Source organism: Scyliorhinus torazame, chromosome 1 (genome assembly GCF_047496885.1).
Source record: "Scyliorhinus torazame isolate Kashiwa2021f chromosome 1, sScyTor2.1, whole genome shotgun sequence".
Classification (NCBI taxonomy): Eukaryota; Metazoa; Chordata; class Chondrichthyes; order Carcharhiniformes; family Scyliorhinidae; genus Scyliorhinus; species Scyliorhinus torazame.
This window is the reverse complement of record NC_092707.1, coordinates 19,165,028-19,309,206: the sequence shown is the minus strand read 5'-3', so window position 1 is coordinate 19,309,206 and position 144,179 is coordinate 19,165,028. Positions and strand designations below refer to the sequence as shown.

General features: G+C 47.4%; 2 protein-coding genes across 6 annotated transcripts in view; both read right to left on the bottom strand.

Annotated features, from left to right (window-relative positions):
• Window positions 1–13,641, bottom strand: part of LOC140430856 (tricarboxylate transport protein, mitochondrial-like) — a 181,945-nt gene extending 168,304 nt beyond the window's left edge. Inside the window, exon 1 of the mRNA XM_072466029.1 lies at window positions 13,526–13,641. Within this exon, the coding sequence (XP_072322130.1) occupies window positions 13,526–13,641 (116 nt within the window). The remainder of the gene's footprint in view (window positions 1–13,525) is intronic.
• A 9,874-nt stretch (window positions 13,642–23,515) lies between these two features.
• cltcl1 (clathrin, heavy chain-like 1) lies at window positions 23,516–107,433 on the bottom strand. Of its 5 annotated transcripts, none has more exons than XM_072473316.1 (33): window positions 107,258–107,433; window positions 87,878–88,085; window positions 79,034–79,302; window positions 76,997–77,158; window positions 76,610–76,723; window positions 75,710–75,883; window positions 74,736–74,933; window positions 73,391–73,591; window positions 73,111–73,263; window positions 71,830–71,952; window positions 70,048–70,185; window positions 68,896–69,060; window positions 66,492–66,672; window positions 64,806–64,969; window positions 59,008–59,133; window positions 58,185–58,327; window positions 57,053–57,287; window positions 56,575–56,697; window positions 54,855–55,012; window positions 54,306–54,489; window positions 53,910–54,102; window positions 41,000–41,157; window positions 40,385–40,549; window positions 39,905–40,012; window positions 37,526–37,693; window positions 34,924–35,073; window positions 34,539–34,670; window positions 34,305–34,415; window positions 33,396–33,566; window positions 33,061–33,282; window positions 31,872–31,892; window positions 29,933–30,008; window positions 23,516–24,712 (listed from the first exon to the last, which is right to left on the bottom strand). In XM_072473316.1, exons 1-33 carry the CDS (start codon window positions 107,297–107,299, stop codon window positions 24,603–24,605), a joined length of 5,046 nt encoding a protein of 1,681 aa, XP_072329417.1. In that variant the 5' UTR covers window positions 107,300–107,433; the 3' UTR covers window positions 23,516–24,602. The 5 variants fall into 5 exon arrangements, 4 of the variants coding, with proteins under 4 accessions (XP_072329417.1, XP_072329495.1, XP_072329552.1 ...); XM_072473394.1 differs by having other exon boundaries at window positions 54,855–55,000; XR_011934385.1 differs by having other exon boundaries at window positions 24,632–24,712; window positions 31,872–31,924.
• Window positions 107,434–144,179: the final 36,746 nt, after the last annotated feature.

Sequence of the window (144,179 nt, the reverse complement as noted above, 5' to 3'; positions counted from 1 at the left end):
TCCTCCTTCTCCCCCCCTCCTCCTCCTCCTTCTCCCCCCCTCCTCCTCCTCCTTCTCCCCCCCTCCTCCTCCTCCTTCTCCCCCCCTCCTCCTCCTCCTTCTCCCCCCCCCTCCTCCTTCTCCCCCCCTCCTCCTCCTCCTTCTCCCCCCCTCCTCCTCCTCCTTCTCCCCCCCTCCTCCTCCTCCTTCTCCCCCCCTCCTCCTCCTCCTTCTCCCCCCCCTCCTCCTCCTTCCCCCCCCTCCTCTCCTCCTCTCTCCCCCTCCTCCTCCTCCTCCCCCCCTCCTCCTCCTCCTTCTCCCCCCCCTCCTCCTCCTCCTTCTCCCCCCCTCCTCCTCCTCCTTCTCCCCCCCTCCTCCTCCTCCTTCTCCCCCCCCTCCTCCTCCTCCTCTCCCCCCCTCCTCCTCCTCCTTCTCTCCCCCCTCCTCCTCCTCCTTCCTCCCCCCTCCTCCTCCTCCTTCTCCCCCCCTCCTCCTCCTCCTTCTCCCCCCCTCCTCCTCCTCCTTCTCCCCCCCTCCTCCTCCTCCTTCTCCCCCCCTCCTCCTCCTCCTTCTCCCCCCCTCCTCCTCCTCCTTCTCCCCCCCTCCTCCTCCTCTTCTCCCCCCCTCCTCCTCCTCCTTCTCCCCCCTCCTCCTCCTCCTTCTCCCCCCCTCCTCCTCCTCCTTCTCCCCCCCTCCTCCTCCTCCTTCTCCCCCCCTCCTCCTCCTTCTCCCCCTCCTCCTCTTCTCCCCCCCTCCTCCTCCTCCTCTCCCCCCCTACCTCCTCCTCCTTCTCCCCCCCTCCTCCTCCTCCTTCTCCCCCCCTCCTCCTCCTCCTTCTCCCCCCCTCCTCCTCCTCCTTCTCCCCCCTCCTCCTCCTCCTTCTCCCCCCCTCCTCCTCCTCCTTCTCCCCCCCTCCTCCTCTCCTTCTCCCCCCCCTCCTCCTCCTCTCCCCCCTCCTCCTCCTCCTTCTCCCCCCCCTCCTCTTTCTCCTCCCCCCCCTCCTCTTCTTCCTCCCCCCCCTCCTCTTCTCCTCCCCCCCCCTCCTCTTTCTCCTCCCCCCCCCTCCTCTTTCTCCTCCCCCCCCCTCCTCTTTCTCCTCCCCCCCCCTCCTCTTTCTCCTCCCCCCCTCCCTTCTCCTCCCCCCCTCCTCTTTCTCCTCCCCCCCCTCCTCTTCTCCTCCCCCCCCCTCCTCTTTCTCTCCCCCCCCCTCCTCTTCTCCTCCCCCCCCCTCCTCTTTCCTCCCTCCCCCCCCTCCTCTTTCTCCTCCCCCCCCTCCTCTTCTCCTCCCCCCCCTCCTCTTCTCCTCCCCCCCCCTCCTCTTTCTCCCCCCCCCCCTCCTCCCCCCCCCCTCCTCTTTCTCCCCCCCCCTCCTCTTTCTCCCCCCCCCTCCTCTTTCTCCCCCCCCCCTCCTCTTTCTCCCCCCCCCCCTCTTTCTCCCCCCCTCTTTCTCCCCCCCCTCCCTCCCTCTTTTTTCTCCCCCCTCTTTCTCCCCCCCTCCCTCCCTCTTTTTTCCCCCCTCTTTCTCCCCCCTCCCTCCCTCCCTCTTTTTCCCCCCCCCCTCCCTCCCTCCCTCCCTCTTTTTTCCCCCCCCTCCCTCTTTTCCCCCACTCCCTCCCTCTTTTTCCCCCCCTCCCTCCCTCCCTCCCTCCCTCTTTTTCCCCCCCCTCCCTCCCTCTTTTTCCCCCCCCCCCCTCCCTCCCTCCCTCTTTTTTCCCCCCTCCCTCCCTCTTTTTTTCCCCCCCTCCCTCCCTCCCTCTTTCCCCCCCCCCTCCCTCCCTCTTTTTCCCCCCCCTCCCTCCCTCCCTCCCTCTTTTTCCCCCCCCCTCTCTCCCTCCCTCTTTTTTCCCCCCCCTCCCTCCCTCCCTCTTTCCCCCCCCCCTCCCTCCCTCCCTCTTTCCCCCCCCTCCCTCCCTCCCTCTTTTTTTCTCCCCCCCCCTCCCTCCCTCCTTTCCCCCCCCCTCCCTCCCTCCCTCTTTTTTCTCCCCCCTCCCCCCCTCCCTCCCTCTTTTTCTCCCCCCTCCCCCCCTCCCTCCCTCTTTTTTTCCCCCCCCTCCCTCCCTCCCTCCCTCTTTTTTTCCCCCCCTCCCTCCCTCCCTTTTTTTCCCCCCTCCCTCCCTCCCTCTTTTTTCCCCCCCCCCTCCCTCCCTCTTTCCCCCCCCCCCTCCCTCCCTCTTTTTTCCCCCCCCCTCCCTCTTTTTTTCCCCCCCCCCTCCCTCTTTTTTCCCCCCCCCTCCCTCTTTTTCCCCCCCCCCTCCCTCCCTCCCTCCCTCTTTTTCCCCCCCTCCCTCCTCCCTCTTTTTTTCCCCCCCTCCCTCTTTTTTTCCCCCCCTCCCTCTTTTTTCCCCCCCTCCCTCTTTTTTTCCCCCCCCTCCCTCCCTCCCTCTTTTTTTTCCCCCCCCTCCCTCTTTTTTTCCCCCCCTCCCTCCCTCCCTCTTTTTTTCCCCCCCCTCCCTCCCTCCCTCTTTTTTCCCCCCCTCCCTCCCTCCCTCTTTCCCCCCCCCCTCCCTCCCTCCCTCCCTCTTTTTTTCCCCCCCCTCCCTCCCTCCCTCCCTCTTTTTTTCCCCCCCCTCGCTCCCTCCCTCCCTCCCTCTTTTTTTCCCCCCCCTCCCTCCCTCCCTCTTTTTTTCCCCCCTCCCTCCCTCCCTCCCTCTTTTTTCCCCCCCCTCCCTCCCTCCCTCTTTTTTCCCCCCCTCCCTCTTCCCTCCCTCCCTCCCTCTTTCCCTCCCTCCCTCTTTTTTTCCCTCCCTCTTTCCCTCCCTCCCTCTCTTTTTTTCCCCCCCCTCCCTCCCTCCCTCTTTTTTTCCCCCCCCCTCCCTCCCTCCCTCTTTTTTCCCCCCCCCTCCCTCCCTCCCTCCCTCTTTTTTCCCCCCCCTCCCTCCCTCCCTCCCTCTTTTTTTCCCCCCCCTCCCTCCCTCCCTTTTTTTCCCCCCCCTCCCTCCCTCCCTCCCTCTTTTTTTCCCCCCCTCCCTCCCTCCCTCCCTTTTTTTCCCCCCCCTCCCTCCCTCCCTCCCTCTTTTTTTCCCTCCCTCCCTCTTTCCCTCCCTCCCTCCCTCTTTTTTCCCCCCCCTCCCTCCCTCCCTCCCTCTTTTTTTCCCTCCCTCCCTCTTTCCCTCCCTCCCTCCCTCTTTTTTTCCCTCCCTCCCTCTTTCCCTCCCTCCCTCCCTCTTTTTCCCCCCCCTCCCTCCCTCCCTCCCTCTTTTTCCCCCCCCCTCCCTCCCTCCCTCTTTTTTTCCCTCCCTCCCTCTTTCCCTCGCTCCCTCCCTCTTTTTTTCCCTCCCTCTTTTTTCCCTCCCTCCCTCTTTTTTTCCCCCCCTCCCTCCCTCTTTTTTTCCCCCCCTCCCTCCCTCCCTCTCTCCTTTTTTCCCCCCCCTCCCTCCCTCCCTCCTTTTTTCCCCCCCCCTCCCTCCCTCCCTCCCTCCTTTTTCCCCCCCCTCCCTCCCTCCCTCCCTCCTTTTTTCCCCCCCCTCCCTCCCTCCCTCCTTTTTTCCCCCCCTCCCTCCTCCCTCCTTTTTCCCCCCCCTCCCTCCCTCCCTCCCTCCTTTTTTCCCCCCCCTCCCTCCCTCCCTCCCTCTTTTTTTCCCCAACCCTCCCTCCCTCTTTTTTTCCCCCCCCTCCCTCCCTCCCTCCCTCTTTTTTTCCCCCCCCTCCCTCCCTCCCTCCCTCTTTTTTCCCCCCCTCCCTCCCTCCCTCTTTCTTTCCCCCCCTCCCTCCCTCCCTCCCTCCCTCCTTTTTTTCCCCCCCCTCCCTCCCTCCTTTTTTCCCCCCCTCCCTCCCTCCTTTTTTCCCCCCCCTCCCTCCCTCCCTCCCTCCTTTTTTCCCCCCCCTCCCTCCCTCCCTCCCTCCTTTTTTCCCCCCCCTCCCTCCCTCCCTCCCTTTTTTCCCCCCCTCCCTCCCTCCCACCTTTTTTCCCCCCCTCCCTCCCTCCCTCCCTCCTTTTTTCCCCCCCCTCCCTCCCTCCCTCCCTCTTTTTTCCCCAACCCTCCCTCCCTCCCTCTTTTTCCCCCCCCCCCCCCTCCCTCCCTCCCTCCCTCTTTTTTCCCCCCCTCCCTCCCTCCCTCCCTCTTTTTTCCCCCCCCCTCCCTCCCTCCTCCCTCTTTTTTCCCCCCTCCCTCCCTCCCTCTTTTTTCCCCCCCCTCCCTCCCTCCCTCCCTCCCTCTTTTCCCCCCCCCCCCTCCCTCCCTCCCTCCCTCTTTTTTTCCCCCCCCTCCCTCCCTCCCTCCCTCTCTCTTTTTTTCCCCCCCCTCCCTCCCTCCCTCTTTTTTTCCCCCCCTCCCTCCCTCCCTCCCTCCCTCTTTTTTCCCCCCCCCTCCCTCCCTCCCTCTTTTTTTCCCCCCCCCTCCCTCCCTCCCTCCCTCCCTCTTTTTTTCCCCCCCTCCCTCCCTCCCTCCCTCCCTCTTTTTTCCCCCCCCCTCCCTCCCTCCCTCCCTCTTTTTTCCCCCCCCCTCCCTCCCTCCCTCCCTCTTTTTTCCCCCCCCTCCCTCCCTCCCTCACTCCCTCTTTTTCCCCCCCCTCCCTCCCTCCCTCCCTCTTTTTTTCCCCCCCCTCCCTCCCTCCCTCCCTCTTTTTTTCCCCCCCCTCCCTCCCTCCCTCTTTTTTCTCCCTCCCTCCCTCCCTCCCTCTTTTTTCCCCCCCCTCCCTCCCTCCCTCCCTCCCTCTTTTTTCCCCCCCCTCCCTCCCTCCCTCCCTCCCTCTTTTTTCCCCCCTCCCTCCCTCCCTCCCTCTTTTTTTCCCCCCCCTCCCTCCCTCCCTCCTCTTTTTTTCCCCCCCCCCTCCCTCCCTCCCTCTTTTTTTCCCCCCCCCTCCCTCCTCCCTCCTCTTTTTTTCCCCCCCCCTCCCTCCCTCCCTCCCTCTTTTTTCCCCCCCCTCCCTCCCTCCCTCTTTTTTTCCCCCCCCTCCCTCCCTCCCTCCCTCCTCTTTTTCCCCCCCCTCCCTCCCTCCCTCTTTTTTTCCCCCCTCCCTCCCTCCCTCCCTCTTTTTTCCCCCCCCCTCCCTCCCTCCCTCCCTCTTTTTTTCCCCCCCTCCCTCCCTCCCTCCCTCCTCTTTTTTTCCACCCCCTCCCTCCCTCCCTCCCTCTTTTTTCCCCCCCCTCCCTCCCTCCCTCCCTCTTTTTTTCCCCCCCCCTCCCTCCCTCCCTCCCTCCCTCTTTTTTTCCCCCCCCTCCCTCCCTCCCTCCCTCTTTTTTCCCCCCCTCCCTCCCTCCCTCTTTTTTTCCCCCCCCCCCTCCCTCCCTCCCTCCCTCTTTTTTCCCCCCCCTCCCTCCCTCCCTCCCTCTTTTTTCCCCCCCCTCCCTCCCTCCCTCCCTCCCTCTTTTTTTCCCCCCCCTCCCTCCCTCCCTCCCTCTTTTTTCCCCCCCTCCCTCCCTCCCTCCCTCTTTTTTCCCCCCTCCCTCCCTCCCTCCCTCTTTTTTCCCCCCCCTCCCTCCTCCCTCTTTTTTCCCCCCCCTCCCTCCTCCCTCTTTTTTCCCCCCCCTCCCTCCCTCCCTCTTTTTTTCCCCCCCTCCCTCCCTCCCTCTTTTTTCCCCCCCCTCCCTCCCTCCCTCCCTCTTTTTTCCCCCCCCCTCCCTCCCTCTTTTTTTCCCCCCCTCCCTCCCTCCCTCCCTCTTTTTTCCCCCCCCCTCCCTCCCTCCCTCTTTTTTCCCCCCCCTCCCTCCCTCCCTCCCTCTTTTTTCCCCCCCCTCCCTCCCTCCCTCCCTCTTTTTTCCCCCCCTCCCTCCCTCCTCCCTCTTTTTTCCCCCCCCCTCCCTCCCTCCCTCCCTCCCTCTTTTTTCCCCCCCCTCCCTCCCTCCCTCCCTCTTTTTTCCCCCCCTCCCTCCCTCCCTCTTTTTTTCCCCCCCCCTCCCTCCCTCCCTCTTTTTTTCCCCCCCCCTCCCTCCTCCCTCTTTTTTCCCCCCCTCCCTCCCTCCCTCCCTCCCTCTTTTTTTCCCCCCCCTCCCTCCCTCCCTCCCTCTTTTTTTCCCCCCCTCCCTCCCTCCCTCCTCTGTTTTTCCCCCCCCTCCCTCCCTCCCTCCCTCTTTTTTTCCCCCCCCTCCCTCCCTCCCTCCCTCTTTTTTTCCCCCCCCCTCCCTCCCTCCCTCCCTCCCTCTTTTTTCCCCCCCCCCTCCCTCCCTCCCTCCCTCCCTCTTTTTTCCCCCCCCTCCCTCCCTCCCTCTTTTTTTCCCCCCCCTCCCTCCCTCCCTCCCTCCCTCTTTTTTTCCCCCCCCTCCCTCCCCTCTTTTTTTCCCCCCCCTCCCTCCCTCCCTCCCTCCCTCTTTTTTTCCCCCCCTCCCTCCCTCCCTCCCTCCCTCTTTTTTCCCCCCCTCCCTCCCTCCCTCCCTCCCTCCCTCTTTTTTCCCCCCCCTCCCTCCCTCCCTCCCTCCTCTTTTTTCCCCCCCCTCCCTCCCTCCCTCCCTCCCTCTTTTTTTCCCCCCCCTCCCTCCCTCCTCCCTCTTTTTTCCCCCCCTCCCTCCCTCCCTCCCTCTTTTTTCCCCCCCTCCCTCCCTCCCTCCCTCCCTCTTTTTTCCCCCCCTCCCTCCCTCCCTCTTTTTTTCCCCCCCCTCCCTCCCTCCCTCCCTCTTTTTTTCCCCCCCCTCCCTCCCTCCCTCTTTTTTCCCCCCCTCCCTCCCTCCCTCCCTCCCTCTTTTTTCCCCCCCCTCCTCCCTCCCTCCCTCCCTCTTTTTTCCCCCCCCTCCCTCCCTCCCTCCCTCTTTTTTCCCCCCTCCCTCCTCCCTCCCTCTTTTCCCCCCTCCCCCTCCCTCCTCTTTTTCCCCCCCCTCCCTCCCTCCCTCCTCCCTCTTTTTCCCCCCCCCTCCCTCCCTCTTTTTCCCCCCCTCCCTCCCCCTCCCTTTTTCCCCCCCCTCCCTCCCTCCCTCCCCTCTTTTTCCCCCCCCCTCCCTCCCTCCCTCCCTCTTTTTTCCCCCCCCTCCCTCCCTCCCTCCCTCTTTTTTTCCCCTCCCTCCCTCCCTCCCTCTTTTTTTCCCCCCCTCCCTCCCTCCCTCCCTCTTTTTTCCCCCCCTCCCTCCCTCCCTCTTTTTTCCCCCCCCCTCCTCCCTCCCTCCCTCCTCTTTTTTTCCCCCCCCTCCCTCCCCTCCCTCCCTCCCTCTTTTTTCCCCTCCCTCCCTCCCTCCCTCCCTCTTTTTTTCCCCTCCCTCCCTCCCTCCCTCCCTCTTTTTTTCCCCCCCTCCCTCCCTCCTCCCTCCCTCCCTCTTTTTTTCCCCCCCTCCCTCCCTCCCTCCCTCCCTCTTTTTTTCCCCCCCCCTCCCTCCCTCTTTTTTTCCCCCCCCTCCCTCCCTCCCTCCCTCTTTTTTTCCCCCCCTCCCTCCCTCCCTCCCTCCCTCTTTTTTTCCCCCCCTCCTCCCTCCCTCCCTCCCTCTTTTTTCCCCCCCCTCCCTCACTCCCTCCCTCTTTTTTCCCCCCCTCCCTCCCTCCCTCCCTCTTTTTTTCCCCCCCTCCCTCCCTCCCTCCCTCTTTTTTTCCCCCCCTCCCTCCCTCCCTCCCTCTTTTTTCCCCCCCCTCCCTCCCTCCCTCCCTCTTTTTTTCCCCCCCCCCCTCCCTCCCTCCCTCTTTTTTCCCCCCCCTCCCTCCCTCCCTCCCTCCCTCTTTTTTCCCCCCCCTCCCTCCCTCCCTCCCTCTTTTTTCCCCCCCCTCCCTCCCTCCTCCCTCTTTTTTTCCCCCCCCTCCCTCCCTCCCTCCCTCTTTTTTCCCCCCCTCCCTCCCTCCCTCCCTCTTTTTTTCCCCCCCCTCCCTCCCTCCTCCCTCCCTCTTTTTTTCCCCCCCTCCCTCCTCCCTCCCTCCCTCTTTTTTCCCCCCCTCCCTCCCTCCCTCCCTCTTTTTTTCCCCCCCCTCCCTCCCTCCCTCTTTTTTTCCCCCCCTCCCTCCCTCCCTCCCTCTTTTTCCCCCCCCTCCCTCCCTCCTCCCTCTTTTTTTCCCCCCCCTCCCTCCCTCCCTCCCTCCCTCTTTTTTTCCCCCCCCCTCCCTCCCTCCCTCTTTTTTCCCCCCCCCCTCCCTCCCTCCCTCCCTCTTTTTTTCCCCCCCCCTCCCTCCCTCCCTCCCTCTTTTTTTCCCCCCCCCCTCCCTCCCTCCCTCTTTTTTTCCCCCCTCCCTCCCTCCCTCTTTTTTCCCCCCCTCCCTCCCTCCCTCTTTTTTCCCCCCCCCTCCCTCCCTCCCTCTTTTTTCCCCCCCCCTCCCTCCCTCCCTCTTTTTTTCCCCCCCCTCCCTCCCTCCCTCTTTTTTTCCCCCCCCTCCCTCCCTCCCTCTTTTTTCCCCCCCCTCCCTCCCTCCCTCTTTTTTCCCCCCCCTCCCTCCCTCCCTCTTTTTTCCCCCCTCCCTCCCTCCCTCTTTTTTCCCCCCCCTCCCTCCTCCCCCTCTTTTTTTCCCCCCCTCCCTCCCTCCCTCTTTTTTTCCCCCCCCTCCTCCCCTCCCTCCCTCTTTTTTTCCCCCCCCTCCCTCTTTTTTCCCCCCCCTCCCTCCCTCCCTCCCTCTTTTTCCCCCCCCCTCCCTCCCTCCCTCTTTTTTCCCCCCCCTCCCTCCCTCCCTCTTTTTTCCCCCCCCCCTCCCTCCCTCCCTCTTTTTTCCCCCCCCTCCCTCCCTCCCTCTTTTTTCCCCCCCCTCCCTCCCTCTTTTTCCCCCCCTCCCTCCCTCCCTCCCTCTTTTTTCCCCCCTCCCTCCTCCCTCCCTCTTTTTTCCCCCCCTCCTCCTCCCTCCCTCTTTTTCCCCCTCCCTCCCTCTTTTTTCCCCCCCTCCCTCCCTCCCTCTTTTTTCCCCCCCCTCCCTCCCTCCCTCTTTTTTACCCCCTTCCTCCCTCCCTCCCTCCCTCTTTTTCCCCCTCCCTCCTCCCTCCCTCTTTTTTCCCCCCCCTCCTCCCTCTTTTCCCCCCCCCCCTCCCTCCCTCCCTCTTTTTTTCCCCCCCCTCCCTCCCTCCCTCCCTCTTTTTTCCCCCCCCTCCCTCCCTCCCTCTTTTTTCCCCCCCTCCTCCCTCCCTCTTTTTTCCCCCCCTCCCTCCCTCCCTCCCTCTTTTTTTCCCCCCTCCCTCCCTCCCTCCCTCTTTTTTTCCCCCCCTCCCTCCCTCCCTCCCTCCCTCTTTTTTCCCCCCCTCCCTCCCTCCCTCCCTCCCTCTTTTTTCCCCCCCCTCCCTCCCTCCCTCCCTCCCTCTTTTTTCCCCCCCCTCCCTCCCTCCCTCCCTCTTTTTTCCCCCCCCTCCCTCCCTCCCTCCCTCTTTTTTCCCCCCCTCCCTCCCTCCCTCCCTCTTTTTTTCCCCCCCTCCCTCCCTCCCTCCCTCTTTTTTCCCCCCCCTCCCTCCCTCCCTCCCTCTTTTTTCCCCCCCCTCCCTCCCTCCCTCCCTCTTTTTTCCCCCCTCCCTCCTCTTTTTTTCCCCCCTCCCTCCCTCTTTTTTCCCCCCTCCCTCCCTCCCTCTTTTTCCCCCCCCCTCCCTCCCTCCCTCTTTTTCCCCCCCCTCCCTTTTTCCCCCCCCCTCCCTCCCTCCCTCCCTCTTTTTCCCCCCCCCCTCCCTCCCTCCCTCCCTCTTTTTTCCCCCCCTCCCTCCCTCCCTCCCTCTTTTTTCCCCCCCTCCCTCCCTCCCTCCTCTTTTTTTCCCCCCCTCCCTCCCTCCCTCCCTCTTTTTTCCCCCCCCTCCCTCCCTCCCTCTTTTTTCCCCCCCCTCCCTCTTTTTTCCCCCCCCTCCCTCCCTCCCTCCCTCTTTTTTCCCCCCCCTCCCTCCCTCCCTCCCTCTTTTTTTCCCCCCCCTCCCTCCCTCCCTCCCTCTTTTTCCCCCCCTCCCTCCCTCCCTCCCTCCCTCTTTTTTCCCCTCCCACCCTCCCTCCCTCTTTTTTCCCCCCCCTCCCTCCCTCCCTCTTTTTTCCCCCCCTCCCTCTTTTTTCCCCCCCCTCCCTCCCTCTTTTTTTCCCCCCCTCCCTCCCTCCCTCCCTCTTTTTTCCCCCCCCTCCCTCCCTCCCTCCCTCCCTCATTTTTTCCCCCCCCTCCCTCCCTCCCTCCCTCTTTTTTCCCCCCCTCCCTCCCTCTTTTTTCCCCCCTCCCTCCCTCCCTCTTTTTCCCCCCCCCTCCCTCCCTCCCTCCCTCTTTTTTCCCCCCCCTCCCTCCCTCCCTCTTTTTCCCCCCCCCTCCCTCCCTCCCTCCCTCTTTTTTCCCCCCCCCCTCCCCTCCCCCCCTCCCTCTTTCCCCCCCTCCCACTTTCCCCCCCCTCCCTCCCTCCCTCCCTCTTTCCCCCCCTCCCTCCCTCTTTTTTTCCCCCCCTCCCTCCCTCCCTCCCTCCCTCTTTTTTTCCCCCCCTCCCTCCCTCCCTCCCTCTTTTTTTCCCCCCCCTCCCTCCCTCCCTCTTCCCCCTCCCTCCCTCCCTCCCTCCCTCTTTCCCCCCCCCTCCCTCCCTCCCTCTTTCCCCCCCCTCCCTCCCTCCCTCTTTCCCCCCCCTCCCTCCCTCCCTCCCTCTTTCCCCCCCTCCCTCCCTCCCTCCCTCTTTTTTTCCCCCCCCTCCCTCCCACCCTCCCTCCCTCCCTCTTTTTTTCCCCCCCCCTCCCTCCCTCCCTCCCTCTTTTTTCCCCCCCCTCCCTCCCTCCCTCCCTCTTTTTTCCCCCCCCCTCCCTCCCTCCCTCCCTCTTTTTTTCCCCCCCCCTCCCTCCCCTCCCTCCCTCTTTTTCCCCCCCCTCCCTCCCTCCCTCCCTCCTTTTTCCCCCCCCCTCCCTCCCTCCCTCCCTCCCTCTTTTTTTCCCCTCCCTCCCTCCCTCCCTCTTTTTTCCCCCCCCTCCCTCCCTCCCTCCTTTTTTCCCCCCTCCCTCCCTCCCTCCCTCTTCCCCCCCTCCCTCCCTCTTTTTTCCCCCCCCTCCCTCCCTCTTTTTTTCCCCCCCCTCCCTCCCTCCCTCCCTCTTTTTTTCCCCCCTCCCTCCCTCCCTCCCTCTTTTTCCCCCCCCTCCCCCCCTCCCTCCCTCCCTCTTTTTCCCCCCCCCTCCCTCCCCTCCCTCTTTTTTCCCCCCCCTCCCTCCCTCTTTTTTCCCCCCCCCCCTCCCTCCCTCCCTCTTTTTTTCCCCCCTCCCTCCCTCCCTCCCTCTTTTTTTCCCCCCTCCCTCCCTCCCTCCCTCTTTTTCCCCCCCCCTCCCTCCCTCCCTCCCTCTTTTTTCCCCCCTCCCTCCCTCCCTCCCTCTTTTTTTCCCCCCTCCCTCCCTCCCTCCCTCTTTTTTTCCCCCCCTCCCTCCCTCCCTCCCTCTTTTTTTCCCCCCCTCCCTCCCTCCCTCCCTCTTTTTTTCCCCCCCTCCCTCCCTCCCTCCCTCTTTTTTTCCCTCCCTCCCTCTTTTTTTCCCCCCCTCCCTCCCTCCCTCTTTTTTTCCCCCCCTCCCTCCCTCTTTTTTTCCCCCCCTCCCTCCCTCTTTTTTTCCCCCCTCCCTCCCTCCCTCCCTCTTTTTTTCCCCCCCTCCCTCCCTCTTTTTTTCCCCCCTCCCTCCCTCCCTCCCTCTTTTTTTCCCCCCCCTCCCCCCTCTTTTTTTCCCCCCCTCCCTCCCTCTTTTTTTCCCCCTCCCTCCCTCCCTCTTTTTTTCCCCCTCCCTCCCTCCCTCTTTTTTTCCCCCTCCCTCCCTCCCTCTTTTTTTCCCCCTCCCTCCCTCCCTCTTTTTTTCCCCCTCCCTCCCTCCCTCTTTTTTTCCCCCTCCCTCCCTTTTTCCCCCCCTCCCTCCCTCCCCTTTTTTTCCCCCCCTCCCTTTTTCCCTCCCTCCCTCTTTTTTCCCCCCCCTCCCTCCCTCCCTTTTTCCCTCCCTCCCTCTTTTTTTCCCCCCCTCCCTCTTTTTTTCCCCCCCTCCCTCCCTCTCTTTTTTTCCCCCCCTCCCCCCCTCCCTCCCTCTCTCTTTTTTTCCCCCCCTCCCTCCCTCCCTCCCTCTCTCTTTTTCCCCCCCCTCCCTCTTTTTCCCCCCCCTCCCTCTTTTTCCCCCCCCCTCCCTCTTCTCTCCCCCTCTCCCTCTCCCCCCCCTCCCTCTTTCTCCCCCTCTCCCACTCCCCCCCCCCCCCCCTCTTTCTCCCCCTCTCCCACTCCCTCCCCCCCCCCCCCCTCCTTCTCCCCTTTAATCAGCTTAAGATACCTGCTGGCAGCCGGTCCCAAAATGAGGGCAGGGCTGGAGGTTAGCTACCTTTATACTTGAGCCTGAGGGGCAGAGCCAGCAGGGACAAACCCAGACATGTAACAAACAGTAAGAACCATAAGCAAGAACAGTACTTACAATAAAATAGTGGTTCACCACACTGCCAGCAGTACAGTGCTCAATGTCGACTGCTAGCTGGTCCCCATACCAGATAACCACTGCAGAGGAGCAGTAAGTGTTACTGCAGGAAGCTCCAGGCTGTGGGCATGAGAAAGATGGAGTAGCTTTGACCAACAAGGGAGGCAAAGGATATCAGGGGAGGTGCGGGGATCAGATCAGCCTCTATCCTGTAAAATAGGCTGGTCGCTGGAGCTACAAAGAGAATAAAATAGATAGTATGGCTAAGAGTGGGGTATTGTTTTCACCCAGAGCTGGTGTGAGGTGCTGGAAGTCACCACCCGAATAAGCAGAAATCATATTTTGGGATTTGTGTTGCAACGTACAGGGCTACAGCCTGCGCTCGAAACGGAGTTAATCGGAATGGTGATGGTTAGCTGGCATGGAAATGGGCCGAATGGCCTCCCTCTATGCCATAAATTTCCATTGTTTGGCTGTTAGTAGGACAGTCAGCTATCTCGGCCTAATCTGTTGCCAGAATCCCTCTCCCTGGAGTCTTGCTTGAAAGAAAAAACATTTGAGCGTGATCCAATAGTGTGATACAGGAGTGAATCTACCAGAGGACAGTTTGGTCAGAACATGATACAACAGTAATTCAACTTTCGGGGGCATCACGTAGTGCAAGTCCTGAGAAACAGCTGCAGTTCGAGGGAAGCTGATAATTGATTGCTACCAGTGAGGAGAGAAAGTGTGGAAAACGCTGCCACCTAGTGTAGGACGTACAATATGACTGAAATTGGGAGATCCTCAAAATGGTTTTTACTGAAAGGAAGGTTTCAGAAACAGGCGGAGGAACAGGCTGACCAAAGGGCACAATGAATAGAGCTGGCTACCTAGCGTCACATTATACACTAGGTACAATTTCATCTAAAAAAAGCTGACTACCATCTTCCGCACCTAGACGACCACCAAACAATGCCAGAAACCAACACAGTCCTTGGGGATATTCTGTGCTGATAAGGTACACAAGGTACAGAGTGTCCTTTGGCAGACAGTCGATAAAGGTTCTTACTGAAAAACTGCCATATTTTGGCTAAATAATGAAGTGACTTCTGATCTTGGAGAGGACACAGGAAAGATTCTTCAATTTGAAAGTAATTCCTCAATTGCCACAAGTAACATCGACCCCAAAGCAAATCCAGATAACTGCAGTTAAATTAAACTAACTGTTGTTTTGTATTATGGAGTAAAACAAAAAAAGATGCAGCTATTGTCACAGCAAAAAGGCAGCTGATGAAGCACCTCAAATAGATCTTTTGATGCCAGAAGAACCAGCTTTTGTCATTACAAGTAATCATGGCTGATTACAATTTAACTGACTTTTGAGTATATCCAATTAACTGAATTGTCTTTTGAGTATATCCAATGTTTTTAATAGTACTAGCCAATTCATAATACACAAGCAGGAACGGGACGACTGGGGTACCAGGTGTCATGATATGCACTCATGCACATTATGGGATACAGACAGGCAGTGACCGACACCCAGTACAGCCAATAACAGGACAGAACACAACCAATCACCAGGAAGAACACTAGAAGGTGGTCTCACTATAAAACACACAAGGCATCAACACTGCCTCTTTCCACTGGTGACAACTGTAGAGACAGTCAGGGGGTATATATATCAGTTAGCACCTTCTACACATGGCTCAGAGCTAGTCTGGTCTAGTTAGTTATAGTAAGCACGCTTAGATTAGTAGAGTGTCAAACCCACAGCAAACTGTGTGCACTGCTTAACAAGTTCAATAAAGCGTATTGCACTATCAAAGTTTGGAGTCTACTTTTTTTGCAGTCCATGTTACCCCAGGGTGATTAACACGACATGGTACCAGTAGTCTACTATCTCTAAGTGGCTTACCTAGTGTGATTCCGGGACGACCAGCAAGTGCAGCACGGTAGCATTGTGGTTAGCACAATTGCTTCACAGCTCCAGGGTCCCAGGTTCGATTCCCGGCTGGGTCACTGTCTGTGCGGAGTCTGCACGTTCTCCCAGTGTCTGCGTGGGTTTCCCCCGGGTGATCCAGTTTCCTCCCACAGTCCAAAGATGTGCAGGTTAGGTGGACTGGCCATGATAAATTGCCCTTAGTGTCCAAAATTGCCCTTAGTGGTGGGTGGGGTTACTGGGTTATGGGGATCGGGTGGAGGTGTTGACCTTGGGTAGGGTGCTCTTTCCAAGAGCCGGTGCAGACTCGATGGGCCGAATGGCCTCCTTCTGCACTGTAAATTCTAGAAGTGCATTCCAACGGCATGGAGCAGATCCAGGCCCCTCCAGCTACAGATCTCTGGCAATCTCGGCGCCAACTGGTGGGTCTTCAAGCAAAGGTTCCTTCGCTACATTGAGGCCTCAGACCTAGAGAATGCGTCAGATGCCAGAAAAATCACACTGCTCCTATCAACTGCAGATGACCAAGCCTTCCAAATTTTCAACGCGCTTAATTTTACCAACGACCATGACAAGACCAAATTCAAGACCGTTGGAGAAGTTAGACAGTCAGTGAAGTCGAAACAAACGAGAGCTTGGAGCACTATATCTTCCAGCAAAGCCTTCAGGGCAAGGATGAACCGTTCCAATCCTTTCCAACTCATCTATGTAGATTAGAGCAGTCCTGCAATTATGGTGCAACCACTGATTCCATCATCAGGGATCAGATTGTTTGGGGTGCACGCAGGTTCCTTGCAGGAACAACTCCTCAAAATTAAGCACATGACCCTGCCAGTCGCAATCGAGAAGTGTATGGTGCATGAGCAATCGGTACTCCTGTTTCAAATCGGCAGCATACGTAAAACTTGCCTCCCACGAGGCAGAGTGAACAGGCCATCGCCCGCATGCAGCGCCTCAGTAGCGATGAAAGCTGCCATTTTGCACGCTTTTCCCAGGGTGCATGCGCAACACGGAACAGGAGAACAAAGTGGCCGAAAACCAAACTGCGCAGGTGCGAACGTCGGCTGACCGCACTGCGCATGTGCGACGACGCACGGAATGCAACGACGTCAACGTCATGACATGCCTGAACTGTGGCACCACCCACTTAAAGCGGCAATGCCCTGTAAAAGGCAGGCGATGTTTAAATTGCAGGAAGCCTGGACATTATGCAGCCTTGTGCAGGTCTGCACCACCAGTCAAGGGCCAGCGATCCCAATTCCAACGCAAGTGCGTTCGATGTGCACAGCAAGGTTTACTGGATTTGGATCCTGGTAGCACTACGGATCCAGAGGACGACTGCCTGGAGTCCCCCGATCATGTGGGCATCACCACATGTGAGTATGCCTCTTCAAATTCAGCAAGAAGAAAATCTACCCTCAGTGGGTTCCGCGAACGAATGGCGTGCTGTCATACAAGTTAATCAATGCAGCATCCAGTTCAAGCTGTTCACTGGTGCTTCTGCCAATCTCATCTCTCAAGCTGATTTTGACAGCATTAAAAAGCAACCCGAAATTCTTCCGCCAGCTCCTCTATTATAATGGCAACGCCATAACTGCACTAGGATCTAGTCACCTATTCGTCTCCAACAAGACCATCAATGTCAAACTCAGATTCGAAATCATCAAGCCTGATAAGGCATCCCTGCTCAGTGTCTATGCATGCAAGCTATTCAACCTCGTACAGCAAGTCCATGCCATGTCTTCTTTCAATGTGAATCTTCAGGCTGACATTCTTGCTCAATATCCGGATGTGTTTGATGGAATGGGCACTCTGCCATACTGCTACAAGATCCTACTCAGGCCCGATGCCACACCTGTAATCCATGCACCATGCTGGGTGCCGGCTCCTCTGAAGGAACGTTTAAAAGCACAGCTACAGGAGCTCCAAGACCAGGGCATCATCTCCAAAGTGACAGAACCGACTGACTGGGTCAGCGTGATTGTCTGTGTGAAGAAGCCTTCAGGGGAGTTGCGGATATGCATAGATCCCAAAGATCGTAACCAGAACATAATGCGGGAACACTAACCGATCCCGAAGCAGGAGGAACTGACCAGTGAGATGGCACACGCCAAATTCTTCACGAAGCCAGATGCAGCGCGTGGTTTCTGGCAGATACAACTGGAAGAGTCCAGCAGGAAGCTCTGCATGTTCAACACACCATTTGGCAGGTACGGTTATAATCATATGCTGTTCGGCATTCTCAGCCTCTGAAATCTTCCACAGGATCATGGAGCAGATGGAGGGCATTGAGGGAATGTGTCTACGTAGATGTAATTATATGGTCCGCGACCCCTGAGGAACACATTGCATACCCATGCAAACGGTCTCAAGCTGAACAAGGCCAAGTGCTCCTTTGGCATGCCAACCATCAAGTTCTTGGGCGACCAGATATCCCAGCAGGGCGAGACCAGATTCGGACAAGGTCAAGGCCATTAATGCCATGAAGACCCCAGAAGACAAGGCGGCGGTACTACGCTTCCTCGGAATGGTCCCAACATGGCCTCACACACCACGGCTGTCAGGCATCTGGTGAAGTCCACTGCATTCCAGAAGCTAGCCACACATCAAGCAGAGTGGCTCGAGCTCAAAGCAAAGCTCACCACTGCCAGGACTGCACTGGTGCGGTGCTCCTCCGGAGGGATGATTCCTCGTCCTGGGCTCCAGTTGCTTATGCGTCAAGGGCCATGAGTCCTACTGAAGAGGTACGCCCAAATAGGGAAAGAAAAAAAAAAAAAAAAGTGTGCCTGGGCCTTCTAACCGGCATTGCAAAGTTCCATGACTAAGTCTACAGTCTACCAACATTCACAGTGGAGACTGACCAGACCGATGGTCCATATCATTCATAAGGACTTAAATGACATGACGCCCAGGCTTCAGCACATTCTCCTTCGACTCCGAAGGTATGATTTTGGAGCTAGTATACACACCAGCAAGGAGCTGATAATTGCGGATGCCCTGTCCCGCTCCATCACCTCGCCCTGTGAACAGGTTGACTTCACCCGCCAGATTGAGGCACAGATGCAGCTGTGTGCCAGCAACCTCCCAGCCTCAGATGAAAGAGTGATCAGCTTTCGTGAAGAGACTGCCAAAGACCCTCTTCTGCAGCGTGTAATTCACCACCTTGCAAATGGCAGTTCTTCAATGTGAAGAACGACCTGACGGGCGAAGAGTGGATCCTCAAGCTAGATCGTATCATTATTCCTCAGTCTGCAGAGCGTAGTGCTCAAACAAACCCACAAGGGACACCTAGGTGTCGAAAAGTGTAGGCGCAGGACCCGGCAGGCTGTCTATTGGCCTGGAATCAGCCAGGACATATCCAACATGGTCCTCAATTGTGACCTGCCAGCATTTCCAGCCTGCTCAAACAAGAGAAACACTCCAGGAACACAAGATCGTGATCTCAGTGGTCCAAGGTGGGAATCGACCTTTTTCACACCAATGGGCGTGACTATGTGCTCATTGTAGATTACCTCAAATTACCTGGCAGTTGTGAAGCTGTCAGATCTCACATCAAGGACAGTCATCAAGGCCTGCAAGGAGACATTTGCCAGGCATGGTATTCCACTCACTGTCATGAGTGACAACGGTCCCTGCTTCCACAGCCGAGTGGTCCAATTTCACCAAGTCGTACCAATTCAACCACATCACCTCAAGCCCACACTACCCACAGTCCAACGGGAAGGTTGAGAAAGGGGTCCATATAGTGAAGCAACTGCTCTGCAAGGCTGCGGACTCTGCTTCAGGCTTCAACCTTGCGCTGTTGGTGTACAGGGCAACCCCTCTGTCCACCGGTCTGTCTCAATCTCAACTCTTCATGAATAAGACCTGCGGCCGACTGTTCCAGCCATGCACTTAAACACTTACCAGACCTCGATCACCTCCCAGTGCTGCAAAAGGTGCAGCAACCCAGGAACCGGCAAAAGCTGATGTACGATGCCCTTGCTACCGATTTGCCTGTGCTATCTCCAGATGCTGTTCGGATCAAGCTACCTGATGGAGGCTGGTCAGCTCCAGCTGTTGTTGTTTTGACAGGCTGCTCCCAGATAGTTTGTAGTTCGTATGGCTGATGTCTCCATTGTCAGGTGCAACAGAAGGGCACTGCACAAAGTTGCCTGCCCACCACATCCTACTTTTCCATTTGTTATGCCTCCTCCGGACACCTCGCACCATGAGGCCACCAATCCCACCTGTCAAGGTGCTGTCGTCCCCACTTCTCAGGCGGTCGACAAGGATCAGACGCAAGCCCCAAAGATTGGACTTTGTAGACATTTCTCTTGTAAATGTTCTGTGTCTGCACGCTAAGACCTCATGTATATATTCATCCACTTGCCATTTAATGTAAATAGTTATAAATGTAAATAGTCACATGCTCCAAGTAACCAACATTTCTTTTAAAAAAGGAGAGATGTCATGATACGCACTCATGCACATAATGAGATAGACACCCAGAACAGCCAATAACAGACACCCAATAACAGGACAGAACACAACCAATCACCAGGAAGAACACTAGAAGGTGGTCTCACTATAAAACACACAAGGCATCAACACTCTGCCTCTTTCCACTGGTGACAACTGTAGTGACAGTCAGGGTGTATACATCAGTCAGCACCTTCTACACGTTGCTCAGAGCTAGCCTGGTTAGTTATAGTAAGCACGCTTAGATTAGTACAGTGTCAAACCCACAGCGAACAGTGCGCACTGCTTAACAAGTTCAATAAAGCAAATTGAACAGGTACCTGGCTGCTCAGGGGATGTTGAATCATGCTCTCATTTGGTGTTGGAGCTGATTATTGATCCATTTAGACCAAGTTTTGGTATATTATCTGCACACTAACAAGATGTTCAATTTTTAGATTTTGGAAAAAAAGGATTTTACATATACAATTCAGTTAAGAGATGAATGCTGGATGGTGTGGCCATGCTATTTTCTGCACTGCAACATCATTTAGAGACTCAAGTCTGCAGTATTACCAGAAAATAAGTGCACAGAAAAAGCGGTCATCTTTCAAATCACTCTCCTAACCTTTGCTTAACTAGAAGCCAACGTAGATAAGTTTTTGAAACGTTTCAACCTGGTTTCCGATCTCCAGCAACCTCCTGCAGCCCTCCAGGGAAACCAGTGGGCTGTGTCAAATTCGTTACTTAAAACACCTCTGCCTCCCCCAACCTCCAAACAAATGCTCAAAACCTACCCTTTGGATCAAACCTAGTGTGGCTTCCACCAACTTTGATAATATTCCCATGCAGTGGGACAGTTCTGTTTGGCACCTTTTTAAAATCCTAATTTTTCAAGTTGTGCCTCCATTTCTGATCACTCGTGTTAATTGGTTTAATGGTAACCAGTCTACCTCCGATGCAGAAGGCATGGTTCCAGTTCCTTGCCCAGAGGGTTGATCACAGTTCAGTGCAGCACTGCCTCGGAACTATCAAATGGTGCCATCTTTCCAAGTTTTTAAAGAGGGACCATTTAATCAGGGAAATGGAAACAAAATGCCCCATAGCTTGATATGCTATGAGCAGGGGATATCTATGCTTCAATGTTGAACAGATATTGAACAGCTTGCTGCATGCCCATTGTCTGCCACATTTGGATAATAAATGCATTTAGACGCAAGGTCATGAAACACATGCTCACAATTGGTGATTTGAACAGCTAGAAAGAGGATTGGGCCTGCTCCACCATTCAACACAAATCATGGTAGATCCTCTTTCTCAACCATACCCCAGCATTCATTCCCCTGGACACCTTTTCTAGAAATATATTCCCTCCTCAAATATATTGTGATTTGGCCTCCGCAATCTTCTGTGGTAGAGAATTGCACAAGTTCACACCCTCCCTCCAGTGAAGAAATCTCTCACCTCGGTCCTAAATTGCCTACCCCGTACCCAGAGATTGTAACCCGTTGTTCTAGACCCCCCACCCCCTCCAGCAGTCTGTATATGTATCAAAATCAATGCACCGCTCTGAATAGTACCACCTACAGCTTAATCTTTAGACAAGATCCCACATAAATGTAAGTTTTAAATACTTTCTACAATACTCACTGCCTAAAGAAAGCTCTGCTCATTTTCAGAAGTTGGAAAGACGTGCCCAGGAAGTAATTGATATTTGCTGTGGTTCTCTATAGAAAAGCTCAGGCACCAGCGCATAGAGCAGATCTGGAAACACGATATATAGCATTTAGTTGCATCATGAAGCTAGTCCACAATGTGCACATTACTTTCAAAATATTGTTTACCACACAGTCATGAATTACACTGTAGCTAGAAGATCACCATTGCCATTAGATCACCTAATCATGAGTCGTAACCAAGTCACAGGATATGGGTATGTGGGCAATAATAAACTAATAGCAGTGAGGATCGTCACAAGCAGACTTCAATGAAGTTACTGTGAAAAGCCCCCTGGTCGCCACATTCCAGCGCCTGTTCGGGGAGGCCGGTACGGGAATTGAACCCGTGCCTAGCCTTGTTCTGCATTACAAGCCAGCTGTTTAGCCCACTGTGCTAAACCAGCCCCACCTTATCAAGTGAGGGGTTTAGACAATTTTAGACCCCAAAAAAGGGTCTCGGCTTCAGGATTACTTGCAAAGGCAACTGCATATTTTCACACAAGTTTGAGTGATGGTCAGACATTACACTGCATTAGTAGTCATGGATACTCTATTTATATTTAAAAAAACATGCCTTCAGAAAAGTGGTTTGATTCAGACCTTTAGTGGTTTGCACTTGCCATATCTGCATTGGTTTCCTCCAGATTGCTCCCACAATCCAAAGAAATGAAAGAAAATCGCTTATTGTCACAAGTAGGCTTCAAATGAAGTTACTGTGAAAAGCCCCTAGTCGCCACATTCCAGCACCTGTCCGGGGAGGCTGGTACGGGAGATGAGCAGATTAGATGGATTGGCTATTTTATAGGTTTGTGGGAGATCGAGCCCAGGTAGACTGCTCTTTCAGAGGATCGGTGCAGATTCCAATAGCCTTCTCCTTCACAGTAGAGATTCTACATGTACACTAGATAGGATTTCTGAAAACCCGTATTACAAACTTTTTAAGGACGGCTTTATGCAACACCACAACTACGTTGGAGGTTCTAGAGTTGGATTGTTGAAATAACAGATAGCATGGCTAGAAAAGTTCCATCCAGTTTGACTGTTAAAGAGCTGGATGGGTGGCAGTGTCATCTTTCTTTGCCAGTTAAGTCGGAAACCTGGGTTCTCAGCAACATGCTCTTCCAAATCTTAAGTTTAATAAAGGGGAGATGCTCTTAAGGTCACCAGCATTGATAGGTGAAGAGAATTAGGGCTCCTTAAGGCCTTTAAGAGAGTAGGCAGGAGTATTATGGGGTTTGTGTGGGCGAATAAGACCCCGAAAGTAAGGAGAGGGTTCCTGGAACGCAGTAGGGACCGAGGAGGGTTGGCACTGCCAAACCTGGGGAGCTACTACAGGGCAGCAAATGTGGCGATGATCCGCAAGTGGGTTATGGAGGGAGAGGGGGCGGCATGGAAGAGGATGGAGATGGCGTCCTGTAAAAGGAACGAGCCTGGGGCGTTGGTGACGGCACTGCTGCCGCTCTCGCCGACAAAGTATACCACGAGCCCGGTGGTGGCGGCAACGCTAAGGATCTGGGGCCAGTGGCGACGACACCGGGGTGCAATGGGAGCATCGGTGTGGTCCCCGATCAGGGGTAACCATCGGTTTGTCCCGGGGAAGATGGACGGGGGTTCCAGAGCTGGCATCTGGCGGGGATTGGCAGAATGGGGGACCTGTTCATTGACGGGACATTTGCGAGCCTAGGGGCACTGGAGGAGAAGTTAGAGTTACCCCCGGGAAATGCCTTTAGATACATGCAGGCGAGGGCTTTTGAGAGGCGACAGGTGAGGGAATTCCCATTGCTCCCGGCACAAGAAGTTCAAGGTAGGGTGATCTCGGGTGTATGGGTCGGGGAGGGCAAGGTGTCGGAAATACACCAGGAGTTGAAAGAAGGGGAAGCGCTGGTAGAAGAGTTTAAGGGTAAATGGGAGGAGGAGCTGGGGGAGGAGATCGAGGAAGGTCCGTGGGCTGATGCCGTAGGTCGGGTTAATTCCTCCTCCTCCTAGTGTGTCAGGCTCAGCCTGATAATTTAAGGTGGTCCACAGAGCGCACTTGACGGGGGCGAGGTGGAGTATAAAGAACAAACAAAGAACAAAGAAATGTACAGCACAGGAACAGGCCCTTCGGCCCTCCAAGCTGGTGCCGACCATGCTGCCCGACTAAACTACAATCTTCTACACTTCCTGGGTCCGTATCCCAAAGTATGTTCTTTGGGGTAGAGGACAGATGTGGAAGGTGCTCAGGGAGCCCGGCGAACCATGTCCATATGTTGGTCATGCCTGGCACTGGAGGGGTTCTGGAGAGGAGTGGCGGGAGCAATATTTCAGGTGGTGAAAGTCTGGGTCAAGCCAAGCTGGGGGCTAGCAATATTTGTAGTAGTGGACGAACAGAGAGTGCAGGAGGCAAAAGAGGCCGGCATTCTGGCCTTTGCGTCCCTAGTGTGGGCCAAGGCTCCATATGGGCCAACTTTGGGCAGAGTAAACCTGTCTGCGTTACAGACAAATTATGTCTGCTTCAATCTGCATTGGCTGTTTGTAACAGCCTGGCCATTCATGGAAGGTGGGCAAAGTGGAGGGCATTGTTATGGTGACCAGGTAAGGATGGACAATGAACCAAATGGATTTTACAATAATTAACAATGGTTTCATGATTAGACTTTGCCACCGCCCCTTATGCCAATTTTATAAAGGATACACATTATAAACACCAGTATACCAATCGCTGCTATCAAGCAAAACAACAAAGTCAATGCATCTCCTGGAATGGAATTATGTCCTAATTAAAACCAAATTATGAATGTCATGTTCAATTAGCTATTGCATAGCTACAATTCATTTCAGACCACCAATACCCACCCTGAACACATGTCACCCAAGGCCAGAATTGAACCCAGGCCCCTGGCACAGAGGCAGCAGTGCTAACCACTGACATCCTCCGAATAGATCTGTCAAATTCAGGAATTTAGTGCTGTACCAATAAAGAACGCTTTTGGCCACTGCATCCAACATCCACTGCATCCCCCCAACAGGCTCCAATGCTGACATTTCAGCTACAAAATGGTTTTCAGCTTGTAAACATGCAAATTACCTTCTGCTTCAAAAATGACAGGCCCAATGGCATTTTGATAGCTTGCATCTTAGTCAGGTTCCAAAAAAAAAATCCAGGTTAAAACCAAGAGAGCCAGATGATCCTATTACCATCAGAACCCACACATTAATTAGGCTTACTTGAAGTTAATGTTTCGGCTCATGGGAAGTAGAGGCAAAATTACTGAGCATACAGCTGTGTCATGAGAATTTTGTAAACTTTATTAATCCCTCTGGTAACACGACATGAGGGCAGCAGGAGGGGGAAGTCAAATGCACATCCATTTCTTTTTGCTAACCAATAAGTTTGCGCAACTGTACAAAGTAAATATTCACAATACCTTTGATGCTGAAGCTTTAAACAGCACAAATTTCCCTTAAATGCACTGTCACCACTAGAACCAGCAATTTCATACTGGGCTGAATCAAATTCTCATTCTCATTATCACATGGCCCCCAACTAACTGCTGTTCAACAAAGACAATTTGCCAGGTGTTCTGCTAATATTCAAAAAATTTTTTTTGCTGACTGACACCTTGGGTTACATTCTATTAAACCTAATATTCATGATTAGCAACAAGGCTCCTTATCATAAATTTTACATTAGGCACAAATGTTTTATTAACAGTGGCACACACACCATATTTGGCATGGAGGCCCGAACTGATGCAGAACGAGGCCCGAACTGATGCAGAACAGAGTGCTCCATCCATAGAAGCTAGAACCCTTCACACAAGGGAGGCCAAAACGAGAATTTAGTGCTGTACCAATAAAGAACGCAAAAAAGTCTGTATTTGCCTTTAACTGCACTTTTTAGCATTAAATATTTGGCAACGCATGCAAATACTGAAAATTAATTCCAAGCATAAACTCCAGGGGAATATTTGAATGCTGCCTTCAGTACCATTATTCCTCATCTCAATGCATCACCCAAGGTATACATGGGTGGGAAGAAATACAGTTCACATTGCACTAAGCCACCAGCTTCGTAAACAAAACTGGTAGCAAATCTACTGGAAATATTTATTACTAGATTCAGTAAACCAGTTAATACTTTCCTTAACCTCATTCTTCAGTGCCTCAATTTGTATTTCCTAAATACAATTTTAAAAAAGCTACATTTTAGTGTTTTGAAATGTAATAGTGGGTAATAAATAACAGTAACAGAAGTCCTTTATAAATCTTCATGCTGCAGAAGTGTTCAGCCATAATCCTGTGTTCTTATGGAGGTCATGTGCTTTCATGAAGATTTGGATAGCAATGGTGAAACTTGACAATGCGTGATATTCTACATGTTGAAGCCATAAGCAGGCTGCGCATAGCCAGCCGGATAACCATAAGCATAACCAGGCTGCGGGGGAACTGCAGTGGAGCCTGCCGTCAACATCAGCTGCTGACCTAGAAAAATCAGAAAGTAAAAATATTACAATTTGGATGGCATCATATACTGCTGCAATGGGCACTGCCAGTGGTTTACACAGGACAAATTTCAAGACCGCTACCATTAATTCATATCCATTTGAGACTACAGAAAAAAAATACCACAGGGCAGCACGGTGGCACAGTGGTTAGCACTGCAGTCTCACAGCACCAAGGTCCCAGGTTCAATTCCGGCTCTGGGTCACTGTCCCTGTGGAGTTTGCACATTTTCTCCATGTTTACATCGATTTTGCCCCCACAACCCAAAGATGCAGGGTAGGTGAATTGGCCATGTGGAAATTGCCCCTTAATTGGAAAAAATGAATTGGGTACTCAATTTAAAAAAAAAAAAATACCCAAGCAAATCTGCTTTATAAAATGAAGTTTCATCCGCTTTATAAAATGAAGTTTCATGGTGCCAAGTTACTAAATGCTCCAAGTTACCAAATGCTCCAAACAAGCTTCCAACACGTCCCTTCCACCTCCGATCCATGAATTAAGCAGTGTTCAGAGTAGATCATGGAGAAAGCCAGTAAAATTTCCAGAGGTGGAATCTCAACATTGCTACTGCGTTGGGTGACATAAACGTCACAACTTAATCAGTAGCCCAGACCACAACTTACTTGGTGGTGCCAATTTGACAAATTAACTTTCAAATATATGCCATTGTGTAGATACAATGGATATAGTTTACAAATTGGCAGACATACAACCCTGCACCAATTGAAGTAGAAGGGTTGAAAAGGGAAATAGTGAGTGGATAGAAAGTTGTTGCAGGGCATCAAATCTGTATCTAGATATATGGAAACAGGTTCAATTTGCTGGTGACAAGGTGATTTGTACAAGAACAGGTCTTTAGGAGGTATAAAAGTTAGCAGAGAGCAGAAACAAGGCTTCAAATTGGGGAAAATGGAGGTACAAGTGAGAAGCTGGGAGCTTTGAGATTACAATTATATACATTCATTGAAAGCACATGTACAGAAAACCAAGTTGAATTTTAGCCCCACTTGCTGCAGTGAAACTTTCTTTGATGTGAATAGCAGCTGTGTTTAATAAGACCATAAGACATAGGAGCGGAAGGAAGGCCATTCGGCCCATCGAGTCGAATGGCTGATTTCAACTCCCATTTACCCGCTCTCTCCCCATAGCCCTTAATTCTTCGAGAAATCAAGAATTTATCAACTTGTCTCTTAAAGACACCCAACGTCCCGGCCTCCACCGCCGCTGTGGCAATGAATTCCACAGACCCACCACACTCTGGCTGAAGAAATTTCTCCTCATCTCGGTGCTAAAGTGATTCCCTTTTATTCTAAGGCTGTGCCCCCAGGTCCATGTCTCCCCTGCTAATGGAAACAACTTCCCTACGTCCACCCTATCTAAGCCATTCATTATCTTGTAAGTTTCTATTAGATCTCCCCTCAACCTCCTAAACTCCAATGAATATAATCCCAGGATCCTCAGACGTTCATCGTATGTTAGGCCTACCATTCCTGGGATCATCTGTGAGAATCTCCGCTGGACCCGCTCCAGTGCCAGTATGCCCTCCCCGAGGTGTGGGGCCCAAAATTGCTCAGTATTCTAAATGGGGCCTAACTAGTGCTTTATAAAGCTTCAGAAGTCCATCCCTGCTTTTACATTCCAAGCCTAGAGATAAATGACAACATGCATTTGTTTTCTTAATTACGGACTCAACCTGCAAGTTTACCTTTAGAGAATCCTGGACTAGGACTCCCAAGTCCCTTTGCACTTCAGCATTATGAATTTCGTCACCGTTTAGAAAATAGTCCATGCCTCTATTCTTTTTTCCAAAGTGCAAGACTTTGCACTTGCCCACGTTGAATTTCAGCCATTTCTCGGACCACTCTCCCAAACTGTCTAAATCTTTCTGCAGCCTCCCCACCTCCTCAATACTACCTGCCCCTCCACCTATCTTTGTATCATCGGCACACTTAGCCAGAATGCCCCCAGTCCAGTCATCTAGATCTTTAATACATAAAGAAAACAGCTGTGGCCCCAACACTGAACCCTGCGGGACAATGTAGCCATGTAAAATGGCTGCTTCCCGATTAATTTGGCCAAAACCAGATTTAAAATGGCTAACCGGAAAGGCTGATGGGAAAAGCAGGTAACAAGTCACAAACTGACAGCTGCAGGCAGAATATCATATTCGGCTCTGGGGAAGTCTGCCCAGTTCGATACTCAGGACTATTAGCAGCCCATCAACCCAGACATCTGCAGTTTAATCAGCTATCCCCGGGAACAATTGCAACATATTAGCAATTGAATACCGGGCCAGACCTGTCGGCGCCTGCAGTGGCCGAAACAAAGGCAGGTGAACGACCACCACCCAATCGAGGAATCGCCTTGCAATTGGACGTATCGAACCCAGTGATTGGGAACAAGTCCAATCACTTGGGACTCAGGGTCAAGGGCCGCCCTGAGGGGTGGGAAGCCCCTGGGCCCTATAAAGTGAGGGGCCAAGTTCAGATCTCTCTCTCTCTCTCCTTCGCCTGCTTGAGACCTTCGCAAGAACATCAACCGGCAACTGTAAGTTTGAATCCAGCGATCGCTATCCGATAAAGACTCCTAGCCATCGACCTGCATCAGCCTTTTGAATCCCACGGGCCAAATCCAATTGGATAAGCCATTAGTTTCCCTGACCTGGTGGGCTCTTCCTATAAGTATTGGCCAGTAGTAGGTTTATTATATAGATAGTAGGATTATTGTATAAACATTACTTGTTGTATATAATAAATGACCGTTGATTTCAATCTTACTAAGCGGTGTGCTGACTTATTAATCATAACTTGAACCACGTGGCAGTATCAGAAAGATACCTGGCGACTCGTGAGCAAAGGTGACGTAATCAGAGCCAATAGACTAAGGCTAAAGAGAGCAACAACACCACTAGTCACCGGTTGCCATTCCGAAAAAGAACCTTTTATCCCAACTCTCTGCCTTCTGCCTGACAGCCAATCATCAATCCATGTTAGTACCTTGCCTCGAATACCATGAGCCCTTATTTTACTCAGCAGTCTCCCGTAAGGCACCTTATCAAAGGCCTTTTGGAAGTCAAGATAGATAACATCCATTGGCTCTCCTTGGTCTAACCTATTTGTTATCTCTTCAAAGAACTCTAACAGGTTTGTCAGGCACGACCTCCCCTTACTAAATCCATGCTGACTTGTCCTAATCTGACCCTGCATTTCCAAGAATTTAGAAATCTCATCCTTAACAATGGATTCTAGAATCTTGCCAACAACCGAGGTTAGGCTAATTGGCCTATAATTTTCCATATTTTTCCTTGTTCCCTTCTTGAACAGGGGGGTTACAACAGCGATTTTCCAATCATGAGACTTTCCCAGACTTCTGAATCATAACTAACGCCTCCACTATTTCTTCAGCTATCTCCTTTAGAACTCTAGGATGTAGCCCATCTGGGCCCGGAGATTTGTCAATTTTTAGACCTCTTAGTTTCTCTAGCACTTTCTCCTTTGTGATGGCTACCATATTCAACTCTGCCCCCTGACTCCTGAATTGTTGGGATATTACTAGTGTCTCCTACTATGAAGATTGACACAAAGTACTTATTTAGTTCCTCAGCTATTTCCTGGTCTCCCATCACTAGATTACCAGCGTCATTTTGGAGCGGCCCAATGTCTACTTTTGCCTCCAGTTTGTTTTTAATGTATTTAAAGAAACGTTTACTATCATTCCTAATGTTACTGGCTAGCCTACCTTAATATTTGATCCTCTTTCCTTATTTCTCCTAGTTATCCTCGGTTTGATTTTGTAGCCTTCCCAATCTTCTGACTTCCCACTACTCTTTGCCACATTATAGGCTTTCTCTTTTGCTTTGATGCATTCCCTAACTTCCTTTGTCAGCCATGACTGCCTAATCCCCCCTCTGATAACCTTTCTTTTCTTTGGGGATAAACCTCTGTACTGTGTCCTCAATTACTCCCAGAAACTCCTGCCATTGCTGTTCTACTGTCTTTCCCACTAGGGTCTGCTCCCAGTCGATTTTCGTCAGTTCCTCCCTCATGCCCCTGTAGTTACCTTTATTTAACTGTAACACCTTTACATCTGATTCTACCTGCTTTTTCAAATTGCAGACTGAATTCTACCATATTATGATCACTGCCTCCTAATCACTGCCCCTTACTTTAAGATCTTTAATCAAGTCTGGCTCATTACATAACACTCTCGTGGGCTCCATCACAAGCTGTTCCAAAAAGCCCTCCTGTAAACATTCAATTAATTCCCTTTCTTTGGGTCCACTGGCAACATTTATCCAGTCCACCTGCATATTGAAGTCCCCCATGATCACTGTGACCTTGCCTTTCTGACATGCCCTTTCTATTTTGTGGTGCATTTTGTGCCCCTGACCCCTGTTAGGAGGCCTGTACGTAACTCCCATTATGGTTTTTTTGCCTTTGTGGTTCCTCAACTCTACCCACAGACTCTACATCATCTGACCCCATGTTGTTTAGGAATGAAATTAAATCAATAGCACTAATTAACAAGGCATCCCCACTCCCTCTACCCACCTGTCTTTTCCAATCTTCTATAGGCTGCTACTTGGATATTTAACATGCAGCTAATCTTGTATGATAGTTCATTAATCTCGTGAAGGAATGCTTTGTGCTGTAGTCACTAATTTAATGATTAGTCATCAAATGGTTTGTACAGTGTGAGGGTCCAGTATGGAATTCCTCACCGACAGGCCCAAGCCAGCAACGGTCCCTCAGCTCAGTCCGCAGACATATTAGCAGAACACTTTGTGGGGAGTTCCAGACATGGAATACACCCTGTGCCACTCAGTTCCCTTAGTGTTTACTCTATGGCGATGGCCAGTGACATCCAACACAGAGGAAGCAGGCACATACCTGAAGCTAGAAGACGTCAAGGGTCCAAAAATCATTGTTTGACAAGCCAAGCCCACCATAAAATTCATCATTTCCATGTCTGCCTGACCGGTTGGACACTTCCAGCACATTTTACTGTACCAGATTTCAAGTTTTGCTCTTGGACATCACCTCACTAGGATAGACGATGAGCAAACAAACTACCGAGTTGCACGTAGACCAGGCGAAGGAATGAAGTCAATTGGATTCTAAAAAGTTATAATCTTTGTGCATGTGATATCCAAACCAAAAACACTTATTTATATATTACAGCTCAACTAAGCAAACCTACCAAATACTAGAGGAGCTGGTTCAGTCACTTGGTCTTCATCTTTCCTCAAGCTATCTGAAGCATCAAGTTTATCGACCTATGATTTAAAGAAAAATGAAGATGACTCAGTTGAGACAACATAAGCCATTTATCCTCCAATCTGACGTTACAAAATAAACATACAAAATAGGGTTAATACAGCCAGGATACTTACCTTTTTCTGTATTTGCGTTAGGAAAGTCACAAAAAGGCATTCTATGTGGAGGGGAACTGTCTACAGTGAGCAAGTTACCTGATTAAAATCTACACAATATATTTAGGTTCAATGCATTGAACGTGGAAAGACTGTGGGTGGCAAATCATTAATATGCATAACCTTCCCAAGCATTTAATGTTAAAAATGAAATTGTCAATGTTAAATGAACATAAAGATTGTTAAAAGGCTAGAGTAAATTTTGCAGAAGACATTTTCCTAGTTCTCTCTTTCAGGGACAACTTGGTGACAAGGTGGTTCTACAAACAGCAAACTACCTTAATGGATCCAGGTTCCATTAAGCATGGGTTTAAATAATTAAATTTACTGTACCTGCACTCTTTGGAGTCACTGAAGAGGGTTCAGAATCAGGAAAGCATGCAAAGGGCAGAGTGTGGCCTCTATTGCTGCCCTATCAGCCAGCGTATGAAACATAGGGCGTTGTAACATTTAACACCATACCCAATTAGTATATTTACCCCAGCCTTCGGAGTTACAAGAATTTTTCCAAAATGGCATTATTTTTGGAACAGGGGCATAATGAAATGAAGCCTATTCAAAATGAAATGAAAATCGCTATTGTCACAAGCAGGCTTCAAATGAAGTTACTGTGAAAAGCCCCTAGTCGCCACATTCCAGTGCCTGTTCGGGGAGGCTGGTACGGGAATGCTGCTGGCCTGCCTTGGTCTGCTTTAAAAGCCAGCTATTTAGCCCAGTGCGCTAAACCAGCCCCTGGTATAGGAGACAGTAGCCAGTATCCCAAGCAGGAACAACTTGCACCCACACCAAATCTTCTGTAGTAAACATGGCAGGAAAGAGGGTAGAGGAATAGGGATAATCATTATCCAACAATTACAGCCCAACATAAACCACCTTGATTCAAGTGGGGTGCATGCCTACACATTGTAACCGATTCCAGTGTGATCACGGAGGCAGCAAACAAAGCCGGTTACTATGCACTTGCTGTCGACTGCATCAAATGCCAGTTAGCCGTATCAATATTGCTGGTCTTTAATTGGTTATTGAGCATTAGCTTCAGCTCAAAACGTTGCGACAGGGAAGGAAACCAGTTAAAAGAAATCATTTGTTATGCTGCTTAGTTAAGGGAAATTAAACGCAGCCATTGACTGATAACTAACGCTGCAACGCACCACTGTAGATGCAGGGACAAAATCTGAACTATAATGGACAGCGGATGGCAATCAATTCTCACAAAAAACAACAGTCTTTTTGTGGGACAATCATTTCCTTAATCAGAATGGGAAAACAAATGTCTTGGATAGAACACTAAAAGTAAAACGTTGGCCAAGTCAACTCACTGTTAGGGCAAAGAGTGAACATCTTGTTTAGCAAGTGGTGAAAACACCTAGCAGAATTAGAGCGGGAAAGTTGAAGCCACATTCCACAGGGGAAGGAAAGAAATGCAGAAAGGATGTTTCGCAAGAGTCTCAGAAGGCAAAAGTACATCAAGCCGAACAAAAATCTTCAGTTAGATAAGTCAGCAGTTAAATAAGGCAGCAAGTGGTTAAAGCGTTAAATGACTGTTAATGGAGATACTCATTAACTAAGGATTAGTCAACATCTACAGAAGAAATGCAAGGCACTCAGAATTAGAGTCAGGTTAAGGAACTCCCTCTGCATTGAACAAAAAACCTACAGCTACGTTGCAGAGAGTCCAACTATATTAGAGAAAAATCAGATGGTCACCTTTTCCATTAATTCATCAACCTGCAAGAAAATTCAGAGGTGAAACTTGAAACCTAGAGTAAAAGCACAAATTAAAATCACAACACAATTGAGATCCATACAGGGAAAATAAGATTCTAAGCACCATGAGATGCTTCAATTTCTCAATGGATGGAAAGAAATCACCTCAACTCAAAACACCTCCACTCCAAGTAGGTAATAGTTGGCTAGTTACCACCACAATCTATGGAATTCAGCAGCATTACTGTAGGCTAGCCATTATGTACATATGCAAGCCTGCAATTCACTGCCCCAAACAGTGCAATTTAATCCTAATTTAACTGGAAATGTTAATTGCCAAGTACAGTCCTCAAAATAGACAACTAACGCAGACTCTAGATATACAGTACCCAATGTCTACTGAAGCACTTGCCAACAGCTAATCCAAGAGTGTTTCATGCGTCTATTTTAGCCTACCTACGTTTCAGCCAATCTGAAGATGGGCACAGTGATTCATATGGTTGATGTTGCAATTTTAAACTTGGTCCTTTTTGAACCAGTTGAAGCTTTTCTACATCTAGGGCACAAGATCCAGTTTGAATCTCATTTTAAAAAGTGCCACGAGTAAAGCTCACATGCTTATGATGGGTAAAACCAGCAAAGTTTGCTAACTCACCCCAACACTGTACCTAGCTTCCAAGCCAAAGCTGCTCGGCTTAATTTGCTAGACCTCAATGGTCACTGTTCTACAAAGCTCCACAAAATTGGTTTAATCAATTCTGTGCATATGTTAAAAATCAACCCACCACTGGAATCATTCAGCTCCTAAAGCTTGTGGGATTCCCTCCCTTTTTCTCAAGACATTGCTCAAGACACTTAAACCGAACATTTTGTAGTCTGGTACCAAATTTTTAGCAACACTCGAGTGCTTTGGGATGAGTTACTATGCTGGATGCACAAGCCCTAGGGCTAGCAGGAATATAGCAGAAAACTAGGTGTAAAGTGCACTTTATCGAAGTTACTAATTCTGCAATGCAAGGATGTCTATACTAGAGTTAAAAAAAAGTTAACACATGAAAGCCTGAAAAACTATGCCATCGCTAAACTTCCAAAAAGGTTCAATACCTTGATTTGCAGATGCAATTTTACAGCAAGCAGCTTTAGTTATTTTTCTTAAAAAGTAGTGCAAGTGTTTTAAAGGTTCACTTACTTTGCTAAGATATTCCCTCATAACTTGAATAAAGTACGGCATCGCAAAGTCCATGATGTTATGCCTCCACGACAGCTCCAAAACTACATCAGGCCGTAATAAATCATAGCACGTAAATAAGCAGGATGCAAAACATTCTTGCTTGCCCTCCTCCAAGAACCACTGCAAGAGCTTCTCAGAGAGCTCAGTGTCCTTGGATTCTGCTGTATATTGCATTGCATCCTACAAAACACAAAAGACGGTTAGTCAAACGTTTAAGCTGTGCACAAAATAAGCACTCAATTTCTTACTGCAGTCTGTAGAATCAGGTTGAAAGCATTCAAACAGATGCTTACCTTGTATAAGCAGTCTTTTTTGCAAAGTTCCACACTTTGTTTCCAGCGATTGTTACCTTTGTAGAGATAAGCAGCAATGCGTCTAAACTCAATTAGTTCATGCTTTTCCAATCGCTGAGCAAGGATAATATTGTCAAAATTATCGTACGCGTCAATAGATGTACGCAAACCCTGTGCAGGAAAGAAAACAGCCAAGTCAGGAACAGATTTCTGAAAATAAGTTGCTGAGAGCCTTAAAGTACAAAGCCCAAAAGATTTTAATTTTTAAAAAAAAGTTGAAGTTCTTGCTCCCATGCCCAAAGAATCACTAGGGTTGACAGATAACCAGCAGCTCCTCAGTAGGAAGAGATCTTGGGGCTTTGATTTAAGTAGACAGTGTTGTGTATTCAAAAGGCAACAGGTATTATCCACAGGGGTTCAGAGCCACATCTATATAGTTTAAATTTTAAAGTTTAGAGTACCCAATTAATTTTTTTCCAATTAAGGGGTAATTTAGCGTGGCCAATCCACCTGGCCTGCACATCTTTTGGGTTGTGGGGGACGAAACCCACGCAAACACGGGGAGAATCTGCAAACTCCACAGACGGTGACCCAGAGCTGGGATTGAACCTGGGACCTCGGCGCCGAGGCAGCAGGGCTAACCCACTGCGCCACCGTGCTGCCCTCAAATCTATAGTGAACCAGCTAGGCAAGTTTCAATAAGATCCACCCTCTGAGCCCCAACGAGTACAGACCCAGATTTCTCAACCAACAAGCTCTCCCATTCCAGGAATCATAGTGAGCCTCCTCTGGCTGTCATCCTGAAAACAACCCCTTTATCCCCATTCTGGTTAGATTGGGAATACACAGCAGTTAGTTGTCCTGCTCATAAAAGGTTTTGCAAAAGGTTCAATATATTGCAGCACTGACCTGATAATCCTCCTCTTCAGTAAGAAGGTTGTTCAGAGCTTCATTCACAGATTTGTTATTGTGACTCTGGACAGAGCGCAAGTATGGTTTAATTAGCAGCAACTGGTCCACCTGCAAATTAGAGAAGAAAAATCAAGCAAATACACTTTCAGCAATTAACCCACGCATCTAAAAAGGCACAGCATCACAATAGAATCAGTTAATGGATTTTTCTGTGCAAGAATAGTGACTCACCTTACTGAAAAAACTGACTGCCCTGGTATGGTCTAAACGTGGCGACAACACCAGCAATAAATCATTGATCAATAGCGGTTTGAAATCCAAATAAAACTGTAGAGCCTTGTAATATAATTCTACATTGGCAACCTGAGGGTAAAAATTGAGAATTAGCATTTGCCCAAGCCACTCGTCAAACACGGTTTGGCATGAGGACAGTTGATGCAAGTTGTCAGTCTTAAATCTCATACCCACATGCAATGCCAAAGTGCCCCATGTTATTTAGCATTTTGACCCAGTGATGAAGCAACACCAATCTACGCACAAAAGCACATCTACCCAGAAACAAGACCTATGGAAGGACATTTCACACTGGGTACAACAGCATATCAGCAACAAGTACCTTGGCAATGATGTCTTTGTACTGCCCTTCTTTCCAAGCATCTGTTGGGTGACTCATCATAGTAATTACTGCATTGTCATACTCTTCATATTTATCATACAGGAAGACCAGCTCAGCCCAAAGGTGGGCCTGCTCTGCAGCACGAAGTACCTGGAAAGCAAGAAACAAAAGTTAGCAACAAAGGAGACTAATCTACATAAATCAAATAGATTCAAATTACAAATTTTCCAAAAGAGATTCTAGACTATTTCATGCAAATTCAGTAAATGATCTTTATTGTTCTGTACTGAAAATGGCACAAAGTATGATAAAGCACAGGAGGAAACTATCAGCACGTCTACTTTTGGTACATCACCCAGTTTCCCATTGTTCCTGGCAAAACCTTATTTCAAGCATTTATCCAACTGCCCTTTTGAAAGGTGAAGCTGCTCCCATCACCCTTCTAACGCAGTACGCTAAATTAAAGTCACCTCATGTATGTAGATAGGCCAACGAGAGGAGGCCATATTGGATTTGGGACTGGGTAATGAACCAGGACAGGTGTTAGATTTGGAGGTAGGTGAGCATTTTGGTGATAGTGACCACAATTCGATTAAGTTTACTTTAGTGATGGAAAGGGATAGGTATATACCGCAGGGCAAGAGTTATATCTGGGGGAAAGGCAATTATGATGCGATGATAGTGGGAAGTTGTGCTTGAAGTCCAAGGAGATAGGAGAGGTGCGAAATGAATATTTTTTGTCAGTATTCACACAGGAAAAAGAAAATGTCGAGGAGAATACTGAGATTCAGGCTACTAGACTAGAAGGGCTGGAGGTTCATAAGGAGGTGTTAACAATTCTGAAAATAGATAAGTCGCCTTGGCCGGATGGGATTTATCCTAGGATTCTCTGGGAAGCTAGGGAGGAGATTGCCAAGTCATCTTTGTCTACAGGAATAGTGCCAAAAGACTGGAGGATAGCAAATGTTGTCCTTGTTCAAGAAGGGGAGTAGAGACAACCCAGGTAACTATAGACCAGTGTGTCTTACTTCTGTTGTGGGCAAAATCTTGGAAAAGGTTTATATGAGATAGGGTGTATAATCATCTGGAAAGGAATAATTTGATTAGACATAGTCAACACGGTTTTGTGAAGGGTAGGTCGTGCCTCAAACCTTATGGAGTTCTTTGCGAAGGTGACCAAACAGGTGGATGAGGGTAAAGCAGTTGATGTGGTGTATATGGATTTCAGTAAAGCGTTTGATAAGGTTCCCCACGGTAGGCAGAAAATACAGAGGCATGGGATTCAGGGTGATTTAGCAGTTTGGATCAGAAATTGGCTAGCTGGAAGAAGACAAAGGGTGGTGGTTGATGGGAAATGTTCAGCCTGGAGTCCAGTTACTAGTGGTGTACCACAAGGATCTGTTTTGGGGCCACTGCTGTTTGTCATTTTTATAAATTACCTGGAGGAGGGCGTAGAAGGATGGGTGAGTAAATTTACAGATGACACTAAAGTCGGTGGAGTTGTGGACAGTGCGGAAGGATGTTACAAGTTACAAGCTGCAGTGCTGGGCTGAGAGGTGGCAAATGGAGTTTAATGCAGAAAGGTGTGAGGTGATTCATTTTGGAAGGAATAACAGGAAGACAGAGTACTGGGCTAATGTTAAGATTCTTGGCAGTGTGGATGAGCAGAGAGATCTCAGTGTCCATGTACATAGATCCCTAAAAGTTGCCACTCGGGTTAAGAGGGTTGTTAAGGCATACGGTGTGTTAGTTTTTATTGGAGAGGGATTGAGTTTCGGAGCCATGAGGTAATGTTGCAGCTGTACAACACTCTGGTGCGGCCGCATTTGGAGTATTGCGTGCAATTCTGGTCGCCGCATTATAGGAAGGATGTGGAAGCATTGGAAAGGGTGCAGAAGAGATTTACCAGAATGTTGCCTGGTATGGAGGGAAGATCTTATGAGGAAAGGCTGAGGGACTTGAGGCTGTTTTTGTTCGAGAGAAGAAGGTTAAGAGGCGACTTAATTGAGGCATAGAAGATGATCAGAGAATTGGATAGGGTGGACAGTGAGAGCCTTTTTCCTCAGATGGTGATGTCTAGCACGAGGGGACATAGCTTTAAATTGAGGGGAGATAGATATAGGACAGATGTCAGAGGTAGGTTCTTTACTCAGTAGTCAGGGCGTGGAACACCCTGCCTGCAACAGTAGTGGACGCACCAACACTAAGGGCATTCAAATGGTCATTGGATAGACATATGGACGATAAGGGAAGTGTAGATGGGCTTTAGTGGTTTCACAGGTCGGCGCAACATAGAGGGCCGAAGGGCCTGTACTGCACTGTAATGTTCGATGTTCCAAGTTCTAAAATGATTTACAATTGGCACCAAACTAATGCTGGTTTGGTGGTTAGTGGCAGCTATCTTGAATAGACACCCCTCTAAACATTCTTTAATGTCAGAAAGAAATATTTGACTGAAAATTCAAGTTCACCAAGCATGCATGCACCATCACCTTTAAACTAATTGAAGCTTTTCTGAAGAATGGCACACTATGCATGGTAGTTCAAGCCTGGATGGAGAAGCAGAATCAGTTTAAGTGGAAAGCATAAATGGTGCAAATACCTTTGGGATATTAACTCTGGACCAGAAGAGCTCCAAGTGTTCACGCATCTTTTGAGGCTTAAATTTAGAATACAGGATTGCCAACTCTGTGAACATTCCCATATGAGCCCGTTCCAAACCCAATGCAGCTTCCAAGAGGGAGATTAGTTCCTCAAAATACCCTCGATCCTAGGTGTAAAATAAAGAAATTTTTAATGCAAGGGTAACAACAGCACAACAGAAGAAATGTAGCCCATTCAGTTCCTTGAGCTGGCTTCACGATTCAAAGTGATCTGGCTGACCAGATTGTGGTTTCAACCACAGGAATACCCTCTAACCTTTCTTCACAATGTAACCAGCTCCAGGCAAGTCTAGTAACCCCCCGAAACACCTCAGATACATTTACAGCTTTCCTTAAACACAAGACCAAACAGTATAGATGTGGTCTCAATACCCTGTACAACTGAAGCATAACACCCTTTCAACATCTATGGATACCACTCAAGTCTTAATTACCCGCTGCCACTCACACTGGAATATCAAGATCTCTCCTCACCCATTATTCTCGTCACCAAACACCTCCCCACATTTTTTGCTGCTGCCATTTTTTGCCCACTCACCCCAGCTATATCCACCTGCAACCTAAAGCCTACTTCAAAACAGTCAGTCCACTGAATACCTTAAATTGATCACTCATGCAACCCAGGAAATACAACCCACGAGTAATCTTTCCTGGTAATTAAGCCTCAAGTGTCCAGGTATTCTTCTAGTAAATCTATACTGTACTCACTTTAAAGCCAATTTATCTTTAAGGCATTATGCACATGTGGAGCAGCACAATGTCATTAAACAGTGTATGACTGAATTCCTAGTCCTCAAGGCCAACATTCCATTATATACTGTTCAAATGATTCATGTACCAGAGTCCCAAGTGTCTTCAGGCCTCCATATTTTCTAGCTTTTCACCATTTAGAAAGCGAGTGCCTTTGTATCCTTAACAGTCCTGACATACCACTGTGTAATGGAATTCAGGCCCACTTCACCACTCAAGTGCAGTACAATGTCACAACAGAAAACATTTTGGGCAAAAATGATATATAAACCATGGTTTGCAGTGTAGCACTGTTGTCTCAGGTTACATTCTCCTGTGTCGGAGAATGTTTCCTTCGGGTGCTACGGTTTCCTCCCACAGTCCAAAGATGTACAGGTTAGGGAGCAATTTAGCACAGCCAATCCACCAAGTGTTCAAAGTTTAGGTAGGATTACAGGGATAGGTTCTGGGTAGGGTGCACTTGAGTTAGTGCAGACTACATGGGCCAAATGGTCTCCTTATGCACTGCAGGAATTCTATACTTTGTTCCATTTCCATCAGAGTATCTCTTGTGTTTGGGAAGTTACAAATATTTCCGTAAGCAATCAGATATGGTCTAAAGAAATCATTGGAAGTGCTACGGTTGAGTAGATGATTCGCCAGCCAACAACTTCCAAGTCTCTTATGGATAGACTTTTCTGACATTCCTCCCATGGATCAATATTTAACATTAAGTCCTCTCTCCCCCCCCCCCCCCCCCAACTCTTTCCCTAGTTTATGGTGGACAGCTTTAAGAGGGAACAGTGAATCTTTCACATCTGGCTCAAGGTACTGCACTATTTGTGAACACAGTGAATGTGCCACAGTCTGTAATCAGGTCTTGCCAGGTATGTACAGGCCCAAGGACCCCGCTAAGTGTGTGCATGGAGAATTTGCCACCTATGTATTACCTGGAAATCAGCATGAATGGGAAAACCACTAGTGCTTCAAGACATTCCAGAACCCACTTGCTACTTATGACATCTGAACTTTCTAGTAATGATCGAAAATCATTAAACCTTGCACTTGTCTGAAATCCAAGAAATTTAATATCCATTCCCAATTTGTTTGTTCAGTCAATAACAGGAGAAGCAAAAAGTCTACAACATGCTGCCACATTATGGTACAAGCCTCCTAGAGAGCATTGTGGCAGCCAGCCAGGTCTACCCACCATGTAAATAATTACCCTGTGACAGTACACCTTCCCTGCTAGTGTTTCAATAATTCCAATGTTTATTATATTAAACCATTGCCAGTGTTGAAATCCAAGCCAATTCAGATGCAATCAGATTACCTCTACTTAAACATTGGATTTAAATCACAAAATCTGTACTGTATTTCAGCATGCCCCAAGCTGCTCAAGTATCTGCATGACAAATCAAGCCCACATTTTAGTTCTGGTACATCACAAAGTATTGAAGCACCAAAACGCAGAGCTTCTTACCAGTATTCAGCAGCAAGGGCTTGCATCTCAAAGAACATGTCTCGGATGTCTGGTAGACCATATACTTGCAGCAAAGGTAACAGCCAACATTACAAAATGGAATTACCTGGTAATAACTGATCAACTCCTCCAGTTCATCCGCATGGATGACAATGTGTAGTCCGCAGATCTGGGCCAGACGGAACTCTTCACCATCAACACAGGCAAAACAAACCTAGAGGGGTGAAGCGGTAATTCAAAGGTCAGTCACACCAAATCTGGAAATCAATGGCAATTAGATTTACAGCACAGGAAAGTTGGTGAATCTTGACTACTAATAGAAACAGGACACAATTTCACAGGTTATTCATTCTTGGGCTGCAATTCACTGGCCCATTGTTAAAGGCGTCATAAGTAGGCTTACATTACAACGCCAATGAAGTTACTGTGAAAATTTCCTGGTCAGGTACACGGAGGGAGAATTCAGAATGTCCATATCACCTAACAAGCACATCTTGCAGGACTATTATTCAGCATTCCATACACCTAGTTACAAACGGATGCATTCATTTCAGTGGCAATGAATAACTAACAGATAGTTTCATACCTCTTTCCAAGTCCTGGTGCTGTTAGCTTTGCGGGCACTGTCCACAGCAGCTTGGTACTCTCCTAAATGTACCAGAGTGGAAGCCAAGCGAGCAAAGTTGGACACGTTGTTGTAAAGTAACTTTGCTGCATCATACATGCCATCATCATAGCAGCGATCACCAACCTACATTTAAAAGATAAATTTAGCTTCATACATTTATATGCTCCAACACAGACCTATGGGCTGAATGGTCGTCACTGCCTTAAATCAGTGTTTCTACATCAAGGGTTAGAATTTTTAATCTCCAACTGGTGATAGCTCTTCAGGGTCAGTCATTCACAGCACAGGAGGCAGCCACTATTCCACCCATCAAATGAGTCTGCCACTAAATGTTCTCTCCATTTAGTGCAGTACATTACAAATCTCCTTGTATAGGTTCAAGTTGCTTTAATGTATTTCAGCTTTAAATGCAAGATTGCACACAAATTGGAAAGCTGTGTTTTACAGTTTCAAGCATTTAATTAGCAAACAAAATGCTAATGAAGCTCAAATGAAGTCTGTTAAAAGAATCAAATGAAGCAATTTTTAAGACGTGAAGTTTTAAATGTAATAATTTGTCAAACCAATACTTACTTGCTGAATGTGGGCATTATTGGGTCCATTGACAAACTCCTCCAACTCAGACAGACGGTTAGTCTTTGCCAGAGCAAATATCAGCTCAGTCTCCACATAGGACTCCTTCGCTTTCTTCCGGGCCATTTGCAGAAACTTCACTAGGTCTTCCCAGTTATCTAAAATCAGAAATTTGGATTACAATGCTTACCATTAACAAACCTACATAACAATACATCAAAACACAATATACCAAAATACAACTGATCAATTGACACTTTCAAAGCACTGTCTTTAAGAGGGAGTCTGTGGTGGGAAATGGATAGCTTCTCTGAGCAAGCAACCTACAGAAGATCAGGTAGCAGCACAGGGGAATAGGCAGGAAAGAACTTACCATAGAATCCTGACAGTGCAGAAGGGGGCCATATGGCCCATAGAGTCTGCACCAACCCTTTTGAACGAGCTATCCATTTACACTCCATCCACCCCACCCCCATAACCCCACCTGCACATCAAGGGGCAATTTAGCATAGCCAATCCACCTAACCCACACATCTTTGGACTGTGGGAGGCAAACTGAGCATCTGGAGGAAACCCATGCAGACACGGGGAGAACATGACTCAAAGGCTGGAATTGAACCAGTGTCCCCTGATGCTCTTGCTGGAAGGAACGCAGAAATGCTTGTTCTAAATTAAAGGAAACCTGCACAGCAAATATTAATGTGTTTTCATATCATTCAATGACCATTCAGTAATTTTTCTTGCAGCAGGTTAGCTGGAGTGACAGCTGCAATAACGTGCCCATTGTCATCACTGCAGGACAATTACTTCTGAACTGCACAAAGACAAGGTTGTCAAATAGAAAATGCGACAGGGTAGCATGAAAAGGCTGTAAAAATGCAGCTATTTTGGCAGACCCTCTCGATGTGCACCACATTTGGCGGTTTGCTTCAGTGGACAAGAGAGGTTCAACTTTCATTTGTAACTGCACTCTTAACACAGCAACGCACCAAGGTGGAACCCAACAAATGTACTCCAAACCAAGGAGATCTGGTCAACAGATGAGTTTTAAGGGAGGCTTACCAAGGCTGACAGGTAGAGAAGGATAGGACATGGTCACAGGATGTGCCGACTTTTGATTACAGTGCTAACGCAAGGACAAGAAACTTTATTGGAGGGAATTCATTAGTTACAGGAAAAATTGGTACATCAAGAACAGAGAGAAGGAAGATTGAAGAAGGACAGTAGCTGACAAGGAAGGAGGGGCTAAGTGAGAAGGAACTGGTTATAATAAATAGCAACTGGATGTTAGAACCGCAGAAATTGTGTAATTAGCAGGATGCAGTCAACATGAACAAAAACAGGGGGGGGGGGGGGGGGGATTAAGTCAGGGAATGAAGCAGAATGGAATGACAATCTGGGGGTTTTGATTTACATTTTTAGAAAAGACTTTGTGACATGAGGTAGCAGTCACACGAGGTGGCTCCTGTCATATTAAGCCCCTTTCACCTGATTTTTTTGTAGGAAATTTGGTCTCGTTTTTATTGGTGGTTTACATATCCCCAATCAAGCGAAGGCCCAATTGACATTAGAACAGACAGCAGAAAAAGAATTAGCACCAAATTTGGAATCTGGAGTCCTGTCTGGAACAAAAGATGGCAGAGGTTGCTGTGGTATTAAGAGCCCACTAACTGGAGATCTTAGCGGTGGAGCTTCAAAAATCACACCAGGGGTGTCAGGGGACCATGAGAAAGTGATTTGAGATGGCAATGCCCTCAATTCAAACAGTCTTGGCCAAGGTGAAGAAGGGGCAGGCTGTGGAGCTGAAAGAAGTGGGGGAAGCTCTGTCTAGGCAGATAAATCAGATCTCTGCCCTGGAAGGAAAGATGACGTAGACTTGGAAAAAAATAAAATCAGTATAGTGGACAGAACTAGAGGGTGGTTGGGTTGCTGAAGGTATTTGATCGGGTGTTTATTGGATAGTTTTTTTTTTTTATTAAACTGGGGGAATTGATTTCTCTCTCTACTGGAGATAGTTAGATTTGGCCAGGGGCGTGGCTGGTATAAATAGTACTTTGGCAGCTGGCTACCCAGATAGTCAGGAAGGCTGATGTGGTGCTGTTGCAGGATATATGGTTGCAGAAGACTTGAACAGGGCAAGTGGTTAAGGGATTCTGAGAGGGTTTTCTCTGGAAGTGAGGAGATTTCACCTTCCATGTTGTGGGAGGCTTTCAAGGTAGTTTGTTATTAGAGGGGAGATAATTTCTAACAAGGCACATGAGGAGTGAAAGGGTGGAGATGCAGAGATGGCTTGCCAATTCTTGGGTTAGTCAGACACTAGAACTTCCTGTAAATTAGAAATAATAATGGAGAGTTTGGGCTGCTTTTGGACAGGGTAGTGTGCCAGCTACAAGCTTCTAGGGGGCTTTTTATGAGCCTTGGGAGAAGGCCAGTCACCTGTTAGCATACCAGCTGAGGCGACAGGCAGTTTTAAATAGCTGGCTTGTAATGCAGAACAATGCCAGCAGTGCGGGTTCAATTCCCGTACCGGCCTCCCTGAACAGGCACCGGAATGTGGCGACTAGGGGCTTTTCACAGTAACTTCATTGAAGCCTACTTGTGACAATAAGCGATTATTATAGTAAAGGACTCTGATGGCAGGTTGGTCTCTGCCCCAGCCAAGGTGAATGAGGCTTTTTACCATAACCGTTCCAAATTGTGGCCCCCGGAGAAGGGAGTTCTTCTCGGAAGTAGATGACAAGATGCAAGCGGTTTTCAAAGTGGTCGGCACACCATTAGCACATGTTCTGGTCTTGTTCTAGGAGCTTTTGGGTCTCCTTCAGCACCATGTCAGGAATTCTGGAGCCTTGCCCTTTTGTGGCTATCATTGGGGTTTCGGGTTTACTGGGGCTGCTAGTTGGGGGCAAATGCAGACGTTCTGGCCCAAAGGAGACTGCTGAATGGAAGTCTTGGGTCCAGCAGCGTGGTCTGATAGAGTTGAGGATTGACTGCGGTTGTGAAGGTGTTATATTGGAAAAAACTTAAATGCTCAAGAGTGTGCATCAGTAATACAGTATAAGACCATAAGACATAGTGGAAGGAAGGCCATTCGGCCCATCGAGTCCACTCCACCATTCAATCATGGCTGATTTCAACTCCATTTACCCGCTCTCCCTCCATAGCCCTTAATTCCTCGAGAAACCAAAAATTTATCAACTTCTGTCTTAAAGACACTCAACGTCCCGGCCTCCACCGCCCTCTGTGGCAATGAATTCCACAGACCCACCACTCTCTGGCTGAAGAAATTTCTCCTCATCTCGGTGCTAAAGTGATTCCCTTTTATTCTAAGGCTGTGCCCCTGGGTCCTAGTCTCCCCTGCTAATGGAAACAACTTCCCTACGTCCACCCTATCTAAGCCATTCATTATCTTGTAAGTTTCTATTAGATCTCCCCTCAACCTCCTAAACTCCAATGAATATAATACCAGGATCCTCAGACGTTCATCGTAGGTTAGGCCTACCATTCCTGGGATCATCCGTGAGAATCTCCGCTGGACCCGCTCCAGTGCCAGTATGTCCTTCCTGAGGTGTGGGGCCCAAAATTGCACAGTATTCTAAACGGGGCCTAACTAATGCATCCCTGCTTTTATATTCCAAGCCTCTTGAGATGAATGACAACATTGCATTTGCTTTCTTAATTACAGACTCAACCTGCAAGTTTACCTTTAGAGAATCCTGGACGAGGACTCCCAAGTCCCTTTGCACTTCAGCATTATGAATTTTGTCACCGTTTAGAAAATAGTCCACGCCTCTATTCTTTTTTCCAAAGTGCAAGACCTCGCACTTGCCCACGTTGAATTTAATCAGCCATTTCTTGGACCACTCTCCTAAACGGTCTAAATCTTTCTGAAGCCTCCCCACCTCCTCAATACTACCTGCCCCTCCACCTATCTTTGTATCGTCGGCAGACTTAGCCAGAATGCCCTCAGTCCCGTCATCTAGATCGTTAATATATAAGGAGAACAGCTGTGGCCCCAACACTGAACCCTGCGGGACACCACTCGTCACCGGTTGCCATTCCGAAAAAGAACCTTGTATCCCAACTCTCTGCCTTCTGCCTGACAGCCAATCGTCAATGCATGTTAGTACCTTGCCTCGAATACCATGGGCCCTTATTTTACTCAGCAGTCTCCTGTGAGGCACCTTATCAAAGGCCTTTTGGAAGTCAAGATAGATAACATCCATTGGCTCCTTGGTCTAACCTATTTGTTATCTCTTCAAAGAACTCTAACAGGTTTGTCAGGCACAACTTCCCCTTACTAAATCCATGCTGACTTGTCCTAATCCGACCCTGCATTTCCAAGAATTTAGAAATCTCATCCTTAACAATGGATTCTAGAATCTTGCCAACAACCGAGGTTAGGCTAATTGGCCTATAATTTTCCATCTTTTTCCTTGTTCCCTTCTTGAACAGGGGGTTACAACAGCGATTTTCCAATCCTCTGGTACTTTCCGACTCCAGTGACTGTTGAAAAATCATCACCAACGCCTCCACTATTTCTTCAGCTATCTCTTTTAGAACTCTAGGATGTAGCCCATCTGGGCCTGGAGATTTATCAATTTTTAGACCTCTTAGTTTCTCTAGCACTTTCTCCTTGGTGATGGCTACCATATTCAACTCTGCCCCCCGACTCTCCGGAATTGTTGGGATATTACTCATGTCTTCGACTGTGAAGACTGACGCAAAGTACTTATTCAGTTCCTAGTCTATTTCCTGGTCTCCCATCACAAAATTACCAGTGTCATTTTGGAGCGGCCCAATGTCAACTTTTGCCTCCCGTTTGTTTTTAATGTATTTAAAGAAACCTTTACTATCATTCCTAATGTTACTGGCTAGCCTACCTTCAAATTTGATCCTCTTTCCTTATTTCTCTCTTTGTTATCCTCTGTTTGTTTTTGTAGCCTTCCCAATCTTCTGACTTCCCACTACTCTTTGCCACATTATAGGCTCTCTTTTGCTTTGATGCATTCCCTAACTTCCTTAGTCAGCCATGGCTGCCTAACCCCCCCTCTGATAACCTCTCTTTTCTTTGGGGATAAACCTCTGTACTGTGTCCTCAATTACTCCCAGAAACTCCTGCCATTGCTGTTCTACTGTCTTTCCCACTAGGGTCTGCTCCCAGTCGATTTTCGTCAGTTCCTCCCTCATGCCCCTGTAGTTACCATTATTTAACTGTAACACCTTTACATCAGATTCTACCTTCTTTCTTTCAAATTGGAGATTGAATTCTACCATATTATGATCACTGCCTCCTAAGTGCTCCCTTACTTTAAGATCTTTAATCAAGTCTGGCTCATTACATAACACTAAGTCCAGAATGGCCTGTTCCCTCGTGGGCTCCATCACAAGCGGTTCCAAAAAGCCCTCCTGTAAACATTCAATGAATTCCTTTCCTTGGGTCCACTGGCAGTATTATTTACCCAGTCCACCTGCATATTAAAGTCCCCCATGATCACTGTGACCTTGCCTTTCTGACATGCACTTTCTATTTCGTGGTGCATCTTGTGCCCCTGGTCCTGACCACTGTTAGGAGGCCTGTACATAACTCCCATTATGGTTCCTCAACTCTACCCACAGACTCCACATCATCCGACCCCATGTCGCTTAGTGCTATTGATTTAATTTCATTCCTAATTAACAAGGCAACCCCGCCCCCTCTGTCTTTGATAGGTTGTGAATCCCTGGATGTTTAAATGCCAGTCCTGAACCCCCTGCAACCATGTCTCTGTGATGCCTCCCACATCATACCTGCCAGTTACAATCTGGGCCACAAGCTCATCTACCTTGTTCCGTACACTGCGCGCATTTAAATATAGCACCTTTAATTCTCTATTGACCGTCCCTTTTTGTTTTCTTAGTGTGGTGGACCTTGGTTTACTGAGCCTTTCCATACACTGTCATATTTTGTGGGATGGGGACGATCGTAACCTCTCCTGAGTTCTGTCTTTTCGTGCTTTTTTGTATTCCTAAGCAGCTACGCTTCCCACTGATTACTTCACGTCTTAGTTCCCTGACTTTCCCTTCCCCCCCCAATCTTTAGTTTAAAGTCCTATTGACCACCCTATTTACTCTTTTCGCCAGAACACTGGTCCCAGCTCGGTTCAGGTGGAGACCATCCCAACGGTATAGGTCCCCCCTGTCCCAAAACTGATGCCAGTGTCCCATGAAAAGGAACCCCTCATTCCCACACCACTCTTTCAGCCATGTGTTAACTTCCCTTATTCTTGCCTCCCTATGCCAATTTGCACGTGGCTCGGGCAGTAATCCAGAGATTATGACCCTTGAGGACCTTTTTATTTTTTTATTTTTTTTAATTAATTTGAATCCTAGCTCTTTATAATCTCTAAACGAGGACTTCCGGGTGCGGCAATGACCAGCTGAGTCGCACGTTTCGGCAGCTCCCGGTGAAACGGACTTTTGGGCTCTTGATAGGAGCCCCAACGGCAATTTTGACAGCTAAAAACACTGTGCGGTAAACCAGAAGGGAATCCCCCCTGGATACGGATGAAAAAAGGAGGAGAAAGTGGCCGGATTGCAGTGGATCCTTTAGAACAGCGGCAAGGAAGGCAAGCAAAAACCAAGATGGCGTCAGAAGGTGGCAGTTTAACATGGGGCCCTGAACAACAAGAGTTCTTGAAATGCTGTGTGGAAGAGCTCAAAAAGGAAAAGAAAGAGCTGTTGGCCCCGATATTACAGGCGATTGAAGGGCTAAAGGAGGAACAAAAAACCCAGGAGCGGGAGCTTCGGGTCGTGAAGGGAGAATGAGGACGACATACAGGGCCTGGAGACGCATGAGGCACATCAGAAACGATGTGTGGAAAGGTTGGAGGCACTGGAGAACAACGCAAGGAGGAACAACCTGAGGATTCTTGGTCTTCCTGAAGGTGTGGAGGGAGCGGACGTCGGGGCATATATGTGAGCACGATGCTGCACTCGTTAATGGGAGCGGAGGCCCCGGCGGGTCCGTTGGAGGTGGAGGGAGCATACCGAGTGATGGCACGAGGACAGAGAGCAGGAGAAATTCCCAGAGCCATAGTGGTGAGATTCCTCCGTTTTAAGGATAGAGAAATGGTCCTTAGATGGGCGAAGAAAACTCGGAGCAGTAAATGGGAGAACGCGGTGATCCGCGTTTATCAAGACTGGAGTGCGGAGGTGGCGAGAAGGAGGGCGAGCTTTAATCGGGCCAAGGCGGTGCTTCATAAAAAGATGATAAAATTTGGAATGCTGCAACCAGCAAGACTGTGGGTCACATATCGAGGGAGGCACCACTACTTTGAGACGGCGGATGAAGCGTGGACTTTTATTGTGGAAGAAAAACTGGAATGAGCGGGTTATTAAAAAGAACGTTTGAACAAAGTGGTGGGGCGAATGTGGGGGGCAAAGAGGAGGGTTAAAAAGGGGGGGGAAAGAGGAGTTTTATGTACTAATCCTGCGATGTGGTAACTTTTCTCTCTCCCACAGGTGGTGATGGGGGGAGGAGGGGAGACGGAGGAGATGGGGCGTTGGCCATTGGGGGTGGGGCCAAGGGAGAAGCACGGGCTATGATAATCATGGCGGGAATAGAGAAGCAGGAAGGAGAGGGCGTCGCACGGTGCGAGCCGAGGTCGGCCAGAGTTTGCTGACTGCTGGGAGCAACATGGGGGGAGTAATTACGCTAGCCGGGGATCTAGCGGGGGGGTGGGGTGGGAGGGGGGGGGGAATTACTGGGTTGCTGCTGCTGGGGAGAGGGGGGAGCTGATATGGGAGGGGATGGGCGGGGAAACCGCCTGGGGGAGATACAGCTGCGTGGGAACCGGGTGAGGAGCTGGAAAAAGGTGATGGCTAATCGACAGGGGGGGGGGTAGGAAGCCCCCCAACCCGGCTGATCACGTGGAACGTGAGAGGGCTGAACGGGCCGATAAAGAGGGCACAGGTACTCGCACACCTTAAGAAACTTAAGGCAGATGTGGTTATGTTACAGGAAACGCACCTGAAACTGATAGACCAGGTTAGGCTACGCAAAGGATGGGTGGGGCAGGTGTTCCATTCGGGGCTAGATGCGAAAAACAGGGGGGTGGCTATATTAGTGGGGAAGCGGGTAATGTTCAAGGCAAAGACTATAGTGGCGGATAACGGGGGCAGATACGTGATGGTGAGTGGCAAACTACAGGGGGAGACGGTGGTTTTGGTAAACGTATATGCCCCGAACTGGGATGATGCCAATTTTATGAGGCAGATGCTAGGACGCATTCCGGACCTAGAGATGGGAAAGCTGATAATGGGGGGGAGATTTTAATACGGTGTCGGAACCAGGGCTGGATAGGTCGAAGTCCAGGACTGGAAGGAGGCCGGCAGCAGCCAAGGTACTTAAAGATTTTATGGCGCAGATGGGAGGTGTAGACCCGTGGAGATTTAGCAGACCTAGGAGTAAGGAGTTCTCGTTTTTCTCCTATGTCCATAAAGTCTACTCACAAATAGACTTTTGTGCTGGGAAGGGCGTTGATCCCGAAGGTGAGGGGAACGGAGTATATGGCTATAGCCATTTCGGATCATGCTCCACACTGGGTAGACTTGGAGATAGGGGAGGAAACAGGAGGGCGCCCACCCTGGAGAATGGACATGGGACTAATGGCAGATGAGGGGGTGTGCCTAAGGGTGAGGGGATGTATTGAAAAGTACTTGGAACTCAATGATAATGGAGAGGTCCAGGTGGGAGTGGTCTGGGAGGCGTTGAAGGCGGTGGTTAGAGGGGAGCTGATATCAATAAGGGCACATAAAGGGAAGCAGGAGAGTAAGAAACGGGAGCGGTTGCTGCAAGAACTTGAGGGTGGACAGACACTATGCGGAAGTACCGGAGGAGGGACTGTACAGGGAAAGGCAAAGGCTACATGTAGAATTTGACTTACTGACTACAGGCACTGCAGAGGCACAATGGAGGAAGGCACAGGGTGTACAGTACGAATATGGGGAGAAGGCAAGCAGGTTGCTGGCACACCAATTGAGGAAAAGGGGAGCAGCAAGGGAAATAGGGGGAAGTGAGGGATGAGGAAGGAGAGATGGAGCAGGGAGCGGAGAGAGTGAATGGAGTGTTCAAGACATTTTATAAAAAATTATATGAAGCTCAACCCCCGGATGGGAGGGAGAGAATGATGGGCTTCTTGGATCGGCTGGAATTTCCCAAGGTGGAAGAGAAGGAAAGGGTGGGACTGGGAGCACAGATCGAGGTAGAAGTGGTGAAAGGAATTAGGAGCATGCAGGCGGGAAAGGCCCCGGGACCAGATGGATTCCCAGTCGAATTCTATAGAAAATATGTGGACTTGCTCGCCCCGGTATTGACGAGGACCTTTAATGTGGCAAAGGAAAGGGGACAACTGCCCCCGACTGTCTGAAGCAACGATATCGCTTCTCTTAAAGAAGGAAAAGGACCCGCTACAATGCGGGTCCTATAGACCTATTTCCCTCCTAAATGTAGATGCCAAGATCCTGGCCAAGGTAATGGCAATGAGAATAGAGGAATGTGTCCCGGGGTGGTCCACGAGGACCAAACTGGGTTTGTGAAGGGGAGACAGCTGAACACGAATATACGGAGGCTGTTAGGGGTAATGATGATGGCCCCACCAGAGGGGGAAGCGGAGATAGTAGTGGCAATGGATGCCAAGAAAGCATTTGATAGAGTGGAGTGGGATTATTTGTGGGAGGTGTGGAGGAGATTTGGTTTTGGAGAGGGGTATGTTAGATGGGTGCAGCTGTTGTATAGGGCCCCAATGGAGAGCGTGGTCACGAATGGACGGGGATCTGCATATTTTCGGCTCCATAGAGGGACAAGGCAGGGATGCCCTCTGTCCCCATTATTGTTTGCACTGGCGATTGAGCCCCTGGCGATAGCATTGAGGGGTTCCAAGAAGTGGAGGGGATTATTAGAGGAGGAGAAGAACACCGGGTATCTTTGTATGCGGACGATTTGCTACTATACGTGGCAGACCCGGCGGAGGGGATGCCAGAAATAATGCGGATACTTGGGGAGTTTGGGGATTTTTCAGGGTATAAATTGAACATGGGGAAAAGGGAGTTGTTTGTGGTGCATCCAGGGGAGCAGAGTAGAGAAATAGAGGACCTACCGTTGAGGAAGGTAACAAGGGACTTTTGTTACCTGGGGATCCAGATAGCCAAGAATTGGGGCACATTGCATAGGTTAAATTTAATGCGGTTGGTGGAACAAATGGAGGAGGATTTTAAGAGATGGGATATGGTATCCCTGTCACTGGCAGGGAGGGTGCAGGCGGTTAAGATGGTGGTCCTCCCGAGATTCCTCTTTGTGTTTCAGTGCCTCCCGGTGGTGGGCCGGGAAGACCGAGAGTGAGGAAGGGATTCTTACAGCGTAGCAGGGATAGGGGGGGCTGGCACTACCGAGCCTAAGTGAGTATTATTGGGTTGCTAATATTTCAATGGTGAGTAAGTGGATGGGAGAGGAGGGAGCAGCGTGGAAGAGATTAGAGAGGGCGTCCTGTAGGGGGACTAGCCTACAGGCTATGGTGACAGCCCCATTGCCGTTCTCACCGAGGAACTACACCACAAGCCCGGTGGTGGTGGCTACACTGAAGATTTGGGGACAGTGGAGACGGCATAGGGGAAAGACTGGAGCCTTGGGGGGGTCCCCGATAAGAAACAACCATATGTTTGCCCCGGGGGGAATGGATGGGGGATATGGAATGTGGCATAGAGCAGGAATAACGCAACTGAAAGATCTATTTGTGGATGGGAAGTTCGCAAGTCTGGGAGCGCTGACCGAGAAATATGGGTTGCCCCAAGGGAATGCATTCAGGTATATGCAACTGAGGGCTTTTGCGAGGCAACAGGTGAGGGAATTCCCGCAGCTCCCGACACAAGAGGTGCAGGACAGAGTGATCTCAAAGACATGGGTGGGGGATGGTAAGGTGTCAGATATATATATATATATATATATATATATATATATATATATATATATATATAGGGAAATGAGGGACGAGGGGGAGACTATGGTAGATGAACTAAAAGGGAAATGGGAAGAGCAGCTGGGGGAGGAGATCGAGGAGGGGCTGTGGGCAGATGCCCTAAGCAGGGTAAACTCGTCGTCCTCGTGCGCCAGGCTAAGCCTGATTCAGTTTAAGGTATTACACAGGGCACATATGACTGGAACACGGCTCAGTAAATTTTTTGGGGTGGAGGATAGGTGTGCGAGGTGCTCGAGAAGCCCAGCGAATCATACCCATATGTTTTGGTCATGCCCGGCACTACAGGGGTTTTGGATGGGGGTGACAAAGGTGCTTTCAAAAGTAGTGGGGGTCCGGGTCGAACCAAGCTGGGGGTTGGCTATATTTGGGGTTGCACAAGAGCCAGGAGTGCAGGAGGCGAGAGAGGCCGATGTTTTGGCCTTTGCGTCCCTAGTAGCCCGGCGCAGGATATTGCTAATGTGGAAAGAAGCCAAGCCCCCGGGGGTGGAGACCTGGATAAATGACATGGCGGGGTTTATAAAGCTAGAGCGGATTAAGTTCGTCCCAAGGTGGTCGGCTCAAGGTTTCACCAGGCAGTGGCCACCGTTCATCGAATACCTCGCAGAAAGATAGATGGAATGGAAAAAAGAAGGCAGCAGCAGCAGCCCACGATCTTGGGGGGGGGGGGGGGGGGGGGGGGGGGGCGGAGAAACCAGAAGGACCCTCAGGGTTGTTAATATATACTGTATAATATGTATAGGTCGTTGCTACAGATAATTATATATTGGACTGTTAAATTATATTTTGAGTGTGTTACTTGTGATAAGGCAGTTGCCAATTAGGGTTAGTTTTCATTTGTTATTTATTATTTATTAATTTTTTGTTTATAAAATAGGTCATTGCTATTTGTGTTATAATATTGTGTGGGGGATGCACAATGTACTGTGTTGGTTGACCAAAAATTTTCAATAATTTATTAAAAAAATATATAATCTCTAAACAGGTCCTCTTTCCTAGACTTGCCTATGTTGTTGGTACCAACATGGACCACAACAACTGGATCCTCCCCCTCCCTCTCCAGTATCCTTTCAAGCCGGTCAGTGATGTCCCGCACCCTAGCACCGGGCAGGCAACATACCATGCGGGACTCTTTATCCTGCTCACAAAGGATACTGTCTATCACCCTGATAATAGAATCCCCTACAACTACAACTTGCCTATTTACTCCCTCCCCTTGAATGGCCTGCTGAACCATGGTGCCTTGGTCAGTTGACTCATCCTTCCTGCAACCCCGTTCGCCATCCACACAGGGAGCAAGTGCCTGATACCTGTTGGACAGAGTCAAGGGCTGAGGCTCCTGACTGCTGGTTCCCTTTACCTGCCTGACTTGCAGTCACACCCTGCTGTCCCTGGCCACTAGCAGGATTTAAACTACTTACTCTGACAGGTGTGACTGCCTCCTGAAACAGTGTCCAGGTAAGTCTCCCCTTCCCGGATGTGCCTCAGTGTTTGAAGCTCAGACTCCAGCTCATCAACTCTGAGCCGGAGCTCTTCGAGCAGCCAACACTTACTGCAGATGTGGTCACTGCAGCTCGCAATGGGATCTGCCAGCTCCCACATCAAGCAGCTCAAGCACATCACCTGACCTGCCATCACTAATTAATTAATTTAATTTTATGGTGGGGGCAGCTTCAGCCAATCAGACACTACCCTGCACTTTTAACTGAAAAACAGCACAATTAGATTAACCACTTACGTTTCCTGGTTACCTTACTGCACCAAACTAGCAAATTCTCACTGTCTGTATCTCTCACTCCGGCTGTGTCTCCTTGACCTCCCAGAAATCACTTGTGCACCGCTCCCGCTGAAATAGACTCTAAATGGAGACGACAGTAAATGGAGGAGTGTCCATTACTTACCATTTTTGTTGGCTGCTTTCACAACCTCCATATAAGCAGATGGATCATCAGCCTTTATATAGGAGTCTATGGCTTCTTTAACCAAATCCTTTTGCAACTGCGCTCTGGCCAGCTGACTCCATACAGCTGGCTCATTGCAACGTTCTGCAAACTCATAAGCACGGTCAAGATTTCCAATGTGCTCAATTAGAACCTACGGATGAAGACAATAAAAGTTGTGTGAACTCCCAAAATCAATACTGGTGCTCATTCTCCCAAACAGCAAAAGCGACACCATTTTTCCCAAACAGATCGAAAGATGTCCGAGGAACATTTTAAAGTCAGACAATATAACCAATACAAACTACTAACTGACTTGGCCATTTAGATAACAGAGAAAACATTAAATGCTCTTGCCTGCACTGCAGAGGTGTTCACATCAAACTTCCGAAAGATTGCAAAGGCTTCTTCGAAAAGCTCATTGCTGATAGCAATGTTGGCAATATCAGGAGCGTCATAGTTGTCCAGGCGATTAATGTACTCCATAACACGGGTGCGATCGGCTTTAATAGCAGTGAGAATCAGGAGGTTCTGTAGATTTCTGTGTAAGATGGGATTGCATCAAAAACAATACCTCAGGATCAATCGTAACATTTTGCTGTCAATGCAATTAAATAGAAGGCAAAATAATTGCATGCAAAAGTAGCAACAAATTTAATTTCTTTTTGAAACTGAAGATTTATTCAAAAGCCTTTCAGCTGACAGAAGCAACAGCCCATGGAGTGAAGCTACTCCCAATCCATTCCATCCCCATCACCTTTCAGATGAAGATCATAAGCAGGCTGCTACTTTTGCAAGCTAATGCTAGTTACCATCCATTGGCCAGGCGATGAAACCCAAATGGTTCATGTTAATTACAGCACATTCATTCAGCTCAGGTTTTAGGTCAAACTATTTATTTTCTACCTGTGTTCACTAAAGACATTGTTATCCAAGACTATTTTCTCAAGCAGTTCAATCAGCTCATTGGGAAGGTCTGCAGTCATAAAGGCCTTCACAGTAACAGATACTTCCTCGGGATCCTGGGTTTCAGACAGGGCCGTTTGGACAACCTGAAAAATAGTCTGCAATTAAGAGTCTTACTGTTGAATTGAAAAATCAAATTGTTCAAATGCAAATTCCCAACTAAGCTCAATATCTTAGCTGGCCAAAAGGTGGCATTCAGTAACCAGGCAAGAGGAGAAAAAGGGATGAAGAGTCATTCTCCAAACCCGAATTAGAGAACAATTAGCAGATGCTCACAAGCATCTTTAATCTAGCTCAGTGGCAGGCAATCTGCAGGCCCAAGGACCACATGTGGTCTATCTGGGTTCAGAGTACAGCCCAAGAGACATTGTGTTCACTATTGTCCATGCACAGGGTTTCCACATTCCACTGATTTCCATCGAATTTTCCTACCAGTTTGGCGTCTTTGATGGAATGTGGGCATCACTGGCAAGGCCAGCATGTTGCCCACCCCCAATTACCCTTGAGCTGGTTCAGAGGGCAGTTATGAGTCAACCACATTGCTGTGGGTCTGGAGTCACATGTAGGCCAGACCAGGTAAGGACGACAGATTTCTCCAAAGGACATTAGTCAACCAAATGGGTTTTTACAACAATGACTACCATGGAAGCCAAAGTCCTTTCACCATCTGCCCTGGTGGGATTTGAATCTGGGTCCCCAGAGCATTACTCAGGGTTTCTGTTACACATGTAAAGCAAGCGCACGTGACGAGAGATGCATGTGCGAGCTTTATAAATATTTTCCGGCTCTATTAAGATTAAGCATTTACAAAAAGCGAAATATTCAGCATGCATCTTATTCAGGAGTCATCTTGCAGCCCACTCACTGGTCTAGGTTGCCTATCACTGGTCTGGCTCAAAGGGAATGGAAATTAGTTTTTCATTTTAGCCCTGTTGATTGCCCAACATAAAAGCCATGGATTCTCAAGCAAAATATATTAGAACAGCTCTATGTTCAGTGTCACAATAATAATATTATAAGTCACAAGTAGACTTTGATTAACATTGCAATGAAGCCACTGAAAATCCCCTAGTCGCCACATTCCAATGTGGGTGCAAGGAACGAGAATTCAGAATGTCCAATTCACCCAACAGCACGTCTTTTGAGACTTGTGGGAGGAAACCAGAGCACCCGGAGGAAACCCACGCAGACACCGGGAGAATGTGTAGACTCCACACAGACCATGACCCAAGCCGGAAATTGAACCCAGGTCTCTGGGTGCTGTGAAGCAACAATGCTAACCACAGTATTAATGTCTTTCCTTCTGGAGACTGGCATGAGAAATTTAATCTAGCTGAAAGCTGGCATCTCATGCAACTGGTTCCATTAAATAAAGCCATCTGCGACTACAATGGGAGTACAATGCATCAAAACACTATGTCCACATCAACTGGGATACAAATAATTTCATAGAATTTACAGTGCAGAAGGATTTGTTAAATGGAATTTGTTACATGGAATCCATTTAAGGCTCAACTAAAATTTAAATTCTCCTCATTCACCTTCTATTTTCATTCTTGACACCTTCTCCCAAGTCCACACTAAAACATGCATTAATTAATTGGGCAACACCACAAATTAAAAGCCAAAAGATGGTAAAGAGGAATATAAAAAAGTGTACCTGATCAATCAGCTGTCGTCTAAAGGGATTATTTTCTTCAAGGACATTGGCCCAAAGCTCTGGGTCTTTTCTACGTACAAGATAGCGAGCCTCACTCTTGAACAGAGAGTTTTCATTGCAAACCTAAAGATTGGATAAATTATACATTTAAAGGGTTCAAATTAGTTTGATCTGACATGTTACACCCAACATCGCATTTGCCAACACTTGATTTGGAGTATGTCTAGGATGGAGGATTGGAGTACTGAAAGTACTGTCTTGCCCCCCCCCCCAAAAAAAAAGGACTGGGAACAGTTACTGTTTAAGTTGCGGACACTTATAGTTAACTTCAATTCAGTGCTTCCTTGCACCCAAACAGTACATTTGGTACACAAAAGGTCAATTGGTTTTTAGTACCAATCAGACCCGTTTTAAAATCTAGACAGAATCCATCTCAATAAAAATAATCTGTGCTGTCAACAACTTCTAGCTCACTAACCTTTATGAGATCCAGATCACACTGGCCCCTTTCATAAGCAACACAAGCCAAATGTGGATCCCTCTTCTCACAGTACTTGCCAACCACAGAACTATCATAGAACGGGTTTTCACGCAGGAAACGCTCAGGGTTGTTATTGCTATCAATATAGATCTTAGCCAAAGCATTGTGAGTAGCAGGTTCTTCACAACCATCATGAATTCTAGCCTCCAGCCACGGAAGCAGCAATTTCAATCTGTAATGAAAAGACAATACATTAGTATGGTCTGATCAGAAAATATGTCAAGCTGTACGTATGCCACAATTCTTAGAATGAAACTAGCCAAGTCAGAGAATCCACATGGCTTCTTGAAAAGGATAACCAAATAGGAAACCTATTCTAGGCCATTCATTCCTCCTGCCCAAGGATTTGTAGATTACCCATTTCAAAGTTTGCAGATGGGGAAAGATGGCCAAGGGAAACCAAGTGTCAGCTGTGGCTCAAAGGTGACACTTTCCTTAGTCAGAGGTTTATGGGTTCTTAAGCTTCAATCTAGGCTGACACAAGTGCAGCACCACAATCAAGAATGTTGACTCTGTAGATGAAAATAAAGCCCCGTGGGAACTATTAAGATTAGAATTCTGACCACCACCTAAGTCAACAGAGCTAGCTTGACTGTTTCATCACCAAGGTTGGCACCTGGAAATTGAAAATACAATATTTGTTTATATTCAAAGATTGAAGCAGACTCTAGCTTGCATATTGGTGGACCTGCTGTGCAATCAGTATTCTTCGGTTTCCCTCTAGCTTCATATTCTTCGTGCCAATCTGTTGCAGTGCTACCCAAATCGCAGGTACATGGCCATGGCATACCCATATCTGCCAATTTCTCCATATGACAAATAAAAATCCTGACCTAATGGTAAAACAGTGAAGGATGCCTGGGTACAACTGCTGAAATTAAAAATTGTTAATTGGAGTGTCCTGTATACAGTGATATTATCCAAACTTCAGTTATCACAAAACATGCTTCCTTCAATAACCTGGTGACAAGTAGCACTGCCACTGAAAGCCAGCAGGGGCTCCTTCACTTACCTCGCAACACAAATAAGGCAAGTACAGAAAATAAAAGGAAATCCACTACTTACTAACCTGTTCCTTTTCTCCACTTCACCCACAAGCTCATCAGTTGAGAACTGTCCACGGACTACAGTGATAAGATTTTTAATAACTTCTTCAGAGCAATCCACATCCAGCAGTCCACCCACCACTACTGGAAGCCTGCTAGGATTCACCTGCACACAAATGAGACAAAATTGGCAACAGATTCTTTGTGCTGTTAAGAAAAGCAAAGCTAAAGTGGGTTGAAATCAGATTAATTTACTTTTGCTTTCTAGCCTGTTCACCCAAAAACACATTTATAATTTGACCAAAGTGTACCGAATTGTCACCAATACCAAAATAGTTTTGCTTCTGCAAGGTTCCAGAAATCAAGCTACGCCAAATGTCCTTTGCAGAAATCAGTACATATCCTTCAGATTTACCAAATTCCTGTACATTGAATCAAAGTACAGTAATCAATACAGAAAATTGCACTTTAAGACATTGTGTGCAAAGTGTATAAAGTCATAGCGGAAGGATATATGGCCCTAGTGAGGGACCTTCAAATCAGATTAATTGCTGGAATGAAGAGATTGTCCAAGGGAAGTGTTTTTCCCTAGCTGGAGTTCCAGAATTAGAGTATCCAAATCGAGGATTGAGAAATGTCTGCACCAAAGGACTCTGGATGCTCAGTGTACATTCAAGGCAGTTAGTCAGGGTTACAGGGAACGGAGAGTGGAGATAGAATGAGCTTACTGAATGGCGAAGTAGGCTCAAAAGGCCTAATGCCTACTCTATGTGGGAATATTTAAAAGTTCAATTCCCAAAACCAACCCAAGATGACTAGCTTTAAATCAAACATAATTCTACTCACCTTCTGAACATAGATTTCAATATACTTCTGCAGGTTGTTGCGGTACAGGTACAGAACTAGGTCATGAACAAAGTCAAACCGATCACATACAATGATCAGTGGGAGTTGGTCTGTCAACTTAGCTTCCTGAAAGTAAAGTAAAAGTGTTACTTCAGGTTGCAGGAACTCAGTTCAACGGGAGAGTTAACAGCTACTGCCTGTACTTTCAAACACCATAAACCCTTCCAATTAATTCCACACCGGACACAAATGAATCTCAAGTTCTTAAATTAGGCATTTATGCACAGAGATATGAAAGAGAACATTTAACCTTCAGGTGAAGTACAACGACAGATGTTTAAGTGCGATCATGACTGAAAGTTGGATTTGAAAAAGTTCCAGATGTCAATAATCCATGGGGTAAATATCCATGCTTGTTTGGCCCTTGTTCCACGCTGTAACCAATCACTACTTGTTAATGTACCATTTGTCAATGCACTCTGTTGATTATTCTTGTCTACTATGTACTATGTACATTCCCTTGGCTGCAAAAAGATACTTTTCACTGTACTTCAGTACGTGACAATAAATATCAATGAACTTCACCAGCAGAGTTAGATTTAGCACTGCTGCCTCACAGCACCGAGGTCCCAGGTTCGATCCCGGAGTTCCCAGAGAATCTTTGACGGCCTGTATGCATCATAACTCTTGCTGCACAGAACATCCTTTGCTCATTTGTGAATGGAGGATAATTAATCATGGGCATGAAAATCATGGAATGTATTCCTATGAAGTTCCTAACTTGCATACTCAGTTCTAAATTTGAAAAGTATGCATCGCCCCCGCCAGGATGCATTCTGAAAAGTATGCACCCCCTCCACACATCTCAAATGGCTTCGCTATGTCCAACTTGCTCCTGTCTTGAACTAAGTGTTGGTCTGCACTATATTGCCATGTTCACATGGCCTTCTCTAGCTTATCTGCTCGCTGTTCTTGTATAGTCGGAGCCATCAGGTTTAATGGTTTAGCCAATGATTGAGTGGTCTTCTCCTGTCTTTTACAATACTGTTATGTAACAGCATTTACACTACCAGTGGAGGATATATGGTGTTGGAAAATGCCCAAATATTTTATTTACCTCATGTTTTAGCTGCATGTGGGCAGTTGGGCAGAAAGGGGGGGGGGGGGGGGGTGGTATATGTGAATATCTCTTAACTCTGCCAAGACGGACTAACTAGCCAAAACAGGAGGAGGTGAAGAGGCAGGCTCCCCAACGTACAAGTTACAGTCCACATTACCAGGGAATGGGGCCGGAAAGTTTGTTTAAGACGATTGGGGTTAAGGTGAACAGAGAGCAAGATATTGTTCAGGAGGATAAGGATGAGTAAACAGAGTGTTCTGAGACAATTACCAACTACATTTGAAGTGAGAGTTTAGAGATAGATGAAACATCGGATGCCAGTTAATAGTCTGGGAATTGTGTTAAAACAAAATGAGCATTTGCAGGTTGAGAGAAATCATGGACTGAATTCAATTAAGTAGAGTGGAAGCAAGGTGCCATTTGCAGAAGATGACTGCACTTCAGAATAAAGCATCTCAGAATAAAGCACCAAGGGAAAGCATTATTAGAAGGGAAAGCGGTAGAAAATTTTAATGCATGCTTTGAGAAACTTTCATTGGCAGGAGCTTTCTGAAGGAGAAATCCAGACATGAACGTGGGTTTAGAGCAGAGTGCATGCGTGTGGACCATCAAACCCGAGAGAGTGTAAAGGAGAGAACTTTTTCACGTTTAATAAGTTAAAATTAATTAGCAGTCCTGTGACTGTTCCTCCACAAAAAAAAATAAAAAGTTACGATCTTGAGCCAGGTTTCATTCTGGGATTTTCCCATCCAGGTCACATCAACTGCGATCATAACAGCATGTTTTAGCCCGATAACATTTTTAAAAAGACAAATAACCTTCATGCTACTCAAATGGCAGATCAATTCAAGACCTGCAATGCTAAAGCAAATCTCTATTACAAAATTAATGGATGAATGAACCCAAAAAACCAAGACCCAGTTTAAAGTAAGAGGATTCTCCCTCTTTTCCTCACTACAAAGGTTTGTTCAAGGCCTCACTAAAACATTAAAGAGAAATCCAGGAGTAAAATTCTGTCCACCCTGCCCTGCCTGGTGGGGCATTGTCCTGTGACAGGGCTTGATTAACAGTTAGTGGGACGATAGGACACCAGGGTTAAGATATAGATATAGTCACGGTATAGAAACAAAAGCAGAAAATGCTGGTCTGGCAACACAAGGAAAGCCAATTGAAATTCTCAGGTTGGAGGCCCATCAAAAGTATTCCAATTTCCACCATCCACTGTAGTGCTCTTGTATGACGGTATACAGACTTGCATTTATAAATAACCTCAGGATGCCCCAAACCACTTTTGAAGTAGTTACTAACTTGCTTCCCAGGGTGAATCCTAGGAGGGATTAGAGAGGATCTATAAAATACTGGAGAGAAACTGAAGGTGGAGGCTCAGCAGGGCAGTTTAGGAGTGCTTCCTCTGGTTACTTAGGTTATTTAGGACTGAGTTTAGGAGGAACTTCACCCAAAGGGTTGTGAATCTATGGAATTCCTTGCCCAGTGAAATGTTTTTAAGATAAAGACAGATAGTTTTTTGAAGAATAAAGGGATTAAGGGTTATGGTGTTCGGGCCAGAAAGTGGAGCAGAGTCCACAAAAGATCAGCCATGATCTCATTGAATGGTGGAGCATGCGCGAGGGGCCAGATGGCCTACTCCTGCTCAGAGTTCTTATGTTCCTGTGTGGGGCCAGAGAGCACAGCATCAAGATCAACAGCCAGCTGATTTGAGCGGAGGAGAGAATCTCTGCTCAGGAGTGTCTTTGGAACTCGACCTGATGTGGCGGCACAATTTAATGCATGCAAACAGAAAGATTGATTTTTGGAATCCAGATGTAGATTAGATAGGAAGATGTTGCACATGGATCTTGAATGCAGAGCAGGTTGGAGGGATTGTGCAGACTATACACCTGCTTCTACTTCTGTTCTAATGTAGCAGCCAATTTTTAAAGCTAGTTTTATGAGTGCATATGACGTGTTGGCCAGAGCTGCAATACCATTTCAGGCTTGCTCATATTTGGAGCAATGGGACCTCACAAGAACAGCTTTGACAAAAGCTGGACTGGAAAAGATATAGTTCAAATTGACTGGAAAAGATATAGTTTGAGTACATTAGATGGGTCATTTTTTGTACAATGTGTGCAGGAGGGTTTCCTGACACAATGTTGACAGGCCAACAAGAGGAGGCCACATTGGATTTGGGTAATGAACCAGGCCAGGTGTTAGATTTGGAGTAGGTGAGCACTTTGGGGACAGTGACCACAATTCGGTGACGTTTACGTTAGTGATGGAAAGGGATAAGTATACCCCGCAGGGCAAGGGTTATAGCTGGGGCAAGGGCAATTATGATGCCATTAGACATGACTTTTTTTGGGGGGGGGGGGGGGGGGGGGAGGGAGGAGGAAAGAGATAGGTTGGAGAAGTAGGCTGCAAGTGCTGGGCACACTGGATATGTGGAGCTTGTTTAAGGAGCAGCTACTGCGTGTTCTTGATAAGTACGTACGTACGTACGTACCGGTCAGGCAGGGAGGAAGGCGTCGAGCGAGGGAACCGTGGTTTACCAAAGAAGTGGAATCTCTTGTTAAGAGGAAGAAGGAGGCCTATGTGAAGATGAGGTGTGAAGTTTCAGTTGGGGCAATGGATAGTTACAAGGTAGCGAGGAAGGATCTAAAGAGAGAGCTAAGACAAGCAAGGAGGGGACATGAGAAGTATTTGGCAGGTAGGATCAAGGAAAACCCAAAAGCTTTCTATAGGTATGTCAGGAATAAAAGAATGACTAGGGTAAGAGTAGGGCCAGTCAAGGACAGGGATGGGAAGTTGTGCGGAGTCTGAAGAGATAGAGATACTAAATGAATATTTTTCGTCAGTATTCACTCAGGAAAAAAAAAGAGAATGTTGTGGAGGAGAATGCGGAGACCCAGGATATTAGAATAGATGGCATTGAGGTATGTAGGGAAGAGGTGTTGGCAATTCTGGACAGGCTGAAAATAGATAAGTCCCCGGGTCCTGATGGGATTTATCCTAGGATTCTCTGGGAGGCCAGGGAAGAGATTGCTGGACCTTTGGCTTTGATTTTTATGTCATCATTGGCTACAGGAATAGTGCCAGAGGACTGGAGGACAGCAAATGTGGTCCCTTTGTTCAAGAAGGAGAGTAGAGACAACCCCGGCAACTATAGACCGGTGAGCCTCACGTCTGTTGTGGGTAAAGTCTTGGAGGGGATTATAAGAGACAAGATTTATAATCATCTAGATAGGAATAATATGATTAGGGATAGTCAGCATGGCTTTGTGAAGGGTAGGTCATGCCTCACAAACCTTATCGAGTTCTTTGAGAAGGTGACTGAACAGGTAGACGAGGGTAGAGCAGTTGATGTGGTGTATATGGATTTCAGCAAAGCGTTTGATAAGGTTCCCCACGGTAGGCTATTGCAGAAAATACAGAGGCTGGGGATTGAGGGTGATTTAGAGATGTGGATCAGAAATTGGCTAGCTGAAAGACAGAGGGTGGTGGTTGATGGGAAATGTTCAGAATGGAGTTCAGTTACAAGTGGCGTACCACAAGTATCTGTTCCGGGGCCGTTGCGGTTTGTCATTTTTATCAATGACCTAGAGGAGGGCACAGAAGGGTGGGTGAGTAAATTTGCAGACGACACTAAAGTCGGTGTTGTCGACAGTGCGGAAGGATGTTGCAGGTTACAGAGGGACATAGATAAGCTGCAGAGCTGGGCTGAGAGGTGGCAAATGGAGTTTAATGTAGAGAAGTGTGAGGTGATTCACTTTGGAAGGAATAACAGGAATGCGGAATATTTGGCTAATGGTAAAATTCTTGGAAGTGTGGATGAGCAGAGGGATCTCAGTGTCCATGTACATAGATCCCTGAAAGTTGCCACCCAGGTTGATAGGGTTGTGAAGAAGGCCTATGGAGTGTTGGCCTTTATTGGTAGAGGGATTGAGTTCCGGAGTCGGGAGGTCATGTTGCAGCTGTACAGAACTCTGGTACGGCCGCATTTGGAGTATTGCGTACAGTTCTGGTCACCGCATTATAGGAAGGACGTGGAGGCTTTGGAGCGGGTGCAGAGGAGATTTACAAGGATGTTGCCTGGTATGGAGGGAAAATCTTATGAGGAAAGGCTGATGGACTTGAGGTTGTTTTCGTTAGAGAGAAGAAGGTTAAGAGGAGACTTAATAGAGGCATACAAAATGATCAGAGGGTTAGATAGGGTGGACAGTGAGAGCCTTCTCCCGCGGATGGAAATGGCTAGCACGAGGGGACATAGCCTTAAACTGAGGGGTAATAGATATAGGACAGAGGTCAGAGGTAGGTTCTTTACGCAAAGAGTGGTGAGGCCGTGGAATGCCCTACCTGCAACAGTAGTGAACTCGCCAACATTGAGGGCATTTAAAAGTTTATTGGATAAGCATATGGATGATAATGGCATAGTGTAGGTTAGATGGCTTTTGTTGTTTGACTTCCCATGTCGGTGCAACATTGTGGGCTGAAGGGCCTGTACTGCGCTGTATCGTTCTATGTTCTCACAAAAGGATAGAAGAAGTGTCGGTCTGGCAACATCTTGCATTAGACATTCAATTAGTTTGCAAGCCAATGATCATCCCTAAGTCGGTGACCAAATAGGCAATGTGCTATTACAAGATTCAAATGAAACAAAGGCAAGGCGGCACAAGTCTACCTTCAGGAAGTTTTTCACACGTTCGGAATCATAGCAGTTGCTCTCACGACATATACGTTCAACTTCCTTAATCTGCCCAGTCTTACATGCTGCCTGAATATACTTGAAGTGAACATCTGGCTCTTGACTGAAATTCACAATGGATCCAAGGAAATAAAATAACCCTAATATGAGAGAGAGGGGAGAGAGGCACAGAAAACACGAGACCGGTTAAAAGCACAATTAGCTCCAAACAAACATTTAGAACTAAAGTAGAACTGGTAAAGTCAATTTGAAGTTGTAAGTCAGCAACATCTTTCAATAAGAGTCAGGTCATATTATGAAAGGGAAAAAAGAAAATGCACTTCTTTACATCTACAATGGAGTGTTAACCTCAAGAATGCAAGTGGGGCAGCACAGTTGCTTCACAGCTCCAGGGTCCCAGGTTTGATTCCCAGCTTGGGTCACTGTCTGTGGAGTCTGCACGTTCTCCCCATGTGCGCGCATGGGTTTCCTCCGGGTGCTCCGGTTTCCTCCCAGTCCAAAGATGTGCAGGTTAGGTGGATTGGTCATTCTAAATTGCCCCTAGTGTCCAAAAAAGTTAGGTGGGGTTACGGTGAAAAAGGGGATAGGGTGGAGGCATGGGGCTTAAGTGGGGTGCTCTTTCCAAGGGCCAGTGCAGACTCTATGGGCTGAATGGCCTCCTTCTGCACTGTAAATTCTATGATTCCATTAGAATCAGGAGCAGATCCAACCCCATAACAGGAGTAAGCCTACTCAACCTCTATAGGCAGTCCTGAAATACTGAAGTGGTTCACTCCAATCTGGTGCTCCCCCTTGCATGGTTCTTTCCTCAAGAAAAGCTGCTGCTCCACACAAGTACTTTTAAATCTCCCATTATTTGGTTCTTTGAATACTGTTCTGCTGCTGCCTCTTTAAGCACAAAACTCCTGTTTAGCAGAAAAATGTTATGAACTATTAGTAAAGCTCATTGCCTGGGTAGTTGAACCAATGGAAATATACCAACAGATACCATATGCTGCAACAGAAGAGCATGTTTAGGGTTCACAAAGAAAAAAAAAATATTGGGATCACCAAATTACAACAGTGCTTGTAGAAAGGAGTGCTCTCTAGTTAATAGGTAGAAAATTGACAGGAAGAGTTGCAGAATAAAAATGGAAACTGCAATTCAATCTTTCAATTCGACAAAAAACAGCAACTGGCTCAAGTGGTGATATATTTTTCAAGACAGTAGAGAACAGCACGGTAGCATTGTGGATAGCACAATTGCTTCACAGCTCCAGGGTCCCAGGTTTGATTCCGGCTTGGGTCTGTGTGCGGAGTCTGCACATCCTCCCAGTGTGTGCGTGGGTTTCCTCCGGGTGCTCCGGTTTCCTCCCACAGTCCAAAGAGGTGCAGGTTAGGTGGATTGGCCAAGATAAATTGCCCTTAGTATCCAAAATTGCCCTTAGTGTTGGGTGGGGTTACTGGGTTATGGGGATAGGGTGGAGGTGTGGACCTTGGGTAGGGTGCTCTTTCCAAGAGCCGGTGCAGACTTGATGGGCCGAATGGCCTCCTTCTGCACTGTAAATTCTATGTATATAACAATCCTGCAAAAATTCAAGGAAACCAAGCAAAATCAGCTGGGAATGAATCATGCTGTACAAGGCTGCAAATGTTACAAATCACCTGTGCCGTGAAACTTACCTTCGTAACTCTTAAATGATTCAAAAAGTTCCACCAGCGACTGAGTGCCAAGTTGCTCGTGGTACTTGGATGCTACTTGCACACAAAGCTGAAGATTCTGGCGGATGTTGGCCGACAACATGGCACGCAAGCACTCAAGAGAATCTTCCACAGAGAGTGCGCCGAAGAAGTTCACAAGCCACTAGGAGTGGGAAGAAACAATTAAGCAATGACTTTTGAATGAAGTGCAGTAATCATAAATGTTCAGTGGGTGGTGATAAAACATCTGTCAGGACACCAGGAAGACATACTGTGCAAAGCATAATGAGATACTGGTGGATTTTAATGCCCACCTCGTAAAATATCAATTCATGGTGTTTTTCAGCAAAATCAACATCCAATACGAGGCGGAATTCTCCGTCCCCCGCCGGGTCAGAGTCACCGCGACCCGAATCGTGCCATACCACCAGGACACAATTCTCCGCAATGCGGAGACTGGTCGGGCTATGTGCCGACTCTGGCCCGACAGGCCAGCGTGCCAATTCTCCGGGCCGGCCAGCGTGCCAATTCTCCGGGCCGGATGTGCCGAGCGGCCGTCAATAAAAAGCCAAGTCCCGCCGGCGCCGTTCTAACCTGCTATGGGCCGGCGGGACCTCAGCATTGAAGGGTCCGGGTGCAGCCAGTGAGAGCCTCCGTAGTGGCCTGGCATCTGGGCCCATCTCTGCCTCCTTTCCTTTGTGCCATTTGGCTTTGGGGCCACCGCGCCGGCCCAACTGCGCATGTGCGGACCCAGTGGTGCCGGGTTCAGGGCCGGATCAGCAGCTGGGGCCGCTCCAGTGCAGTCCTAGCCCCCTATGGGCTGCAGAATGGGGTCCCTGCACGAGTGCAGACGCTAGAGTAAAACACTCCCATTTTTACTCTGGCGTTGGCACTTAGCCACCCAGTGGCCCGTTGGGAGAATCCCGCCCAAGTTGTTTCATTCACTTATTGGTTCTCAATCTTGAACACAGACAATTCAGGGGCAAACTGTGGAATTGAGGTTTTTAATATTCCCTGAATAGGTGATCTTTTGGGCGTGGGAGAAATATTAGAGCCAGAAGCCAGTCTCACTGGATATCAGCTAGTGGACCCAAACAAATGATCAGATCAGACACTAATATTTTGTACTGCTCTTCAATGACATTTATCATACTCTACTACTAACGCAATGTTAAAATTTGCAGTTGGTATATTATTGGGCCTAGACCTAGTTTGGAAAGTAGATTTTTTTTCCCTCCAGGTCATCAGATCATGCTACCAGGTCACAAATGTGGTTTTCCTGACTTGAGGAAATTTAGTATGCAAAAGACCAAGGAAAAATTAGAGTGGCAGTGGCTAGAACTGCTGCCTCCGCACCAGGGACCTGGGTTCAATTCCATTGACCAATGGAGTTTGTTCTTAGTGTCTGCGTGGGTTCCTCCCCCAGTCCAAAGATGTGCAGGTTAGATGGATTGGCCATTCTAAAATTGCCCCTCAAGTGTCCAGGTCCGTTTCAGGCATAGGTTGAGGTGGCTATTTGTGGGCAGAGCGCTCATTTGAAGGGTTGGTGCAGACTCAATGGGCCATCTGCACTATAGGGATTCTATGAAAATTTGCCAATATGGTTTATAAACATCCCAGCTGTCCTTTTGCATTCACAAAAGCCTGCAAATTTAAAAAAAGTGTATTCCTTTTGTTAGCCACTAAACAGTGGACTCTGCAAGCCCTTCCCCTTATCCACCCATGGCTTATAATTCTAATGGAATTCCATTTATGGTCCCTGCAACAACAAAAAAAAAAACAAAAAAAGAGGCATAACATGCAAGATCCAAGCTGACAGACATTGCACGCAATTGAGCTTGATCTTGGCCAAAAGGCTGAGAATTTCAATTGTGTCAGGTTATTGCTTTTAGCAAAGGAACTAATTCCATGCAGGTATCCTACTGTGCATACACTTAGCCACTTTACAGTCCCAGAGTGATTTAATTATGTCTACATTCCAGAATATGACAAGTATTTCAGAAAAACAAGTGGACAACCCATAACTGCACATACAAAAACGAGCATATACAAGATTGCAGTTTTAACCAGCAGCTTAAAATTCTCAATGGTACATTAGAATTTACATAATACGCTGCAAGTTAATTGGGTCAGAATCATTACTCGCTTTATTAAAAATATTTTATGAAGCCAATCACCACGAGGGGCATAGAGAATGCAGTTCTTCAATCCAAATTGTCTCATACATCCAGAAGTCACAGAATCTGATTAAGGGAACAGAATGGCAGTCATCGGTGACAAAACCTGTATTTCGAGACTTATTATGCCAAGCTGCATTTTACTGGAAACCTTTCAATTGCTGGTCCAAATATTTAAAATTAATTTGTTATACTTAAAAACTCCATACCTCAGGGTTCAAAAGGTGAGTGTGTACAACAGCACGCTTAATATCATACAGATCTGTATAATGCTCCAAAGCCCTCTGCAGCAAGCCAGCCTTTTCGCACAGCTGGGCAATATGGGCTCGGTCATAGTGAGTGAACATCTGGTTTCCAAGGATTGCATCAGCAACCTGAGAAAACAAAGTCCTATTAGTAAACACATTACATACGTGAACTGCAATAATTAGCTGCTACAATTGGCTAGATTAAGATGTAGCAACATGGAGGTCATATTCTAGAGATTCAGCATTTGTGCACAGGATAGCAAAACAGATCTTTTAGACCTCCAGAGAAATGCTGAATTAGTAGTATATTAAAGTACCTTTGGCTATTGATTATTAACCAACATGCAAGCTAATGTTCAACCAGCAAGGACATAAACTAGGTATAATGGTCAATAAATGTATTGTAGTTTAGTAAATTTACACCTCAATTAAGATGGGGACAGTTCTATTGATAAATATCCAGTAGATATTTTCTGGTTCACATGTAGTATGTAACCTGAAATTTTAAACATTCAAACCAGTATAGCCAAGTCAGAATTCCAGGCTGCAAGTCGCCAGGCTATAGGTGGCACTAAGTGCTAAGTTTCAAAATAGTGAACTCACATGGCCAACAAAGTGCACTGTCGTAACCGACTGCATCACATTAGTTGAACTGGGAACTTTTGGATACAAAACCCAACTGATTGAAGGCCATACTGAGCAATCCAATACTATCCATAGACAAACACCTGCTCATTCTACAGCCACTACACTTGCCCGACGAATCTCCAAGACCATGGCCACACTGCAATGCACTAAAATGCCTTGATGCCAGTGCACAATGCTTTAGATGCACAGCAGTAATAGTGTGCAAACACACTGGCTCCAGACAGCTTCTGAACATTGGATTAGATTTTTCAGATTAGCCCTCAGATGCTGCAAGGAGAGGTGGAAAATTAAAAGTCAATAATATTTTTATATTAAAAACATTGTTAGGGACATAGGCATCAATGTTTCCACCTTATCGGACCAGAAATATTGAAATGAACACAAAGTGAAGGACATGATTGTTTTTCTCAAACGGAAACAACCCCAAACACAAAGTATAACCAGTTAGTAACCCACATTTCCCACCTGTGGAGCGTGAATCAGATTCATTTCAAGCAAACGAGTTTGTAAGTGACCCTCAGAAGGTCTATTATTCTTCAAAGCATCCAATAGGAAAGACGTACACTGCTGGATCAGGTTATTCTCCATAAATATATCCACAATCTGAATGGGAAACACAGCATTAAACCAACTTCAGAACTTCACCGCCTTTCATTCATATAGAAAATCAAAAATTGCCAGATTTGATTCTTGCGGAGAGTCAGCCGATTCTAGCCAGGGAGGCCGTTTAGTCAGAAGACCAAGGTTCATACTCTTTCAGCTGAAAGGGGATTGGGGAATATCTAGTTTTTAAAAAATGATTTTGCTGTCACACCTGTCACAATCAAATGGCCTGCTGACAATTACTTCCGATTCAGAGGCCAAGGCCAAGAGTGCTGCCAATTGGACCACAATGACAAAGTTCCAGGTTCAAATCCATCCTGTGCTTCCAACACACAAATCAAGGTCCACTGCAATGTGGGTGATGCGGTCTTTGGGATGTCATTAAAAAAGTTCCCATGGCACTATTTCATAGAAGAGTGGTGTTCTCTGGTATCTTGCCCAATAGTCATCCCTCAATTACAAAACAGTTTGTTTCTCAGTTGACCACTTCCATAAATGGTGGCGAATACAAACAACCAAAAAAAGCAGAACCAAAGAGGATCACCATTTGACAGGCATCAGAATCTGCTGAATGATCAGCAGAGAATAAATATGCAAAGAATGGTCATGGTAAAGATTACATTTAGAGATTAAGCATCTGTGAAGGCCACTGGAGGAAGATAATTTCCTTCAAAACTTTTGCACTTTCTAAACGCATAACCCATTTTACGGTTCTAGATTTAGAAAGAATTTCAGTGACAAAGTCCAAAAATAAGGAGTCTGCCATTATGAGCACTATTAGTCTATTGGGCAGCACAATTGGTCATCACTGCTGCCTCAGCACCAGAGACCTAGGTTCAATTCCAGTCTTGGAATTTCCAAGATGTGGAGACTCCAGACATGGAGTTTGCACCTTCTCCAGTGTCTGCATGGGTTTCCTCCCAGTCAATGTTAGGTTAGGTGGGGTTACAGGGATAGAGTGAGGGAGTGGGATAAAGTAGGGAGTTTCTTCAGAGGGAACACTCCAATCCGATGGGCTGAATGGCTTCCTTCACTGTAGGGATTTTATGTTCTTATAGGGTACCATATGATCCCTTGAAAAAGAGCATCTTGCCTAGGCCCACTCCTGTCCTATCCCCATAGCCTCCCGAACTTGCCTATCTTTGCACACCAAGGCATGCCCAATCCACCAACCTGCACATCTGTGGAAACCACACAGACACTGGGATAATGTGCAAACGCCACACACAAGGCAGTCACCAAAGGCTGGAATTCAACCCAGCTCCCTGGTGCTGTGGGGCAGCAGTGCTAACTACTTGTGCCCACATAATATAGTTCATACAAAGGTTACTTGGGCTCGATATAGAGAGCAGTTGAAAGGTTTACACATTTGCACAAATGTAATGTGAAGCTTCGGCTTGCCAAGAGTTTTGAATAGAGTTTTGGATCCTACAGGCCACCAGACAGATAGCAATTTCCCAAATGATCCATTTCATCCACACTTCCGTGAACCAAATCGACTAATTCCCAGAAACCAACTCATCCACAACTAATACCAATAATACCAAGTGACTCAGCATTGCTCATCCCCAACTAACAAATCAGCACAAGGCACACATGCAGATTACATCTGAAGTTTAAAGGCAGACAAGTACGGTAACTGACCTGATTGATATTAGCTAGAGGCTCCTCATCCTGGACAAGCATCTGTGCAAACTGAAGCCCCTGGTCAGGGCTCACCCGCATGACATTTCTTAGCAGGAAGACCCAGTCAGGACTGTAACCAACCTGTCAACACAAATCACACCTTGCACTAGTTTGAAGCCATCCGTAAAAAAAATAATAAACTGCTTCATCTAGTGTTAAACTATTGGAACTGAAGACAGGCCCAACTGCTTACATAGGGTCTCGGGCCTATGTAATGACCCAAGGGGAGGGGGAGAGGCAAAAGGAGGAAACTACAAACCAACATTGGTCAGGGGACCCTTTAGTTGAAGGGTCAATTAAGAGGGGACACCAAGTTCAAGGTGAGGGGCAGGGGAGAACAAGTCTGGAACACACTACCTGGGAGGGTCATAAAGGGAGGTTACCTCATCCGGATGAGCACTTGGCAAGTCTTCAACATTCAAGGCTACAGGCCAAGTGCTGGCAAATGGGATTAGGATTGACAGATCAAGTGCCTTTTGTGCAGTGGTGCAGACCCAATGGGCCTTTTCTGCACCAATTCGGAAGTCAAAACACAACCCAATGGGTCAGAATAATGAAAGGGCAACTTATCTAAACGGTAAAAGTAAGTGTTTCAGTGCAGAGGGATCTGGGTGTCTTCATGAACAAATTTGCAGGAAACTAGCACAAGTACAGCAGGTAATAAAGGCAATGGAATTTTGGCCTTTATAGGAAAGTGGGAAGTGCCACTGCAATTGTACAAGGCATTGGAGACTGCACGAAGAGATTGACAAGTAGACGCAGAATGGAATGGTCCTAGTGGAGCAATTTAGAACAGGAGGTCATAGTTTTAGGATAAGGGGTAGCATATTTTAAAACAAGACATTACTTCTCTCAAAAGGGGTCACGAATCATAGAATTCACTACCCCCAGAATGTGGTGGATGCCAGGATATTTTTTACTTAATGGGTTGAAGGTTATGAAAAGAGACAAGAAAGTAGAGTTGAGGCAGAGATGAGGTCAGCTATGATCTTAAGGAATGGCAGAGGGCAAAGCAGGCTCAAGAGGCTGAATTGCCTACTCCTAGCTCACTGCTACAAGAACAGAATTATAAAATGGCCAGCAAAAAAAATATTGCTGGCTTGAACAAGTACATGAAAATTTACAAAATAATTGTTGTAGTCTCTACGTGCTTGATGTAGAATCAAGCTCAAACATTAGCATTGCACAGGCACCATTTCCAAATGGAACATGTAATTCATTTAGGATAGAAGAAAATACCTTTTTTGCATAGAGAACAATTTTCTGGAATTGCCCAGTCTCCGCAAAACATTGTATAACTTTATTTGGCACATTGGCACGGAGATAGACACTTAAAGCTAGTGTGGGATCAGCCGTCTTCACCAGGTCCCCCAGCTCCTCAGAACACTCCAGCTACGAAACAAAATCACGAATTATAAAATCTGTAGACTAGTGGATACATCCTTGTGCTTAAAACTGCATTATTCATGATATATTCTAGGCCCCGACAAGTCAGCCTACACTCCTGGAAACTTGTTACCTTGTCTTCTTTTAGCCATTTTTCCAGCAGCTGCTTGCGGCCTTGTTGCAGGACAGGTCGGCAGAGTTCCAATGATTCATACTTATTCAGCTGTCCCTGATCGAGGAGGATCCCAAAATATTGTAAAAGAGGCGAAGCTTGCCCTGGCTGGGCTGGGACAGTCTGGAATTTTCTAATGGTGTCTGGAGTCCGCAGAATACCCTAATAAAAATTTTTGTTTTTAATGACACCAGTAACTCCAGCAATGGCATTTAATGTCACAGCTACTAACTTAATGTGCTATACTGCATATATTTAATATCAGTTCTTACAGATTTGTTTTAGGGTGTACACTCCCACATGCACACTTAAGAGTTTTCAGACTAGGCTCAAGTGGTTTGAAGTAATGAATGCCTCAATTTTATTGCTACAGTGGAATGTGCTATTGGACAGATGTACCAAAATGTAATGGAGTATAGTCCACTGGCTCCAAGCTGGTGCCGCACCACATGGGTCCAGTAGTGAAGCAGGTTTTGCTTTCAGGGAGGCAAAATAACTAAGGAATTGGTGGTGTTGAGCATTTATATAGATTGGTCTTAGTAAATTGGAGAAATTAAGAGTGTGACCTTGGTTAACAAGATGGACTTGGAGATTTTTTTTTTTTTTTTTTTTTAATTAAAAAGGAGGTAGGAGGAAACGTGTGTATTGTCAGGAACAGAATGTGGGAACCTAGGGCTGGAGTATGGTAAGAATGGTCAAGCAAGCAAGGCCATGAGGGTAGATTGTGTTCTAGGGCATGTACGAGTGGGGGGTGGGGGGGGGGGGGGGGAAGAGAAAGGGGGCAAAGAGAGAAAGAGAAGAGAAACAACCAGAGGTCAATTTAGGTCAGCTGGAACAGGGGTGATGGAGAAGTGCGATATCATACAAGCAGCCTTAGACAGACTGAACTTTAAATAGCAAAAGGGTGGAGGATGATCAGAAGAACGATGGAATACTGAATCTGGATGAAAGACCATGACAGGACTACAAGAGTTGAGCAGGTAGAAGATGTTTTGGGCTCGAGATAGAGGATATTGGATTTAAAGCTCAGCTGGAGGACACGTTCACAAGAGTGCCATGGCTGGGAAGAGGGTATTTTTGACTGCTGTTCTAAGTATACGGCAAAAAGAAAAGTGCCTTAATGGTCCTAGAGACTAATTAAATCAGACGAAAAACAGGTTGGGAGAAGGGAGACTGGCAAAATTGGAAGCTGAAATGCCATTTGTTGATTAAAATTTATTTAAAATCTTGAGAAGTTACAAGAAAGGACCATCTTCACAAGCAGTCACACCTTTAAAAAGGAACAGAGGACTTAAAATGCACACACCTTTGGTGCTGATGCAGCTACTTTTGCAGCTTCAGAATAGTTTCCTTGTGCAAACAAAGTATTAAACTTTCGTGCAAAGAGCTCCTCAGCACCAGCAAGGTTGCTTCTTACAGCCATACGCAGAGCCAAGTCTGGGTTTTGGAGCACATTAGTGGCATAGTTAACAATATTTTCTTCTTCCACACAGACAGATAATACCTACAAGTAAAAAAAATGCCTAATTAAGGAACAGTATACAGGTGACAACTTACAGTAAAATGCAAGCAAAGTGTAGCAGAACAAAAATTAAGTCACATCTAAGAAATCCCAATAAAAAGGTCACATCTAAGAAACAGGTGGCACGGTAGCACAGTGGTTGGCACTGTTGCTTCACAGCACCAGGGACCCGAGTTAGATTCCTGGCTTGGGTCACCGGGTGCGGTGTCCGCACGTGTTTCCTCCGGGTGCTCAGGTTTCGTCCCACAAATCCTGAAAAAATGCGCTTGTTAGGCGTATTGGGACAGTGTACCTGCATAGATAGAGTGTGGGGATGAGGGATCTTCACATATTGCATTGTTAATGTAAGCCTACTTGTAATACTAATAAATGTTATTTTAAAATCCCAACTCAAACAGCTCAGGATAGCAAAGTTTCTACAAATGGCACTTGCATCCCTGGGCTAGAAAAGTACTAGTCTGCACATACACAGGACAAGATCCAAGTGCATTGTGCACTTCTGCTCTCCAAACTACATACATTTCCTTTGTAGAAAGAAAAAATGGCTTTTGCAACCAAAAAGTTCCATTCCCTAATGTCATGTTTTTGGACTTTGGCTGGATTTGCCACATCCCAGTTGATGGTTGCAAGGTGCTCTGCAAGCTAAGCATTTTACAGGAACAATTAGGTAACATCACAGTAATTCTTCAAGTAAACTAATCAGTTTCTTCATTATGACCGAGGTTGAGAAATGTGCAAACCTTCAGCAGATAACATACCTGTCCTTTTTTATTGACTCCAATAATACCAGATGTAGGTTCGTGGGGAGCAGTCACAAAAATGGTCTCAGCACTAATACGGTTCATGTAGATGCAAACACCAGACTCCAAATCATACAAGTGGATATAGCCATATTTGGTGATAAGATATATAACTCCATATTTTGTTCCAATCTGCAAAACGAGAACATTTTTAATTATGCAGAACAAAATTCCATCATGTATAGCAGCCTGTTATTTAATTCACAAGGGTGGGTAGATTTTAAACTGGTATTGACTGACCACAAAAAACAAATAAACACTTGGTCATGCACTGGACTGATTCAAAGCTCAGGACCCGAAACTGTAGAAATGGTATAGCAGCAAGCACATGTTCCCCTTCGCTGGTGCAGTTCACGTGTTTTAACTAAAAGCCAAAGTACTTTCACAGATAAAACAGGATGATTTCATACAGTTGTGTGCCACTCATTAGATTTAGAGTAATGTATACTGTATGGTCCAGGCAGATCATTTCATACATGAGAATAGGACATACTGAAGTATTTACAAAGTATTTACAAAAGTTACAATGACTCGAGGATCAGACTTCAGCCAGGGATACAGTTTACTGCAGGGGAAACCCAAAAAGGAGGGGGTAAGGGTAGAAAGCGATCTTACTTTTGGCTACATCAATTGGTTTTCTTTGAACAGTAGAAGTATTATCCACACCAGTCTTTGATGCAGTGTGCAGAATATGATCAAGAGATTACTTACACGAGTCAAGGTAGACTGATGGAAGCAAACTGTCAAGTCTTTTAGCAGAAAGTATTTTTGGAGAAAGAACTACTTATTACAAAATGCGACATGCCCAGCGGCTGACCTCAAACAAAGGTGATTCTATGATTCCAAGGTGACACTTACCTGCATTGCTACTGGAAAGTCAGTTTGGGCCTCGGGAGGGAAAAACACATCCACTGCTCTCTTCGTGAAAGGCTGGTTCCCAGCAGCTGGTTGACCTACTTCTATAATATGCAACTGCAAGATATTTTACAAGTTAGTTTCAAAAAAAGCCAGGGCATAGATTTTAGCTACAAAATACAGCATGGCCAATTCCCAAGTGGGCTATCTGGGATGTGATGCATCAGTTACCCATACCATCTTATGGCAATGTGGTTTTCTACAGTAGTTTACACAGGTGTCAGCACCATTCTTGAAAGTAAATATGGACTCCAACTTAACATGTGCAGAATGCAAAAGTTTGGAAAAAAAGGTCTCCATTAAGCAGAAACACTGACTTCTGCAACTTACCTTCCCTCCAGCCTGACTGCGGACTGCAAAGCAAAAGAGGGTTGATGGTGCAGGATTCTCTTCCAATTTGAAGTCAGCAAAGGCTGCAGCATGCCCCTCAATCGGCTGAGACACCTTTCGGTCTACAGAGTACAGCTGCATTGCACCAACTACTCTGTTCTGCTACATGAGGAAGAGAAGGTTGAAAGGAGCAGTCAGTTGAACATTGCTGCCAAAATTTACATCAGCCCGAAGTGGGCAGCAAGGCACGGACTGCACTTGCCTACAATCCATAGCCAATTAGCAAGATCACTAGCAAACTGCAGGTTAAATTTGTACAGAAATAGTATTCCATTACCAAATCTGTGGGCTTCTGAACAGGTGGTGTTCCTAGATCAGTGGTCATTTTGCCTGCATTTCCTACTTGGACAATATGCTTTACGTTGCAGCACAAGATCCACTTTATACCCAGCTCAGACTGGTGGTGGATTAGTCTGCTGGTTGTAGTGAAGTGAATCTGGGCAACTTTGACCCCATTATCTCGAACAGAACTTTCTCATTAGCAATCACTTAAATCCCAGATGCTTGGAAAGAGTTTGATCTCTAGACAGTGCCAGTTATCTGGAAAAGCACAAAACCTACTTGGATCATCTGGCGATTCCCCTAGAGGTTCTACACTCCTTGCTCCAGTTTCACTTCACTTGGGGAAATTATTAGACTAAATGGAGATTAGGAATTCCTGTTCCCATCATGCAGGCTGGGCAAATAGCAGGAAGAGTATTGAAGTAATTAATTCAGTCAGGGAAAAATGGTCCAAAATTTCTGGTAGGGCTTTATCCAAGAGCTGTTTTAATAAACATACCAAAAAAAAAAAATTAGAGGGAGGGAAGTTGAACTTGGGATCCAATAACCAGCTATTTACTTTTCAACAGAGTCAGGTCTCATTTTCCTAACATGGACAACTATGAAGGTATAGACAAAAAGATTTTAGAAAGTAAATTACAATAGCAAGAATCAAGTAGGGTCTTGCTCCTTGCAATAAAAGTGTCAGAGTAAAGGCGGTGTCTGGTTCATACACCTTTACTCAGCAGGTGGTCACTCTGGTAAACCATGCTGCAGACCAAATGTAATCCTATACAAGGCACAAGATAAACATGGGTTATTCCATTTCACTAAAATAAATGGACAATGAGCATTAATGCCAAGGTTGCACAAATTTCTATGCTGATGAGATTCAGCTCAAAACATTGACAATATTTTTAGCTTGGAGGGATGGAACAGAACAGATCAGGGGATGGATTTAAGGGGATCGATTTAAGTGAACAAATCTGGTCAAAATTTCCCATAAGCAGCAAGCTGCTGCTCAGCCTTGCCCCCATACAGAGTTTAACACTACCAGCCTACGGCTTAGAATTCAGTCTGACCAAGTGAAAAGGCATGATTGGAATCCCAGGCAAGGGATTATGCAATACATTTTTGCAAGTGTACTAGCAAAGCCTGACCACAAACCATTAAAACTAGAATTCAACATTGATACCTCTTATTCTTTCCTGCCATTGAAGTTCATGTAGGTAAAGCTACAAAAGAGGACAAGGCCCTGAAACTGGTTAGGAAGAAATAAGGGAAAAGCTGGTCAGATAAATAATTGCACTTGTATGTCCCAAGTGCTCGATAGCGGTCTATAGATGGCATCCTATAAAGGGCTGCAAATAGCAATGAGAATAACAAACATTTCAATGATGCAGGTTGAGGGATTAGTATTGACCAGGATACCATGGCTCTTTGAAACAGTGCCATGGATCATTAGGCCAATGCAAGACCGATCAGGTCTATATTTATTCCCATCAGAAAGATGGCAGTTGCAACAGTGCAGTAATCCCCAGTACTGCTGCACTGAGTGACAGCCTAGATGGTGTTCACTGGAGTGGAGCTGGAATGTACAACATTTGATTCAGACATGAATGCTACAACTGAACTGTAGTAATGAACACTTGGGAGTGGAAGAATCACTCAGGGAGCAAAGATGTGGCTTTTAAAAAACTTACTACAGCAATCTACCTGCGCAGAAATTCCAATTAGAAGCAACCACTTCTGTTGAAGGTCTGTCCTGTAGTTAATGATCTGACATCCTGCCAAGCTTGCATGTCTGTCAAACATCTTCTGTGGTTGAGAGTCACCTTCCATGCTCCAATGGAATACTGCAGTCTCAGTTACTAGGGCAACAGTGTTCAAAGAGATCCACTTCCAGAATGTTACTTCTTCAACCATATTATGTGCTTTCACTTTGCTCTTCATTTCAATGTTAAATATCTGTAGGGTTTTTCCAGCTAGTACGAGAAAAGGAATTAGAACATTGAACAAGATTTTCCACTTACTATACGTGTATGAAGCAGAATTTCAAATGCCATGTATAGTTGAAGGCCTTGGAGCCAGCATTGAGTGCACAAGTATGAACATTTTATTTTTTATTTTTTAAGATGCATTATACAAATGCATCAGCCCAAATATACCCATCTGTGTCGGCCAGCAATATGACATTTTTAATTTTCAAACTACATACAGGATTTGCTGAACAAGGAATACCTCGTCAGCAGCAAGAAAACATACCATGTCAAGCAATACAAAAATGCAGAGTTAGTAAGTGCAGTCTCGAGTCACCTCTGCACAGCAGAGATGAATGTTAGATTTTTAACTAACAACTAGACAGGGAACACCAAAGACAGAACAGCTACACATGGGATTCTCCAGCACTTAGAGCATTGGGGAGGAAGAGGGGGGAGGGGAAGAGAGGGGATGAGGTGGTCAAGCCCAAAACTTGTGCAATACTCCTGATTAACAACTTTTTAAATGGCAAGTGTCCATTACCCAAAAGGAGTAGTGCTACAAGCTACAGCAATAGACACCAGTAGATGGAAGAGGAAAGATCTGATGCAACAACAAAGATTTCCAGCTTAAATATTTGTCATCTAGACCATAAAACACCAGTCTCAATTCTACATTGCACAACTGCATAAGGTTTGCTTCATACTGCTGTCATTCAAATTGCAGACCTCCCTCAAAACTACCAATTGCAAATTATTTCTGACTGTTATGGTGAGCTGCATGTTAGCTAAAGCATCTTGATTTTGATCAAGTCAGAGAATGACTTGGTGAGATGGTTGCTTTTTAAACAGTTAGGATAATAGCAGACTTTGGCTCAGGGGCAGATGAAGTACCAAGTGATAAAAGAACCCCCCCACAAAAACAGGCACACCTCAATTTCAAGCATTTTCTGCAACATGAAATTGCAGTTGATTGGGAGAATTCAATAATTCAGCTGTCAGCAGAACATGTACAACAGCAATTAGATTAATCACCAATCTGATCAAAAAACTGCATGCCAATAAATCCAACACACAACCTTCACAATACAACAGGAGCAGCAGTACAGTGAAATGTTGTTCATTCAGGCAAATTCCGCTTCTGGATACTATGAGCCACTCCAGAAGAGAAACAGAAGCTTATTTGCGAAGACTTAATCTTCACAACTTGACAATGGAAGACTAGAGCAAAAAGCACACAGCACAAAACATGCATAGATTAACAGGTCATTTTCAGACAGCAAACCACAACCAACAGAATATTTTTGAAAGTTAAACCCATAATTCATGCCACAAGTACTTAGTTTGCTGATACAGTACCACTCATCACTTCAACAAATCTGAAATGGGTCATCACTTATTGCAAGTGTTGACTTGGGCGAAGCTGTTGACCAAGGAAAGCACCTCATCCCACTGCCGTGGAATTCAACCATTTATACGGTAAGACAACTAGTATAGTATCCGGTGTATTGCTCTAGTTACTGTAATGGAGTTTGCTTGACCACTACATTAGCAACATTGGTGATCATTGCAATCCAGACAGACTCACTAACCTATGTTTAAGGAATGCAAAACATTCACAAAAAATAGTGATCTGGGTTCTGCTGCTTGAAGTTAAAATTAGCCCAGATCGGGTCTCACCCACATAGGAGATTTTCCAGATCTGGAAAGGCTATTGCTCAGGTTTTAGAAGCACATGTTTTCCATACCAAAAAGGTTATACAGTAGTCACTATTGGTATATTAAAAACAGCGTCACCAAATCAGATTACTCACAGGTCCAGGTCTATACAGCCAATATTTGCTTAGCACTTGCTTGGCCTTTACCTGCCAAGGCGCCAAGCTCTGGAATTTCCTCCTGCATCTACCCCTCCTTTTAAGATGCTCTTTGAAGACTACCTCTGCCTGGCCACGTCTTGGGTGATCCGCCCCAAGCTTTGTGATTTGGTATCAAGTGCAATAAAAAGGCACTATACTTGTATTAATAAAATTGTGGAAGATGTGCAAATGATTTAGCAGAAACTGGTCTGTAACCTATCAGCACAATTACCCTACTGCATGAAAATGGAAACGTGCAACAATGCCATAGATCTGACATCAAAGAGCTATTTGGTGCCACTAATGAATAATTGCTTAAAAAGCAGAGCATTAGTGTCAGACTTGCCCTCAGTTAGCACTCACTAAAGCTATTCACCTCAACATCCAAAGATGTGCAGGTTAGGTGTATCGGCCATGCTAAATTGCTACTTGGGTGTCCAAAAGGTTAGGTGGGGTTACGGGAAGGGTGGAGACGTGGGCAAGAAGGGTGCTCTTTCCAAAGGCCAGCACTGACTCAAATGGGCTGAATGGCCTCCTTCTGCACTGTAAGTTCTATGATTAGGTGGATCACATGATAAACATTCCTCATAACAAATGAATTCAGAATAGGAGTGAAACTGTTCAGTCGTCATGCATGGCGAAATCTCCTCAACTGGCACGGACAGAATAAAAATTGAAGTATCTTCAAAACTATGTATCAATGCTTGATCACTTTAATTGGATACTTCCAATTGATGTAGAAGGTTAAATTAGATGGTCACAAATGGAAGAGGGAAAGAAAATGAAAACAAGCAGTTGAATTTAAATCTACATCAAACAGCACAGCATGAACATGGGCTGTATGATTTTAACAGTGGCAACATTTTATGTAGTAACCTTGATCAGAACCCGGTCTTGCGCATGAATTGAGAAGGCCACTCGGCCCCTCAAGTCTGCTCCGCCATCAATAAGATCACAGCTGATCCGATTGTAACTTCAACCTTATCCCCATTAATCTTTCAAGAATCAATTTAGCTCTCCTTTAAAATATTCAACTGTTTCCACTGCCTTAAGTTCTAGAGACTGTAGTGATATCATTTGTAATTCACTGACTAACCACTAGGAGTCTCATTACTCTACAAGTGAATGCTAGAGTCAGGTGACCTCAGACCAACTAGGAGCTGGGACAGAGGTTGCTTGTGCATGTTCATACTATTAGTCATCTGTTGTTTGTATGTATATATATATATATGATTCTCGGACAAAGGAAGCATACCCTCCACATTCACCCCATCAATACTCCTCAGGATCAAGGTTCAGAAGTTGCCTCTTACTCCAAATGCAGATAAACCGGAGCTCTCTAGTTTCTTCACAAGACAACCCACCACCCAGTCTAGTAAACCTTCTGACTGCTTAACGCATTTACATCTTCACTGTACACAGGACACAAATGCCCTGTACAACTGAAGCATAAGCCTCCCTACACAACTTCACATACCAACCTCCCCAAACAGGCACCGGAACGTGGCGACTCGGGGCTTTTCACAGTAACTTCATTGAAGCCTACTTATGACAATAAGCGATCATTATAATCGATTATCCTCAAGCTTTCCCAATTACTTGATGAAGCTGCATTCTAGGCTTGATTCATGCATTAGGACACCCAGATCCCTCTGCACCAAGTTTTGCAATCTCATTTAGATATGGACAAATTCACATTTACACTCCCAATTGCCAGATCTTGCCCACTCACTTAACCATGTCCCCTTTAAAGCCTCATTGCATCCTTTACCTTCCTACCCATCTTTGTCATCAACAAATTTAGCAACCACACTTCATCCCAAGTCATTCACACAAATTGCAAAACATTGGAGGCCCCAGCACAAATTCCTATGACTCACCACTTATCACATGCTGCCTGCTAGGAAAAGACCCAACTCTGCCAACTATCTCCAGTTAGTCAGCCAATCTGTGATAGCACCCCTTTACCATAGAGCTTTTATTTTACACAACAACTATTTATATGGCACCTTAACACCACTTCTAGAATCCAAATAGACTACATCCTTCACCCACAGCACATGACTCCTTCAAAGAAGTTCAACAAATTTGTTAACGTTTCCTTTTCACAAAAGGATGCCTTGAATCTCCAAGGGTCCTGCTATAGCAACTTTAATAATGGCTTTTAAGACTTGTGGTGGTGGCCATGCACTAGACAGCCATGGCCTTAGTGGCTCCTGCAAGGGGGGGGGGGGGGGGGGGGGGGGGGGGGGGGAGGAGGAAAGAGAGAGAGAGAGAGAGAGAGAGAGAGAGAGAAGAGGCGAAGAGTGAGAGCAAGTAGCAGACTGTCTGCAAGGTTCTGGAGAGCGCAGTTGAAGGTGCGATGATGGCTGGCCTGGAGCCTGTGCTCCCAGATGGAAACCTCTGAAGAATAAAGAGAATAGAGTGTCACCAATCTTGAGAACGGCTGGCCATGATGGAAGCAGATTCCCAGCAGTTTTAAAAACCGGGATACAGTGGATGAGCTGGGGAACCGAGAGACAGCGGGCCTACCGATGGGCTGGAAGGTTCACAGCCATCGGAGTAAGTGGCACAGATGTTGCAGAAACTGGCAGGCGAGCTTTTTTTTTATAAACATCTCATACTCCACCCCTCTCCAGAGGTGGACTACACATGCAGTGCACCGAGAAGGAAACCGAAGGCAGGTGAACAACCAAGTGTGATTGGGGTGTTTCTGCATCAATTCCTGGGAAATGAACAAAAATCCTGAGGGGAGCGTAATCAGGCAGGCAAAGATCGCCACGCGAGAGGAGCGTAATCAGGGGGCAGATCGCCACGTGGGAGGGGAGCATAATCAGGGCAGATGGACACGTGGGAGGAGAGCGTAATCAGGAAGAGCGTGGCTAAACGCTGGACTGGTTTTAATAAAGTCAAGGCAGTTCTCCACAAAGAAGGAGATTTGGAATGCTGTATCCGCCAATCTTTGGATCACCTTTCATAAACAGAAATACTTCTTGGACACCCTGGAGTAGACAGAAGAGTTGAGACAAGGGATTGGGAATTTGTAAAAATGTTAAATTGTTGATGTTCTTGTTCGGAGTTGTTGGAGATTGTGTTATTAGTTTGATTGCTGTGTATTCTAATACTGTTACCATGTTCCTCGATCCATCCGATTTTCTTTTTTGTTCTAACGAGGCAGGTCAGGTGCTCATGAGCTGGGGGATACTCAAACCCAGTGGTGGTTTCCATTTTGAAGTTTTGGAACCAATGCCAGTTACATTTTGGCTTGGCGGGCATGTACAGAAAGGCTGCGATTAGTGGTAACCACAGATTCATCCCTGCAAACTTGGTTGCCAGGTTTAAGGAATGGGACTGCTTGGGGATCAAATGCTTTTGAGGACCTGTTTTTGGGTGGGACTCATGGACCTAGCTGAGCTTATGGAGGCCTTATCAAATGTCCAGCAGTATAGGTTTATGTACCTCCAGACAAGTGCCTCGAATTGGGTTTGTTCCCAATGTTGCAGTCCTTGGATCTACAGGACTGGTCCCTCAGAGGAGATTGGAGATACTACCCTCCCCAATGTGTATGCCAAGTTATGGAGAGGGCAGGATTTCCAAGGTGTATGCAGAGTTGGCCAGGAAGGAGGTTTCAATGGCAACAGAGTGGCAGAAATGAGAGGAGGCATTGCATAAAGTTAATGAATCCTTATCGTGTGCTAGTCTGTTTTACACAGCTTAAGGTTGTGCAGAGTACATATGAAACTGGCAAGGCTGAGCCGTTGCTTCCTGAAGTGGCTGATCATGTGCTGCATGCCATTTCTTACCGAAGTGGCTGATCAATGTGCAATGTGCCAGATCCCATGCGAACCATGTTCACATGTTCTGGTCCCATAGTGGGGTAGTGTTACGGATGCATTGTCTCAGGTGATGGTCACACCTTAGTCATGGGCAGCTAGGTGTGTTATGTCCAAGGATCCTGGTGTCATGGAAAAGGGGGTCGATGTTGTGGCTTTCGCCTCAATTGGCAGGCCGCAGAACCGCCAAGCACTGGGTCGTGGGTACGGGACCTTACTGACCATAGAGAAGCATCCTATCCAGCTGCATTACAGCTTGGTATGGCAACTGCTTGGCCCAAGATTGCAAGAAACTGCAGAGTGTGGTGAACTCACCCCAATGTATCACACAAACTTGCCATCCTCCCATTGATTATTTATACACCTCCCACTGCCTCAGAAAGGCAGACAACATTGTCAGAGACCCCTCACACCCAGGCTTTGCACTCTTCCAGACCCTTCCAACAGACAGCAGTCTGAAGACCCGCACATCTAAACACAGGAACAGCTTCTTCCCACAGCTACTACACCAACGGCTCTCCCTTGGACTGATCTGTTCCCTGGAAGAACACTATTCGCGATGGCCTATGCTGCTCTTACCACAAGACATGGGAGCAGAATTAGGCCACTCGGCCTATAGAGAGTGTACTCTGCCGTTCAATCATGGCTGATATTTTTCTCATCTCCAGTTCTCCTGCCTTTTCCCCATAACCCTTGATCCCCTTATCAATCAAGAACCTATCTATCCGTCTTAAAGACACTGACTTGGCCTCCCATAGCCTTCTGCGGCAAGAGTTCCACAGATTCACCACCCTCTGGCTGAAGAAATTCCTCCTCATCTGTTTTAAAGGATCGTCCCTTTAGTCTGAGATGGTGTCCTCTGGTTCTAGTTTTTCCTACAAGTGGAAACATCCTCTCCACAGCCACTCTATCCAGGCTTCAGTATCCTGTAAATTTCAATTAGATTTCCCCTCCCTCATCCTTCTAAACTCCAACGCGTACAGATCCAGAGTCCTCAATTGTTCCTCATACAACAAGCACTTCATTCCAGGGATCATTCTTGTGAACCTCTTCTGGACACTTTCCAAGGCCAGCACATCCTTCCTTAGAAAGGGGGCCCAAAACTGCTCACAATACTCCATGGGGTCTGACCAGAACCTTATACAGCCTCAGAAGTACATCCCTGGTCTTGTATTCTAGCCCTTGACACAAATGCTAACATTGCATTGGTCTTTCCGACTGAACCTGCACATTAACCTTGAACCGTGAACAAGGACTCCAAGTCCCTTTATGCTTCAGATTTCTGAATCATTTTCCCCATTTAGATAGTCTCCTTCCAAAGTGCATAACCTCCATTTTTCCACATTGTATGTCATTTGCCAGTTCATTGCCCACTCTCCTAGTTTGTCCAAATCCTTCTGGGCCCCTTTGCTTCCTCAATTCTACCTCTGCAGTTTGGTTCTGCACTGTAACCATCACTTTGTTGATGTACTATTGTTAATGTATTTGTCATTATTCTTTTGTCTGCTATGCACATTCCCTTTGCTGCAGAAAAATACTTCAGTACATGTGACAATAAATATCAATGATTTGGAGAGAATAAAGTTCACCATTAGAGGTTTGAATGAGGAGTTCTGAGGTGGAAGCTGCTCATTGACTTTTCCCAAGAATGGCTAGAATGTCAGGGGCAGTGGGGTGAAGGAAAGAGTGGGGGTATTTTGTGTTTAAATCCTCTTTGTGGAGGGTATTGGCATTGTATGTGTTATGTATGCAAATATAAATACATGGGGTTCCTGTTGTATTGTTAGTGTTATATGTTGTTAATATGTTGCTGTGTTCCATGTTCTTTCATGTCATGGACTGTTCCTATTTTTGTATTCTCCATACATGAATATGCCATCAATAAATTATCTTTCAAAAGAAATAATGGCTTTTAACACCGACAGATGAGGCTAACTGGCTATGGTTTCCTGCTTCTTGAGTTGCAAAATGGAACCTTCCCCAATCTCTGAAATTTTGGAAAATTAAAACTAGTGCTTTAAACTCATTAGTCACTTCCTTCAAGACCTTGGGATGAAGTCCATCCAGACCAGGGCCCAGCAATTTGCTCAACTCCACTTCCCTGATGTCTGCAATTTTCAGAGTTCCTTCCTCCCACTGATTTAGTTAATTTTGGGATGTGTCCTCCAGCAAATACAGATGCAAAATAATTCAATATAGCCATTTAGCAATTCCCCAGGTTCACTTTGCGAATATTTTTCTTTAATTATTTATAGAAACTGATCATATTATTGCTCGGCTTTTTGTACCTCACCCTGATGAATATTTTTAATAACTAGATAAACAGTTGGTTAGTTGTACTTTTATCCTTCTCTGAAGGGAAATACATGTTCAACATCTCTGGTCAAAGGGTAAAATTAACAGCTGCTCATTTATTGCCATAAAACTGTCTAGGTACCAGAAATATTTGCATGTTGTGTTAATACCACACAATAAGCCTGGGGCAAAAAGATTACACTGAGCAGATAAGTGCATTGCAGCCATTAGTAAACTTGCCAAACTTAGGGGTACTTGCCTGTCCAATTAGCAGAGTCTGAAACAGCAAGAAAGAATTGGATTCCCCAGCCAACAATCTGGCTAGAAACAGATATTGTTCACAGCAAGTTATTAGACACAAGTGCAAACATTAAATTGATGTGGTTTGCTTATAATGAAAAGACCCACTTACTACAGTGATGGGACTGCCACAAAACACAAAGAACTCACCATCTGAATGGAGACAAGAATGCAGGAAGGAAAGTATATCAATCAGTAGAAGCAATAATTGTGCTTATGCCAAGAATATTAAAAAAGTTCTCATTTGTCATTAGCAAAGCTGTGCCATTTCAACGTGGCTGTTCCTTGGAAACATACCTTTCAGAGCAATCACTTTGCTTGCTGGGTTCATGATAACACTGTCAGCAGATATTGGGCGCCGAATTGGATTTGTTGGATCATTCAGGTCGATCACCACCACTTGCGCCTGTTCTCCCACCTTCTCCCTGATGCAGATGAACTTGTCCGATTCCATGGTAAGGGTACTAAACCCAATGTTGGCAGGATTCACCCCTTGGCTTTGGAGCTTGAGGAAAAAAAAAAAAAAATAGAATTACATCTATGCCGAAATGTGTCCCGTTACCTAGAAGGTAATGAATTATAAATATTTGCATGTAGGTGATTGGAGGTGTATGTTGAGCTAGGAAAAGATATTACCCAGCGAAATAAAGTGACATGTTTATCACCGAGAATGTAAGATAGCTGGTAATTCGAATAAAGCGATGGAAACTAGAATAGACAGTTTGTATCAAACAAATAGCTACTTTAGACCAGCTCTCCTCTTGGGGAACAACAATTTCTTTACTTAGCTGTTCAATCTGAACAGAGTTTGTTTGCTTTAAACGATAGATGTTCTGCTCAAACAGAGTATTGGGGAAATTGGGGCAGCATGGTAGCACAGTTGCTTCACAGCTCTAGGGTCCCAGGTTTGATTCCTGGCTTGGGTCACTGTCTGTGCAGTCTGCACGTGCTCCCCATGTCTGCGTGGGTTTAATCCCACAGGGGCTGGTTTAGCACAGGGCTAAAGAGCTGGCTTTTAAAGCAGACCAAGGCAGGCCAGTAGCACAGTTCAATTCCCACACCAGCCTCCCCAAACAGGTGCCAGAATGTGGCGACTGGGGCTTTGAGGGGACTGAGATAAAGAATCTGATGAACTGGTGCAATGACAATAATCTCTCCCTCAATGTCAACAAAACGAAAGAGATGGTCATCGACTTCAAGGAAGCGTAGTGGAGTACATGCCCCTGTCTACATAAAATGGGAACGAAGTAAAAAGGGTCGAAAGCTTCAAGTTTAAGGTGTACAGACCACCAGCAGCCTGTCCTGGTCTCTCTTCCCTCCCCCTCCAGGTAGTGAATGTAGCCCAGTCCATCACACAAACCAGCCTCCCATTCATTGACTCTATCTATAATTCCCACTGCCTCAGAAAGGCAGCCAGCATAATTAAGGACCCCACGCACCCCGGATATTCTTCCATCAGGAAAAAGATACCAAAATTTGAGGTTACGTACCAACCGACAAGAACAGCCTCGTCTGGGCAGCACGGTAGCATTGTGGATAGCACAATTGCTTCACAGCTCCAGGGTCCCAGGTTCGATTCTGGCTTGGGTCACTGTCTGTGGAGTCTGCATGTTCTCCCCGTGTGCGCGTGGGTTTCCTCCGGGTGCTCCGGTTTCCTCCCACAGTCCAAAGATGTGCAGGTTAGGTGGATTGGCCATGCTAAATTGCCCCTAGTGGCCATAAATTGCCCTTAGTGTTGGGTGGGGTTACTGGGTTATGGGGATAGGGTAGAGGTGTTGACCTTGGGTAGGGTGCTCTTTCCAAGAGCCGGTGCAGACTCGATGGGCCAAATGGCCTCCTTCTGCACTGTAAATTCTATGATATAATTCCCTATTGCCATCAGATGTTTGAATGGACCTACCTCGTATTAAGTTGATCTTTTCTCTACACCTTGCTACAACTGCAACATTATATCCTGCAGTCTCTCCTTCCTCCCCTATGTACGATATGCATAGTCTGTACAGCATGCAAGAAACAATACTTTTCACTGTGACAATAATAAAATAAAATCTTCACAGTAACTTCATTTGAAGCCTACTTGTGACAATAAGCAATTTTCGTTTTCAGTCCAAAAAAGTGCAAGTTAGGTGGATCGGCCATGATAAATTGCCCTTGCTAGGAGAGGTTCGGAGTTACAGGGATAGGGGGTGGAGGTGCAGACTTAAGTGGGGTACTCTTTCCAAGGGCCAGTCAGACTCTGGGCTGAATGACCTCCTTCTGCACTGTAAATTCTATGATTCTAAGAAATAAAGACAGCTCAAAGCAACTAGATCATTTTTTTGAAAGCCATTTAATTGTAGGTTTAGCTCCATACTTCCTTCCCTTATAAACTAGCTGAGTTCCAAAACACGTGGTCAGATTAGCATCTTTATTTCAGTCATACTGAAGGATGGACTGCTAGCTCGTTCACCAACACAGCATCAAACTAGAGTTGTGCAAGCAGAAACTGAAATTAGCAACCAGTTTTTAAAAAAATATTTAAGTTTGCATTGGATGAGATGGTAACAATTTACATGTTGTCCCTTTTCGGCATCCCCCCCCTTTCCGTTTCTGGGTTTTATCCTCAGCCCTTTCTTTCCCTGTAGGTGGTTCGTCTCAGTCTTGTGACAGGCCCTCGGATCTCTCCTTCCCCCTTCAGTGGTCCCTATGCAGCCCCACATTTTCAGTTGTTGATTGGTGATCAGTCAACACTGCTAGTACATTAAAGAAGCATTGTTGGGGTTGGTTCACAACAGGCTTAGGGCGGGTGGGGGGGGGGGGGGGGGGGGGGGGGAAGAGAGGAGGAGGAGAGAAAGAGAGAAGATGCAATTAATTCCCGATCAGTTGGCCCCATTGGTGCTGAAGATGTTTGATGATTTTGTTGGTACAGGGTTCCCTTCTGGAAATATTGGGTCCTTCTGAAGGACAAGAGGAGAAGGGGGGGGGGGGGGGGAGAAAAACAAGCTCAGCGTTTAGTTTGAGATGTTGGATTGCAAGCAGTGTAACCGGCCGTTATTCTGCAATACTGAAAGAACGAAGTGTGCATTTATATTTAGCATTTCACAATCTCAGGACATGCCAAAGCACATTACAGGCAAAGTATTTTTTGATTTATTATTGTAATTAGTGAATGCAGCAGCCAAACCTAGAGTACAGCAAGTCCCACAAAAGGGCATTGTGGCAATATTGTGACAATGACCTGATTGAAGTTTGATTATTTTTAAAAAATAGACATGGGATAGAACAGGAGATCGACAACTCCCCTGCTGCTCAAAATAGTGCCACAGGGTCCTTTATATCCACCCGAGTGCACAGATGGGACATCCCAGTCCTGCCCTGAAATAAAATGGCCATGAATCCCTGCAGTGCATGAATCTGCACCAACCCTTCAAGGTGAGCATTCTACCCACATCCACTCCTCCCCATCTGTGTAACCCCATAAACTGCACATTCCTGGACATGAGGGCAATTGATAATGGCCAATCCACCCAACTCACATCTTTGGACTAAGAGGACACCAGAGCACCCAGCGGAAACCCACAGATACAAGGAACGTAACAGTCTCCAGAGACCAAGGCTGGAATTGAACCAGAGTCCCCGGCACCATGAGGTAGCACTGCCAACCACATGGTCCTTTTCAAAACGAGAGCTACCCTAGATTGGAGGCAAGAGGTATTAAAATACTTATTGCCCAATATTCAACTACTGCATTGTACAAGCTGCACAAACTGTAGGAATAGATACCAAAATTGCACAGGGCTCTGGTCAGCTCACTTGTTCAGGGTCAAGCAGCAGACAGGCATTAAGCCTCAAGACATTGACGTGAAGCATACAACAATCAAGGTCTGAAAAGGCAAACTTAAATCCAGTTTTCAAAACAGAACCTGTGGCAGTTCATTTTCTTGGAAAGTTGGGCTCCTGGTGCAAGTCATTTTAGAACAACATTAAAATTTCTTGCTGCAAAATACAGCAGTCTAGTTTGATGGAGGGCAAGGAAACTGTATGCAAGTAATTACTTCAGATTTGATAAGTGTCCAAATATGGGGTCTAGAATTACATGGAGAATTCAGGGTTCATCAGCCTGGATGACAAGATTGCAAAACTGGCTATCAAGTAGTTCAGACAATGCCATGGAAGCCAGCAGATTTGCTAATAGGGAGGAAGATAATGTGGAGCATAGGGCCACCATAGACTAGTTGGATCAAGTGGCCTGTAGTGTACACAGATTGAGACAATTAGCATCTGAACTTGCAAATAATTAACAACCATTTTCAAGTAGGAATAAAGTTGTAAACTGAACTCAAATCTGAAGACCAACAGTTGAAAAAACAAATATCCACAATTGCAATAACACACCCAACTATAAACCGAAAATACCAGTTAAGCAGCACCTGGTTCTGACAGGCCATTGAAGAGAAATGTTAACTGTAGTTCTCCAGATATTCAGCAGCACTGGCAATATTTTACATCAGCACACAAAAATAGAGGCACTAAAAAGTCACAAGTATTTTTATTTAAAAAAAAAAAAAACACATTTTATTGAAACTTGTATCAAAGTAGGTTACAGCAAATAAACACCCCGGGAAACATTCTTCCCAACAATCAACTATACAGTTTGTACAGATTTTTCTCCTCAAACAGTCACCAACATCCCCCACCTTTTCTCAAACTCCCCTGCTGAGCCCCTTAACTCATACTCTAACCGTAGGAAGTCATACAGATCACCCAACCATGCTGCTACCCCCAGTGGCGATGCCAACCACCACTCCAGCAAAATTTGTCGCCGTGCAAAATGAGAGGCGAAGGCCAAGACATCGGCCTTCCTCCTCTCCATGAGCTCCGGCTTCTCTGAAACTCCAAATATCGCCACCAAATGGTCCGGGTCCACTCCCTCCTCCACTGTCCTGGCTAAGACCGCGAACACGCCCGCCCAGAATCTTCCCAATTTTTCACAACCCCAAAACAAGATTCAAAACAGAGGTAAAAAAGCCAACATAAGTGTACTTTACCTGAATGCTTGCTGTATTCGGAATAAGGTAAATGAGTTGATGGTGCAAATCATCGTGAATGACTATGATTTAGTGGCCATTACTGAACATGGTCAAAGGATAGTCACGACTGGAAGTTAAATATCCACGGATATCAAACTATTCGGAAGGACAGAGTGGATGGTAAGGGAGGTGGTGTAGCTCATGATATCCAGACAATAGTAAGGGATGACACTGGTGCTACGGAGAGTAAGGTTGAATCCATTTGGGTGGAAATCAGGAATAGCAAGGTGAAAAAGTCACTGATAGTAGTCTAGGCCACCAAATGTTATTATGGTGGGGCAGGCAATAAACAAAGAAATAACAGATGCATGTAGAAATGGTACAGCAGTTATCATGGGGGATTTTAATAAATGTTTTATGAAGTTTTTCCAATCAGCGCTTTTACATAAAAATAGAAATACAGATGGTAATAAAAACAATAAGCATAGCCCAAAGCTTACAATAAAACTAATTACAAGAAATGTTTTTTATAAAACAGAACAAGGTGGGTTTTGTCTCCATGCCCAACTCACATTATCTCAACAGTACCCCCCCCGCCCCCCCCCCCCCCCCCCCCCAGATCTGCTGCTGCTGCCACTTACTGCTCACCTAGAAAGTCAAGGAAAGGTTGCCACTGCTGGGAGAACCCCACCAAGGACCCTCTCAAGGTGAACTTTATTCACTCCAGGCTGAGGAAGCCCACCATATCGCTAACCCAGGTCTCCACGCTCAGGGGTTTTGAGTCCCTCCACATTAACAAAATCCATCTCCGGGCTACCATGGAGGCAAAGGCCAGTATCTCGGCCTCTTTCACTTCCTGCACTCCCAGATCCTCCGCCACCTCAAATATCGCTACCATTGGACTCACCTTCACCAGAGCGTCCAAAACCCTAGACATCACCCTTGCAAACCCCTGCCAGAATTCTTTAAGCACCGGGCAAGCCCAAAACATATGGGCATGATTCGCCAGACTCCCTGCACACCTCGGGCACCTGTCCTCCACCCCAAAAAACCTACTCATTCTTGCAGCCGTTATATGCACCACCTCAAACTGGATTAAGCAGAGCCTGGCGCATGAGGGAGAGTTCACCCTGCCCAGGGCATCGGCCCACATCCAGCTCATCCTCCCAAGTTTCCTTCAACTTCCTCCACTGAGGCTTCCTCTACCTCCTGAGATATGTCCGACACCTTCCCCTCCCCTACCCAGACACCACCCTATCCTGGATCCTACGTGGGGGCAGCAGCGGGACTGTCCCCACCCGTTTTCTAAGGAAGTCCCAAACCTGAAGGCACCCGAATGCATTCCCAGGGGCAGACCTCTCCTCCAGAACCTGCAAGCTGGGGAAAGCCCAGTCTATAAACAGGTCCCCCATCCTCCTAATACCTGCCCTATACCAGCCTTGGTACCCTCCATCCATCCTAACCGGAGTAAATCTGTGGTTATTCCATATCAGGGTCCACAGAGGCCCCCTCCTCTCCCAGTGTCTCCTCCACTGCCCCCAGATCCTCACCGTCACCACCGGACTGGTGGTGTATCACGCCAGAGAACAGCAGCAGAGCCATGACAAGTGCCCCTAGACTGGTGCCTCTACACGACGCCACCATGCCACCTCCAGCCGACCGTGGATATTCAAGGAAATAAGGGAGTATCAAATTTGAAGGAAAAAGCATACAAAGTGGCAAAGATTAGTGGGAGACTAGAGGACTGGGAAATCTTTAAGGGGCAAAAGATAGCTACTAAAAAAGCTATAAAGAGCAAGATAGATTATTAGGAGAGTAAACTTGCTCAGAATATAAAACCAGATAGTAAAAGTTTCTACAAATATATAAAACAAAAAAAAGTGGCCAAGGTAAATATTGGTCCTTTAGAGGATGGGAAGGGAGATTTAATAATGGGAGAAGAAATGGCTGAGGAACTGAACAGGTTTTTTGGGTCAGTCTACAGTGGAAGACACAAACAACATGCCAGTGACTGATAGAAATGAGGCCATGACAGGCGAGGACCTGGAGGATGTTATCACCAAGGAGGTAGTGATGGGCAAACTTATGGGGCTATACGTAGACAAGTCTCCTGGCCCTGATGGAATGCATCCCAGATTGCTAAAAGAGATGGCTAGAGAAATTACAAATGCAGTGATAATTTACCAAAATTCACTAGACTCTGGGGTGGTCCCAGCAGATTGGAAATTAGCAAACGTGACACCACTATTTTAGAAAAGGAGGTAAGCAGAAAGTGGGTAATAATAGGCCAGTGAGCTGGAATCTATCATCAAGGAAGAAATAGCGAGGCATCTGGATGGAAATTGTCCCATTGGGCAGACGCAGCATGAATTCATAAAGGGTAGGTTGTGCGTAACTAATTTAGTGGAATTTTGTGAGGACATTACCAGTATGGTAGATAACGGGGAGCCAATGGAGGAGGTATATCTGGATCTCCAGAAAGCCTCTGACAAGGTGCACACAAAAGGTTGCTGCATAAGATAAAGATGCATGGCATTAAGGGGAAAGTAGTAGCATGGATAAAGGGTTGGTTAATTAATAGAATGCAAAGAGTGGGGATTAATGGGTGTTTCTCTGGTTGGCAATCAGTAGCTCGTGGCGTCCCTCAGGGGTCAGTGTTGGACCCACAATTGTTCACAATTTACATAGATGATTTGGAGATGGGAACCAAGGGCAATGTGTCCAAGTTTGCAGACGACACTAAGATGAATGGTAAAGCCAAAAAAGTGCAGAGGATACTGGAAGTCTGCAGAGGGATTTGAATAGACTAAGTGAATGGGCTAGGGCCTGGCAGATGGAATACAATGTTGACAAATGTGAGGCTACCCATTTTGGTAGGAACAGCGAAAGGGATTTTATTTATTTATTTTTAAATGATAAAACATGCTGCTGTGCAGAGAGATCTGGGTGTGCTAGTGCAAGAGTCGCAAAAAGTTGGTTTACAGGTGATTAAGGCGGCAAATGGAATTTTGTCCTTCATTGCTAGAGGGATGGAAGACTAGGGAGGTTATGCTGCAATTGTACAAGGTGTTAGCGAGGCCACACCTGGAATATGGTGTTCAATTTTGGTCTCCTTACTTGAGAAAGGACGTACTGGCACTGGAGGGTGTGCAGAGGAGATTCACTAGGTTAATCCCAGAGTTGAAGGGGTTGGATTACGAGGGGAGGTTGAGTAGACTGGGACTGTACTCGTTGGAATTTAGAAGGATGAGGGGGGGGGATCTCATAGAAACATAAAATTATGAAGGGAATAGATGGGATAGATGCAGGCAGGTTGTTTCCACTGGCGGGTGAAAGCAGAACCAGGGGGCATAGCCTCAAAATAAGGGGAAGTAAATTTAGGACTGAGTTTAGGAGGAACTTCTTCACCCAAAAGGGTTGTGAATCTATGGAATTCCTTGCCCAGTGAAGCAGTAGTGGCTCCTTCATTAAATGTTTTTAAGATAAAGATAGATAGTTTTTTGAAGAATAAAGGGATTAAGGGTTACGGTGTTCTGGCCGGAAAGTGGAGCTGAGTCCACAAAAGATCAGCCATGATCTCATGGAATGGTGGAGCAGGCTTGAAGGGCCAGATGGCCTACACCTGCTCCTTGTTCTTATGTTCGCATGATTCATTGGCACCCGCCCACATCTCTCACTCATCTGCTACCCCCTGAAAGAACCCACTCAGTCAAAATATTTCTTGAGGGAGATGGAGCAGAGTACATAGTGAAACCACTGACAGAAATCACATCTGACCAGAAAACACCATGGTTGAACCCAATTAGTAGGTTTCCCCCATTATCTCATTTTTCACTCACTGGAAGACACAAGCTAAACTTCTCAACAGGCTATTTTACCACGGAGGCAAATTTTAAAGTGGTGCATAATGCCAAAAGTGTTTTAGAGAATAGGAAAATGCACTTAACCATACCGTTAGAGGACTTGGTTCAAATCAGGCCCACTGGAAAAGCCTCTTCCCTGCCACCTACAACCAAAGTCCAAGTGCAAGGATTGAACCTTCCCCAATGTTATATAGCCAGCATTGCACAAAATAAATTTTCACACAAATCCAGTCATCCTGTACTATTTCCTAGTCTTTAGGACAAATTCCAGAGTTGTTATTCAGCAAGTTCTAAAATAGAACAACGTTTGCTGTTATTATGGGCAGAGGTTAGAGAGCTGAAAGAACCAGACTCCAATTCTCACATGAAAATTTGCTATTCACATACAGCCCCTAATTTATGCACCGTCAGGAACAAACAAATGTTAATTTAGCAAACTGAATTCTATCCAAGATTCAGCCCCTTCACCAAACCTGGAGACCATCATGCTTACCTATACACAATAGGGCAGAAAAAGTCTTGAGTTTATAGGATCCAACTGAAAAAACATTGCAGCAGCAGGTAGTTGATTATTAAGTGTCCACTAATTAAAACTAGTAATGAGAAACTGCGTGGCTTCAGTGTATACTACTGACCCAAGTAACTCCCAGCTTCTCCCTGCCAATACCTCTCAGCAGATTCATGTATTCATCCAGTTTCCCCCGAGTCCAAGCTCATGGGTGGCAAGGCTGCACAGTGGTTAGCACTGTTGCTTCACAGCACCAGGGACCTGGGTCCAATTCCCAGCATTGGTCACGGTCTATGCAGAGTCTACACGTTCGGTGTCTGCATTGGTGCCCTCCAGGTGCTCTGGTAAAAGTCCTGAAAGACGTGCGCATGAGGAGGAGAATTGGACATTCGGAATTCTCCTCAGTATACACGAACAGGCGCTAGAGTGTGGTGACGAGGGGGTTTTCACAGCAACTTCATTGCAGTGTTAACTTGTGTCAACATTACCTCAACTACTTGATCCATTGGGTAATATTTCCGACTGGATTCATCAGTAACTCAGGCCCCAAGCACTTTACATTTTCCTGCAAGTGGAAACATCTTTACACCCCAGGCTGGAGCAGAAAGCAAGAGGTTTCACCCATGAAAATAGCTCATTTACAAATCATAAAATCTTAGACTGGTGGCACTTGCTCAAAAGGCATCCTGCTGTTGGAAACAGTTTCTACCTGCCAAGACCCTGCATAATTTTAAGCCTCTTAAATCCCCCTTCAATTCCACATAACAAGCTTCAAGTCTTTACTCAACTGAAGTCCCTCATCCCATGTACCACCCTTACAAAAGTGTACTTTGTGCTGCTATTTATAAAAGTGAGGTCCAGTATGTTTTGTGTTACCAGTTTGTCCTGCCATCTTCAAAAAGGTTGTGTTTAGCACAGGGCTAAATCCCTGGCTTTGAAAGCAGACCAAGGCAGGCCAGCAGCACAGTTAGATTCCCGTACCAGCCTCCCCGAACAGGCGCCGGAATGTGGCGACTAGGGGATTTTCACAGTAACTTTATTTGAAGCCTACTCGTGACAATAAGTGAATTTCATTACATGAACCTTCTTGTCTGTTCCTGCACCGTATTATTTTCTCACTTCCCAACTGGTAACCCTCCCACCTTGCATGCTTCAAACCAGTTTGTTCAAACTGTTTGTGTGGCACATTTCAAACTGTTTGTGTGGCACATTTCAAACTGTTTGTGTGGCACATTTCAAACTGTTTGTGTGGCACATTTCAAACTGTTTGTGTGGCACATTTCAAACTGTTTGTGTGGCACATTTCAAACTGTTTGTGTGGCACATTTCAAACTGTTTGTGTGGCACATTTCAAACTGTTTGTGTGGCACATTTCAAACTGTTTGTGTGGCACATTTCAAACTGTTTGTGTGGCACATTTCAAACTGTTTGTGTGGCACATTTCAAACTGTTTGTGTGGCACATTTCAAACTGTTTGTGTGGCACATTGTCACCCACCCCATACCCCCACTTGTTTACAGTTCCTCACCATCAGTTCTAGCCTCTTGCATTTCTTTACCATTCTTCCAGCTTGGACCTAATCTTAAATTTCTGACCTTGCATCTTTCCACCTCCTTTTAACATTTTCCTGAGAACCTCTCATCAAGCCATTTAGCCATGATCAGATATTGGCAAGTGTCCAATTTTATTTGATAATGCTCCTGTGAAGCACCTTGAGGCATAGCCACTACATCCTACCCCCTTCTCGTAATTGGAAACTTTCTACCACAGATCCAGTGAGATGGCTTGAACATTAATGGAATGCAAAGCAAATCTAAATCATTCTAAGATTTAAATAACTATTTGAGCAGTTAAAGGTGGTAAAGCATAAACAATTAATTGCAGCCTGATATATAGCACAAGATTGATCATTAACAAGCCCTCCAAAACCACTGCAATCCTTCCAAATCAGTTTCTTTCCTGAAAACTGAAAGGCAATAATACCACAAGTAGACTTCATACTGCAATTAAGTTAGTGAAAATCAGCTAGTCGCCACACTCCAGCACCTGTACAGATACAGAGGGGGAATTCAGAATGTCCAATTAACCCAACAAGCACATCTTTCAGGACTTATGGGTAGGAAATCGGAGGAAACCCACGCAGACTCCGCACAATGAACCAAGCCGGGAATCAAACCCAGGTCCCTGGTTCTGTGAAGCAACAGTGCTAACTACAGTGCTATCGTACCATGCATTGGTAAGCATTAGAAATAAGTGTGTGTTTGGGGTAAGCATTAGAAATAAGTGTGTTTGGGGTAAGGGAAAAAGTGGAGATTCATGCTGGACAAAGGTGTTTGTGTGGGGATTGGTTAAATTCCAACTGTGATTCTATTGAGCTTGGAGGGTTGCAACACAGTAAATAAAGCCTAGCAACAGGGTACCACTTTGCAGATCAAAGGGATTTTTCCTCGGTTTGTAGTTTTAGCTTAATTAATTGGCAGTTGGGTTGTTGAGGGAGAAAGCAGCTCTCAACCTTCCAAGACCAACAGCTTCTAGGGAATATCTCAGCCTTGCTAGAAGAAAACACATTCTATAGCGTAATGGTTAAGAAAACAAATGTTAGAAATCAAGTCCAGCTAGAAGGAAGTCTGGAGTTAATGGAACAGAGGAAACTGGGAACCAGAACAGTTTAACTATCAGTAAATTTGGGCAGCATGGTGGCAGTGGTTAGCACTGCTGCCTCATGGTGCCGAGGACCTGGGTTTGATCCCAGCCCACTAGAGTTTGCACACTCCCCATGTGTGTGTGTCTCACCCTCACAACCCAAAGATGTGCAGGATGGGTGAACTGGCCAGGCTAAATTGCCCCTTAATTGGGCAGGGAAGAATTGGGTACTCTGACTTTATATAAATTTAGAGTTGAAAGGACATTGGATTAAGAGTGGCTGAAAGTTATCTACAGTTGTACCAAGGTTTGAGACATTTTGAAAGTGTAGAAAATTGGTAGCTGAAGCCTTTAAGACAAGAGAAACCTAAAATGGAGAGAACAATTTAAATATTAAAAAGTGGAATTTGAAATCACTGTGGAAGCTGGAGGAATTCAGTGATACAAGTTGCCACACTGTTCAAGAATCATCTGGGGACAAGAGAAATCATTCGTTTGGGTTCAGAGGAGTCTCTTACCATAGTAATCTTGTGTACTAAAGGGACTGTTAATGAGACCACTGTCACTTTGTAATCTAATGTTAATCTAGTGTAATTGTTAAACCTAGTATTGGATCATATCAAAATCTCTAATTAATTTGTGGCCCTGTGACTGTGAGCTGGAGTTCCATTCTGGGATATTCCCATCCTAGAATCTGAAGGAATCTCAAATCTTGCCCCCCAAAATAATTTAGTTTAAACAAATTATGGTGCAACTGAGCGCTAAAGGCTCAAACGCCTGTTGTACTCCAAACCAGTTTAAAACAAGCACAAAATTCCCAAACATTTGCATTTAGAGGGCCAACTCAGACATCTTGAAGAATTGGAGAAAGATCACCACTCGCCCAGTTATTTTGATCTATAGGGTCTTGGTCACCTTTTGAAGAGTATTTCTCAGCCCGTGATTCTAATTGCAGCAAAAAAAATCCTCAAAGACTTCAGAGAGAGCAAACTTCAGTGAATGGCAAGGGGGCAGGGCAGGGAAATGCAGTTGTGAATGACCACAACATGTTTGATACATGCATTCTTCACTGAAAAATCTACAAAATCATTGTGGGTCTAGTTTATTTTTAAACAATTGGCGGTGGACACCTCCACCCAACTTGCACTTGCTCCTGTAGCCTTCATTTGTCAGTTTTCATGTTCACTATCACTTGACAGATTCAACAGAACACTTGTCTCACTTCTAACTTTCAGCACAAGGATTTGTAAAACACTGTTCCCATTTAGGATGCAGTCACATTGGAGTAGACCAATTAGGAAATATGGTTTCCAACCTTCCATGGGCAGCACAAAAAATGAATCCCACATATTGGTGACTCTTTCTGGGTCTAAAGAGTTTGCTCACAGGCCAAAAACTTTGAACATTAGACAAAAGAGCAAGACTGATTTAAGTTTTACAAATAAACTGCACCAGCTACATTTCATTCAACTTGACTGAAATTCTTGCAAATTCCAGGCATATTGAGGAATCTACCCAAATAAATCATTAGCAACCCCCCCCCCCCCAGCCACCAATTTGACCAAGCACAAGCCATTGGAGCCCATCGAGTTCCCATTGTTCTGATGTGGCCAATGACATCTCCCCAGTATATCTAACCATTCACCATTAGGTTAATTTGAAAGTCAGATGTAGCCAACTGCATACCTAAAAATCATCATTGGCCATTTGATCTCTACTCATTGATGGATGTGTATACTTTATAACATGCACAAGAGTCACTGCTGCAAACTGTTCCCATGCCATTAACTCTTTATGCCTTTTAGTTCTTGACTTGGTCCATTCCAATCCCAGCCACCTTTCCATGTTCCACTCTTGTAAACTGAAAGACATTCAAATCTCTGCTTCAAAAGCAAACTGTACCCCAAATTGGATTAAATTACTGTTCAGCAATCACTATCACAAGATTTTAAAATTCACACCTTTGGTTTTCAAATCCCATTGCAGCCTCATTCCACAGAATCTCCACCAGCCCCACAACCTCATCCGATTCACTCCACCACTAGTAGCTGTGACTTCAGCTGCTATGCTCTGGAACCCCCTCCAATGATGTGCCTCAGAACCCAAACAATAGTATAGTGGTAACGTGACTGGCCTAATAATCCAGAGGCCTGGATTAATGGTCCAAATGCTACCATGACAGTTGGGAGGTCATTCAGAAATAAAATGGTCATTATGATCCAGGAGTTTCATCTGGTTAAAAATCAAAACCTCTGAGTAATCTACTATCCTCACGCAGTCCTGCCCACAGAACTCCAGGTCCATAGAGATTGTTTCAAACGGCCCACTGAAATGGACCAGCATGCTATTCAGTATGAAAACAATGACAGAAAGCCCTGTGTAACTATCCTACTTTCTCAAAGGGCAGTTAGGGATAGGCAATAAATGTTGGCCTTGCTAGCAAAAATGCCGAGAATAATCTTGCTTCTTAATTGTATCAGGCCATGGCATAGCATCAAATTTTGCTTTTATGCGAGAAGTAGCCTGGGCCAATTAATTGCATTAAAGATACTATAACAATACAAGTTGCTGGCAAAATAACAAGACAAAAGCAGAGTGCTTCACTCCCTTGGTTATGCATTGAAATACATTGGCCTGCATCGGATTGGGAAAGTAGGTAACACTCCCCTAGATGCACATTGCTAAAATGGTGGCACCATAAGGTTTAGCACACTGGGCTAAATCGCTAGTTATTAAAGCAGCCAAGCAGCACGGTTCAATTCCCGTACCAGCCTCTCTGAACAGGTGCCGGAATGTGGCGACTAGGGACTTTTCACAGTAACTTCATTGAAGCCTACTTGTGACAATAAGCAATTTTCATTTCATGACACTACTTAGCAATTAAAACAAGGTCTGTGAGTTTCCTCCATTCCCAATTGCAGTGGTTCTGGGTACCTGGTACTAAACTCCAGCAAGTTAGCAGGCTACCCATTCAGGTCCAGTTTGTGGAGTATTACAAACTTTGCTCAGCTTCACATCTATAATACATCAGCATGAATATTTGACACCCAAGGGTACCTGTTCTCCAAGAGGGCCACTAGCTGGTCATGAAACAAGACTCCCAAGTTGGCAATAGGTACAAGACCAAGAGGCTTATAGGCAGGACAATGCTCAAGGATAGTGAATCTGAAATTCCCGCAGAGGGTTATACAGGCAGAGTCATTATGTTCAAGGTTGATAGTTTTTTTTTTTTTTTTTTTTTAAATCAGTAGGAAATTTAATTCAGTAAGGAAATTCAAGGTTATGGGAATGAGGCAGGAGTTGAGGACTATCAGACCAGTATCTCATTCATGGAACATCAGAGAAGAAGTTTTGATGGGCCAAATGGCCTACTGTGCTCAATGTCTTATGGTCTTCATGGGAGTGGCATAACCACATTGCTGTGGGTCTGGAGTCACATGTAGGCCAGAGCAGACAAGGACTGCAGATAACCATTAAACTTGGATTTTTATTAAATTCAAATTTAATCATCTACCATGGTGGGTTTTGAACCTGGGTCCCCAGAACATTTTTGGTCTTGGTCTTCCACTACACTCCTGCCTCTCCAAATTCTATACGAAGAATGTGACTTGACCGGAGGTTGGGTGATATGGCAATCTTTTATGTTCCAGACAGGCAAGTGCAGTTCCATAATATCTGTACTCATCCAGTCTCCATGATTTTAGCAAACATACCAGCTAGAATTTAAACAAAATCTAGTCAGCATGAACTTTATTTGGCAAATATATGATCCAAAGGAGCAAAAGGTGGAAAATAATCCAAACTTCTGGACAGCTGTAGCAATGCTAAAACTGACTCATGATGCTGTGCTTCTGCAGAGTTCAATATGCTCGCTTTATTTGCACAAGGACCAAGTCTGAATTCTTGTTCAAAAGATTAATTTTAGTAACCTTGTACTGTAAGTAGTCTTCTCCCCAGAGAGTCTATATATTTGCAGTTTTATTTCTGCTGTTCTCATTGCTGGGATTTGGTACATCCAATTTTAACAAAAACTCAGACCAATCTCCTCCCTCAGAAGCTCCATAAAGGACAGGTGGCATTGAGCAAATAACTTTGATCAATACCTGTAAACATGGAGGGTCCAATCATTGCGAAGGCCCACAAGGTTTCATACAGGGATGATTTTATAACTGCAATTTGTAAATAGTCTCATGGGATGTTGGCCAGCAATACGCATCCCATGAAAAACGAACTCAAAAGAATTGTAATATCATAATGTCAGTAATGGCCGAGTGGTGAGGGAACACAATATCTTATGGACACCTGTTCCACCATTAAACGGTCTTTAAATTTGACTAGCTGTGATTCACAGCTTGCCCAGATATAAATTCAGGAGGTGTTAAAATCAGTCAGAAATATCCAATCTTGAATTAGCAGCTGCTATGGGTGACAACCAAAAATTCAATAATGCATTAGATAACGCATGCAAACCCAGTTCCTTAATGCTGCAGAATATTTCACATGGTCACTTAACAAGTTAGCCTTGCCTTCACTGGTAAAATTACTGAATTTACAACTTTTGAAGTCAACATTTTAGAAGTGAATGCTGAAAATTCCTATTTTCATCCCAACCCAGTAGCACTCAGTGCCAATACCACAGTGCTTCTGGAGGAGCAGAAAATCCTACAAACAAATATTGGAGAGGCTGAAGCCATTGTTCATGATCACCATGCAACTTCATTCTGTACCAGCTCTAATCACTCTCCCCGACAGCAATTCAAGATTAAACTAGTCTGTTTTCGGTGTCATTTTTGACCCCAAAATAAGCCATGTATTAAAAACCACCCAATTCCTATTATCTGCCCATCCGCTGCCAAAATCCTTATCCATGTCTTCCATTACCTCAAAACTCAACTATTTCAATGCACTTCTGGCTCTAATCCACATTCTACCCTACCTGTCACCCAAAATTTGATGCCCATGTCTTAAAATTGCACCAAATCTTGTTCCGGTCCAACTTTGGCTTCTGGTCAGGCAATCAAGCATGATTTCCCTTTTGTAAATCCATGCTGACTACACCACTGCTTTCCAAATGCAGAGCTATGAAATCCTTGATAATGGACACCAGCAAACACCCCTACTACAAATATTAGGTTCACTGGTCTATAGTTCTCGACTCCCCTTTTTGAATGGTGGGCTTCTATTAGCTACCCTCTAAACTGTAGGAACCATCCCAGAGTCCAAAGAATTTTGGAAAATGGCTACCAATAGATCTACGATTTCTAGGGCCACTTTATTTTGTAAGTACTCTGGGATGAAGGTTCAGGTCCAGGAGATTGGTCAGTCTTCAATCCCATTAATTTTCCCGAAACTATTTACCAATACTAGTTTCCTTCAGCTCCCCACTAACTGGAGTTTAAAGTACGAATTTTAGTTCCTCGCCCATTTCTTTGTCCCGTTTCGACTGCAAGTTGGTCAATTATCTGAACCACTGGGTATTGCTCACAATCCAAAAACCAGAACCGTACAATTAGGCTTATTGTACTTGCAGAATCTATTTTGCCTCAGTTCAACCCAAGCTAAACTTTGCAAGTAAATAGCAATACTCAAATGTAATGAGACAACATAGACTATACATTTTCAATACCCAAGGAAACTCCATGGGCAAGTTTAGAAGCATAACAAAAAAAATTGTGCATCATTTGTGCACCCTCTACCCCAGAGGGTTGTGGATGCTGGAGATTTGTGGTAAGTATTGTTCTGCATACAGTTGACACATCATTCTATACATGAAAAAATATAGGGCATACATAAATACACAAACAGGTGAAGCATCCAGGAGTGCAGTACCACTCAAGCAAAGCTGTGTGAAGAGATTATATCACTCTGCAGCCATGATCATATTGAAGACCAGGGTAGGTAAAATGATTATTATTTTTTTTAATGACGGGTGCATTTTGTAGTGCCCTCATTGGTGATTTTGCAATAGGGTTATTTAAAGTGTGCTTCTTCCCCCCCCCCCCCCCCCCCCCCCGACTGCCCAAGGGTCTATTCTGAAAGTTAGTTAGGGTCACAAGACATCAGAGTCAGCCTCATTTGACAGTGCCCATTATGGATGCGCCAGGCATCAAGTACCTATTCATTCTACCATGAGGGGTGGAAGGTGGGGTTACTGGGACCAGGTGGAGGTGTGGGCTCTCTCCAAGAGCCAGGTCAGACTCAATAGGCTGAATGTCATCCTTCTGCACTGTAAATTCTATGATTAGAGTGAAGCACACAACAATCAGTGGGTTGGACAACGAGCAAAGGAAGGCTCAACCAAACACAACTTCGAGCGGTTCAATTGCCATTTGTTCCACTTCACTGAACAGCAAGGGGTTCTGACAGACAGTCAAAAAAGTTCGATCATCTTGCAAGCCACCGATCAATAGCCATTGCGACAAATATGGTCCTACTCATGCGGGCGGGAAGAGATGTCCGGGGAGTTCCGAAAGCAATCCCAATTTTGGAAGTGTACTGACTGCCCAATAACAACATTGTAAACAAGAACAAACATCTCAAAGTGCGATGGATACCGCCTTATAGTGGCAGCTTACAAGGGCTGCAAAGTAGGTATTTTGAGGGACGGTCATAACAAGAAACTCTTGGAACTTTTATGCAAAAAGACATTTCAAATCGAGCACATTTTAATCCCGGACCGATTGCTCTCTTATACACCGCACGATGCAGCTTCACCAGGGGGGGGGCTTTATGTCGCAGTTGGGATGGGGGGGGGGGGGGGGAAAGAGAGAGAGAAAGAGAATACAGAAACAAATAGATAAACGGAGCGTAAATCTCCACATCACACACACACACGAGAAGGGCCCAATCGCTGCAGAAAGAGCTGATTTATTAATTCAGAGACTTCAGAACCGGGAGAGAGAAATCTGTGCCATTTAAAATAAAGACAGCTACCCAACCGACTGCCCGCTCATTCTGGTGGGTGCAATAGTGGATAGATTAAAGGATAGAAGCTGTGCTGTTCAAACCAAGCCAGCTCGCCCACAGTAAACCAGCTCAAAGCCAGCAGCGCCTGTCTCCCCCCCACTGCAGTGGGTGGAGGAGCCAGTCTGGAGAGGAGACAGATGGAGAGGGAGCAGAGATTGCACATCCCGATGGGAAGGAGGCGGCGCTTTTATTCCATTCATTCATTTCGGGGGGGGGGGGGGGGGGGGGTGGGGGAGGAGAAGAGAAAGGGAATTGGAGAGGGTGGAAAAGGGAACCGGTGTCGATGCCATAAAAGGAGCTGTTTTTCCCACTCAATCCAGCCCCCTCCCTCCCGAGTGGGTGGGTGTCCCCATTCGCGGTGCAGTGCGGTGGTCCCCGGCCTCCCCGCACCGCCAGTCAATTACTCCCACCCCAAATGGTGAGGCAACCCCTGGCCAAACAGCCCCACCCCAAAAGAGGATGGGAATGGGGGGGGGGTAAGGCCCCCTCCCCAATTAGAACCGACCGCCTTCATGCGAGGGTCACATCAACCAAAGCACATCCCAGGCTTATTTTTTAGGCCCCCCCCCCACTCCCAGCCCCAGGCTTTTCCCACCACTAGGCCGCGGTTGCCTAACAACCGGGTACGGGGGCTTCTCCCCATATTTTTTTTACCCCCCCCTCCGTTCAAATTATTAATTTTCCTCACCTGCAGGTGCTCCTGGAAGCGGATGGGGAGGATCTGAGCCATGTTGTGTTTGCAGTCGGCGCGGTCACACACACAGGGAATGAAAAGCTGACGAGTGCGGGGATGGCTCTGCCTCAGGCCCCCTGCCCTCACTCCTCCCGGCCTCAGCTGCTCGAGCGATCTGCGCCTGCGCTCCTCACCCACTCTTTCCCCGCCCCTCGCACGTCACTTATATTGACGGACGGCTGGGGCGACCAATCGCCGCGCCGCCCGCTCGCGGCCGGGCCCGCCCCCCTTCACCGCCGGGCCCCGCCCCCGCCAGCCGCCGGGCCGCGCCCCCCTCCACCTGCTTGCCTTCTGTCCCCCGCCACTCGCCGCTCCCATTGACTGACGGCTCGGGCCCACCTATCCTCCTCCCCTCCTTCCTCCTGCTCCCTGTCGCCCCGCCCCCTCCTCAACGTCAGCCATTTTGACCGACACCCGGTTCCCCCCAATCGCCCGCCTCCTCCTGTTCCAGATCCCGCCCCCTCATTACCATCATTACCATCGCGGACCAATCGTCGCCCAGAGAAGGCGGGACCACCACGAATGTCAATCACGTGGCACGGCTGGCCTGCGCGCTTCCCTCCTGGGCCTGCTGCCTCCGCCGGCCTTATATAGTTCCCCACACAGATCAGAGGTTTATTTGAGAAAGGACGACATTCTTTCGCCATCCAGACAGGAGGTTTATATATTTTCGATGTCTACGATTTTTCATGGATCTTTTTTTAACTCCAAGTTGTTCTAGTTGCTTATATTATTTACATGTTTGTGTCCTTCCGCCTGCAGCAGACTGCTACATCATGTCATGTGACAATGGGGCTCCCTGCACATTTCTCATCCCAGGATGATACAGCAGGATTTTTACTTAAAGTTGCAGTGTCAGTGCTGCTGAGTTAATTATGCAATCTTAAACTCCCGTCCATATAAAGTGAGACGTGCATTTAGTGTAAACAGCAATTTAAAAAAATAATAAATCCTGAATCCCTACAGTGCAGACCATTCAAATCTGCACCCACCCTCCCAAAGAGCACCCTACCACTCCCAACCCTATCCCCTTAACCCCAGGCATTTTCAAAGCGGGGGCTGCAACCCGCGGGTGGGGGTCGCGACCCGTGGGTGGTTGTCGGGAGGGTCGCGAAACCAGCCATCACTCCCGATCGTGGGAATTCACGGCCAACAACCGCAACAGCCGGATTTTAATGCCGGCTACGAGCGGCTTTAAAAATGGCAGCCGCGACCAGCTAAAAAATGCGGGCGCACTGCGCCTGCGTGCCCGTTCATCAGTGCGCATGCAGCTCTGGAGTGTTGGGACCTGAACCTGGGGTCAAAGTGCGATTGCGCCGTGCCGGCAACTGACTGTGGTGATCACCGATGATGAACAAGGCTATGATCTTGATCTGTTTTACATCCCTAAACTTAGCTCAAAGGATCTGGAGAGAGTATATATTCCTCATGGTTTAATCATGGACAGAACTAAACGTTTGGCAAGGGATATAATGAAAGCCATGGGAAATCGTCACATTGTTGCCCTCTGTGTACTGAAGGGTGGTTATAAGTTTTTTGCTGACCTTTTAATGAAATGAAAATTGCTTATTGTCACGAGTAGGCTTCAATGAAGTTACTGTGAAAAGCCCCTAGTCGCCACATTCCGGCGCCTGTTCAGGGAGGCTGGTACGGGAATTGAACCGTGCTGCTGGCCTGCCTTGGTCTGCTTTAAAAGCCAGCGATTTAGCCCAATGAGCTAAACCAGCCCCTTTTAGACGACATTAAAGCATTGAATCGAAACAGTGACCAGTCAATCCCAATGACGGTGGACGTCATCCGCTTGAAGAGTTATTGTAATGATCTGAGCTACTCAGAGTTTACAAACTGAGGTACGAAATCCACGTTTTCCTCCTCGAGAAATTGTCCCCTCTGGCTGATTTGTTTGTTGATGAAACTTGGATGCTGACAATGTCTTACCTTGCAGACATCTTTTCAATTCTAAATGAACTGAACATCAAATTGCAAGGGAAGGATGATGATTACTTTTGGCACTGTGAAGAAATCGAAGCTTTCCAAAAGTCATTAAGAGTTTGGCAATTGCGAGTGCAAAGTCAAAATTGCTACATGCTCCCCACACTGCTACGACACATTTTAGTAATTGAGTACAGCCAATTAAATTGGTATTCTGATGCTGAACGTGGTATTCTGATGCAGCCACGTGTCAGAGCCACCTGGACGTTGTAGCGGTGCTCCTGAGCATGGCCCAGTCACAGCAGGCCATTGCTGGGAATGTTGACAGCATTGTCCAGGCACTGGCCAACGTGACGCAGACACAGAGGGAGGTGGCCCAGTCCCAGAGAAAGATGGCGCAGTCACTGACTGATGTGACACTGGCCCAGAAGGTGGTAGCACAGTCAATAGGTGATGTTGCGCCGTCCATTCCCTGTGCTCCATGTCAGCTAGCAGGCAGACCCTGGTCAAGACCGCAGCGAACCTCCAGGACTGGCAGCGGCAAGTGGCAGGGGAGCCTCAGGGGTTAGCTCCGCTCGCAACACCGTCCCATGGAGTAGCCAGGGGACCATCTGGCATCCCGAGGTGGGAAGAGGTGATGGGGCCCATGCTGGTGACTCCCGCATGGGAGGTGCTTGAACACTCCACCCACCCGCTCCTGTCCCTGGCGCATCACATGGGCAGTGAGCAGAACAGGGTGGCACGACGCCATTGGGACAGCCGAGCAGCAGCCAAGCCCATCCAGGCCCGGTTCATTGTCTTGACTCCTTCCCCTGAATGCTGTACATTCAACCAATGTTTATACTTTCTAGTGGCCTTCACTGCTCTACTAATAACAGTTGCATCCTTCCATTGACTAGACGCTTCAGGCAAGTATGTCACTTTTGTACCAACTTTTGGCAGTTGCCCTTTCGGAAAAATGGCCTGTTTTAATTCACCAGAAGTTTTGTATTCCTCCACAGAAACCCTGTCTATATCAGTTAATTGGTCCTCATAGTTCTGTAACACATGCGTACCAGATGACCCTGGTTCCTCGTCATGTCTGTCTGCTCTGTCTACATTTGAAAATTTGTAATCTGTACCCATTATCCTTGATGAATGGACCCTAACAGTTTGATTACCATGTTGCAAAATAATTGTTTTGCCATCTATGCCTATGATCTTCCCTGGGCCTTTCCATTCATTAGAATTGTCTCTCTTATAGTATACCATGTCTCCTTGCTGAAAAACGGCATCTGATGGTCGTACATTATATCTTAAAGCTCTGCGAATTCTTTCAGAGACTTCTGCTACCAAAAAAGCTTTTCTACTGCTATGTAATGCATTTAAATGTTCAGCAAAACCAGAGCTAATTGTAGTCCCCTCCCAAGCTGGAGGCTGGTCATCCAAAATGGACGGAATTTTAGGATTTCTACCAAACACTAATTGATAAGGACTATAGCCCCCAACCATCTGCAATGAATTTTTTGCATGTACTGCCCATGCTAAAGCTGAATTTAACCTGCAATTTGGTCGATCTGCCAAAATTTTCCGAAGCATGTCATCAATGACAGCATGATTTCTTTCACAGACACCATTACTAAATGGGCTTTCTGCAGCCGTATTCATAACTCTGATATTCATGTTTTCACACATATCCCTAAACTCATCATTAGCAAATTCTCCCCCATTGTCCGTAAGGAATTTTGCCGGTGGACCCATTCCTGTCCCTATCCATTTTTCCACGATTTGATCCAGAATTACTCTCTTTTCTTTACTTTGTACAATCGTTGATTGACTAAATCCGGTTGCTAAATCTACAAAATGCAAAATAAATATATTATTTGCTTTATCCCAGATCTTAAGGTCCATGGCCATAATGTTGTTAAAATCCCTGGCCAAAGGTAGGGTTACTATCGGTCGTGCTGGTGTCCTTCTGTACTTCCTACAAACTTCACAGCGGTCACTAACCTGTTCTATCAGTTTAGTATAGTCGTCATCCCTTACCCCTGCATCCTTTAATAAATTTTTCAGCCTCCGAGGAGACGGATGTGCAAATTGCCTATGCAGTTTTAATACCACAAGCTTTTTATCAGCTAAAGTCCAATTTTCAACTGCCATTAACACATCCTTAAACACTCTACTTGAAAAATTATTTGTCAGTAATGGAATACAATAGTGTCCCGACTGTGTAAATTGTAAGTCCACCGTCTGTAGCCGCTTAAAATGGCTAACTCCCGATTAGAATGGCCAAACCCCGATTTAAAATGGCGAACGGAAGAGGCTGATGGGAAAATCAGCCAACAGGACTCAAACAGACAGCTGCAGGTAAAACAGTGTATTCGCCTCTGGGGAAGCCAGACCAAATCGATACCTGCAGCCATCAACATAACAACACCCCAACCATCTGCATATAAAGTAGCAATCCCGGGAACAATATGCTACAAATTAGTAACACAAAGCCGACCCAGACTTTTCGGCGCCAGCAGGAGTTGACACAAAGAGAGGTCAACGACCACCCCTCGATCAAGGAATCGCTCCAGCATTGGAGAATATCGAACCAAGTGATTGGGACCAAGTCCAATCACTTGGAACCAGGTACAAGGTCCGCCCCCAGAGGCGGGAAGCTCCTGGGGACTATAAGAATAGGGGCCAAGTTCAAATCGACCCTTCTTCTCCTCTCCGCACCCTTCGAGACCCTCTGCAACAGCCGCGAGAAACGTAAGTCTTACTCCAACGCTCGCTACGAGATAGGCACTCCTGACTATCGACCTGTACCAGCTTTGAATCCCGCAGGCTCAGAACCCATACGAAAGGCCATTTATTTCCCTGACCTGGTGGGCCATTTCCAAAGTTAAGTATTGGCCTGTAAGTTGTAGGAAGTAGCTTAGAAGTAGAATTAATGTATAAGCATTGATTACTGTATATAATAAATGTGCGTTGATGTAACTCTTACTAAGCGGTGTGTTGGATTATTGATCATTACTCGGACTTGAACCACGTGGCGGTATCAGAAAGATACCTGGCGACTCAAAAGTAAAGGTGATAGAACAAGAACAATTAAACTAAGGCTAAAACGAGCAACATTTTGGCGACTCCGCCGGGACCCGATCTAGAAGTGGAAAACCACTCCGGGAGAACCCAAGAAATTTGAATTAGAAACCCAATTGGAAACAGAAAACCCCAAGTGTTCAAGCAGTTCTGATCAATAGTCATAATTCGGAAGTGTGTGTATGCATGCGTAACTAACAGGGCTCTCAGGTAAAACTGATAGATTTTTGTTGCGTCAAAACTGTCGGAAGTCTGTATTTGCGGAAAATAGCGAAAGCCGTACCCGCATTTCCAACACCGCCTTAGCCCCCTGTTCCAAATTTAGAAGAAGCAGTCGGATAGGAAAGATGGCCATGCAGGCAATGCAGCGCCTCATGAACCCTGAGGAATTTGCGGTCGCAGCGACCAGCAGCAGTAGAGTGGGACAGTGTCCCATTTGGCAGGAGGAAATCCGAAAATATCTCAAGGGGAAAGGATGGCCCCTGTGGAATGATTTCTGCGATAATGAGGAAACAGGTCCAGGAAGTATAGGGCATACTTGATGGGAGAACCTGAGCGAGATACACAAAAAGAGCTTGGGAAAAGCTCGCAAGCCGATGGCAATCGTGTCCTGTTTGGCACAATTGCGAGGCACAGAGGAGGTCGTCGAGACGCTCCGCAAAGAAGTTGAGAGCATACATCGGATGAGTAAGGTCGATGTAAGCGAGGTAGAAAAAGAGAATTTAGAATTAAGGAGGAAACTGGCAGCAAAAGATGAAGAGGTGGCTGACGCCAAACGGGCTCACCAGTCTTGTCTGGCACATTTAAGCAGTTTCCAGTCGCAATATGAAAAGGCCTATCAGGACACGCAACGTGCAGTCCTGGTAAGAGAAGAGACAGAAAAACAGATAGAAGCGTTACAGAGACAGTGTAGCGATCTAAATCGCTGGCTTTGAAAGCAGACCTAGGCAGGCCAGCAGCACGGTTCAATTCCCGTAACAGCCTCCCCGAACAGGCGCCGGAATGTGGCGACTAGGGGCTTTTCACAGTAACTTAATTTGAAGCCTACTTGTGACAATAAGCGATTTTCATTTTCATTTCATTTCATTAAGAGCACTCCACGCTGCCACCACAGAACAAAGACAGAGCACCTTAGATCACGCAAAGTGCCGGAAGCAGATTGCAGAGTTGCAATCACTGCTTTCTGTTCAGAAAGGATTTCAGGAAACCTTTGGGGAAAAGTTAGACCAGGAAGACAGCCCTGATTGGGAAGAGTTACAAGAAACAGCGCAGAGATATGTTCAGGGAACATGTGCGCAGGGAAAGACCCAAAAGAGAAAAGCACCTCAATCCCCCACACAGCAGGTAATTCAGGCTCCAATTAACCCTGTAACCACCCACCGCACAGCCACACCGGACGATGCGGAATATCTATATTCCACGCACAACAGTGACCCAATTACGGGACGCGTGCGAGAAGATCACACCGTTCCTCCCCGCCTCAGACCCCCACCATTTCTTTGCCACAGTTAGATGTCAGGCGCACATGTACGTCCTGGACGAGAGAGAGCATGTAAAGCTCATGGTTTTAAGTTTAGACCCGTCGGTAGCAGCAGCCCTTCCTGACCCACAGAATGTAGGAGGAGGCACCCTTGCAGAAATGCATACCGTGATTCTGGATGCGATCGGGTATAACCGGGGTGACCCCGTGGATGGCCTCAATAAATGTAGGCAGAAGAAATCTGAGCACCCCACAGCATTCGCTGGACACCTGTGGATTCACTTCGCAGCAGTCTTCGGAGACGTAGACCGTGCCCATTTGTCCCCAGACAACATGGCCAAATGCACCCTTATCTCCCATGCCACAGAGGCAGGACAGAAAGCCTGCGCGAGTTATGATCCCTCAGAGGAGGCCCATAACGAGAAGTGGGTGGTGAAAAGATTGTCCCGTGTTTGAGAGCACTCTGTTCAGAGTAAACCCACAGTTAAAAACACCGAGGAAAAGCAGGCTGCCGCAGACATGCAGGCAGTAAAAACCCAGCACAACCCCGCCTGGGTAAAAGAGGGAAAGAACAGCCCCCCACCCAAATCACTAGAGTGTTACAACTGCGGACAGTTGGGACATTTCGCAAAAGAGTGCAATGCCCCTAAAAAGCCACAGAGAGTCCAGCAGACGGGCACTCTGAGTAAGAAAAAGACAGAGCCCATTCATAGCGTTAGCGCTCGTTCGGATCAGACGGACTTGACCGGAACGGACTGACGGTGTACGGGCTCCCCCAGTTGGGTCTGCGACACCCTTTGGGATAGGTCAGGACGACCCGTAGTCGCAGCGAAAATTCGGGGACAGCCTATCGAATTTCTTTGGGACACAGAAGGGTCCCGCACCACCATAAATTCCTCCACCCTATTTCAAAAAGACACGTGGCCCACTACAGCCACCATCACCCTCAGCGGTTTTACAGGCCACTCACAGCAGGGACACATCACCGCCCCTGTACCCATTCAAATTGGTAACATTACCACCAAACACCCCGTGGTTTTAGTAGACCTGCCCCACACAGCAGAACACATTCTGGGAATTGATGAAATCAATTATCACAACTTATCATTCGATCCAGTCAACCAGTGTGTCTGGAAGATGGCGAAATCCGCAAGAGCCCCCGCAACGCTCAACATAGGCGAATATATGAACAAAATTAGCGCCATAGGCGAATTTTGGTTCAACCCGACCACGCTTAGTACGGACAAGCAGGTTAGAGCAGTTCTGCAAAAGAACAGGGCAGCATCCGTGACCCACAAGCACGACAGTGGACGGATGACTGGCTCCGTACAAATAACAGGACCTGACCCTAGACCCCAAAAGCAGTACGGATTTCCCCTAGAGGCAGAGGGAGAAATCCTAAAAGTAATAGAGAGCTTATAAGAGCAGGGCGTACTTAGATCAGTAGCCTCCACTAATAATGCCCAGATTTGGCCAGTGAGAAAGCCCGATGGATCATGGCGACTGACCATTGATTATCGGGAGCTCAACAAAGTCACCCCCGCAGCAGCCCCCACCGTAGCAACAAGTCCCGAGACCATGCTCAAGAAGGGACTCAATTCCCGCTACTTCACGGTTTTGGACATCAGTAATGGATTCTGGTCCATTCCATTGGCAAAGGCGTGCCAGTACAAATTTGCCTTCACCTTCAAAGGACAGCAGTACACGTGGACATCTCTTCCAGAAGGATTCCACAACTCCCCCTCCATTTTCCACCGACAGCTGGCAAATGGATTAGCAAAATTTTCTCGCCCCGAATGTCTGGTCCAGTATGTGGACGACCTACTACTGCAGACAGACACCAAGGCAGAGCACATCGAGCTTCTGTCCAAACTCCTGGAACTATTACATTCAATTGGTTGTAAAGTCAACCCCAAAGAGGCCCAGATTTTGGAAGAAAAAGTGGTATATTTGGGAACAATTATCACGCACGGTAAACGCGAGATCGAGCAGAAAAAAATTGACTCGATTGCTAAATTGCCCCTTCCCCAGAACGTTTCAGCCCTCCGGTCGTTTTTAGGACTGGTTGGCTACTGCCGAAACCACATGGACGGTTTCGCCAGCAAGGCAGCACCCCTCTCAGACCTCCTAAAGAAAGGAGCCCCCTGGGAGTGGCTTCTGCAGCATACGGATGCTGTGGAATCATTAAAACAGGCGCTCATAGCCGCCCCCGCACTACAAGTTCCAGACCCGCTTTCCCCTTACGCAATAGAGGTAGCGACCACAGACCGCACCCTTTCAGCCGTGCTCCTCAAGGAACGGCATGACCAGTTAAGACCCGTGGCTTACGCCTCCCGACTTTTAGATGCTGTGGAGCAGGGATTTTCAGCCTGTGAGAGGCACCTGCTCGCAGTTTTCTGGGCAGTCCAGTACTTTTCATATAGTACCGGACTGAACCCCATCACAATTCTGACCGAACACATCCCCACCCAACTTTTACTGGACGGACGACTCAAGGACGGTACAGTAAGCCAGATTAGAGCAGCCAGATGGACCCTTCTCTTGCAGGGACGGGACATCACAGTAAAAAGGACAAAGACACACACCTACTTAGCCGACAATTTACAGTACCCCGGAACCCCCCATGAATGTGAGATTATCTCGCCACACCACAACACAGGCCCCTTTATCGCTAAACCATCCCCCAGAAAGATAGGAAATTCATCTCAGAGCCCCCCGCACACGGACACGTGTGAGCCCATTAAGATTTATGTGGATGGATCTTCCACAGTCTTGGATGGGAAGCGCATAACAGGTTGCAGGATCTATGTCGAGGACGCGCAGGGACGCGCCCTCGAGGAAATATCGTTGAAACTACCCGGACACTTAGGCACGCGGGCAGCAGAGCTTGCGGCCATTGCGTACATAGTAGAACACCCAGATTCCTTCCCCAGCCCAGCAGACATATACTCGGACAGCCTCTATGTCTGTAACAGCCTCACGGAATTTCTGCCCCTGTGGGAAGCAAGAGGATTTGTTTCCGCAGACGGAAAACCCCTCCCCTCAGCCCCATTACTCCGCCATATTTTAGAAAAAGCCCAGAACAGGACTTTTGGCATCATAAAAGTCCACAGCCACCATCGTTCCTCCCCCCCTGGAAATGTAAAAGCCGACGCACAGGGTAAGGCAGGTTCCAGACATGGGTATTTTTGGAAACCCCCCGAAAGCGCACCAGTGAGTGCAGTTCAGGTCACACAGACTAGAATCGAGGATCTAGTAGAGGCCCAGAAGCAGGACAGCAATCTCTCAGAGATTGTAAAAGGAAAGTATCCCGCCTCCTACGAGAGGTTTAGAAATGCACTGACCACACATGACGGTGTGGTGTTAAAGGACACCCTTTATGTGGTTTCTGAACAGGACAGGAACCAATTAATTTGTTTGTTCCATGAAGGTCATGGACATCAGGGAATCGATCCCACTACAGCCCATCTCAAACAGCTTTGTTGGTGGCCAAATTTGAAGGAAGATGTAAGCCATTACATAGAAAATTGTCTTATCTGTGCGCAGAATAACCCCGACAGATATGCCAAAAAGGCCCAACTCAGCCACACCCGACCCGTTAATGGCCCCTGGACTAACCTCCAGATTGATTTTATAGGTCCATTGCCCCCTTGCAGGAATGGCTATAAATATGTACTTGTGATCATAGACACATTTACAAAATGGGTGGAAGCATTTCCAGCCTGCACAAACACTGCAAAAACCACAGCCAAGATTCTAACCCACCACATCTTTACAAGATGGGGACCTTTCCAAAAACTGTTGCCTTATCCTGTTCCATATCCAGTTTCATGGGTGCTTTCTTCATCGATGGTCTGCTCAGAAGCAAAGGTATCTCACTTGATACAACATCCGTGCTAATGAAATGATTCACTACGGCAATATTGCAAGGGATCACCACTCTTTTCAGCGACTTCAGAGTATTATCATCCCCAAACCTGAAACTTGTCGAACTTTCAAATTCCTTAACCTTGTTACGATTTTCAGCATTCAAAGAGTCCAGGTAACATTTTAACCAGTCAATTCCACACACAGTAGATGTACAGCCACTGTCCAATACAGCACAGTTGAAGGATTCTGCAACCAACACCCTCATTACCTGCGTAAAACTGCTTGTCAATAGGACAATGCCTTCTTTCTGGTCAATATCTTTTTCCTCTTCTGACTCTTCCGTGTCATGTGTCGCTTCAAACACTCTATCATAACGAGTTGGACAGTTGAAAGCATAATGGTATTGAGAGTCACATCGAAAACATCGATTTATCATGCCCCGTGCATTTCTGGGGTTCATCTTCCTATTGTAGGTTCTAACTGGGTTTCTGTCTTCATAATTTCCTTGTCTCGGTCTCCATCTATTGTCTTGAGCCCTGTTCGTAGCCATACAATTTTGCCATCCTGTTACTAGTGTATCTTCCATATTCTGCCTTATTGCAGGCTGACCTATTTGGGTCATCAGAGCCATCGGAATTGAATGTTTCCCCAGAAACTTTTGTAAAGCTTTTGTCATCTGTTCGAATAAGGTATCCTTATCAGTAAACTGAACTCCTGTCAAAACCAGGAGCCTATCCATGTTGCTCACTCTAGCACAGTCAAGTAATTTAAAGGCCAACACAGACTGTGGAAATTCCAGGTTGTGTTTCTGAAGTCTTTTATATAGTCTGCCAAATTCCATTATATAGTCTTCCATGGAGATATCCTCCATTTTCCGGAACTTATCAAAATCCGACCATGCTTCATACGCACTTAACAAGTCATCCTTCTTATAAATCTTATCCATATAATGTAATAAAGTCTCCAGACCTTCTTCTGAGTCTAACTCTTCCAATTCCAGCTCAGAAAGCACTTTGTTTTGGATTTTACTGCCATATGGTAGAGAAAGAGCCAATACCATACCTTGTTTTCTCTTTCCCAAAGCAGTTACTTTCGTCCACATAACTACTGCACTTCTCCATTGGTCGTACGATTCCCTTTCAGAAAATAAGGGAGGATAGTCATATCCAGCCATCTTTATCCTGGGTTCAGCCATGTATCTTTTTTTTTTCCTTCTCACTCACTCCTTGGTTTGATCTGGAAAAGTTGTATCTTTCAAACCTTCACATTTGCACAGCCCCCATCCTCTGCTACTATTGTTATACGTTTTAGTTGCTGTGAAATGAAGAGTCTAAAGTTCTTGTTCCTTTTCACCAAACACCATTTATGTCACTTCCACAGCCTCTGCACAAAACTCTTAACAACGCACCACCTCCCAGAGGCCACCTGAAGCCCCTTTACATATCAGTGTCAATTAATGGATACTTAACATAAATGAGACAACTAATTGCAATTTCTCTTAACCCATTACTTAACACTGATGGCACCGTGTGATGGATTGGCCAGCTCACATGCAGGCATCACCCAGGTGGACGGTGGAAAGGGCTACTGTGGGCAGGAGTCAGATGTCAAACGATGCGCAGCACCGGATCTCAGTGGTTCCCAGTCAAGCAACACTTTGATTTGAAAATACTCACGCTTGTTTTCAAATCCCTCCACGGCCAATCTCGGTGATCTCCTCCGGCATCACAAACCTCCGAGATCTTAGAATCATCGAAGAATCCCGCCCACGATGTGTCCGGGTCCAGTGACTGCGCACTCACACCACCTGATGGTCAGATGCTCGAACTACAACAGTTATTCATATATTACGATTTACATAGAGGTGATAATCCAGAAGGCAATCTACTTATCATCACACGGAGCACCCGGAGGAAACACATGTAGGCACGGGGAGAACAAGCAAACTCCGCACAGGCCAGGGCGGCACGCGGCACAATGGTTAGCATTGCTGCCTACGGCGCTGAGGACCCGGGTTCGAATCCCGGCCCTGGGTCACTGTCCGTGTGAGGTCTGCACATTCTCCCCGTGTCTGCGTGGGTTTCACCCCCAGTCGCCCAATGTCGGAATTGCCTGGCGCTGTGATTCAGCAGTACTGAGCACTGTGCCGCCATGCCACCCTGGTCTCTGCTCTTGTACATGCCCGATTTGAATCGCCCCACCATTGCTGTCCTTGTCCTCAGCTGCCTGAGTCCTAACCTCACCAATCCCACGCCACCTCTCATACCTCTTTGTCCTGCCTTAAGTCTACCCGTGTGAGGGGAGCGGCACGGGTGGCGCAGTGGGTTAGCCCTGCTGCCTGACGGCGCCGCGGACCCGGGTTCGACCCCGGCTCCGGGTCCCTGTCCGTGTGGAGTTTGCACATTCTCCCCGTGTCTGCGAGGGTCTCACCCCCACAACCCAAAAAAAGATGTGCAGGGTATGTGGATTGGCCACGCTAAATTGCCCCTTCATTGGGAAATCAAAAGAATTGGGTACTCTAAATTTATAAAATGTTTGAGCAGGCTTTTAGCCATCTCCTCATGAGGCTCAGTTTCTGGTTTGCTTTATAACGCTCCTCTGAAGCACCTTGGGATTTTATTTAGTATTTTAAAGGTGCTATCTAAATATAAGTTGTTGTTGTTGATGATGCTGTAAAGTGCATTAATCAGGATGGGGTGAGGATAGGAATAGTTTTACCTCCTCCGGTAACCCTGGGTGAACAATCACAGCTGCCTCTGCTCGTCCAGAAGGAACGCTGAGGTAAACAGGACCAAATTAGAAATGATTACATTAATAGATTAAGGGGCTGGTTTAACACAGTGGGCTAAACAGCTGGCTTGTAACACAGAACAAGACCAGCAGCGCGGGTTCAATTCCCGTACCAACCTTACCGAACAGGCGCCGGAATGTGGCGACTAGGGGCTTTTCGCAGTAACTTCAGTGAAGCCTACTTGTGACAATAAGCGATTATTATTAGATGCCTTCAAGATTATGAAAGACTTTGATTGGGTCGACGCTGTGGAGAAATTTCCCCTTGCGGCAGAGATTAGAACAAGGGGGCGTTAAAAGAGACAGTCACTGACAAATTCAACATGGAATCCCAGAGGCAGCTCAGAGAGCGGCGAGAATGTGGAACTCACTCCCACGGGGAATAATAATTACTTATTGTCACAAGGAGCCTTCAAATGAAGTGACTGTGAAAAGCCCCTAGTCGCCACATTCCGGCACCTGTTCGGGGAGGCCGGTACGGGAATTGAACCCGCGCTGGTGGGCTTGTTCTACATTACAAGCCAGCTGTTTAGCCCAGTGTGCTAAACCAGGCCCTGTTGAGGGAATGGTTGAGGTGAATATTTTAAACACATTTAAAGGGAAGCTGGATATATGCATGAGGTGGAAGGGAGCTGAGGGATATGTTACTGAGGAGACGTGAGGTGAGGTAGCGTTGGGAGCAGTAGCGTTGGGAGCAGGCACGGGTGGAACATAAAGACTCGGGCTGAATGGCCAGTTTTTGTGCTGTATGTGCTGTGTGATACTATAAAGAACAGGGTGGCCAGTTATATCTGGGTGTGAGTCAACACCCTCAGGAGATCGTGACTCAGCAAACCGAAGGGACTGGCTGGAACTAGAAAAGAAATGACCTAATGCAAAGTGACCTCAACAACTGCACAGCCGAAGAGTGTGTCAACATCTTTTTAAAAATTCACTGATAGTATGTAAACGCCGCTGGCTAAACCAAGATTTATTGATCGTCCTTAATTGCCCTTTAGAAGGTGGTGGTGAGCTGCGTTCCTGAACCGTTGCAGTCCATGTGGTGTAGGTACACCCACTGTGCTGTTAGGGAGGGAGTTCCAGTATTTTGACCCAGCGACAGTGACGGAACGAGGATATATTTCCAATTCAGCATGGTGAGTGACTTGGAGTAAAACCTCCAGGTGGTGGGCTTTTTCAGAAAAATCATTTACGGGATGCGTGTTATATGCAGGGAAGCACTGGCAAATTAAAGTTTAAAATCCTCAAACTTCAAAAGCATTTGAAGACTAAGCATGGCGAGTTCGAGGACAAACCTCTTGATTTTTTCCAACGGATGCAGTGAGCACTTAAATCATCAGCTGAAGTAATTAGAAATGTAACATTGAATAACAAAGCAAAAAGATCGTGAGGACCAAGCAGGCTCACCTGTCACATTAAAGGTAAGAGAAAATGGCGGGTCGCGACAGTCAGGCAGTGTGGGTCGCAAAGGTCGGCCGGCGTGGGTCGTAAAGGTCAGTCGGCATGGGTCGCAAAGGTCGGCCGTTGTGGGTCGCGAAGGACGGCCGGTGTGGGTCGCAAAGGTCGGCCATCGTGGGTCGCGAAGGTCAGCCGCGTGAGTCGCGAAGGTCGGCCGTCGTGGGTCGCGAAGGACGGCCAGCGTGGGTCACGAAGGTCGGCCGACGTGGGTCGCGAAGGTCGGCCGGCATGGGTCGCGAAGGTTGGCCGGCGTGGGTCGCGAAGGTCGGCTGGCATGGGTCGCGAAGGTTGGCCGGCGTGGGTCGCGAAGGTCGGCTGGCATGGGTCGCGAAGGTCAGCCGGCGTGGGTTGCGAAAGTCGGCCGGCGTGGGTCGCGAAGGATGGCTGGTTGGTAAAAATGGGTCCCAGGCAAAAAAGTTTGGAAAACACTAATGTGAAAAATGAAAATGAAATGAAAATCGCTTATTGTCACAAGTCGGCTTCAAATGAAGTTACTGGGAAAAGCCCCTAGTCGCCACATTCCGGCACCTGTTCGGGGAGGCTGATACAGGAATGTGGATCGTGAACTGACTTTGGGGAGTCAGGAGGTGAGTTATACTCCACAGAATTCCTAGCCTCTGACCTGCTGTGGTAGCCACAATATTTATATGACCAGTCCAATTCAGTTTAGTTTCTGGTTAGCTATGCGGAGAGGCTGAATATGTTTTCATTAGAAAGACGGAGGTTGAGGGGTGACCTGATAGAGATCTACAAGATTATGAGGGAGATGGATAGAGTGGATGGGCAGGCACTCTTTCCCAGGGTGGAGGGGTCAGTCACCAGGGGGCATAGGTTTAAGGTCCGTGGGGCTAAGTTTAGAGTTGCTGTGCGAGGCAGGTTTTTTACGCAGAGGGTGGTGAGTGCCTGAAACGCGTTGCCAGGAGAGGTTGTGGAAGCAGATACATTAACGGCATTCAAAAGGCATCTTGACAATACATGGATAGGATGGGGATAGAGGGATATGGCACAAGGAAGTGCTGAGGGTTTTGGCCAAGGTTAGTGTCACGACCGGAACAGGCTTGGAGGGCCGAAGGGCCTGTTCCTGTGCTGTATTGTTCTTTGTCCTTTGGTCAATGGTAACCCTCCAGGATACTGATAGTGGGGGATTCAGCGATGGTAATGCCATTGAATGTCAAGGGGCGATAGTTGGATTCCCTGAGGTCTAGGAAGCCCCATTCATTATTCCATCTGGCCCCACAGGGAGATTGGATTGGGAGGTCTGCTGATGGTGTGTTACAATTCACTCAAGGATTCTGGAGTTGCTGTGGCAACATGCACATTTACATGCATGTTGTAGTCTGGAGCTATCGATAGTGATGGTCGAGGCCCCAACTTTCTTTCCATCACATAGCTGACCAGGAATCTCTCCCGCTCTCACCGTCTTTCACTAGCATGAGTTAGAAGGATTTGCAGGTGGATACTCAACTTGTTTGGTCTTATTATTTATGCACCTTCCCATCAAGACCGGGGGTGGGACTAGATAAAAGCGGATGCTGGAATCTGAAACCAAAAAGAAAATGCTGGAAAATCTCAGCAGGTCTGGCAGCATCTGTAGGGAGAGAAAAGAGCTAACGTTTTGAGTCCAATGACTCTTTGTCAAAGCTAATGCTTTGTGGGATGGGGGTGGGACTAGAATCTGGCTCAGAGACAGGGACAGTCCCCACTCAGGGACCATCAGACTTCTCAGGTCTGGGTTAACTCACTCAGGCCGCTCACACATGAATCAGAAGATAATGGGGTCAAAGTCCTAAGCAAAGACTGTCATATGTATATTGACTGGGATGCAAAAAGTTAACAAATTAATGATAATGATTCTTACCACTAGAGGGAACCACAGAATAGTCATATATATATCATGTGGCTTTGGGGATTCTGGGAGTTGAGAGTTTGGAGAGAGCTGGATAAGATAGTCAGGCATAGAGAGCAGTTGTATACTCGAGAGTTCTGTAAATTAGAGATAACTGTTTTATATAACAACCTTTTACTTTAGGAATGTGAACGAATCTTAGTTAGCACTGTAAATAGATTTATAGTTTTATTTGTTTACAAAGCTTTGTGTTCCTTATTCAACATTACACATCCGAGCCATCCAGGCAGAATAGAGAACACAACAAAGACCTGAGCACATTAGCCGGACTTGAGGGAATGCTACACTGTCAGAGGTACCGTCTTTGGATGAAATGTTAAACCGAGGCACCATCTGCATTTAAATGGGCATAAAGCAAATCTCATGACATTCTCTTGAAGGTGAGCAGGAGAATTATCTCCGGAATCCTGTCCGGTATTTATCTCCCAACCAACGTGGCTCCAATAGACGCTCCAATCCTTATCACACTGCTGTTTGTGTTGGCACTTTCTCAGTAGGAGCATCAGGAACCTCATTGCAGTGTTCATGTCAGTATTACTAGGAGTGCCAGCCTGGACTATGGGGTTGAGTCTCTGGAGTGGGCCTTTGACCCAGAAAGGTCTGACGCAGAGACGAGAGGGCTACCATAGAATCATAAAATTTACAGTGCAGAAGGAGGTCATTCGTCCCATCGAGTCTGCACCGGCCCTTAGAAAGGGCACCCCATCTAAGCCCACACTTCCACCCTATCCCCGTAACCCCATCTAATCTTTTTGGACACTAAGGGCAATTTATCATGGCCAATCCACCTAACCTGCACATCTTTGGACTGCGAGAGGAAACCGGAGGAAACCCACGCAGGCACAGGGAGAACATGCAAACTCCGCACAGTGACCCAAACCGGGAATCGAACCTGGGACCCTGGAGCTGTGAAGCAATTGTACTAACCACCATGCTACCGTGCCGCCCCAGCTGAGTTGAGGCTGACAGCAGATTTGCCGGATGATGTTTGGCTCTCCTGCAGTTTGAGTGTCGGCAGCCCCGAGCAGTGATTAATTGCTTGATCCACCGTATACGAGGTCTGTAGTTAGTCCCAGGCCATAATCTAATCCCGGCGCAGGAAATGCGTGGACGACCCAGTGACTGGATGGATTCATCATCTTTATTTATCTGCTATCGTGTCACCAGCAGCCTTTCATTAAAAATCATTGCCCTGTAACACACCGCAGATCAACTACTAGTCGATGTGTAATTGTTGAAATGACTCAATGAACCAGCGTTGCCTTTGTAATTACAGTGAATCAACCGTTGCTCCAATCACTGGTTTCCAGGAGAGTTGGAAGGTTGTAAAGAGAGAAACATCGAAACGTTTGCAGCATGGAGGGAGGCACTTTGTGCCTTTCGTTTCCATTCTCGCTGAAATCCCACCTTCCAACTCTTGGCCTGTGACCCTGTAAGTTTCCAAAAATTGTTTAAATGTAGTGTGGGTTTCTGCCTTTAGCACCAGTTCAGGCAGTGAGTTCCAGACGCTCCCAGCTCTCAGCTGTGCCTGGCTGGCCTCTGGCTATGGTGGGGTCGCCCTGCTCTCGCCGGCTGCTGCTCTCCTATTCCCCAAGACGCAATGGCCGCACTTACTTGATGTTCTTCACACCTCCCGACTGCTGCTCTGCCCACCTCTTGGCTCTCGCTCGGGTGGCCGGGCCTCGAGCCTCGATGACTGCGTGTGCCCCCGGCTGGCTGCCTGGCTGCTGCTGGCTATCTGGCCTGGTGGTCTCTGTTCTTTTTTGTTGGTTGCCCACCCACCCTCCTTTGCCCTGGCCTGGAGGCCGAGAGCCACCCCGTTGCCCCCTCGATGGCTTCCAGCCAGCGCCTGGGGGGGGGGGGGGGGGGATCAGAAACCGAACTGGACCCAGCCACACTGTGGCTACAAGAGCAGGTCAGAAACTGGGAATCCTGCGGAGAGTAATTCACCTCCTGACTCCCCAAAGCCTGTCCACCATCTACATGGCACAGTAGATGCTCAAGAAGCTCGACACCATCCAGGACAAAGCAGCCCCCCTTGATTGGTACCCCATCCCCCACTGCAGCAACTCACCAAAGCTCCTTCCACAGCACCTTCCAATCCCGTGACCTCTACCACCTCGAAGGAGAAGGGCAGCAGATATGCAGGAACACCACTGCCTGACCTCTTCCAGGTCACTCACCATCCTGACTTGGAAATATTTATTTTTAAAATGTATTTTATTACAAACATGTATCAAAACAGGTTACAGCAAACAAACACCCCGGGAAACATACTTCCCAGCAATCGACCATACAGTCTGTACAGATTTTTCCCCTTTTTCATCCTCCCCCCCTCCCCCTGCGAGGAACAGCTCCTCGAACACGGTCACAAACATCCCCCACCTTTTCTCAACCCCACCCCCTGCAGAGCCCCTTAACTCATACTTTATCTTCTCTAACTGCAAGAAGTCGTACAGATCACCCAACCAAGCTGCCACCCCCGGTGGCGATACCGACCGCCACTCCAGCAAAATTCGCCGCCGTGCAATCAGAGAGGCGAAGGCCACAACATCGACCTTCCTCCTCTCCATGAGTCTGAAACCCCAAATATCGCCACCAAAGGGTCTGGGTCCACTCCCTCCTCCACTATCCTGGCTAAGACCGCGAACACTCCCGCCCAGAATCTTCCCAATTTTTCACAACAACAAACATGTGCGCGTGATTCGCTGGCCCCCGTCCACACCTCTCACACTCATCTGCTACCCCCCTGAAAGAACCCACTCATTCTCGCCCGAGTCATATGCACCCTGTGTGTGGTGTTGGGTGCTCTGAGGTACAGATGAACCAACACGGTTGCGATTGGTACAACGCAGTTTTATTCCAACTTGTTATTTACAGATCTGTCTTGGTACTCAGCACGTGGTGACTGTATGAGTGTCTTGTTAATCAGGTCCTGTCCTTGTCCTTGTCTCCAGATGGACTGGCCACCAGGTGTCGTGTTTCTTGTCTTATACTGTGTCTGCTCTTGTCTGTGATTGGCTGTCGTGTTATGTGTGCTAATTGGTCTGTTGGTCTATCTATCATGATGTGTGTTTGAATATCATGACACTGTGCACCACCTTAAACTGTATCAGGCTCATCCTTGCACAAGAGAAGGTCCCGTTTACCCTACGCAGTGCCTCACTCCATACTCCCCAATTGATCTCCATTCCCAACTCCGCTTCCCATTTCTCCTTGATCTTCACCACACGCTCGCCTCCCTGCTCCCCCAGCCACTTGTATATAATCTTCGGTCTGTGCGCATTCAGGACCCTGACCTTCCTGTTGCTTGCCATTTTAACAACAGACCCTGCTCCCATGCCCACATGTCTGTCCTTGGCCTGCTGCAATGTTCCAGTGAAGCTCAACGCAAACTGGAGGAACAACATCTCATCTTCTGGTATGCTACAGCCTTCCGGTCTCAACATCGAATTCAACAACTTCAGATGATCAGCTCTACCCCACCTCGACCCACTTGTTTTCATCCCGTTTCATTTTAACTGTCTTTTACCATTTCTTTCTTTCTTAATATATATTTAATCCCCCCCCCCCACAATCTTATCCACCTTTCCTTCACCTTTCTCCTCTTTGTTTCCCCCTTCCCCTCCCCCACATCTACAGTTCACCCTCTGATGTTAGTTTCTCTGCTGTTTGATCTTTCACATCTTTTGTTCACTCTGAGGATTCCCCTTAGTTTCTGTGGCCATGACTCATTGGATTGGATTGGATTGGATTTGTTTATTGTCACATGTACCGAGGTACAGTGAAAAGTATTTTTCTGCGAGCAGCTCAACAGATCATTAAGTACATGAGAATAAAAGGGAATAAAAGAAAATACATAATAGGGCAACACAACATATACAATGTAACTACATAAGCACTGCCATCGGATGAAGCATACAGGGTGTAGTGTCAATGAGGTCAGTCCATAAGAGGGTAATTTAGGAGTCTGGTGACAGTGGGGAAGAAGCTGTTTTTGAGTCTGTTCGTGCGTGTTCTCAGACTTCTGTATCTCCTGCCCGATGGAAGAAGTTGGAAGAGTGAGTAAGCTGGGTGGGAGGGATCTTTGATTATGCTGCCCGCTTTCCCCAGGCAGCGGGAGGTGTAGATGGAGTCAATGGATGGGAGGCAGGTTCGTGTGATGGACTGGGCGGTGTTCATGACTCTCTGAAGTTTCTTGCGGTCCTGGGCCGAGCAGTTGCCATACCAGGCTGTGATGCAGCCCCATAGGATGCTTTCTATCGTGCATCTGTAAAGGTTGGTGAGGGTTAATGTGGACATGCCAAAATTCCTTAGTTTCCTGAGGAAGTATAGGCGCTGTTGTGCTTTCTTGGTGGTAGCGTCGACGTGGGTGGACCAGGACAGATTTTTGGAGATGTGCACCCCTAGGAATTTGAAGCTGTTAACCATCTCCACCTCGGCCCCGTTGATGCTGACAGGGGTGTGTACAGTACTTTGCTTCCTGAAGTCAATGACCAGCTCTTTAGTTTTGCTGGCATTGAGGGAGAGATTGTTGTCGCTACACCACTCCACTAGGTTCTCTATCTCCCTCTTGTATTCGGACTCGAAGTTATTCGAGATCCAGCCCACTATGGTCGTATCATCAGCAAACTTGTAGATGGAGTTGGAATCAAGTTTTTCCACGCAGTCGTGTGTGTACAGGGAGTAGAGTAGGGGGCTAAGTACGCAGCCTTGCGAGGCGCCAGTGATGAGGACTATTGTGGAGGAGGTGTTGTTGTTCATTCTTACTGATTGTGGTCTGTTGGTCAGAAAATCGAGGATCCAGTTGCAGAGTGGGGAGCCAAGTCCTAGGTTTTGGAGCTTTGATATGAGCTTGGCTGGGATTATGGTGTTGAAGGCGGAGCTGTAGTCAATAAATAGCAGTCTGATGTAGGAGTCCTTGTTTTCGAGATGCTCTAGGGATGAGTGCAGGGCCAGGGAAATGGTATCTGATGTGGACCGGTTGCGGCGGTATGCAAATTGCAGTGGATCAAGGCATTCTGGGAGTATGGAGGTTATGCGCTTCATGATCAACCTCTCGAAGCACTTCATTACGACTGGAGTCAGGGCCACTGGTCGGTAGTCATTGAGGCACATTGCCTGGTTCTTCTTTGGTACCGGTATGATGGTGGTCTTCTTGAAGCAGGTGGGGACCTCGGAGTGGAGTAGGGACAAGTTAAAGATGTCCGTGAATACCTCTGCCAGCTGGTCCGCACAGGCTCTGAGTGCACGACCAGGGATCCCGTCCGGGCCCGTCGCCTTCCAAGGGTTCACTTTCAGGAAGGCCAATCTGACTTCGGAAGCTGTGATGGTGGGTATGGGTGTGTCCGGGGATGCTGAGGCACTCGACAGCGGATTGTTGGTTACCTGCTCGAACCGAGCATAGAATGCATTGAGTTCATCGGGGAGGGGTGCGCTGCTGCCAGAGATACTGTTCGGCTTCGCTTTGTAGCCCGTTATGTTGTTTAGCCCTTGCCACAACCGCCGAGAGTCTGTCTGTGACTCTAGCTTGGTTTGATATTCTCTCTTGGCATCTCGGATGACCCATCTTTCATTCTCACTCCACAGTATAAATATTTCCCACTTTCTCTGATTCTTAGCTTTGACAAAGTGTCATCGGACTGGAAACGTTAGCTCTTTTCTCTCCCTCCAGATGCTGCCAGACCTGCTGAGATTTTCCAGCATTTTCTCTTTCGTTTCAGATTCCAGCATCCGCAGTAATTTGCTTTTATCCAGTGTATATAATCCCTAATTCCTGACTTGGAAATACATCGCTGCCGCTTCACTGTCACTGGGTCAAATCCCTGGAACTCCCTCCCTAACAGCACAATGGGTGTACTGGTATCTGTAGGGTGACACGGGAGCACAAGTTGATAGAACATTACAGCGCAGTACAGGCCCTTCGGCCCTCGATGTTGCACCGACCTGTGAAACCACTCTAAAGCCCATCTACACTATTCCCTTATCATCCATATGTCTATCCAATGATCATTTAAATGCCCTTAATGTTGGCAAGTCCACTACTGTTGCAGGCAGGGTGTTCCACGCCCTTACTACTCTCTGAGTAAAGAACCTACCTCTGACATCTGTCCTATATCTATCTTCCCTCAATTTAAAGCTATGTCCCCTCATGCTAGACATCACCATCCGAGGAAAAAGGCTCTCACTGTCCACCCTATCCAATTCTCTGATCATCTTCTATGCCTCAATTAAGTCACCTCTTAACCTTCTTCTCTCTAACGAAAACAGCCTCAAGTCCCTCAGCCTTTCCTCATAAGATCTTCCCTCCATACCAGGCAACATTCTGGTAAATCTCCTCTGCACCCTTTCCAATGCTTCCACATCCTTCCTATAATGCGGTGACCAGAATTGCACGCAATACTCCAAATGCGGCCGCACCAGAGTTTTGTACAGCTGCAACATGACCTGATGACTCCGAAACAAAATCCCTCTACCAATAAAAGCTAACACGCCATAAGCCTTCTTAACAACCCTCTCAACCTGGGTGGCAACATTCAGGGATCTATGTACATGGACACCGAGATCTCTCTGCTCATCCACACTGCCAAGAATCTTACCATTAGCCCAGTACTCTGTATTCCTGTTATTCCTTCCAAAATGAATCACCTCACACTTTTCTGCATTAAAATCCATTTGCCACCTCTCAGCCCAGCGCTGCAGCTTATCTATGTCCCTCTGTAACTTGTAACATCCTTCCGCACTGTCCACAACTCCGCCGACTTTAGTGTCATCTGCAAATTTACTCACCCATCCTTCTACGCCCTCCTCCAGGTCATTTATAAAAATGACAAACAGCAGTGGCCCCAAAACAGATCCTTGTGGTACACCACTAGTAGCTGGACTCCAGATCTGAACATTTCTCATCAACCACAACCCTTTGTCTTCCTCCAGCTAGCCAATTTCTGATCCAAACTGCTAAATCACCCTGAATCCCATGCCTCTGTATTTTCTGCAGTAGCCTACCGTGGGGAACCTTATCAAACACTTTACTGAAATCCATATACACCACATCAACTGCTTTACCCTGATCCACCTGTTTGGTCACCTTCTCAAAGAACTCAATAAGGTTTGTGAGGCATGACCTACCCTTCACAAAACCGTGTTGACTATCTCTAATCAAATTATTCTTTTCCAGATGATTATACATCCTATCTCTTATAAACCTTTCCAAGATTTTGCCCACAATAGAAGTAAGGCTCACTGGTCTATAGTTACCAGGGTTGTCTCTACTTCTCTTCTTGAACAAGGGGACAACATTTGCTGTCCTCCAGTCTTTTGGCACTATTCCTGTCGACAAAGATGACTTAAAGATCAAAGCCAAAGGCTCAGCAATCTCCTCCCTAGCTTCCCAGAGAATCCTAGGATAAATCCCATCCGGCCCCTGGGACTTATCTATTTTCACATTTCCAGAATTGTGAACACCTCCTCCTTATGAACCTCAAGCCCTTCTAGTCTAGAAGCCTGAATCTCAGTATTCTCCTCGACAACATTGTCTTTTTCCTGTGTGAATACTGCTGAAAAATATTCATTTAGCACCTCTCCTATCTCCTCGGACTCCACGCACAACCTCCCGCTACTGTCCTTGACTGGCCCTACTCTTACCCTAGTCATTCTTTTATTCCTGACATATCTATAGAAAGCTTTAGGGTTATCCTTGATCCTACCTGCCAAAGACTTCTCATGTCCCCTCCTGGCTCTTCTTAGCTCTCTCTTTAGGTCCTTCCTAGCTAACTTGTAACTCTCGAGCACCCTAACTGAACCTTCATGTCTCATCTTGACATAAGCCTCCTTCTTCCTCTTGACAAGTGTTTTAACAGCTTTAGTAAACCACGGTTCCCTTGCTCGACCACTTCCTCCCTGCCTGACAGGTACATACTCATCAAGGACACGCAGTAGATGTTCCTTGAACAAGCTCCACATTTCCATTGTGCCCATCCCCTGCAGTTTTCCTCTCCATCCAATGCATCCTAAGTCTTGCCTCATTGCATCATAATTGCCTTTCCACCAGATTTAACTCTTGCCCTGCGGTATATACCTATCCCTTTCCATCACTAAAGTAAACGTAATCGAATTGTGGTCACTACCACCAAAATGCTCACCTACCTCCAAATCTAACACCTGTCCTGGTTCATTACCCAGTACCAAATCCAATATGGCCTCGCCTCTCGTTGGCCTATCTACATACTGTATCAGGAAACCCTCCTGCACACATTGGACAAAAACGGACCCATCTAAAGTACTCGAACTATAGCTTTTCCAGTCAATATTTGGAAAGTTAAAGTCCCCCATAACAACTACCCTGTTGCTTTCGCTCCTATCCAGAATCATCTTTGCAATCCTTTCCTCTACATCTCTGGAACTTTTCGGAGGCCTATAGAAAACCCCTAACAGGGTGACCTCTCCTTTCCTATTTCTAACCTCAGCCCATACTACCTCAGTAGACAAGTCCTCATCAAACGTCCTTTCTGCTATAGATATGTCAGGAATAAAAGAATGACTAGGGTAAGGGTAGGGCCAGTCAAGGACAGTAGTGGGAAGTTGTGCTTGGAGTCCGAGGAGATAGGAGAGGTGCTAAATGAATATTTTTCATCAGTATTCACACAGGAAAAAGACAATGTTGTCAAGGAGAGTACTGAGATTCAGGCTACTGGATTAGAAGGGCTTGAGGTTCATAAGGAGGAGGTGTTCACAATTCTGGAAAGTGTGAAAATAGATAAGTCCCCTGGGCCGGATGGAATTTATCCTAGGATTCTCTGGGAAGCTAGGGAGGAGATTACTGAGCCTTTGGCTTTGATCTTTAAGTCATCTTTGTCTACAGGAATGGTGCCAGAAGACTGGAGGATAGCAAATGTTGTCCTCTTGTTCAAGGAGGGGAGTAGAGACAACCCCGGTAACTATAGACCAGCGAACCTTACTTCTGTTGTGGGCAAAATCTTGGAAAGGTTTATAAGAGATAGGATGTATAATCATCTGGAAAGGAATAATTTGATTAGAGATAGTCAACACGGTTTTGTGAAGAGTAGGTCGTGCCTCACAAACCTTATTGAGTTCTTTGAGAAGGTGACCAAACAAGTGGATCAGGGTAAAGCAGTTGATGTGGTGTATATGGATTTCAGTAAAGCGTTTGATAAGGTTCCCCACGGTAGGCTACTGCAGAAAATACGGAAGCAAGGGATTCAGGGAGATTTATCAGTTTGGATCAGAAATTGGCTAGCTGGAAGAAGATAAAGGATGGTGGTTGATGGGAAGTGTTCAGACTGGAGTCCAGTTACTAGTGGTGTGCCACAAGGACCTGTTTTGGGGCCGCTGCTGTTTGTCATTTTTATAAATGACCTGGAGGAGGGCGTAGAAGGATGGGTGAGTAAATTTGCAGATGACACTAAAGTCGGTGGCGATGTGGACAGTGCGGAAGGATGTTACAAGTTACAGAGGGACATAGATAAGATGCAGCGCTGGGCTGAGAGGTGGCAATGGGCTGAGAGGTGGCAAATGGAGTTTAATGCAGAAAAGTGTGAGGTGATTCATTTTGGAAGGAATAACAGGAAGACAGAGTACTGGGCTAATGGTAAGATTCTTGGCAGTGTGGATGAGCAGAGAGATCTCGGTGTCCATGTACATAGATCCCTGAAAGTTGCCACTCAGGTTGAGAGGGTTGTTAAGAAGACGTACGGTGTGTTAGCTTTTATTGGTAGAGGGACTGAGTTTCGGAGCCATGAGGCCAGCGTGGGTCGCGAAGGTCGGCTGGCGTGGGTCGCGAAGGGCGGCCGCCGTGGGTCGCGAAGGTCGGCCGCCCTTCGCGACCCACGCCAGCCGACCTTCGCGACCCACGCTGGCCGACCTTCGCGACCCATGGCGGTCGACCTTCGCGACCCACGCTGGCCGACCTTCGCGACTCACCATTTCCTCTTACCTTGTTTGCTGCTGGCAAAAGTGAAGGAAATGGTTTTGGGTCCCTTTGGCCCTCGTACACGCTCCTCCAATGGAACCTGTCGGATGAAGGTGAAGCCTTCTGGTGTCGGAAAGTATGGAGTCTCCATCTGTCCAAAGTTCTGCCTTTTTTTCCTGTAAAATGTTATCAAATAAAACCCCTCTTGTAAAACTTGTAAAAAAAAAATTAAAATTAAATGAATAAAATAAATGAATAAAATGAATAAAACCCCCCGGAACTTGTAAAACAAAAGGCTGCGACCGTTTAAAGAATGCGCATGCGCGCCAATGATCAGGCACGCAGGCGCAGTGCGGCCGCATTCTTTTTATATGTTCAGGGCCATTTTGAAGGCCGCTCGCAGCCGGCGTTATTAACAGCCGGCTGCTGTGGCTGTTGCGCGCAGATTTGCGCGATCGGGAGCGTCGCGACGGACGGCTCCGCGACCCTCCTGACACCCGCCCGTGACCCACCCGCGGGTCACGCCCCCGAGTTTGACAATGCCTGCTGTAGAGGTTGGGCCGTTAAGAATGTTCAAGGCTGAGACAGACAGATTTTTAATCAGTGAGGGAATCGAGGGTTATGGGGACAAAGCGGGAAAGTGGAGTTGGGGATTGTAGCATCAGATCATTTGGGTGGCACGGTGGCGCAGTGGTTAGCACTGCTGCCTATGGCGCTGAGGACTCGGGTTCGATCCCGGCCCTGGGTCACTGTCTGTGTGGAGTTTGCACATTCTCCCCGTGTTTGCGTGGGCAGGAGGAATGGAGTTAGTGAGGCCACAGCTGGAGTACTGTGTTCAATTTTGGTCTCCTTATCGGAGAAAGGACGTACTGGCACTGGAGGGTTTGCAGAGGAGATTCACTAGGTTAATCCCAGAGCTGAAGGGGTTGGATTACGAGGAGAGGTTGAGTAGACTGGGACTGTACTCGTTGGAATTTAGAAGGATGTGGGGGGATCTTATAGAAACATATAAAATTACGAAGGGAATAGATAGGATAGATGCGGGCAGATTGTTTCCACTGGCGGGTGAAAGCAGAACTAGGGGGCATAGCCTCAAAATAAGGGGAAGTAGATTCATGATTGAGTTTAGGAGGAACTTCTTCACCCAAAGGGTTGTGAATCTATGGAATTCCTTGCCCAGTGAAGAAGTTGAGGCTCCTTCATTAAATGTTTTTGAGATAAAGATAGATAGTTTTTTGAAGAATAAAGGGATTAAGGGTTATGGTGTTTGGGCTGGGAAGTGGAGCTGAGTCCACAAAAGATCAGGAATGATCTCATTGAATGGCGGAGCAGGCTCGAGGGGCCAGATGGCCTACTCCTGCTCCCAGTTCTTATGTTCTTATGTATGTTCTATGTTCATCTATGTTCGAGTACTATATATTGCGCTGACTCTTGGACTTCTGGGAGAGAGTGGATTAATAATAATAATAATAACATTTTATTGTCACAAGTATGAAGTTACTGTGAAAAACCCCTAGTCGCCACTATTTTCACAAGTAGACTTACATTAACATTGCAATTAAGTTTCTGTGAAAATCCCCTAGTCGCCACATTCCGGCGCCTGTTCGGGAACACTGAGGGGGAAGTCGGAATGTCCAATTCACCTAACAAGCACGTCTTTTGGGACTTGTGGAAGGAAACTGGAGCACCCGGAGGAAACCCACGCGGACACGGGGAGAACCTGCAGACTCCGCACAGACAGTGACCCAAGCCGGGAATCGAACCTGGGACCCTGGCGCTGTGAAGCAACAGTGCTAACCACTGTGCTACGGACTAGAGCTGAAGGAGACAAGATTCATAATGAATTGCAGAGCTAGTTAAGGTATTTATAGTCATAGTTAGTAGATAGAGACAGTGTTAGTGAGTGTAGTTTAATTTTTATGTATATGTTGACTATTTGGAATAAGCGTCGAACTCTAATTTAGCAGTGTAAATAAAATTAGTTTAGTTCTTAAAAAGAGTTTCAGATATCTTTGTGATCACAGCACCTTCTCTCCTGGAAACCCTTCACAAAGATTTTTTTTTTAAATTATTTTTATTCAAATTTTTGTAAAGAAACATAATTTGTGCATAACCGTACGCAACAATTAACAGAACAAAGAGGGAAAAAAAATGTTAACTGTATGTACAAAGAAAGTAACAATACAACCTAACGATAACCCCCCCCCCCCCCCCCCCTCCCCCCCCTCCTGCCCCCGGGATGCTGCTGCTGCTGACATTTTAGTGCTCTCCTAGAAAGTCGAGGAACGGCTGCCACCTCCAAGAGAGCCCCGTCATGGACCCTCTCAAGGCAAACTTTATTTTCTCGAGACTGAGAAACCCAGTCATGTCACTCACCCAGGTCTCTACACTCGGGAGCTTCGAGTCCCTCCTCAATAAAAGGATCCGTCTCCGGGCTACCAGGGAGGCAAAGGCCAAGACATCGGCCTCTTTCGCTTCCTGAACTCCCGGATCGTCTGACACACCAAAGATCGCTATCTCTGGACTCGGCACCACTCGTGTGCCTAAGATCTTGGACATTGCCTTAGCAAATCCCTGCCAGAATCTCTTAAGAGCCGGGCATGTGGACATGATCTACAGGGCTTCCCGCACACGTCGCACATTTATCCTCAGTCCCAAAGAGCTTGCTCATCCTGGTTGCCGTCATGTGCGCCTGGTGGACCACCTTAAACTGGATTAAGCTAAGCCTGGCACATGATGAGGAGGAACTGACCCTGTTTAGGGCGTCCGCCCACAGGCCCGCATCCAGCTCCCAACCCCTCACAAAGATAACCACATCACCCAGTTCATGGGTAATTAGGGATGGTCAGCAGATTCCGGCCTTTTGGCTAAGATCAAGCTTGAGATCTGGTGCGATGTCCGCTCTTGTCCGCTTGGAGCGAGCGCGCCTCTCCTGTGGGGACCATGAATTGGACACAATTTGAATTTGAGTTGTGTTTTGGAGCAGAGACGGGACGTGGACTCGGAGCTTGACCTGTCCACTCTGCGCTTTGGCCTTGCAACTCTGAGAAAGGAGTACAATTATTTTTAACACATGATGCCCCCAGCCAACAAACGTTTTTTAAAAATTCAACATGCCAGGTTGGAGATTGAGTAGCTTGTAAACCAGGCAATGGCAGCAAGTTCAAAAGTAACATTCAGAAGAGAATCGGAAACGAGACATTAAGAATTGAGGAAAATTGAGATTAAAAAATGAAATTGGGATAAAATAAAGAAAGGGGACTGATAATTGCAGCTGCCTGAAGGGGTGTTGTGATATGCTAACCAGACTGGGTTTGACAGGTTGCACATAATAATAATCTTTATTGTCATAAGTAGGCTCACATTAACACTGCAATGAAGTTACTGGGAAAAGCCCCTAGACACCACATTCTGGCGCCTGTTCGGGGACACTGAGGGAGAAACGTTGAAGTGCTTGTCGAGCTTGAGGAGGACCGTGTCATACTTAGATTTGTTCTCGCCTTCCGCGAACACAAAGGAGTTGTATACGTCGATGGCGTGCTGACCTGCGGTAGTGAGGAGCATGGCAATCTTTGTTTCGTCCGAGGCGCCCTGTTTTTCATTGGCCTGCATGAAGAGTTCGAAGCGCTGCTTGAGGAGCATCCAATTTATGCCCAGGTTCCCAGCGACTTGCAACGGTTGCGGTTTGTTGAGGGTGTCCATGGCTCAGGATGGCAGATTTGCTGGTAGGTATCAATTCACTCCTGGTATCATGAAGTGTTGGGTGATCTGAGGTACAGACGAACCAACACGGTTGCGATTGGTACAACGCAGTTTTATTCCATTAAACTATTTATACATCAAACTTGGTACTCAGCACGTTGTGACTGTGTGAGTGTCTTGCTATGAGGTCCTGGCCCTGTGCCGTCTCCAGATGGACTGCCCAGGAAGTGTCGCGTTTCTTGTTTTATACTGTGTCTGCTCTTGTCTGTGATTGGCTGTCGTGTTACGTGCGCTAATTGGTCCGTTGCTCTGTCTATCATTCTGTAAGTGTTATGATGTATGTTTGAATATCATGACAACTTTGGGCCACCCAGAGAGCCTGAAGGGCATCAGACAAATGTCTTACTTTTTTGTTATAACCCTCAAAGGGTGAAGCAATGAATCTGCCCGTGAGCTTCCTGGAGTACCAGCTCCCCCGCTGAGGGGCAGAGGCCCATCAATGGGACATTGGACTTGGGACATAAAAGCCGGCCCAGGAAGGGCCCGTGCTGCTGTGTGCCATCCCCATTACGACTTGAATTGTGCTGAAGCATAGCTTAACTTTGACAATAGCCCTTTTTGTTGAACTTTCTTACTGGACTCCCCTGTGACCCCAAATATTTCTATCACCGAGAAAAACAGGCAATCTCTCACTGGGGATATGTAAGCCCGAATCAAAGTAGAAGAGAAGACAACTCCGACAGGAATGGGTCTGTCCCATCGAGGCAGTAGGTTCAACAACAACGTGCGAGGCAACGTGGAGGATATTGATGCTCCAAATCAAATTCCAAAATAACCCTCCCGGGTCTAACCCGAAAGGCAGATGGCACTGATTCGAATGGATGGGTGCCTGAGTTGGGGAAAAAAACAAACAAATCCGCAGGGGTTAGTACGACCCAGGAGAGATGGATTTCACAGAAATGATACAACACAGCAAAGTGGTTATGCTGGGTTAGCACTGTTGCTTCACAGCTCCAGGGTCCCAGGTTCGATTCCCGGCTTGGGTCACTGTCCGTGCGGAGTCTGCACGTTCTCCCCGTGTGTGCGCGGGTTTCCTCCGGGTGCTCCGGTTTCCTCCCACAAGTCCCGAAAGACGTGCCGTTGGGTGTATTGGACATTCTGAATTCTCCCTCTGTGTACCCGAACAGGCGCTGGAATGTGGCGACTGGGGGATTTTCACAGTAACTTCATTGCAGTGTTAATGTAAGCCGACTTGTGACACTAATAAAGATTATTATCCCAAAGATCATGTTTATATTGGCCATCCCTCGATTCGAGGATGACAACTCCTCAGGGTGGTGAGTTTTTGTCATGGGTCTTCAAGTGAGTGAACAGGTGGATTCTCCATGCACAGATCTTGGACACATGGGGCAAGAGGTCATTAGAGCTGGACTGCAAAGCTTTCTGCCCTTCTCTGCCAGCGCTCCTGCCTCTTCATTAAGATGTTTAACTCAAAGTGCGATGTAGTTTGTGACGAATGCAGGAATTTTAGATATATATTGTATTATTTGTATTGGTGCAGTAAGGGTTAAAAGCGGGTGGAGGTGTGGGCTCGGGTCGGTGCTCCTTCCAAGGGCTGGTGCAGACCTGATGGGCCGAATGGCCTCCTTCTGCACTGTAAATTCTATAAATTCTGTGAAAACACAGGATGTTTATTGTGAAAGAATTTCCATTCTGGGACTGATTGGTTAGCACTGCTGCCTCACATGGCCAGGACTTGTGTTTCACTGTCGACCTCGGCTGATTGTGTGGAGTTTGCACGTTCTCCCCATGGTTTCCTCCGGGGGCTCCGGTTTCCTCCCACACTCCAAAGATTTGCAGGTTTGGCGGATTGGCCACGCAAAATTACCCCTCAGTGTCCAAAAGGTTAGGTGGGTCTTCAGGGATAGGGCGGGGGAGTGGACCAAGGTTGCTCTTTCGGAGGGTCGAGAGGCCGAAAGGCCTCCTTCTGCACCGTAGGGATCCTATGATTGAGTAAAACACATTGATCTGTCCTTTCTTCTTTAGTGGTGACGATATGCCAACTCGTCCTCGTTCTCAGTTCGGATTTCAGTATTCACATGATTCCCGCTTAACTCCACCAGGATTATTTCCCAAAAGATACCCGGGATAAAACGGCTAAACTATGAGGAAAAAAGATTTGCATTTGTCTTTGTTTGTCTCCCAAGGCCGGACCCAGTGTTTTACTAAGTTTGGTCATTGTGATCGACACAGCAGGCAGCGGCCAGGACCAAAGATGGCGCTGCTCAAATCATCACGGCTTTATTTTGTCTGGCCTCCTTTGATTCCTGGTGGGTTGGTCGGAACTCCTGTCGCTCACGGGGAGGGAGACATTTTCTGGGCCCCAGTCGAAGCCGCGCCTCGGACAGGTGGTTTTGTTTGGGCGGGAGTCAGGTTCACCGAGGGGCAGGGGCTGAGGGAGAGGGGATTGGGGGGTGAGGAGGAGGGGGATGGAGGTGAGGAGGAGGGGGGCTGGAATCAGGAGGGGGCGGGTGGGATGAGGAAAGGGTTGGGGGTGAGGAGGGTGGGGCTAGGTGTGTAGGGAATGGGTGAGGAGGATGGGGTGAGGGAGAGGAGGGGGTGGGGTGAGGAGGAGGGCGTCGGAGGATAAGGGGGATGGGATGAGGTGGAGGCAGATGGGGTCAGGAGGAGGGGGATGGGATGAGGTGGAGGGTGATGGGATGATGAAAGGGAGGATTGGGATGGAGTGAGGAAGAGGGTGATAGGGTGATGAGGGGACGATGGGTGAGAAGCAGTGGGATGGAGTGAGGATCAGGGGGATGGCATCACGCAAAGACGTCCTGATGCAGCCTCCCGTAACAGCCTCCCCGAACAGGCGCCGGAATGTGGCGACTAGGGGCTTTCCCCAGGAACTTCATTGAAGCCTACTTGTGACAATAAGCGATTTTCATTTCATATCATTTCATTTCATTTCATGCCATTGATGCAAGCACAGAGGGGTACTGATGGGCTGTATACAGAGGAGTGACGTCATTAGATTTCTGTGCATGAGCAGGCCAATGTCCATGCACAGACCAGTCCCCATGCGCAGACCAGTCCCCATGCACAGACCAGTCCCCATGTACAGACCAGTCCCCATGCACAGACCAGTCCCCATGTACAGACCAGTCCCCATGCACAGATCAGTGTCCATGCGCAGACACTGTCCATGCACAGACCAGTCCCCATGCGCAGACCAGTCCCCATGCACAGACCAGTGTCCCTGCACAGACAAGTCCCCTTGCACAGACCAGTGTCCTTGCACAGACCAGTGTCCTTGCACAGACCAGTGTCCCTGCACAGACCAGTCCCCATGCACAGACCAGTGTCCCTGCACAGACCAGTGTCCCTGCACAGACCAGTGTCCTTGCACAGACCAGTGTCCCTGCACAGACCAGTCCCCATGCACAGACCAGTGTCCCTGCACAGACCAGTGTCCCTGCACAGACCAGTCCCCATGCACAGACCAGTGTCCTTGCACAGACCAGTGTCCTTGCACAGACCAGTGTCCCTGCACAGACCAGTCCCCATGCACAGACCAGTGTCCCTGCACAGACCAGTGTCCCTGCACAGACCAGTGTCCTTGCACAGACCAGTGTCCCTGCACAGACCAGTGTCCCTGCACAGACCAGTGCCCTTGCACAGACCAGTGTCCCTGCACAGACCAGTCCACTTGCACAGACCAGTATCCCTGCACAGACCAGTCCCCATGCACAGACCAGTGTCCCTGCACAGACCAGTGTCCCTGCACAGACCAGTGTCCTTGCACAGACCAGTGTCCCTGCACAGACCAGTGCCCTTGCACAGACCAGTGACCCTGCACAGACCAGTGTCCCTGCACAGACCAGTGTCCCTGCACAGACCAGTCCCCATGCACAGACCAGTATCCCTGCACAGACCAGTGTCCCTGCACAGACCAGTCCCCTTGCACAGACCAGTGTCCCTGCACAGACCAGTGTCCCTGCACAGACCAGTGCCCATGCACAGACCAGTGTCCCTGCACAGACCAGTGTCCCTGCACAGACCAGTGTCCCTGCACAGACATGTGTCCCTGCACAGACCAGTCCCCTTGCACAGACCAGTCCCCTTGCACAGACCAGTGTCCCTGCACAGACCAGTGTCCTTGCACAGACCAGTGTCCCTGCACAGACCAGTCCCCATGCACAGACCAGTGTCCCTGCACAGACCAGTGTCCCTGCACAGACCAGTCCCCATGCACAGACCAGTGTCCCTGCACAGACCAGTGTCCCTGCACAGACCAGTCCCCTTGCACAGACCAGTCCCCTTGCACAGACCAGTGTCCCTGCACAGACCAGTGTCCTTGCACAGACCAGTGTCCCTGCACAGACCAGTCCCCTTGCACAGACCAGTGTCCCTGCACAGACCAGTGTCCTTGCACAGACCAGTGTCCCTGCACAGACCAGTCCCCTTGCACAGACCAGTGTCCCTGCACAGACCAGTGTCCCTGCACAGACCAGTGTCCCTGCACAGACCAGTGTCCATGCACAGACCAGTGTCCCTGCACAGACCAGTGACCCTGCACAGACCAGTGTCCCTGCACAGACCAGTGTCCCTGCACAGACCAGGGTCCCTGCACAGACATGTGTCCCTGCACAGACCAGTCCCCCTGCGCAGACCAGTGTCCTTGCACAGACCAGTGTCCTTGCACAGACCAGTATCCCTGCACAGACCAGTGTCCCTGCACAGACCAGTCCCCTTGCACAGACCAGTGACCATGCACAGACCAGTGTCCTTGCACAGACCAGTGTGCTTGCACAGACCAGTCCCCCTGCACAGACCAGTCCCCTTGCACAGACCAGTGTCCTTGCACAGACCAGTATCCCTGCACAGACCAGTGTCCCTGCACAGACCAGTCCCCTTGCACAGACCAGTGACCATGCACAGACCAGTGTCCTTGCACAGACCAGTGTGCTTGCACAGACCAGTCCCCCTGCACAGACCAGTCCCCTTGCACAGACCAGTGTCCTTGCACAGACCAGTCCCCCTGCACAGACCAGTCCCCTTGCACAGACCAGTGTGCTTGCACAGACCAGTCCCCCTGCACAGACCAGTCCCCTTGCACAGACCAGTGTCCCTGCACAGACCAGTGACCCTGCACAGACCAGTGTCCCTGCACAGACCAGTGTCCCTGCACAGACATGTGTCCCTGCACAGACCAGTCCCCTTGCACAGACCAGTCCCCTGCACAGACCAGTGTCCCTGCACAGACCAGTCCCCTTGCACAGACCAGTGACCATGCACAGACCAGTGTCCTTGCACAGACCAGTGTGCTTGCACAGACCAGTGTCCCTGCACAGACCAGTCCCCTTGCACAGACCAGTGTCCCTGCACAGACCAGTGTCCCTGCACAGACCAGTCCCCATGCACAGACCAGTGTCCCTGCACAGACCAGTGTCCCTGCACAGACCAGTCCCCATGCACAGACCAGTGTCCTTGCACAGACCAGTGTCCTTGCACAGACCAGTGTCCCTGCACAGACCAGTCCCCTTGCACAGACCAGTCCCCATGCACAGACCAGTCCCCATGCGCAGACCACTGTCCATCCAGAGACCAGTTCCCATGCACAAACCAGTGTCCATGCACAGACCAGTCCCCATGCACAGACCAGTTCCCATGCACAAACCAGTGTCCATGCACAGACCAGTCCCCATGCACAGACCAGTGTCCATGCACAGACCAGTGTTCCTGCACAGACCAGTCCCCATGCACAGACCAGTGTCCCTGCACAGACCAGTCCCCATGCACAGACCAGTGTCCCTGCACAGACCAGTGTCCCTGCACAGACCAGTGTTCCTGCACAGACCAGTCCCCATGCACAGATCAGTGTCCCTGCACAGACCAGTGTCCCTGCACAGACCAGTGTCCCTGCACAGACCAGTGTCCCTGCACAGACCAGTGTCCATGCACAGACCAGTGTCCCTGCACAGACCAGTCCCCATGCACAGACCAGTGTCCATGCACAGACCAGTGTCCATGCACAGACCAGTCCCCATGCACAGACCAGTGTCCATGCACAAACCAGTGTCCATGCACAGACCAGTCCCCATGCACAGACCAGTGTCCATGCACAGACCAGTGTCCATGCACAGACCAGTCCCCATGCACAAACCAGTGTCCATGCACAGACCAGTCCCCATGCACAGACCAGTGTCCCTGCACAGACCAGTGTCCCTGCACAGACCAGTGTTCCTGCACAGACCAGTCCCCATGCACAGACCAGTGTCCCTGCACAGACCAGTGTCCCTGCACAGACCAGTGTCCCTGCACAGACCAGTGTCCCTGCACAGACCAGTGTCCCTGCACAGACCAGTGTCCATGCACAGACCAGTGTCCCTGCACAGACCAGTGTCCCTGCACAGACCAGTGTCCATGCACAGACCAGTGTCCATGCACAGACCAGTGTTCCTGCACAGACCAGTCCCCATGCACAAACCAGTGTCCATGCACAGACCAGTGTCCATGCACAGACCAGTGTCCCTGCACAGACCAGTGTCCCTGCACAGACCAGTGTCCCTGCACAGACCAGTGTCCCTGCACAGACCAGTGTCCCTGCACAGACCAGTGTCCATGCACAGACCAGTGTCCCTGCACAGACCAGTGTCCCTGCACAGACCAGTGTCCATGCACAGACCAGTGTCCCTGCACAGACCAGTGTCCATGCACAGACCAGTGTCCCTGCACA

Excerpts from the sequence above, each read along its gene's own strand:
- cltcl1 (XM_072473316.1), bottom strand. The coding sequence starts at position 107,299 with ATGGCTCAGATCCTCCCCATCCGCTTCCAGGAGCACCTGCAG. Across the intron at positions 76,724-76,996 it reads GCAGTCAGGCTGGAGGGAAG|TTGCATATTATAGAAGTAGG; the intron begins GTAAGTTGCAGA and ends AATATCTTGCAG. Across the intron at positions 54,490-54,854 it reads AATGTCTTTAGTGAACACAG|AAATCTACAGAACCTCCTGA; the intron begins GTAGAAAATAAA and ends CATCTTACACAG.